Here is a 144,179-nt window from a genome sequence, read left to right as displayed (position 1 = left end):
GTTTTCAGAACCTCCGACAGGGACAACTTAACTATTTCACTTTAGGCAATGTTAAAAATAAATTAATAGGAACACAGCAATTTCATCTGATAAGATTCATGTAAGAAGTATGCTTTATTTAAAACTGCAGTTTATTAGATTTAAGCACACACAAACATAAGCAATAGATTTAGAACATCCCAGATATTTACCTAACATCTAGAATGGTACTGAATAATTAACAGCAGGTTCGCAGTGGCCAGTTGCTCACCCACTGGGGAGAAAGGTTGTTAGGAAAAATGTCTCTCAAAAGTACACTTTATTTACTTTAAAGTACACTGTCATAAATATAAAGGGAAGGGTAAACACCTTTAAAATCCCTCCTGGCCAGAGGAAAAACCCTTTCACCTGTAAAGGGTTAAGAAGCTAGGATAACCTCTCTGGCACCTGACCAAAATGACCAATGAGGAGACAAGATACTTTCAAAAGCTGGGGGGAGGGAGAAACAAAGTCTCTTTCTCTGTCTGTGTGATGCTTTTGCCAGGGACAGAACAGGAATGGAGTATTAGAACTTAGTAAGTAATCTAGCTAGATATGCGTTAGATTCTGATTCTTTTAAATGGCTGAGAAAATAAGCTGTGCTGAATGGAATGTAGATTCCTGTTTTTGTGTCTTTTTGTAACTTAAGGTTTTGCCTAGAGGGATTCTCTATGTTTTGAATCTGATTACCCTGTAAAGTATTTACCATTCTGATTTTACAGAGGTGATTCTTTTACTTTTTCTTCAATTAAAATTCTTCTTTTAAGAACCTGATTGCTTTTTCATTGTTCTTAAGATCCAAGGGTTTGGGTCTGTGTTCACCAATGCAAATTGGTGAGGATTTTTATCAAGCCTTCCCCAGGAAAGGGGGTGTAAGATTTGGGAGGATTTTGGAGGGAAAGACGTTTCCAAATGGACTCTTTCCCAGTAACCGGTGTTAGACATTTGGTGGTGGCAGTGATAAAGTACGAAGGCAAAAGGTAAAATAGTTTGTACCTTGGGGAAGTTTTAACCTAAGCTGGTAAAAATAAGCTTAGGGGGTTTTTCATGCAGGTCCCCACATCTGTACCCTAGAGTTCAGAGTGGTGAAGGAACCTCGACATACACTTTATTTGATAATTTTTTATAACTAACTTTTATAAAACACATAAGTTATAATGATCCCTACAATATTATTACTTTTTACATTTTTCATAAACATTTAATATTAGAGCCGTCTAGATTTAAGGTTTTTAACCAACAAGGTTTTTAATCTTTACTTGTTTGTCCCCTTTTCCCATTCTGATTAGCAGAAACTGCCAGCTTAAACCTTAACTATGTGGTGTTCTATTTTATGAATTTAGAGTGGCTGAATGCATATAATATGGTTGCAATTAACTTAATCATATTCTGGGGTATACACACCCCTTAAATCCAGGGCAACATTACATACACACAGCTGTGCCTTCCCATGAAGGGGCTGATTAAAGAACCTAAGGCATCTCCCAGTTCCTAAGGTGTGCAACCCCCCTCTGGAGTATAAACCCAAAATTATACCATCTTGCACTGCACAGAGATCGGTACAGTGTAAGTTCATGAAATTTGCCCCCCTCCCTCAATGTGGAGAAGGATATGCAAGAGCTTTCTGCCCCAAGTTATGACTCCCACACACTGGTTTTAGACAAAGCAAAAAATAAGTTTATTAACTACAAAAGATAGATTTTAAATGATTATAAGGGATAGCAAACAGATCAAAGCAAATTACCTAGTAAATAAACAAAACTGCACACTGATCTTAACATACTAGATAAGTAGGATATGAATTAGCAAAGTCTTACCCTGAGTGATAAACAGGTTTGCAGATTCTTAAGGCACAAGCTGCCTTGGCTTTGCAGGTTGGGTTTCCCAGGTTTTCAAACACAGGCTAGCAATCCCTTACCCTGGGACCATCACTTTCCCCCTGTTCAGTCTTTATTCCTCAGGTATTTCCAGGTGTGTTGTTATAGGCTGAGTGAGGTACCCATGTGATGTCATTTCCCCCCCTTTATATCTTCTTCCCACTTGCTGGAAAGCTCTTTTGCTGTGACCTGGGTCAAACAGTTCCCATTGTGTAGTGCTATCTCTGAGAGTTTTCTATTGTACACAGTTGCTGGGGTAATCTTTGTGCTTGTGTGCATTTCCTCAATAAGCTATTAACATTGTTTGGCTTTTTCACTGTTGTACTGAAAGGCTGCTTGTGGGTGTTTTCAACCTCACAACATGTTTTGGTAACACATACATAGCCAAACTTCATAACGTCACATACAATGATAGCACATACTGTCCAATGAGATATTAATGTCTAGCAGATCAAGACTTTTAGAATGATACTTCACAAGGCATACTTTATACAAAACATATCCTAATTACATTACAGTGGTGAATATTGGGGTGCCAGGGTGTCACAGTATCAACTGCAAATTTTATTAACATTCTGTTGACACCCTCCTCTGGCTCATTAAGAACATCAGAATGGCCATACTGGATCAGACCAAAGGTCCAGCTAGCCCAGTATCCTGTCTTCCAACAGTGGCCAGTGCCAGGTGCCCCAGAGGGAAAGAACAGAACAGATAATTATCAAGTGATCCATCTCTGTTGCCCATTCCCAGCTTCTGGCAAACAGAGGCTAGGGACACCATCCCTGCCAATCCTGGCTAATAGCCATTGATGGACCTGTCCTCCATGAACTTATCTAGTACTTTTTTGAGCCCTGTTATAGTCTTGGCTTCACAAATACTTCCTTTTGTTTGTTTTGAATCTGCTGCTTATTAATTTGGAACATTTAGCTGGGCACACCAGTTGTTTCCTTCTGTACAAGATGATCAGTTAAACATAGAATCGGATAAACAAATTTGGAAAATAAAGTGAAAAAGTCAACCAAAAATCTTTGAGGAGTTAAATAGCTATAGTAGAATCTCGATCTAAAGCGGCAAGTGTAACTCATACATTCATTAAAAAAATCAGATGTTAAATGCAAAAGGACAGACAGGGCTGGCCTTACAGCTTCTGATCCCTGAAATAAGCTAGGTTAAAGACTCCTATGGGTCAAAGGATGGAACAGCTTTCACTTATGGCTTTCATTAACCAAACACAAACATTCAGGTCTCATCCAATCAAAACTGCAGAAAGCATTTTAAGCAGGGACTACTACACAAGGTGGTAGGGGTAAAACAGGGACCAATCAACTCCATATAAGATAGTCTGTCAGGGACTATGGTCCACAGGGCTCTTTGGAGCTAGTAAGCTCCAACCTGCCATCAGTGACCTGCTAATTGTCCTCAGAATAGGAGTGAATTCTGACGGAGGACTCCAGTCATGGAATCTGATTGGCAGAATGTTGGGGTCCTGATTGGGTCACAACTTCTATATAAATCCAGCACAGGAACAGGAAGTTGTTCATGCAGCTGGGTTCTCCCTGCTTTGGACTGCTTCTCCTGTGATACCTGCTCCTGATCTCCTGCCCCTGCCTGACACCTGACTCCTGGTTTGGACTCTGATCTCCTGGTAACCTTACCCTGCCTGCCTCCTGACTCTCAGTTTGCCCTTTGGCCTGTCTTGGACTGTGACCTTCTGGTATTGGAGCTGCCCTGATCCCTGAGTCCTACTCTAACCACTAGGTCAGACTGCCCACACCCCAGTTGTGACACTCCCTTCCAAAACCTCCATACTCAGAACTATGTAGCGGAGACCCCTTTGGGGCACTAGGACCCAGGTAGCATCTCCCTCCCGCAATCCATGAGGCTGTGGGGAAAGAAACTGCAGGAAGGATCCAGCCAAAGCCTGAAATCCCACTAGCTGTCATAGATACACATGGTCTGGTCTAAGCCACAGGCCTTGACCAGTCCCATGGGAGTGACCTCTTTAGTATACTGGTCCCTAAAAACCCACACAGTTCCACAGGAGCAATCCCATCAAGCCCAGCAATCCCTGTCTCTGTGGCTCCCTGCAGCGAATCCAGGCCAGTCAGGCTCCTGTTGAAGGCTTGTACTGTACCTCTTCGAGATGCAATGGTCTCAGTGAGTATTTACAGTGACACTAGGCAGCCTTTCCAAAACAAGGTAACAATCTTATTAGTCACTGGGCATACAGATTCTGAAAGTCGTTTGTTAGTAAAGATAGAGTTCAGCCCAGCAAACACTAGACTAAGGCACCCTTGAGCCATGCTGCCATCAAAGCCATCTTCACTCTCTCTCCTTGTCTCTCTCTCTTTCTCCTTCATTCCTAGTGAGTCTCTCCAAAGACCAGCTCTTAACCCAGCCACCTGACACCTCTTCCCTTTGTTCTCCAGCTGGGGCCTTTGTCTGCTTCACTGCCAAGGGGGATGTGCAAGGTTCAATTCCCTCCTCTGCCTGAGGAGAAAGGAAATGCTTGTTCAAATCCTACCTACCTCACAGGAGGGAGCCCTAATTACTGGACCACAGCATCATTCTCACCTCTTCTCTCTGTCTAGGCCAGTAACTATTCCAGTGGATAAATACTTAAATAGTCATTGGTCCAGAGAGAGAGAATGGGAATGACTCTGTAATCCAGTGGTTAGAGCACTCACATGGGAGGTGGGAGACCTGGGTTCAGTCCCCCTGCTCTAATCAGTCTTTCATTATTTAGCCACAGTGGAAGAGCTTCAAAAGGAAAGACTGAGGAAGTCCATGTCAGAACATCTCTGAACATCTATCTTCCCCGGTTTGTGAATCGCTCTGGGACTTAGGCAGGAGATAGGCATCCAGATGTTGAGAGTGAGGCATTAGTGTGCATGCTCAGAGGCAAAACACAGGCCACTAGTGAACTTTTACCCTGAAAACTTGGGCACTGAGGGAGTTTAAGTGCCTACTGGGTTTGGCAGGAGTTTTATGGATCTCAGTGGAGCCAAAACTAGGAGTTTGGTGACTGAATCTGGGGTTTAGGCACCTAGGTATGTTTGTGGATCTGGGTGTCACTAACTGCCAACTCTGAAATTCCATATGACTATCACTTGTTCTGCACTCCTGCTTCAGCCTGAAAACTGTGTTGAAGTCATTTATGCACATGCACGGGAAGGTGAGAACCCTCAACTCAGAATGGTCAAAAACTCAGGCAATGTCAGTGAGCAGAAAGTCTTTTAAATTAAACAGCACAGAAATTAGGGTAAACATCTTTGTGGAAGAACAGCATATGTAAATGTATAAGTGCTCCTACAGTATGGTTTCTTGATCATGAAGTATGTGGTTAGGATACTCTTGAGGGCACTTCTGTTATTAGTTCTTCAACCGTACTTTTAGTTATTTTTTTATTAATCTTTTCTCTTGTCCTAGCAATATAGGATTGGACCTCAAAGGTCATCTAGTTCAGTCCCCTGCACAGAGGCAGGACTAATTATTTGACCATCACTGATAGGTGTTTCTCTAACCTGTTCTTAAGAACCACCAATGATGGAGATTCCAAAACTTTCCTAGATAATTTGTTCCAGTTCTAAACTCCCCTTACAGTTAGGAAGTTCTTCCTAATGTCCAAATCTCCCTTGCCACAATTTAAGCCCATTACTTCTTGTCCTGTCCTCAGTGGATACAGAGAAGAATTTATCATCCTCTTCTTTATAACAATTTTTACATATTTGACGATTTATCATGTCCCCTCTCAGTCTTCTCTTCTCCAGACTAAACAAACACATTTTTTTCAAAATTTTCTTGTAGGACATTGTGGCAGGGCAACTGCCCCACACTGAGAGAAGAAGGGGGTTAAAAGTAGCACCAGGGAGGCTGTGCAGAACCCATGAATCAGGAAAGGGGTTATTGAGCCCACCAGTAGGAGGAAGGCTTGCTGTAGCAGCCAATCAGGGCTGGCGAGGGCCATGTATAAAAGGCTGCTCAGTAAAGCAGAGGGCAGTCTCTTCCTGGAAGGCAAGGGAGGAGGCTGCCTGTAGATAGATGGATAGATCTGGGCAAGGGCAGCAGAGGGTGAGCTGCTGGCTGACCACTGCCAGGCTGGGGTCTTGCAACAAGGGCTGAGACGGTACTAGGGCTATGGGGGAAGTGGCCCAGGGAAAATAGGCAGCAGGTTGGAGGAGGGCAGTAGATAGTGGCTGGCTATAGGATCCCTAGGTCAGAACCCAGAGTAGCAAGCAGGCCTGGGTTCCCCCCTCCCCTTCTGCACCCCACTTGCCAATGAGGAGAATGGCCAGTATCCAGACTGCAGTTTGCCCCTGAGGTGAGGGGCTGGACCTGGGACTGCAGCTGGCTGCTGAGGCAAGTGGTGAGACTAAGGACTGTCAGTCCCCCCAGAAAGTGGGGGAGAAAGCACAATGGGGGCATAGCCGGAGAGCTGTGCCCAGAAGAGGACACTGTGGTCCAGGGAGCGATGTGGGTCTAAAGAGTGGAGACAGCAGTGTCGGCAAGTATGACATCACTAGCTGAAGGCGGACTGGAAGGGCCGAGAGCTAATTCCCAGGACTGCCAGCAGGAGGCGCCATGGTGGTGACTCCTGCCCCATTACAGTCATGTTTTCTAGACCTTTAATCACTCTTGTTGCTCTCCTCTGGACTTTTTCCAGTTTGTCCATATCTTTCCCAAAGTGTGGTGCCAAGAACTAGAGAGAGTACACCAGAGGAGGCCTTCTCAGTTGCACTACCCCTACTACTCCACACTGGGGGCGGATACAGGCAATCACAGTGGCACATACACTGACCTGTGAAAGACATGGTTGGTGTCTATGCTTCTGAAATGGAAATGACTGTTCTTTCCCCTTTATTTATTGAGTTTTATTCAGTTACTAATTTGTCTGTTTGCATGGGTATGGGATAAAAATCTATTTATGGAAACCTAATTCCTCTTTAATAGTTCACAGTATATGCTGGCTGGGGCTGATATCATTCACAAAAAATAGTAATAGGTGCATATGCAATGTTATATTACCATACACAGCACTTATTACAAGGTTCATAGTGGGGTGCAAAAAAACAATGCCAGGCAGAGCACACTACAGCAACACACATTACTGTGGCTCGTTATTGAAATGGGCTTTCAAAAACCTCCCTAAGCTGAATAGCTCTGTGTTGAGCTCTTATAGCCCTGGTATCCAGCTGCTTAAAACTAGCACACAGCCATTTCACCTCCACTTCGGCAGAAACTTTTCCACTTTTGCTTCACAGATATTATGCAGAATACAGCAGGCAGCTATAACTAGATTTTTTTTCTCACTAAGGCCCTATCTTGTGAGTAGACAGCGCCAGTGACCCTTCAGATGACCAAAGGCACATTCAACTGTCATTCTGCATCTGCTGAGCTTATAGTTGAAGGGCTTCTTGGTGCTGTCAAGGTGAGCGGTGTTACAGCTTCACGAGCCATGAGAGTAAAGGGTAGGCTAGGTCTCCCAGGTTCACTATTGGCATTTCACTGTCCCCAGTGGTAATCCGCCAGTCTGGAAAGAAAGTTCCTGTTTGCAGCATTCTGAACAGTTCTGTGTTCTTAAAGATGCACATGTCATGCACCTTCCCTGACCAGCCCACATGGATGTCAATAAAGCATCCCTGGTGATCCACCAGTGCTTGCTTCATATAAAAGTAGCCCTTTCTGCACTCTGTGGCAAAGTGGTCTGGGGCCAAAACCAAGATATGTGTGCCATCTATTACCCCACCGTAGATCAGGAACCCCATTGCTGCAAAACCATGCACTATGTCCTGCACATTGCCCAACGTCATTTGTAGCAGAATGCAATTAATGGCCCTGCCCACTTGCATCACAACAGCCCGCCTGGTGGGTAGCAATTGGGAGTTGCAAGTTTCCACAGAGCGATTGCCACTTGCTTCTCCACTGTCAGTGCAGATCTCATTTTGATATGGCTGTGCTGAAGGGCTGGGTCAAGCTCTGCACATAGATCCAGGAATGTGGTCTTGCGCATTCAAAAGTTCTGCACCAATTGCTCGTCATCCCAAACCTGCATGACAATGCAATCCCACCAGTCACTGCGCATGTCTCGAGCCCAGAACCAGCACTTCACCATCTGCAGCTGCTCTGTGAATGCCACCAACATCTTCTAATTTTTTTTTCTGCATCCCACAGCAAGAAATCGTCATGTTCCCAGTGGCTCCTCTGGCAGTTCTGCAAATACTGTGGGATTAGGCACCCCGTGCTTACCATGCTCATCACAATAGTGCAGAGCTGTGCAGGATCCATACTTCTGACACAGATGGTGGACAGCAAGGAGGGACGTATGGGTTTGTGGGGATTTTGAAAAGAGGGATGAAACCTTAGGGGATGCAAGATGAAACTATGGGATGGAGACCATTGCATTATGGGACCTTGAAATCATGTTCCCAGTCACCCCTCCATGATTTGTTTAAGCCCCAGGAGGCATTGCAAAACCTTCCCAAAACTCCCTGCGATATATGGTGGTGAGTTGTATGGTGGGATAGTTATCCATGGTACACTACTCTCCGCATTGATGCAAGCGTTCCTAATGAGGACATGCACTGTTGACACAAGGAGTGTAGTGTAGACACACAAAAGCTATTTAATTACGGTGGAGGCTGTATGCTGATGTAACTTTGATCACCATAATTTTGTACTGTAGACATGCCCTCAGCGTAGACAATGTGTTGCTTACATAAACTGGTAGTGGCTTTCAGGAGCCATCCCACAATGCCCCACACTGACAGTACAATCGACCCAATAATGCTTAGGTCGATTATACTATGTGCACAGCTGACACAAGGAGCAAAGGGTAGACACACACAAATGATGTAATTACTGCAGCAGCTGTATGCTGAAGTAAATTAGGTAGACTTTATTTTTGTACTGTAGACATGGCCTAAGTAATTCTTAACTTGTTCTTTCCCTGTTTTAGTCTCAGATCCTACCCCATTACACTGATATTCACCCAATCACTGGTAACCTTTTTGGTGAAAACTGAAACAAAAAAAGCATGTAACACTTTGGCAATTGCAGTGTTTTCTGTTGTCTTTTCCTCCCCATTGACTAATGAGCCTACTCTGTCCTTGGTCTTCCTCTTGTTTCTGATGTATTTGTAAAATGTTTAATCTCATTTTGTGCCTGGGCGTGAGCTCTCTTTGTGTGTGTGTGTGTGTGTGTGTGTGTGATAGAATATCAGGGTTGGAAGGGACCTCAAGAGGTCAACTAATCCAATCCCCTGCTGAAAGCAGGACCAATCCCCAGCTAAATCATCCCAGCCAGGGCTTTGTCAAGCCTGACCTTAAAATCTTCAAAGGAAGGAGATTCCACCACCTCCCTAGGTAACTCATTCCAGTGCTTCACCGCCCTCCTAGTGAAAAAGTTTTTCCTAATATCCAACCTAAACCTCCCGCACTGCAACTTGAGACCATTACTCCTTGTTTCTGTCATCTGCTACCACTGAGAACAGTCTAGATCCATCCTCTTTGGAACCCCCTTTCAGGTAGTTGAAAGCAGCTATCAAATCCCCCCTCATTCTTCTCTTCTGCAGACTAAACAATCCCAGTTCCGTCAGCCTCTCCTCATCATTTTTGTTGCCCTCCGCTGGACTCTTTCCAGTTTTTCACATCCTTCTTACAGTGTGGGGCCCAAAACTAGACACAGTACTCCAGATGAGGCCTCACCAATGCCGAATAGAGGGGAATGATCACGTCCCTCGATCCGCTGGCAATGCTCCTACTTATACAGCCGAAAATGCTGTTAGCCTTCTTGGGAACAAGGGCACACTGTTGACTCATATCCAGCTTCTTGTCCACTGTAACCCCTAGGTCCTTTTCTGCAGAACTGCTGCCTAGCCGCTCCGTCCTTAGTCTGTAGCGGTGCATGGGATTCTTCCGTCCTCAGTGCAGGACTTTGCACTTTTCCTTGTTGAACCTCATCAGATTTCTTTTGGCCCAATCCTCTAATTTGTCTAGGTCCCTCTGTATCCTATCCCTACCCTCCAGCGTATCTATCTCTCCTCCCAGTTTAGTGTCATCTGCAAACTTGCTGAGGGTGCAATCCACGCCATCCTCCACATCATTAATGAAGATATTGAACAAAACCAGCCCCAGGACTGATCCTTGGGGAACTCCACTTGATACCGGCTGCCAACTAGACATGGAGCCATTGATCACTACCCGTTGAGCCTGATGAGCTGTACATTTCATATATACATCCTTTCTAACTTGACCTAGTTTCCACTTTTTGTATGACTCTTTTTTTTTGAGTTTCAGATCATAGAAGATCTCCTGGTTAAGCCAGGATGGTCTCTTACCATATGTCTTTTCTATGCATTGGGATAGTTTGCTCTTGTGTCTTTAGTACTGTCTCTTAAAAAAAATTGCCAACACTCCCAAACTTTTTTCCCTTACATTTTCTTCCTACAGAGTCTTACCTACCAGTCTGAGTTTGCTAAAGTCTGCCTTCTTGAAATCCACTGTTTTTATTCTGCTGTTTTGCCTCCAACTGTTCCTTAGAATTAATAACTTTCACCGAAGCTGCCTTCTATCTTCAAATTCTCAACCAGTTCCTCCCTATTTGTCAGAATCAAATCTAGAATAGCCTCTCCCCTAGTCACTTTCTTCACCTTCTGTAGTAAAAAGTTGTCTCCAATATATTCCAAGAACTTATTGGATAACCCAGTGCTCTGCTGTATTATTTTCCCAACAGATGTCTGGGTAGTTGAAGCCCCCTATCACCACCAAGTCCTGTGCTTTGGATAATTTTGTTTAAGAAAAGCCGCCTCATCCACCTCTTCCTCCTGGGTAGGTGGTCTACAGTAGACCCCTACCATTATGTCACCCTTGTCCTATAACATCACTGAGCAGTATTTGTTTTATTACCAAAATGATTAGCCTTTATTTGAACAATATGCCACAAATGCAGAAAATCATTACATTACATTACATTAGTGATTAAACTACATTCAGTGCTATCAGGGACTGCTTAACAACGTTATTTATGTTTTGCATAAAATATTACAGAACAACCTCAGACTTCGTAAGCCAATTCTATCCTTAGAATAATTCAAAAAGACTTCATGTTCCACAAAGTCTTTCTAGACAATTTATAGTATAGTTTGTGAGCACTGAAAACAAACTTGATTTAAAATCAGGAGTAAAATTTGCCATGGCAACTGTATATAGTAACTAAAAATAATAGATAATGTCTTGCATCAATTCACCCCAAAGAATTTCAAAAGTTTCTTTAACCTCTAAGATTCCCAATAAGCTTTACAAACTATGGGCTTGAACTGACCAACTCTTACTTATCTGAGTTGTCCTACTGAAGCCAGTGGGAGTAATGAAAGATCTAATCATGTGAATAGAGGTTTGCAAGACTAGGCACATGCACGTATTATGGAAGCATTTGTAGAAATTCTATAGTGAAACTTGCATTGAACTTTCCTCTTAAATCAGTATTATCTCTCTCTTTCACAGTCCAGTGACTAAATTTAGTTTCTAAGTTTATCACAATTTCTGTTCAGAGGACAAGTGCATTTAATTTTCTATGACCTTTTGGATAAAAGTTTTTTTTGTTTTTTTTCTCAGAGAAAGTTAAAAGGGAATCCTTTGGCCAAAGGATTCAAACTACAGACACCGAACCAACAAAAGTCTCTTCCAATAGGCAGAGAAGCAGCCAATCAGTACACAACATTTGGGTGTGGGAGACCCAGGGCTATGGACACTGGGGCAAAACCCTATTCTTAATGGCTCTTTAATTTCCACAAGGAGACACTACAAGGGGCTGAAAAATCCTAACGATTCTTCCTGCTCTGGCACAAGCAAAAGTAGATTAATGGGCATGGCATTATAATGCCTGAAAAAGCCAAAAAAATTTAGCTACCCAAGAGAACACAACTGCTCTAAAGAAAGTGGATGCCATCTGTGATGGGCTGCCCATCCCACACAAGGCCTGAAGGATTAAATTAGGCTAATTAACCTGTAGGCTGCACCAGGAGAAAAGGCAGGATATGCTAAAGTCTAATTTGCTGATGTCATCCAGCTGAGGGGAGAAGCTGTGCCAGGTTTATAAAGGCAGGAAGCTAGCAACAGAAAGGGGGCTTGGGGATGAGCAGGCAGTGGTCTGCACTCACTCCCTGTAAAGAGGGAGGCATATGTGAGGCTATGGGGGCCAATAGTCTGCAGTTACTCCCTGGAAGGAGGGAGTTTAGGCTGGTACACCCCGAGGAGCAGGGAGCCAGAAGTTGTAAGAAGGAGTCCAAGGAAAGAGCACAGGGTCTGAAGGGAAAGCAGACCACAGCTGCCAGGTATAGAGTTCTTGGACTGAAACCCAGAGTAGTGGGCAGGTCCAGGTTCCCCTACCGGCCACTGAGGAAGTGGAACCATCAGGGCAGTGCATGAGAAGGCTGCCTGAGACTGTTGGTATGGAAATACTTTGATTCCCTGGAAGATCTAACCATGTGAATAGAGGAGGGCCAAGCCACGAAGATGGAGTACTCTGAATCGCAGGGAGCAAGAGAGAGATGGCAGAGTGTGCAGCTCACAGAAGAAAGGGGGCCTAAGACCTGAGAGGAGCTAATCCCCAGATGTGGCCACAAGTAGGTGCCCCTGGTGCTAAGTAGAGCTCCCTGCAGAGGTGACATCTGTAGGGGGCATGTGACATCGCGTGCCCTCCCCGGATTTGCTGCTTGGCTTATATTGAGCATGCTCACATGGACTGAGCATGCCCAGTAACACTGCTGAAGCCAGCTGCCCTCACTCTGTCTTCCCCCCTCCCCCTGACTATCAGCAGGCGTGGGTCATCTCAGGTGCCCGGTCATACCATCACAGATCATTTCTGTTCATTATAACCTTGTAATCAGTGACTCAAAGTATTAGAATTAGGCCACAAGTCTGAAGTCACTACTGTTCATTTTGCATTGTCTCCTGATAATTGTATGCAAGCTATCCTACAAACCTAATCGGTGCTGGTGACAGCAGGGGAAATGCTGCTCAAACAAATCAGTAAACTCACTGTTCCTCAAAAAAGCCTGTGCAGGATACAGCCTACATTCCTTGACGACCCAAAACTACCATGGACTTAATTGGCAATTCTGGCTCTTCAAGAAATGCAGGGCGAGGGCCTAAGTCTATTTAAAAACAAGTACAGGGGTGAAGTGACTCCACTAGTAGTGCAAGCAAAAGATGCCAGCTGAGCTGCCCTCGACCTTGAAATCCTCTGCCTACCCCTCAAACTGGTACACTATAGGCAGGAGCAAAGAAACATTCCTCATGCTGCCCCACCAGTGTGCCTCAGTCCAGATGTCCTCTCACAGTGGTTCAGTCACCATATCCAATCTTTGGCCCGTCTTTCAGGATTGCTCACAAGAACGCCAGTTAGTGACACCTGGCTTTTGTGGATAGTTGTCCACTGAGAAATGGAATGAGCCATCTATTCATGTCACATACCTATTTGAAGGGTAAATAAAGGATCAGCCAGTCATAACTGGTAATAGCGTCCTGGGAAAGGTGAAAACAGCAGGTGAAAATCTGCCCTTATTGCCATTGACTTCAACAAGACCAGGAGTTAACAGTCTGGTTGTAGACTCTCTGTAAAACAGATCCACCATGCTTAAATAGGAGGATATATGTAGATGAACTCTGGTTTGGGTGGGTATATAGGGAAATCTGCAGTGATAGCATGCACAGAATAACAGTCATGGTCATCATACAGAGGCAAGAGATCACCATACAGTATACTATCCTTTCTTGAAAACATTATTATTTTTAGCACTTCTTTTAACTAAGTATGAATGCTAACATTAAATTAAAAATGGACTAGCTAAAATAAGGTACTTAAGTTGTTTGGATTACCTGACTTCTGCATTTTCATATTGTCCAAATTTTAAGTTATACCTCAACTTAGAATTTTTCTATCTTGCTGTTTTCATAAAAATTTCAAATATTTTTTCTCCTTAAATGAACAGAAATTTACAACCTTAATTCCAGCTTATAACATTTATTTGCTTTGAACTTAATATAGGTCAGGCATCGGCAATCTTTCGCCCCCAGCCCACCAGGGAAATCCACTGGCAGGCCGGGACGGTTTGTTTACCTGCAGCAACTGCAGGTTCAGCTGATCGCAGCTCCCACTGGCCGCGGTTCGCCGTTCTAGGCCAATGGGGGCTGCGGGAAGCTGCGTGGGCCGAGGAATGTGTTGGCTGCCACTTCCCACAGCCCCCATTGACCTGGAACGGCGAACCGCGGCCAGTGGGAGCTGCGATCAGCTGAACCTGCGGACGCTACAGATAAATAAACCATCCCGGCCTGCCAGTGGATTTCCCTGATGGGCTGTGTGCCAAAGGTTGCAAATCCCTGATGTAGGTGTTTTTGAAAGTGTCAACAAACCATATAAAACCTGTTGTAGAACTATTTATCCTCTATAAAGTATGTACATTTGATTGCGTTATTGATGATAACTGTGTAAATTAGCCTCTTTGTCTTCTGCAACAAAGTTTCTTTAAAGCTCTGTCTGAGGACCTCTTAAAGTCATTCAAACTAGCCTGTTCTAAAGATTGTAAAGAGTTGGCAGGCTTGAGTAGGTCTGAGGAGACTATCTGCACATTCCCCTAAAGTCTGTGAACCAGTCTGAGATCTGGTCTAAACTACAAAGATAGATCAGTATAGGTCACCTTGCATCTACTTAGTTGTGCATATTTCTGCACTCAGATTTGTCCCCCACTGATGTAAGTGCCCATTACGGTGATGCAGTAACACAACCTCCCTGAGCCATGGTTGACTGACTGTGGTCAGCACCATTTAAGTGTAGACAATATGTGACCTATGTCTACCTTAACACTTCTCCAGCAGCTGTCCCACGATGCCTGACACTGATTGCCCTAGTCACAGTTATTGAACTCCCATGCCCAGAGGTCAGAGACTGAAAGCCAACCCCCGCCGCCTTTTAAAACCTTCATGTGTTTTTGAAATGTCTTTTCCTGATTGCCCAGCTTGGTGAGCACATCTAGCAGCTCTGCATTGTGTGCAACTTCCCAATTGACCATGCTGGTTCCAAGTTCCAGATGAACTCCTGTCTGGAGTAGACGGGTACTGGATTTCCTAGGACTGCGGGGAGAAGCAGCTTTGCAGGCACAGCTACAGAGCAGTCGTACAAACATGGACATCTACTAGCAGACTGCATGGGGGATTCAGGCGAAGAGATACAACAGGGATCAGCAGCAGTGCCAGGGGAAAGCAAAGGAACTTTGGCAGGCATGCCAGAAAGCCAATAATAGATCTTGGGGACAAGCCACATACCTACCACTTTTATGAGCTTCATGCCATATTTTGTGGGCACTGGTGGCATCTTTGCTGCACATTGTGGATCACGAGACAGACCCGTTGTACAGTGTGGAAGATGGGGGACATGTAACCAAGGGTGGGGGTTCCAGCTATGCTGTGAGCCCGGATCTGTTTGAAACACCACTGCAGTCTAGTCTGTCCTGGCAGCAAAGCATGGCCAAACCCAATGCAGGAGAAGGAACCTAAGCATGTGAATGCATTTCTCATTATAATGTTGCAGTATACTGATGGCACCCCTCCCCAATGTAGCCAGACACAGGTATTGACTTTTCATTAATTTACTCATATTAGAAGCAGCAGTGGTACAACAAACAGACAAAGTAGTTTATCTACTTTTCATTCCCCTGTAGAGTTAGCTTGGGGGGAGGGGGGAGCATACAGAGCAGTTTACATACCCAGGGATGTCCCTTGAATCCTCCTGAGAGAACTCAATGAAACTTTCATGTAGGTACTCTCCCAAAAGTTTCTAGGGCCGGCAGGCTAATTTCTTCCTCTACAGTAGGACACTTCCCATGCTGGTGTGCGATGACTTCAGCAGGCATCATTGCAGTAGATGGGCTAGCGGCATATGGGCCGAGGTGGCTTTAATAAGCCAGCAGCAGCTGTACTTTCTGTGCCTTTGTTACCCTAAAGAGCGAGGTATCAGCCAAAAATCACCACTGGGTATGGAGAATAGTGCCAGTGCTCAGTGCCATTGCCTTCCATCCATACCCATGGAAATAGGGGCTGAAAGATGTTTCATGCAATTGAAAAATTCCCTCTTCATTCCCCCTCCCTACTCTCCAGACCCCTGCTGGGCCATGGCTCAGCCTGGAAAGCAGTGCTGTGCACAGGCACCCCAAGACTGAAATGTCAATAGGCACGTTGTGTTTAAAACTTTAGGGGAACAAGGGGATGGAGTTCTGAAACAACTTTCGCTTTCCCCTGTGACTATATATACAATTATATCTGTTTTATCTGTCTGTAGCTGCTGCCCGTTAGAGTCTTGAGGTTTCCCCCCTCCACACCCATAAAATGCCTGACCATGATGAGGCGGAGAAAGAAGAGGATATGGGAGAATGTGTTCAGTGAGATCCTGCAAGACAGTGTTCCATTAGATCGTGAACAGAAGGCCTTGAGGGTGAATACTGCAGACAATATGGAGAAGGAAAGAGCAGACATGAGAAAGGGCCAGGAGTCAGAGAGGGAGCTGCACCAGAACTTAATGTGGCTTCTCTGGTAGCAAATAAAAATGCTGGAGACTCTTGTTTGACCTGCAGATCCAACAATCATGGGCTCACTTCCCTTTGCAGTTAACGAAGAACTCCATTTTAGCATCTCCCTGCACCCCCAACATTCCACATGGCATCAGAGGCAATATCCTTAGCCCTACCTTGCCATGCCGGGAGACAGCAAGGACAACCACAGCTCCAAATACACTGAACTAGAAGCCATGCTTTCTTGTATGGGTAGCAAAATGGACATGAATGTTCTCTCCCCTTTAAGTTCTATTCATTTCAGAAGCTTTTATTGTATTTGTTTTTAATTGCATCTTGTTTTAGTAACAATCTATTTGTTGGTAAATAATTCATCCTTTATTACTAGTTCTAGTAAAAGCATCCACTACTTGTCACACTGTACAATAACAGAACTCATAGGATCAGTGACAAACAATGTAATAATTATAAATGGACAGCAAGCACCACAAACTTAACAGGCACATTAAGACAGTTATATTCATAAGTGTACATCAAGTACCCCACAATTCCTAATAGCCCCCAAAACTTCAGGGCCAGGTGAAGCACAGTCCACAACACCGCATTACTATGACTGACTGTTAAAGTGCTCTTTCAAGGCCTCCCTCAGCCTCATAGCTCTGCACTGAGCTCTTTTAATAACCCCTGCGTCTGGCTGTTCAAACATAGGACTTGGACATACTAGCCCTTACTTTAGTATAACTTAAGTCACTTGGAGATGTGAAAAAGCCATCCCCCTTAGCAATGTAAGTTACACCGACCTAATGGGCAGCACTATCTCAGCAGGAGAAACTCTCCACGCTGACATAGCTACTGCTGCTTGGGGAGGTGGAATAATTCTTCTATTGGGAGAGTTCTCTCCCATCAGCATAGAGCATCCGCACTAGCCGCACTATAGCGGCTCAATTACATTCGTCCAGCTGCACTGCTGTAGCAATTCTAGTGTAGACTAGCCCTCAGATAACGAGACATCCATCTCTGTCCTCCACTGCGGTGGCAACTTTTCCCTCTTTGACATTCAGATATTATGCGGGACACAACAGGCAGCTATAACCACTGGGATATTTTTCTCACTGAGATCCAATCTTGTGAGTACATGGCACCAGTATCCTTTCAATCTACCAAAAGCACATTCAACTATCATTCTGCACCTGCTGAGCAGGTAATTAGATCTTTTCTTGTTGCTGTTGAGGTGGCCAACACATGGCTTCAAGAGCCAGGGGACCAAGGGATAGCATGCATCTCCCCACAGTCACTATTGGCATTTATATTGCCAATAGCAATGCAGTGGTTGGGAAAGAACATCCCTGCTTGCAGATTTCTGAACGGTCTTGTGTTCTTAAAGATGCAAGCATCATACACCTTCCCTGACCAGCCAACACTGATATCACTGAAGTGTCTCTGGCAATCCACCAGTGCTTGCAAAATCCTGAAAAAGTAGCCCTTTCTGTAGCAAGGTGGGCTGGTGCTATAACAGGGATATGCACAATATCTATTATCCCACTGCATCTTGGAAGCCCTGCTACTTCCATTCTATCGACTATGTCAGGGGTGTCCAAGCTGTGGCTCCGGAGCCACATGCGGCTTTTCAGAGGTTAATATGCGGCTCCTTACATAAGCGCCAACTCCGGGGCTGGAGCTACAGGTGTCAACTTTCTAATGTGTTACAGGGTGCTCACTGCTCAACCCCTGGCACTGACCCAGGCCCCAGCCCCACTCCACTCCTTGCCCCAAGGCCCCTGCCCCTTCCCGAGTCTGCTGCACCCTTGCTCCTCCTCCTCCCACCCCTCCACCCCCAGCACACCACAAAACAGCTGATCGCGGCTGGTGGGAGGCGCAGGGATGGAGGGTTAGGTGCTGATCGGCAGTGCTGCTGGCGGGTGGGAGACACTGGGGGCAGGGGAAGCTGACGGGGGGCTGCTGATGTGTTACAGTGGCTCTCTGGCAATGCACATTGGTAAATTCTGGCTCCTTCTCAGGCTCAGGTTGGCCACCTGTGGACTATGTCTTGCACATTAGCAAAAGTAACAGTCCTATGTAGCAGGAAAAAATTAATGGACCTGAACACCTGCGTGGCAAAAGGCCCCATTGTGGATTTTCCCAACTCCAAAATGATTTCCTACTGTCCAGTAGCAATCTGGCATCACAAGCTTCAATAGAGCTATCACCACCTGCTTCTCAAATGTCAGTGCAGCACTCATTCTGGTGTCCCTGCACCGGAGGGCTGGCGGGAACTCAGCACACACATCAGGAATGTGGCCTTGCACAGGTGGAAGTTCTGTAGCCACTGCATATCATCCCAAATGTGTTTTATGATGCAATCCATCCGTCAGTGCTCATTTCTTGAGCTCATACGCAGCGCTCCACTGTCTGCAGTGGCTCTGAGAATGCCACCAGCATCCTTGAATTGGCTTTTGCTATGTCTCACAGCTATCTGTCCTCCATGAAATCACCATGTCCCTTGTTGCTGCAGTTCTTCCTGTGGCTCTGCAAATACCAGAGGATTGTTTGTCCTATGTTTACAATGTTCATAACAACTACTATAGAGCTGTGCAGGCTCCATTCTTCTGCCACAGATGGCAGACAGCAAAAAGAGCGGTGTAGTTTGGTGGGATGTTTAGAAAAGGTCCTGGAAATTATGGGACATGGATAGCACTACAGGATGAAGAAAATTGCATGATAGGGACTTGACCCATTGCTCCCAGTCACCCCTGCAGAACTCGTTTCTGCCCCACCAGACATTGCCATGATTTCCCAAGACACTGAGTCAGATGGTGGCAAACTGCACACTGATATACCTACCCATGGAGCAATGCTCATCAGCATAAGCACTCTTGGGGAATATGCACAACACTGATGCAAGTAGCCAAGTACGCATGTGCCCATACTAACAGCTTTAAGTTGACATAACTTGCATCAATCAACATTTGTAGTGTAGACATGGCCTTAGTTCTGCAGAGTCCATGTAAAGAAATGTGTAGATAGTTTTTCTTTCTTCAGGCTTTTTCCACCAAAGAATAAAGTCTATCATCTCATTGCTCAGCCGACATATATAGCGCAATGAAAAGCCATTAGTTCCACAATGCAAGATGATTATGATATTTTAGAGTCTGTGAACATTAAAAAGGTTTGCAGTGGAACTACTGGAGCTCCTAATAACTCAGCTTAAGCATGATACTTTTCCAAAAAGGTTCCTAAGGACAGGTGAATTAAACAAATTCTGATTTTCTAGCTCAAACTGCTTTTGAGATGCCATTCCAAAAAATGCAGTCTTAAAGTGAAAACTCTCATACTTTCTATCATATCTTAAATTTGATTCAACAATTTTTCTCTGGCAGAGGACCAAACAAACAATTGGGTGTTTATTGTCTTAGTTTTGACAAAGTTAAGAGGTGGGGTACCAAAATCCATTTTATAATGGAAAGCTATCTGCAATCTTCTAATCTGCCTTCCATAATAGACACATATTCATACAAACATAGGGCAGGACCATGTCATCAGTTATTAAGCAGAAATCACCAATGATATAACAGATTTCTGCTTACGAACTACTGGTCCATACGGTGATACGGTCCATAACTTGGCAAAAAGATGGACTATAGTATTTTATTCAGACCTAGAAACCTAACTTATAACCGTTTTTTCTTATTAACCTTTATCAGATACAGCAGAGGCAAAGGTGTTTTAAATTGCATAGAGAAAGCAGGAGATATATGGAAGAAAGTAACTCAAAGGCAAAATATAGAATATTTCACATTTCCAAGTCCAGTCTGTGTAAAGTAGGTAAAATACAATCTCCCACTTCTATTAGTATTTTCTTTACAGTGCAACACATTGTGAAGATCGCTCACGTTTTCTCACAATTACTTACAGTAAATAGCATAACTTTTACATCATACGTCTTAAAAATTATTTTTGACCCTAACAAGTGATTAAAACCGTAGGTATTTTTAAAAAATATTTATCACCACTAACTTATATTTGCTGTTGTATTCAACTTGGCCAATGAAAACAGACAAGTCAATTTCATTTTTGTCTCTATCCTATTTTACTATCACTTTCAGGTTCTAGTGCATAGTGCCTCAGTATTTGATTTTAGGGGTGGGGGAAGATTTCCCCATATACCTACCCAACTCACAGTTCATTTATATACATTTTCCTCTTTAAACCATGCTGGTATTATTTTACAGGGTCTACAACTAGCGACTTTTTAACATCTTCAGACAAACTGGAAAACCCCCCCAGCAACTGAGGTGTTTATATTCCATAGCCTAGACTAAGTGATAGAGTACATGGTCAAACGACATTGTACACAGAGATATCAAGTAGTTATGACTCTAGTACTTTCAGAAACATCTGACGTGGACAGTGCATATGTTGATGGAGGAGGAGGGGGGCATCTTTACTACATTCCCATACTTCCAGTTTATTTTTAAAAGTTTTACCTTAAACAATAGAAAGCCAGGAATTTAAGAGGTTTTTTTTAAAAACAGTCGTTCAGTGACTTTTCTCCTTAAGTTACATCACGGAAGCAAGCAAGCAAGCAAGCAAGCAAGCAAAGCTTGACAAACCTATGTTGGCAGTCAAAATTAAGTCTCCTTGTAGATACACTTTGGCCAATAATACATAATCCCAGAGAATTCCCTACTCAGTTGTGTCAGGTGCCACACGAACCCCTTCAAAGATCTTTTACTATCTCTTTTACCTTCAGTGATACAATCAAGAGATCTGGGTGTAGTATTTTCCACTATGGAAATACAAAAGGGACCAACCACTTCCTACAAAAGCAGGTTTTGTTGATGTTCTTAGGCTGCTTCTTATAATTTTTCTTCCCTTGACTGTCGTGTTTTGTTTTTATTTAAAAATATCCACCACCATAACATGATGAAGGCTTACTCATGATACCATATACAGCCAGTTATAGTCTTAAGTACCAATCTTTGTTTCATCTGCAGCCTTTAATGGGACTACTGTTTAAGTATTTCCCATGTAAAGTGAGGAATCCTGATTAGGTAAGCACTAATGCATCGGTTCCCAAACTGGGGGGCGTGAAGAAATTCCAAGGGGGGCGCGAGGCTGCCCGGCCCTTGAGCACGCAGCCGGGGAGGCTAGCGCCCGGCCTCTCCTCTCCTGTCATAGAATCACAGAATATCAGGGTTAGAAGGGACCTCAGGAGGTCATCTAGTCCAACCCCCTGCTCAAAGCAGGACCAATCCCCAACTAAATCATTCCAGCCAGGGCTTTGTCAAGCCTGACCTTAGAAACTTCTAAGGAAGGAGATTCCACCACCTCCCTAGGTAACGCATTCCAGTGTTTCACCACCCTCCTAGTGAAAACGTTTTTCCTAATATCCAACCTAAACCTCCCCCTCTGCAACTTGAGACCATTACTCTTTGTTCTGTCATCTGCTATCACTGAGAACAGTCTAGAGCCATCCTCTTTGGAACCCCCCTTTCAGGTAGTTGAAAGCAGCTATCAAATCCCCCCTCAGTCTTCTCTTCTGAAGACTAAACATCCCCAGTTCCCTCAGCCTCTCCTCATAAGTCATGTGTTCCAGCCCCCTAATTATTTTTGTTGCCCTCCGCTGGACTGTTTCCAATTTTTCCAGATCCTTCTTGTAGCGTGGGGCCCAAAACTGGACACAGTACTCCAGATGAGGCCTCACCAATGTCGAATAGAGGGGAACGATCACGTCCCTCGATCTGCTGGCAGTGCCCCTACTTATACATCCCAAAATGCCATTGGCCTTCTTGGCAACAAGGGCACACTGTTGACTCATATCCAACTTCTCGTCCACTGTAACCCCTAGGTCCTTTTCTGCAGAACTGCTGCCGAGCCATTCGGTCCCTAGTCTGTAGCGGTGCATTGGATTCTTCCATCCTAAGTGCAGGACTCTGCATTTGTCCTTGTTGAACCTCATCAGATTTCTTTTGGCCCAATCCTCCAATTTGTCTAGGTCCCTCTGTATCCTATCCCTACCCTCCAGCGTATCTACCACTCCTCCCAGTTTAGTGTCATCTGCAAACTTGCTGAGGGTGCAATCCACACCATCCTCCACATCATTAATGAAGATATTGAACAAAACCGGCCCCCTCCACCGCAGCTACACTGCCACACAGGGAGCGCGGCTTGTGCTCACCCACCTCCCAGGCTTTCCAGTAAGCCAGTCCTGCTGCTCTGAGCAGCCTGGTAAGGGGGCGGTGAGCAGGGGGTTAGATAAGGGGCAGGAGGTCCCGGGGGGGCAGCCATGGGATAGTGAGCAGTTGGATAGGGTGGAGTTTCTGGGGGGGCAGTCAGGAGACAGGAGCGGGGGGGGTTGGATAGGTGTGGGAGTCCCGGGGGGGCCTGTCAGGGGGTGGGGGTATAGACGGGGATGGGGCAGTCAGGAGACAGAGAGCAGGGGGGGTTGGAAAGGGGTGGAGTCCCAGGAGGGGGCGGTCAGGAGACAAGGAGCAGGGGGGTTGGATGATGATAAAGGAGAGGTGGGGGGTGTGAGGGTTTCTTGAAAATTAAAAAGGGGGCATGATGCCAAAAAGTTTGGGAACCACTGCACTAAAGCATCTAGCAAGAGTACAACAAACATTTTGCTGCACAGTAAAACAAAGAACAAAAGTAGAATAAAAAGCACTGAACATCCAGAAGCACTGGTTGAGTTCTTCTCATCCTATGCATGGCACCAGACGTATTATGTGGCATGGCTGTTTGTAAGTTAAAAGACTAATTGTAATTGACCTAAATTTTCTAAGGCAGTTAGTGATTTTGGGAGTCTTAGTTTTGGGATATCAGTTTAAACACACCTTAAAGGAACTTGTGAGGGCAAGCAGTGAAATGTCTTTTACAGGGTTTCAAGTTAGCCATCCCATCATGAATAGTTACTTGGGAAAATTTACACAAAAGTGTCTGAACACAAGTTGTATAGGTTTTTCCTCCTATTTGGCTATATGCTTTTTAAGCAGCATCTTCAACTCCTGTGAAACAAAGCAAATAATCTGTCTTTAAGTCTAACTTTATTCAGTATTTAGCATTACAAATTATGTATTTTCCTTTGAAAAAACACCAAAATAATAAAGCATGTTACAACTGAAAGGCATCACTTTTATGTTGCCAAGGAAACTCCTTGTGCTAGGGATTTGGTGCTCAAATCATGGTGTTGTTGATTCATATACCACTTGAAAAACAAAACTGTTTAAGAATATATGTGGTAAAAGTCCATACTTTTTTTTTTTTTTATAGGAAGGAGGGTTAAATATTTTAAAAATGCATTAGAAGATTCAAACTTCTTTTCTCCAATTAAAAATTGGTTATATTTTACAACACAAACTCCTACCTACAGTATTTCCCAAGTAGTATTTGAACAGACCTTACTACTTAGCATACTAATTCTGGGAACCGTATACCTTGTTATGCCAATACTTATTGAAAATGAGTGTAATTAAACACATTCACATATAACAATGCTATTGCAAAAAAAAGCAAATCAGGAATGTGCTCTAGTCTTCATAATTAGATAGGTTTCAAAGGGGTAGCCATGTTAGTCTGTATCAGCAAAAACAACACCGAGTCCTTGTGGCACCTTAGAAACCAACAAATTTAATTTGGACATAACCTTTCATGGACTATAACCTACTCATGCCCAAATAAATTTGTTAGTCTCTAAGGTGCCACAAGGATGCCTCATTGTTTTTATAATTAGATAGGGTTACCACGTTTTCCCAAAGGGAAAACATGACACCACTTGGGGCTGGCCCAAGGACCACCCTGAGGCCCCCTCTCTCTCCTGCCGGTGGGACTGGCCCCAGCCCCCCGCAGTCCAAGGCTCCCCTCTACTTGCTGTGCAAGGGGCCAGCCCAAGACCCCCTGCCACCTGCTCACATGGGGCAGGGCAAGGCTGGCCCGGCCCCAACTGCTCCTGTCCCCTCCCACACATTCCTCTGTGCCCTTCTAGGGGTTGCATCCCACTTTTCGGCAAAACTGTTCATTTGTCCAGTTTGCTCTTGGCAACTGATGCTCACTTGGCAAGAGCGAACAGACAGTTTTGCAAAAAAAAAAAAAAAAAAGCAGGACACATCTTAAAAAAGGGACTGTCCAGCCAAAACGGGTCACCCTATAATTACACTATCATGTCCCCATCAAAGAGTGGTTATTAAGAGCCCCCTCCCAGGTCACATCCCTTGTCAGTGAATTGCTTCTTGAAGAGAGTTACAGTCACCGCTTGGCCAGTTTTAGCCACCAGAGAGCAGGATAGCGCTGTCCCAACACCCCCATTCAGTATAAAGTGCTAACAGGCCAGGGCATTCCCGCTTCGGCCAGGGACTTTCTGCCCTGTGGGCCCTGGGCGAGCCACTTACCCTCCGTGCCTGCTACCCTGCTGCAACACGGGGCTGCCCCGCCCTGCCTCACAGGGGTGCTGTGAAGACAAAGACTCTAACGGCTGTGAGGCGCTACGGTGATGGGGCCACACAACTACCTGAGGGAGATAACCCGGGAGATAACCCGGCTCCCGTTGACGCACACAGCAGCCCCCCCCGCCCGGTACTTTCTATGAGCCCTTCTCCCGCTGCCCCTACGAACCAGCGACAGCCGCACCCACTCGCCCCTACCCCCTCCCAGCGAGCGCCGAGACACAAGCCCCTGCTGCTCCTACTAGGAACAATCCCGCGGGAGGGCCCTACACGCGCTCCCCGCGCCTAGCGATCCCGCTATCTCTCCCCGCGCTTTCTCGGCGCCTCACTGCCCGTTCTACGCAACCGCGCGCCCTTCTACATGCACAGTCCTAAAAAGCTTCAATCGAACCCCTACGTCATTCCAAGCGCCCAACCAATCGGCAGCAGGTAAAAACTGCGCCCGCGGGTCGGGAGCTGTGGGCGGGCACCGCCCTTGAGCGACAGCTCTGCGCGACCAATCAGCAAGGGTTGCGGCTCCGCCACCTCCCCCCTCTGCGGGCAAATCGCTGCTGGAGAGGAGGCGGGGCCTCCCGCTCCCCCTCGTCAGGGCAGCGCAGTAGACGGACAGGCCCGTTGTCCAATGAGAGGCGAGGCCGCCTGCGCAGCGACCGTGTTCGGAACCAATGGGAGCAGCAGCTGGGCGGAGGCCCGAGGTTTCCAAACGCTTCGCGGCGCCATGGGCTGAAAACTAAACCGAGATGGAATCTCCCAGTCTGAACCGGTTTGAGCCGGTTCCGAGTCTGTGGCACTAGGAGGGGGAGAAACGCTGCGCTCACTCCCTGCCGCCGCCGTCGCTGCCTCCGCCGCTGTGTGTGTGACCTGCTCACAGGGGAGCCCGCAGGGGGAGCCGCCGACACATCCACGGGGGCAAAGTTTAGTGCGAGCGGGGGGGAGATGGGGGTGAACTGAGCACCGGCCAGATCAGGGGGAGCAGCGGGGGCCCGGGCAGGCAGAGACTCAGCCAGAGGAGCCCGGGGCCTGGGGAGCGAGAGACCCGGGGCCCACCAACGCAGCGACTCAGCGGGGCCTGGGGAACTAGGGAATCAAGGAGCTCCAGGAAAGCAACGAGCCGGGGCTTGGGGAGCCAGAGCTAAGCAGCCGGGAAGGGAGGGGCTCCATCCCCTGCGCTGGGCGGCCTTGGCCCTGGAGCGGGGAGTTGGGGGCCGAGTCCTTGTAGGGCGAGCCAGGGGCAGCAGGGAGTAAGTGAGCCTGGCCAAGGGGCAGCAGCGCTGAGCGTGTGTCATACAACCAGCCCGTGCACGCTTGTCTTGGAGGCGGTGGGGGAAGAAGGTTGACACCAATAAACGCTCAGTAGGGGAGAGGGCGCGCGTGTGTGTGATTTCTCCTATTTTTTTTTTTTTGGTGTGGTTGAAAACTTCACCCTCCCGCCCGTATTTTTTTTTTAAAGGCAGAGGCTGTAATAACTATTTAGGTAAGTAACTCTTAATACTGGAGGGGAGGTGGAAATCATGGGGTGCGGGGTCAGACGTATGGGGGGACAAAATGGGAGGACTGAAAGGGGCCAGAAGCAGAAGGGGGGATGTGTGCGGAGGGCAGAAAGTCAGTGGGGTAGGAGAGGCACAGTGGGGTGTAAGACTCGGAGCGGGAGCATGGGGCTCTTTGGGGTACCACCGTGAGACGTGTCGGCTGTGCAATTGACTAGAGAGTACAGCTTCCACCACTGATGCCATGGATGTGGGGAAAGCAGGAGCGCGTGAGCAGATGATGTTGGGAGGCTGCTGTGAGGGCTCGTGGGGGTAGATTATGGTCATTTTGTGCCCTTCATATAGGTGAAGGCTGGGGCTGGGGCTGGCGTTGGGAACTCGGGGAACTAGGGACATAATCTGCAAATTATTAGGAGTGGAAGTTTCCAGAAATATTTTTGTGTGTCTGTGCAGCAGTATTGAAACGTCCGCCTGGATCACGTGGGGTGGCCCTGTATACAACGCAGGGACCGAGAGGAGGGAGGGGCTGCAGTGTCCCTGCTGCTCTCTGCAAAGAAACCCACCAAACAGCCTCCTATTCCTAACCACCTACACCCCCCGCCCCCACCCCCCCGTCCGGTAGATACTTTAGTATTAACTACTTGCTAGGAAAACCGATTGGCGTGTAGTTGTGTGTTTTAATGGTATAAATGTTCCATGTACTGCGGTATTCCTGCTGCTTTGCAAGGGAAGTCAGCAACGGCCTTTACATTGGGTGGGTGTGCGTCTGTGTGTTCACGTGTGGGTGTGCTGTATTTGTGCACATCAAATATCTTGCTGATAATAATTCCAATGAATTTACATTGAATTGGATAAATGTTCGGTAATGTGATGTGTCTGCAGCTTTGCAAGGAAATTTAACCAAAATTCTGCTACCCATTATTGCTATAGACACACGTATTCGGGGGAGGGAAACAAGCTCGTTCAGTAGCGTCTGGAACTGCGGTATTAACTTTAACGCAAATGCGCTATATTTGTGTATGTGTCTATATTGGTGTATAATGCATGTGTGGTGTGCTGTGCATGTCTAATTGTGCATAGGCTGAACAGTTAGAAGAAACTGAACTTTTAATTGCGTGCTATAAATAATCACAGTTAGTGTGGAAGAGTGTGGTGGGATGCTGATTTGACTTTCATTGTAGTTAGAAGTGGAGCTGTTTGCTCGCTGAGTGGGGCGGGGTAACTGTATGTTTCTCCTACTTCTGTACTTAAATGAAGCGTGCTGCTGCCCCCGCGCAGCCCGAAGTAGCGTAGCCGTCTCTCTTTGTAGAGAGTTGTATTTGACCTAGAGTTTAACTCCCGTGTTTTAAGCAGATTTTTACTTGGTTTTTGCGTGTATGTTCTAATTCACCCAGCCCAAATCATTTTTAAATTGCTATTCTAATCTCTTTATGAAACGGTAATCGGTACACTTGGTCTAAGTATTCTTGCACTTGATTGCACAAGGCTACTGAAACATCGGGTACCTATATAAGCATTACGTTTCCATTCTTCCGGGCTTCGGCAAGTGTCAGATTCTTCCCATGTTTATTAATTTTCATAGTATTTGGTTTGTTTTCACTCCAGTTTTATTAGCACTGTTGTATTAATATATTTTGCCATCTAGAAGCGTTTTTAGGTGCAGGCTGATCTATGGATGGGGGTGGGAGTCTAGCAGATTGCATACAATACTGTAGGCTTGATGTAGGCACATTATTAGGAGTAGGGAATCAAGTTAATCGCAGTTGGCATTGACCACAAAGCCGCCATTTTTGTATTTCAGTTCACCAGTAGGTAGGTCATTTTGAAGATAATACTGGGAGTGGCAAAGTGCTCTATTAGAAATGTTTCCTTTCTGCTTCCATGACTAATAACTAATAACTTCTAGTCACGTGGAGGCTGAAGAGCGCTCTTAAGACCGTTTTAAAGCAGTTGGAGGCAGCTTACACCTAAATTGAATGTCAATTTAAACGTTGCTTAGATTTAAAAGCAGCTTTCCTACTTCACTGTTTAGCCATGTGCAGCAGATGCAAACGGAAGGGGGCGTGTCTGAAAGTGTATGCAGAGGAGGGGGGAGTTAAATGTAACTCGAAGATTATATGAATTGAATAGTTTTACTGCCTTTTTACCAGTTGGCACTTTTGTCCAAGGAAGGAGGGTTTCAGGGTTAAAAAGAAGAATCTCACATTTCAAATCTGAAGAAGCAGAAAGAAATCATTTTTGAATCTGCCATTTGTATAACCATAGTGGGGTATGGAATTTATATTTGGAGTGAAGAAAAATTTGACAGCGTGGTGGATTATTTAACTACTTTGCACCATGGCCCTTTTCTGACAACAAAAATTACCACATGGCACGGGGGGGGGACCGAAGCCTGAACCCCCCCTCCCCAAGCCCTGCTGCCCTGGGTGGGGGGCCAAAGCCGAGCTCCTCTGCTCTGGGTGGAGGTCGGGGGGCCAAAGCTGAAGCCCAAGGGCTTCAGCCCCAGGCAGGGGGCCTGCAACCTCAGCCACATCACCCAGGGCTGAAGCCCTCGGGCTCCGGCTTTGGCCTTGGGCCCCAGCAAGTCTAGCCCAGCCCTTGAGACCCCATAAAAGCAGAGTTGGGACCCACTTTGGGGTCATGACCCACAGTTTGAGAACCACTGCTCTAATATTTACTTTTTGCCAGCGCACTAATCATGGAGTAAATTGTATGAGTTCAAAATAAAGATGTGCCCCTCTGGTATTGGAACACTTATTTAGCATGTTTGGTTATATAAATCCCAATGAAAGAAATTTTCTGAATGAGCGCTTTGATGCACGAGTCTCTCTCACATTTTGTGTAGTAATTAGTTGGACAGACTTGGGATACAGCCTCTGTCTTCCTTTCTAAGCTAAACAATTCAACTTGGATGGCATAAGTTATACCTGGTTTCTTTTTAAACAAGAAATGGTAACTTTTTAATATATGCTAGGAATTATTTAGGAAAGAAGATACAGATTATTTCCAGTAGTTTTGCTGGTGAATCAGGGGGACCTAATCCAACAACGTTTGTAGTATTAAGCTTGTTTTGAAATAGAGCTTCTAATAGTCCTTGTGGCTATGTTCAGCCTCCCAGATATCTCCAGTGCTTCTGCTGCTGTTCAGGGGTTTTGCTGCTGCTAGCCAATGTTATGGGCATCACTGAAATGGACGGTCATGCTTAATTTCACTCTGTAGCTGCATGGGGAAGTTATGAGCAAGAGGCTGAGGAATGGTAAAGCCATAGAAAACTCCCTTAATGGCAATGGGTGTGTGTGTGTGAGAGAGTGAAAGCCCTTTCTCCCAGCAGACAAAGTGGGTCATGAAGCTGATCAGATACCTACAAATCAAAGGTTGATATGCAAAGAGCCCCCAGCCACACTCCAGGATGATAATTCCCTTCCAAATAATACCTTAATCTGAGCTGAGCGTCTTGCCTTCACTGCTGTGGATGCCCCTCCAATCTTTTATCACTTTTTGGCTTGTAAAAGTCCTGTAAATTTTTCAAACTCTGGATTTTACTGTACTGTATTTTAATACATATGTATGTTTGGGTGGAAAATATGCTCTTGGTAGGTTTATTCCTTTAGTGTGGGAGATCTTCACTGTCCCTTTTAGTCAGATTTCTTTTTAATTAGAAGTGGGCAAGTAAGTTATGCTGAAAACTTAATGAATACATTTTGTGTTCTTCTGTTTGAAAAATTGCTCCTAAGCCTAGCACTAACTTCTCCAATTTACTTGTGTGAGAGATGCACCAAGAATTATTTCTCAATTGTGAGCAGTTCATTGCAAATATTTGAAAATTGGTCTGGGCTGCTGTTGATTGGATACATAGGTGACAATTCAGTTCCACAAAAATCATAAAACTAGACTTCAAGCGTGCATATTTGATATGGAAACTCAAAAGTCTATCTGAATATTCTTTAATATTAGTTTAAATTTAATTTTTTTGGCAAATATTCCTGTCAATAAACTTATTTGCTAGAGTGTTTGCAGAAAATTAACAAACAAAAAATTACCTCCAGTTGAAACAAATTAGTTAAATTTTAAACAGATATTTGCAAATTTTGTTATTAACCTAGCTTGGCTTTTAGTGTGGCTTGCTAATGCTGTAACATGTTGAATTCTGATTCTCATATCTACAGTCTTACCTTGAATTGGAATGGAAACTAAGGCCAGCTAAACTTAAGTTTATTCACATGTATTAAGTCTCCCGGTGTAAAATCTACTGCCAACCTGTTTGGCATTATAATTTGTAAGTTTTCAGATAGACATGGTCAATATTGAAGTTTTTCTAATATTTGCAGTATTGCACTTTCATAATTCAACATGCGGTGACATTGACATAAAATTTTATCTGCGAGGTCTAAGAAAAACTACACAGTTAAAAGTTTTCTTTCCAGTTTTGACGTGAGATAGGTATATTGAACAGGTCGCTTATAAGCAGCTGTAGAAATAGTTTCCAGCAAGTTTGTAAGAAACTATGATTAACTTCTCTAGTTTGATCTGATTCATTTTATTTTGCAGTAATCTATGCCAGCAATTATGACAATGTTAGCAGACCATGCAGCTCGTCAGCTGCTGGATTTCAACCAGAAATTGGATATCAATCTCTTGGACAACGTGGTGAATTGCCTGTACCATGGAGAAGGAGCCCAGGTAAAATATATGTCCAAAAATATGGAAGTCTTAATTCAAGAGTATTATAAAGTTCGCCTTATTAAAACTTTACATTAGTCTATAAATCCTTAGAGGAACGCTAAGTCAAATAATTTAATTCATTTCAAGTTCACCAAACAAATTTAAGCAAGGAGTGAAACCGGAGGCAATTTCATTCTGATATGACTAGAATTCTCATGGAAAGACTATTTGGAAGTATTGGTGACAAGGTATCTTACAAATTCGGCAGACTACCTGATGCTGATTTGTGTCCCAGTGTTTAAAGGAGGCTTTAAGATAAGACAAACATGAAAAGAACATTTATATCTAAAAGGATCTGCTTACCCAGTCGTTCTTCTGTTGTTAAAGGTATGGAAAAGTATGCTTTGATAAGAGCTGTATCCATCACAGCCCAACTTCTATACTTTATTCCTGCAGGGAAGTCATAATCATGCCATATTTGACATTCTGTTAGCATGAAAATAGTTGTGATGTCACAAATTCACCATTGACTTCACTCCAGGATCATATTTAAGGGAGAAACCTTTTGTTTAAAATAACTCTGGTTATTGTACATAACAAAAGACATTATAAAAATGCATGTGATGTCTGGACTCTTCTTTCCTTTATACTCCTTCTTTTGCCACTCTTTCCATGTACATCCAGTGGATTGAGACTTTTGGCACTTCGTACTCACTGTATTTTAAAGTTGCTTTATGCTACCTGTCTAAGAGTGAACCTTTTATGGCCTTTTTAAATCAGTTTATGTAAGCACTATATAAAAGCTAGGTCTTTCATTTTTAAAGATAAGTATTGCTCAAACAATACTAACATGTCTGTTTTCCTGGCATACTTTTGTTGTTTTATAATATTTGTACAGTGTCACAGATTTTGTGGCAAATAATGGCTTGTAGCTAGTATCCCACCCTAAATTATCAAACATTGAACAAGACTTGAAGAATGTGACAGTATCATAAAGAGGCTAAATATTTGTAACCTAACACTTCTTCTGTCCCCTTTCCCAGATCCCCCTCACTAAAATAAATAAAACCAACCACACATATACCCACTTTGTATATTGGTACCTCCATAAAGGGCAGTCTGCTATGCCAGTTTTCTTAGTGTAGATTCTTATAGATGCTAAAATCCATTGTTTGACCTTGTGTACATCTTCTGGGATGTGTACAATGTGTGAGCTCCTTTCCAAATTTAAGCTGTCACAAGTTTACGTTCATAATATGACAATTTCTCATATACTCTGAAGCTGTGAAATTTCTTATGCAAAGTAACATCGTATGGACTCCTAAATATTTGCTATTTAAATAGTATATGCAGCAAGTCTTAAAGGAGCTCTTAAGATATCTGCTTTCTGTTTAGTATTCAGCATTCAGAGGATATATTCCAGTTGTAATTCCTCCTAACATCTAATACCAATTCAACAAAAGAATACTAAACAATTTTGTTGAAAAAAATGCCATTGCTCTGACAATGAAAGAGATTGAATGGTTCCATTTATAAATCAAATGGGTACAATTTCATTGGATTTGTGGGTCTTTTAAGCTTTTGACACTTAGATAAGCTAATGGCAAAAGAATTGAAAAAGGAAAATGGACTAAAATTGTCAAAAGCAAATTGTTTAAGCATATAATTGTATCAGAGCATAAATACATGGCTTCTTCATGAAAAGTTTCAGTATGTAGTGTATTAAAAAGTGTGTATTCCTGTGGAAGCACACATTTTTCAGTGACAGGTTTCAGAGTAGCAGCCACGTTAGTCTGTATTAGCAAAAAGAAAAGGAGTACTTGTGGCACCTTAGAGACTAACCAATTTATTTGAGCACAAGCTTTCGTGAGCTACAGCTCACTTCATCGGATGCATCACGAAAGCTTGTGCTCAAATAAATTGGTTAGTCTCTAAGGTGCCACAAGTACTCCTTTTCATTTTTCAGTGAGTATCTTCATATTACTGACTCTCGTATGTATATTTCCACAACAAGCACTAGTACCAGCAGAAGCACTGCCTCTAAAAGGCAGACTTGGCACAGAGCACAGCTTCAAAACTGGCTCAAGCAATAGGAATGCAAAGTTAGCTGAGATTAAGTTATTTAAAATTTTTTCTCTTAAACATTAAAGACTTCCATGCTTCCTCCCCTGAAACCACTTGCATGTGGAAAAAATGCCTCTGTCCTTAAGGCTCACTTTTGCCATAGTGATTACAAAACCCTCAGCCTGCTTATCAGGTAGGCAAGTGAGAAACTATGAATGCCCATCTTCCCCCTCCTTTCTTTTCCTGTTTACTTTATTCTTACTAACTTCATCATTCCTGCCTTTCCACAAGTTAGATCTTTTAAAGTTATGATTACTGAGTTCTGTATTTTGATCTGAATGTAAAATATATAAAATTCCATACAGGTGTCTTAACTCATCCCCACCATATTTATTTTGTCCATCTTGTTTGCCATCTGTTGGACATGTAGATTTTGAGCCCTCTGGGCCAGGGGACTGTCTTTCTTATATGTGTGTACATAATGTATGTAAGGTACATAATATGCTTATTTCCAGTGACTTAAGAATACAAATGTCTTAGTGCAACTGTATTCTGAAAAGTAACTGTAAAAATGCACATACTTATTCAACAGATCTGCTCCTTATGTTCAGTCAGGCCTATTTGTTAATTTGAGTGACAAAAAGTAAGTTTTAACTGTGTTACACTTGGGAGAGTGAGGTAGATTCTATTAGGCCTTTTATGCGCCATTGTTTAGTATGGCAAAAATTTCAAACCTGCCTTCTCATAAAATCAGGTGCCGAATACCAGGTTTCCATTGATTGCAGTGGATTTGTTGGTAACTGCGTTTTTTCCAGAAGTGCCCAGTTACTTGGCTTTCTAAATGTGGATCTAGGAGTCTGATCTTAAGCACTCAGATATATAAACTAATCTAAATTTCATATAGTTATTTTGCACACCCACTGAAGACAGGATGGTTGGACAGGTCACCGAGGGTCTACTTTGGCCTGTATAATCCTTATTAATAGGGCTGTCAATTAATTGCAGTTAACTCAAGCGATTAAATAAAACAAATTAACTCGATTTTAAAAAAATTAATCACTATTAATCACAGTTTTAATCGCACAGTTAAGCAATAATAGAATACTAATTGGAATTTATTATAAAGATCGGTTTTCTACATTTTCAAATATATTGATTTCAGTTTCAACACAAAGTGGTCATTGCTCACTTTATATTCTTGATTACAAATATTTGCACTGTAAAGGTAAAAGAAATTGTATTTTTCAATTTACCTCCTACAAGTACTGTAATCCCTTTATCATGAAAATGCAACTTACACATGTAGAATTTTGTTGTTACATAACTGCTCTCAAAAACAAAACAATGTAAAACTTTGGAGCCTACAAGTCCACTCAGTCCTACTTCTTTTTCAGCCAATCGCTAAGATAAACAAGTTTGTTTACATTTATGGGAGATAATGCTGCCTGCTTCTTATTTACAGTGTCACCTGAAAGTGAGAATAGGCGTTCGAATGGCTCTTTTGTAGCCAGTGTTGCAAGGTATTTATATGCCAGTTATGCTAAACATTCATATACCCCTTCATGCTTCAGCCACCAATCCAGAGGACATAATTATGTAAGTGGGGGAATGGCCCCGCTATTGTGGGGAACTTTTCTGGCTTACACACTACTCTGGTGAAATTGGCTAGCAAAAGAATCTGAGTCCTTGCTCCTACTCCCTTTACCCAGAGGCCTGCCTGACCTCAAGGACTCCCCTTCCCCTCTCCTGTGTAGCAGAGTTCTTGTAACCCTAACAAGACTGGGTCCAGAATTCCTGCGGAGCTTGACCCCCAATCTTGTTGTGGTCATTAAGACAGGGGCTAAGGTGTCCCCTGTCCAGGATTTTCTTTTCGCATTGAATGCTTCCCTGACCCCACTGATGTTACATATAGTTCAAAGCAAATACAATTATTAAACAGCAACCAATTTAAAAAAATAAGAAAAAATTGGAAAGGTTAAAGGAAAACACATAACGCTCTGTGAGCACGGGGGAAACAAAAACATCCGTCTCTGGAGGGTAAGGGAAATTCAGTCTGTTCCTCACATGCCGGGCCCTGGCTGTGCTGCAGGCATGCAACAGGTCAGACACTTGCTCTGGCAGTGGCTACATACCCTCAGGCTCTAGATCAGGGGTGGGCAAACTTTTTGGCCTGAGGGCCACATTGGGGTTGCAAAACTTTATGGAGGGCCGGATAGGGAAGGCTGTGCCTCCCCAAACAGCCTGGACCCCGCCCCCTCCCACTTCCTTCCCCCTGACTGCCCCCCTCAGAACCCCCAACCCATCCAACCCCCGCCCCCTCCAAGGACCCCGTCCCCTGACCGCCCCCTCCAAGGACCCCGTCCCCTATCTAACTCCCCTGCTCCCAGTCCCCTGACTGCCCTGACCCCCTATCCACACCCCCGTCCCCTTTTTGCCCCCCTGAACCTCTGTCCCAGCCAACCGCTCCCTGTCCCCTGACTGCGCCCCCCCTCCTGCACCACACCGCTCAGAGTGGCAGGAGCTCACAGCCACGCCACCGCGCTGCCCAGCAGGAGCGGTGGGCCAAAGTGCTGGTGGCACAGCATGTTGAGGGGGGGACGGGACAGCAGGGGAGGGGCCGGGGGCCAGGAGCTCAGGTTTGTCCACCTCTGCTTTAGATGGTAGGACCTTTCTTCCCAGTGCCAGCCAGCCCCCACCTGCCCCAGGCCTGCAAGACCTCTTGGCTGGTGGCGTCTCCTCCTTGCTTTGCTCTGCTCTGCTGCTCACTATGCTTGGCTCTGGACTGCTCCAGCCCCAGCTTCACTCTGACTCAGCACTGTTGCTGTTCTGCCTCCAGCTCAGCTCCCTGGGCTGCTCCACTTGCCCTTCTGGCTGGCATGGCTCTGCTCCCCAGCTCAGCTTGGGCTCCTGCTCTGTCCTTAGCTCAGCCCACGCTGGCCATTGTCAGCTCCAGCTCTCACAGAAGTTTGGACCCCCGGGCTTCTGAGTCCATCATTGGCCTGTCTGTCCTGTCAATGAGGCTGACCTGGAGCTTTGGCCTCTCCCCATTGGACCTGGTACTGTCAGTCTCAGGGTCCTGATTTCTCATTGGCCCTTCCGCTTTCTTTTGGTACTGGGAGATGGCCAACCAAAAAACCCCACTAAGTTTCAGTAAGGGGTCCACAGTCCCCTTACATTTCCATATCTATGATGTTGATTAAAAAAAAATGCATTAATTAAATTTGTGACTGAACTCCTTTGTATGTCTCCTGCTCTGTGATTTTTTTTACCTGCATTCTGCCATATATTTTATGTTATGGCAGTCTTGGATGACAGACCAGCACGTTGTTCGATTTTTAAGAACACTGTCACTGTAGATATGACAAAATGCAAAGAAGGCACCAATGTGAGATTTCTAAAGGTAGCTACAGCACTAAACCCAAGATTTAAGAATCTAAAGCGCCTTCCAAAATCTGAGAGGGACAAGGTGTGGAACATGTTGTCAGAAGTTTTAAAAGAGCAACGCTCCAATCCAGAAACTACAGAACTCCAACCACCAAAAAAGAAAATCAGCCTTCTGTTGGTGGCATCTGACTTGGATGATGAAAATGAACGTGTGTCAGTCCACATTGCTTTGGATTGAACCAATCATCAGCATGGAAGCATATCCTCTGGAAGCTGAAGCATGAAAGGGCATACAAATGTTTAGCATATCTGGCACATAAATACCTTGCAACGCCAGCTACATCTGTGCCATGTGAATTCCTGTTTTAACTTTCAGGTGACGTTGTAAATAAGAAGCGGGCAGCATTATCTCTCATAAATGTAAACAAACTTGTTTGTCTAAGCAATTGGCTGAACAAGAAGTAGGACTGAGTGGACTTGTAGGCTCCAAAGTTTTACATAATTTTGTTTGAGTGCGGTTAGGTTTAAAAAAAAAATTGCACTTTTAAGAAAAAGAGATTGCACTCCAGTATTCTATGAGCTGAATTGAAAAGCACCATTTTTTTCCTTTTTTTTTCAGTGCAAATATTTGTAATCAGAAATATGAAGTGAGCAACGCATCGTGTGTTGTAATTGAAATCCATATATTTGAAAATGTAGGGAACATTCATAAATATTTAAATAAATGGTATTCTATTCTTGTTTAACAGTGCTGTTAAAACTGCGATTGTGATTATTTTTTCTCTCTCAATTAATTGCAACTAATTTTTTAAATCATTTGATAGCCCTAGTTATTAATGGTTGTAATGAGGGAGAAGGAAAGAATGCAGTGCTGTCTTTAGAAATACCTCTTTTTACTTGTAAGGCAACAGAAATCAAGACCATAAATGTGGAGCCCCTTGATGTTGCTTTAAAGTCACTCGAGTACAATAATACTATTTCATATTTGCCCAGTTCTTTACATGAAGAACTTAAGTGCCTTCTATTTCAGGATGCAGTGGGTTCTAATGCAAGTAGAGTAGTGTAAGTACTTGCACTAAAGCCTGTGAGATACAGGAGGTCAGACTAGGTGATCTATTGGTCCCTTCAGGCCTCAAGTTCTATGAATATATGAAAGCTTGTAAATTTAGAGTATTAAGTAGAACTTATTCTGAACATTTTCTCTTTATGGACTAATTCCATTCCATTCTGGTTTGAGAGAATGCCAAAGTGTTAGTTAACAAAACTTGCTGACCCAAAGAGTCAGAAAACATTTGATGTGATCTGTTGCTCCTGGCGTAATTCAAACCGCTTTTGGTTTTAATGTGGTAAGTGTTTAAACTGTTCAAAAAACATTTTTGTTTTAACCTTTTTTAATTTTATTTTGTTACTGTAAATAGCTTCTAAAATGCATTTAATTGTGTTTTGTTATCCTTCTTTAGCAAAGGATGGCACAGGAAGTCTTGACTCACTTAAAAGAACATCCTGATGCATGGACCAGAGTTGATACTATTTTGGAGTTCTCTCAGAATATGAACACCAAAGTAAGCACCTGGTCTTTAATTGACTTTTCTCCCTTTCTTCCATTCATAAACTTTGAGGAAGGTATCTCATTTTTAGCATTAGCTTTTGTTGCTTCAAACCACATTTTTTTATTGTTTTATTCCTAAAATTGCCTTAAATTTAACTCTACCATAAATAGGCCTAGCATTTAAGTTTCCCTTTACATTGACACAGTTTTCTTAAGGAAGAGATAAATTAGAAATAAAGTATTTCAGGGCACATGCAGAATTCATATGAGTTTGGTATATGTACAGATCTGAGTAATATAAAATTTGCTAGGGCCAAATTTTGTCCTTGAATAAATGTTTGCTCTCATTATTGGGAGCCATGTGCACATAACTGAGGGCAGAATTTGTTCCTAAGTATTTTGAAGGTAGAGCAGAACACACAATGATCAGATTGGGATTATTTGGGGCAGTCTAATCAATACAAGCAAGGCACCCCAAACACTTTGTAGTGTTGGCTATAATCTGTATTGGCTTGCAGAGCACACTAAGTTATACAACTTTTTAAACCTGCCGCCATTATAGTGACTGATTAAGGGGACAGAACTCAGTTTTTATTTGCAATTCTACATGTTTTACTCTAAGACTTCTAAGCAATTTGAACAGAAGAGTTGATCAAAATGTGTTTTGACTGTCTTAAGTTTGACTCACACTTCTCTTTAATTTTAAAGTAATTTTTATGCATGGTTTTCTGCTTGATACACGTTACTTTAATATACTTTGTGTTCGAACAGAAAATAGCCATGTTCAGGTATGTTTCTGAATTCAGATAGTATTCATGAAACAGTCCTAACTTTTTAAAATTTATTCTGTAAATTTTAGGGGAAAACAGTTTAAGAACTTCCTCAAAGTGCTAACCTTTAAGTAACAGTGTTTGCCTGTTTGCTTGCCTGGTAAACTTTGCTTTTTATACTGACAGACATTACTAATGTTTAAGTTGATTTATCAACAGTATTTTTAAAAACTCAAATTTGTCTTGTGAAAAATGAGATGATTAGAGGAACAGAAAGAAAGCAACAGGTAAAGAATTCTTCAATTTACATAAATTGCAAATGATTTGGTGCTAAATTTATGCACTATGACATTTGGCTTTTATGCAATCATATTTTATCTTTAAAGCTGTTAACACTATCTGATATTAATCATAATGTTCCATTATGTTGATTGCTTGTAATAGGAAGAAAAGGGGTGTCTTCCTGTGCAACTGACACAGCTAGGCTTTGACGGCAGGCCTCCACAAGGTCTACCCTTTTGATTCCCTTTAACTGAATTCTGTTCATCAATTGTTTTTGTTTCTTGGGAGGTGGGAGGGAAAGGGGATTCAATGCATAGAATAAGTAATTAATAAGGGTACCATAGAAATTTCTGCCATAGGGATCATTTCATGCATTTTTTCATTTAGTCTTTGCTGTTCTGTCCCTCACCTTCATAACTCAGCAGTCGATTTGTGCAATGCTTCTGATATTTAGCATAAGATAAAACCAGAGACTAAATAACTACTAGAAAAACATTACCTGAATTTTGAGTGCTACATAAATGTGCTTGTACTTTTTATAGATTATAGACATCTATACATTACTGGAATCAAATCCAAGATGTTTAGAATTAGACAGTATTTGCAATTCTGGGCTGAAAAGAATTCCACCTATTGGAGCAGGGCAGGTACTTGAAACACAGTGCCAGAAATGACTGACTAGAAAATAAAACAAGGCTTAAAAAGACTATATTGTCCAGGATAGGGACTGGGAGCCATCAGCATCTATTCCACGAGGTGGCTTACATAGTCTTCTAGCATGGTATGCCAGGAGGGTGGATTGGACACAGTAATGATGTTGAGGCATTTGCCTTCTCTGTTTCAGTTCATGTGCAAGTGGTACAGCAAAGTTGAAGTTGGCAAGGTTCGCTTTGCTTCTTTCTTATACATAAACTGGGAGAAGTAAATGCGTAAAAAATTAGTGGACAGAAAGGGTAAAAGAGACAAGGAATCTAGAAAAGGAAATAAATGAAAAACAGGATAATGGTTAGACATTTGCCTGTATCATTAAAAAGTTGTGAATTAAGTTTGTCTGGAAGTCTCAGGTCACTTTTTGTGTGTGTGTGGGCGGGGGGGGCTCTAACAAAAAGTTTCCATCCCCCTTTCAAAGCAAATTGATTTGATTTGTTGAAAATACAGCTCTCGGGAGTTGTTAAGGAAGTAAAGATACAGTTTTGGTTAGCCATTAGCTTTAAGTGTATTATTAATGTGACTGCAGCCATACAATTTCGGAACTTTAAAGTGGTTCAGAGCTGCTTTGGGAATGTTAATGCTGCCTGATATCAGTGTTCAACCATTGAGTTTAGGTTGAATTTTATCACCAGCTTTTATACGTTTTTTTGTTTTGTTTTGTTAGCTTCTAGTTACCTGTAACAGAAACAGAGGCTATACCTATAAAACTATTTTAGTTGCTGAGGTTGCTTGCTATAAAGTAGAGCATGCTGTTTTAAAGAAAATGTATGCTTGTGAATCATATTCTCCTATACAAATGTTTCCTTGGCTTCACTTCAGCTAGTGTTAGTTGTACAAATTTAAAAACAAAACCCAGAAGATAAACATTTACTACTGATTATGAAAAAAATTGGCATTTGTTTTCTGTAATTGCAGAATATTCCTTAGACTTCAAAAACATTGTACATAGTTATTCTGCAATGTGGAATTTTTGAGTGAAACAGGCAAAAATTGGTAGTGAGCAGGAAGGCATATAGAAGTAAACACTGTCAAGATGAGAACAGCAAAAACATTAATGTTTTTGAGTACAATGTAGTTTGGGACAGTCTACGTTGTGCTGTTAAAGTGTGCAGTTTACATGATCCCTGTGGTTGAAATGCTAATGAATTCTACTTTGTATAACAACTAACCATTTTAAAGATGAACTCTTATTCTCAGCCAAACTCTAGTCATACTACTAGATAGACATGAATAAGTTTACCTTTCAGGCATTGGTACTGTCTTCCTCCCTAAGCAACCACTGACTAAAGAAACACAAAGTTCCTTTTCCCTTTTTTCCTTTCTGTCTGTTCACTTTTAAAGTGCATGACCTATTAAGTTGCTGGTCATGCCAGAATTCTCTTTACTACTTATGGTGAGTAGGCAGTAGGGACAAAATGGATTGAATGAAGCGGCCTCCCCCGCCCTAATAAACTCTTTCCAAATTTTTGGGTCAGAGCTCAGGAAGCAATACCTGAAAGGTAAAAGGATTTCAGAGTGCATGTTAAAATTTTAATTACTTTTGACTGAGCAAAAAAGATCATCTTTAAATTGTAGAAATAGCTGCCGTAGGGGTGGGGATTGAAATTAAGTAAACCTGTGGGTTGTCTTGCTGTTCCTTAAGTAACACACCAGTGAAGTTTGGGAACCACTTTCTTTATAAAGTGCCAGTGACAATACATATAATGCTAAGCCAAGATCTTTCATTTCAGAGGGATAGTAGAGGAAACCATCCAAGCTGCTAAATTTTTTAGGAGCCTGGTGGTTTTAATACTTGAACATATGAGCAGTCATTTATGTTGTGAATTCATATCTGGCTGCTACTTTCTCTTCTACAGATAGCCCCTTTGGCTGCCAAATGGGTTTTTTTATTTCTCCTCCTGGTGTGAGCATGATCAAACAGCAGGACTTATTTAGAGTAGCAGACAATAAAAACAAGAAAAATGCATGAACAACTCAGTAAATGGGTGAATAGACTTTATTTTTAACTAAATTTGTTAGTTTAATATTTTTGAAATCTTAGATGTTAAGTGTGAATGTTTGCTTGAATGAGAATCCTAAAAGTTATTGTTAGTCCTACAATAACATACTCACATAATGCTCTTCTCCAATTTTCAGTATTATGGACTTCAAATTTTGGAAAATGTGATAAAAACAAGATGGAAAATTCTTCCAAGGAACCAGTGTGAAGGTAGGAAAATACACTATATTTTGTATGATGATTTTGAATTTGATAGTTAACTATGTTTGTTGACATCTAAATAACTTTCAATTTCAAACATAATTAGTTTGTCTTTTGGATTTAGTAGATGAGGGATCCATACTGTAACATTTGTGAGCCTAGCAGGACAAGTTTTCTATTCGTTACGGGGCTGATTAGCAGAGATGCTGAGCACCTGCAGCTTCCATTAATTGTAATGATGTTGTAGAGAGTGCTCAGCACTCGGATGATCAGGCCATAGATGTGTCTGCTGACCATTATAGAGCTCCTTAGGTAGTTTAAAAAAAAAAGATGTGTAAGTTGTTTTGGCAATTTTATTCAAAATAACATTGCTTTTTTTGCCCTTAAAGAAGTTTTGAACTCATGACTCAGTCTTGATTCTTGGATCTATTCTCCTTTCTCTCACTAGTCTACAGCAGGGGTTCTCAACCTCTTTCTTTCTGAGATCCCCTCCCGGCATGCTATAAAACCTCCACCGTCCACCTGTGTCACAACAACTGATTTTCTGCATATAAAAGCCAGGGTCGGCATCAGTGGGTAGCAAACAGGGCAATTGCTTGGGGCCCTAGGCCACAGGGAGCCCCGTGAAGCTAAGCTGCTCAGGCTTCAGCCCCAGATGGTGGCACTCAGGGCCTCAGGCTTCAGCCCCGTACAGTGGGGCTTTGGCTTTCTGCCCTGAACCCCAATGAGTCTGATGCTGGCCCTGCTTGACGGACCCCCTAAAACCGGCTCATAGCCCTGCAGGGAGCCCTGGACCTCAGATTGAGAACCACTGGTCTACAGCACAAGTTGGGGGGGAGGGATAGCTCAGTGGTTTGAGCATTGGCCTGCTAAACCCTGGTTTGTGAGTTCAATCCTTGAGGGGGCCATTTAGGGTTCTGGGGCAAAAATTGGGGATTGCTCCTGCTTTGAGCAGGGAGTTGGACGAGATGACCTCCTGAGGTCCCTTCCAACCCTGATATTCTATGACTTTAAAAATTGCAGTGGTTATTATAACTGATCAGATGTTGTCCTTTGCCAGTGAGAAGGAATAGTTGGTCCATCAAGATGTTTCTAGCTCAGGCAAGTCAGGAAATTTGGACCTTAAACTAATTTCCTGGTAGTGTTAGCTATGTAAAAAAACTCTTGACAATGGTTGTAATCGTTCTAAACTTCTTATACTCTTTTGTTACTGGTAGTGGTTTTTGTAAAACATTTCTGAAGTTCCAGGAGACTTAGAAGTATAATTTCTGCTGTGATTTTTCACAGTGAAGTTTTGTGATGCCACTTGAACTTGTGCTGCTGCTTCTCTTCTGCTAAGCACTGCAGTTTCCAGGTTTTAAAGAGGACCTATTCTTGATGAAGAGTACTATCTGATGAAGACTAATGAAAAAAAATCATTGTTTCCCATCCCATGTGATATTTTTGTCCATTTTTAAGATTCTCGCTCCAACAATAGATGTGGAAGTGGAGTTTTTGTGACATCAGTAGAGGGAAGTCACACCATCTCTCAGGAAGTGGCGTCAAAGCCAAGATAAAAACACTAATCTCTGTAGAACTTTAGAGAAATTTTCAGCGCTCTAAAGGGACATCTTCAACTTGAAATCTAGTAAATTTTAATAGTAGGTTTGGGTACTATACTTGTTTAATTTTATATTTGCTTTTTTCTAAAAAAAAAAAAAAACCCAACAAAACTTCTTGCTGTGTGTAAGACATAAGCAAAATGGGTCACTGAGAATAGGTACAGGCTATATATGAAGTTTAGTCAAATGAACACGTTTAATAGATGTTCAGATGGTAGAGGATGGAACCATTGGCAAGGCATAATTTACTATGTAGATTTATTTTAAATTGGGGGGAAGAAATTGGCTGTAAACATGCTTATCTGATTCAAGAAGACAAATGCAGAAGGCAGAGAATAAGACAGTTGAAATTATGAATAGGATCGTTGTGGGAAAGATTGTTGGATAAGAACTAAGATGCCCACAATATCAGATAGGGTCCCCAAGTAAAATAAGCTCTCTGTTCCTCTCCTCTTGCCCCACTTCTCTATACAGTGCTTACCATAGTTGCTCTCCTTCACCCACTCTGTGTTCACTTGCAAAACAGTTGGCAGCTGATTGAGATGTTTGATGCTTATTCAGACTTCCTACAATTGGAGCTGGAAGGTGAGGGAAAGCTGGGGGGTCAGCAGTTGATGCTGAGGATAGAGTAGTTACTAACTCAGCATTGCTTGTGGCCCCTAGTGGAGAGAGGCAGGGGTAAAGCAGTAGGTGGCAACAGTCCCAACATCTCAAGATGTGGTAAAAGCTCGGGATATCTGGTGCAGGAGTGAACTGGCTGACCAAATATAACACATTTTCATGAGTAAATTACTTAAACATGCATTGGATTAATGAGTGCACAGGCCAGATAAAACCAGTTGTGTGAGAGGTATGGGGGGGAGAGAGGGTGTAGATTGCCGTTTAGACCAAACTGTCTTAAATGTTACTTGTAACAGTAGATGAAAATCACTCTATTGAAAATCACACTCATCTACATTATACTCTTTAATTTCATTTGTCTTCTGGCAGATTGGGACTATCAGTCCAATATTAGGGCTGGGATTGTATTTTACGTGATTTCAGCTACTCCTATAATAATGATCATAGTTGGATTAGTGGCTAAAAGAAACTAAAATACAACCCTAGTTCTAAAACTAAACAGTCTACTTCTGTTTTTTCCTCTGTTTTCTGCCCTACATCCTGGGAACTGTTCTGGGAACGGGAGAGGGGCCAGATATGCGGCGTTGTGGTACGGCTCTGTGGCTCCATCTTTTTGGCTTTAGCAGCGTCAGATGGAGGAGGGGGTAGAGCCTGCTGAGTGGGTATTTCAGCTCTGCCGTGTTTTCATCTCTTTTGCCTTCTAAACTAATGGCTGGGACCTGATAGCAGGGAACTGCACTTTTCCAACCTTCATCTGGCTATCTAATTGCCCAGCAAGCTGAACATACTGAGGCCTGCTCAGTTTGACCCAATCATCCAGTTGAAGGGCAAGACTCTGTCTAGTGGATAGAAGTAAAATACAGGGCCAGATTTAAGACTGACTTTTTAGGAGTTTACCCTTCAGTAACAAAATAAGCAATATGACACCCAATACTTCGGAACGAGAAGCTGGATATGAGTCAACAGTGTGCCGTTGTTGCCAAGAAGGCCAATGGCATTTTGGGATGTATAAGTAGGGGCATTGCCAGCAGATCGAGGGACGTGATCGTTCCCCTCTATTCGACATTGGTGAGGCCTCATCTGGAGTACTGTGTCCAGTTTTGGGCCGCACACTACAAGAAGGATGTGGAAAAATTGGAAAGAGTACAGCGGAGGGCAACAAAAATGATTAGGGGGCTGGAGCACATGACTTATGAGGAGAAGCTGAGGGAACTGGGATTGTTTAGTCTATGGAAGAGAAGAAGGGGGGGGGGATTTGATAGCTGCTTTCAAGTACCTGAAAGAGGGGTTCCAAAGAGGATGGCTCTAGACTGTTCTCAGTGGTAGCAGATAACAGAACAAGGAGTAATGGTCTCAAGTTGCAGAGGGGGAGGTTTAGGTTGGATATTAGGAAAAACGTTTTCACTAGGAGGGTGGTGAAACACTGGAATGCGTTACCTAGGGAGATGGTGGAATCTCCTTCCTTAGAAGTTTCTAAGGTCAGGCTTGACAAAGCCCTGGCTGGGATGATTTAATTGGGGATTGGTCCTGCTTTGAGCAGGGGGTTGGACTAGATGACCTCCTGAGGTCCCTTCCAACCCTTATATTCTATGATTCTATGAATCAGGTCATTTTAATTACAATCTTATTTTCACAACACTTACCATCTTCTGGCTGGATTTTCGCAGTAATTTTTACTGAAACGTAGTTAAAGACGTAATGACTTATAATCTTGAAAGCTGGGGTTGCCCGCTATTTTCAGATGGAAAAAACATTGGTTTCTACTGGTAGCTACAGCACTTCTCAGTATCATGGCTGTTAAAATCAGGTCTGGATTGAAGTGTGAATGGAAGAAAACAATGTTATTGGAATGACCTGACTTAAAGATTTGGGGAGATAAGTCTGTGGGGAGATAAACCAGTGCCATGTACCACTGGAAAGCTGAACCTCTTAATTTTTCCTTCAGGGTACAGCATTTGTTTCTAGTCTTATTTGTGAGATACAAACTAATTAAACTGTTTAAAAATTATTATTGGTTCCTCAGAATGGCCACATTTATTGTTACCGATGTGGGCTTAAGTAGTAGTAGGTCTTGGACCAGTGGAATTTCCATTCATTGGCATTATTTTTTTGCCTTCAGTCCAAAATTCCAAATACAGGAAGCTGTCTTCTGAAGACGTGTCCTTTGGACTTGGATTTCTACTCTCATTTTGCCTTGAATTTCTCAACACCTGTACAGCCCTACTGGAGATTGGCATTTTGAGATGTTCTGAGACTGTTGCGTTTGAAGTTGGGCACAGCTGCGTTTGGTTTTCTCAAGTATTGTAGTTTAGTTTTTAAAATTGATCAGTGTGTTGGTCATTTTTGTGCAGATTTTAACTGTATCCTTCATGATTTGATTCCAGATCAGGAACAAAGATAAAGTCAGTGGTCTAAACTACTTTACAAATTTAATGTTTTTAAATGCCTGTCAAATTAAAGCTGTCTGGACAAACCTGGATTCTTGGAATACAGAACTCTTGGGAAGATGTTCAGATTTAAAAAAAAAAAAAAAAAAAAGTATAAAGACCAAGTGTCTGCACCAGTGTACTGCTGGCAACTTGGTCTCTGCCATATTGAGGTGTCAAGATACGGGTCACAATAGGGATGAGCTAGACTTGCTGTTAGGGTGCTCAGCCCCTGTGAGAGTGCATTGCTTTTGTCAATTCCCAGTGTACACGGTGACTTTGCAAGCTCTGGAAGAAAATATATTAAGGCCTCTGAGGGGTAGAGTGGGAAGAAGGATGTGTTGGTTCAGTCCATACATTGAACTTGGGGCAGTCAATCCCCTCTAGTGCCTTTTGAGTATATGAGCAGTAAAATGGCACACAGTCTTGAATGTGAGCACTTGAATTAATAAAATCAAGGAAAGAATACTACATGTTCACTAGTGATTGCTTATGCAGTCTTCTGATGCTTATTTAAATTTTAAAAATTTTTATAAGTGGTTTTTGTATTGGGCTGATTAGTATTAGGAATTTTGTAGTCCACTATTACATTACTCTAAACTAATGAGAGCACACATATAGGGAGTGTCCCATGATAATGGGAACTTGAGAACTAGGTTGGTTTTCTGCTACAAAATATGGAAAGCTTGTCCAGAAAGATACCTTGTTTTTTTGTGCTTATGGTCCAATAATAGAGAGATAATTGACTTCGTAATGTGAAATTAAATTCTACTTTTGTGTTGAAGGTAGCTTATCTTTCACTGAGTTAGTGTGGACACTTGTTTAATCAGTCTGTTATGAAATGTGAGCATTTTTCTCTAGCATCATTTAACAGTGAACATGTTCAGTGACAGTATAACGCATTGGCTCAGAGCAAGGGGCTTAGTTTAGTACTAGCAAAGGCAGGGAACTGTAGAAGCAGCTTATTCCTGGGGTGTGATGAGGGACTCTTCTCCTCCCTCCCGCCCCTCCATTTTACGGCTGTAGTGGGTTATGGAATTAGGTTGGCATTAGGGCTGTCTATTTAATTGCGATTAACTCCAATTAATCACAGTTTTAATTGCACTGCTAAACAGAATACTAATAGAAATTTATTAAATATTTTGGATATTTTTCTGTTTTCGTATTGTATTCTGTTTTGTAATTATAATCAGTGTGTATTTTTATTACAAATATTTGAACTGTGAATGATAAACAAAAGAGAGAGTATTTTTCAGTTCACCTCCTACAAGCACTGTAGTGCAATCTCTTTGTTGTGAAAGTGCAACTTACAAATGTAGGTTTTTTTTTGTTTTGCTACATAACTGCACTCTAAAACAAAACACTACAAAACTTCAGCGCCTATAAGTCCACTCAGTCCGACTTCTTGTTCAGCCAATCGCTAAGACAAACAAGTTTGTTTACATTTTCAGGAGCTAATGCTGCCCTCTTCTTACTTAGTGTCACCAGAAAGTGAGAGCAGGCATTTGCATGGCATTTTTGTAGTCGGCATTGCAAAGTATTTATGTGCCAGATATGCTAAACATTCGTATGCCCTTTCATGCTTTGGCCATCATTCCAGAGGACATGCTTCCATGCTGATGACACTTGTTAAAAAAAGGTGTTAATTAAATTTGTGACACAATTGTCCCCCAAGGAGTTTAATGTCCCCTGCTCTGTTTTACCCACATTCTGCCATATATTTCATGTTATAGCTGTCTTGGACGATGACCCAGCACATGTTGTTCATTTTAAGAACACTTTCACTGCAGATTTCACAAAATGCAAAGAAGGTACCAATGTGAGGTTTCTAAAGATAGCTATAGCACTCGACCCAAGCCTTCCAAAATCTGAGAGGGATGAGGTGTGGAGCATGCTTTCTGAAGTTTTAAAAGAGCAACACTCTGATGCAGAAACTACAGAACCCAAAATCAAACTTTTGCTGGTGGCATCTAACTCAGATAATGATCATGCATCAGTCTGCTTTGGATTGTTATTGAGCAGAACCCATCATCACAATGGATGCATGTCCCGTGGAATGGTGGTTGAAGCACGAAGGGACATATGAATCTTTAGCGCATCTGGCACGTAAATACCTTGTGACACTGGCTGCAACAGTGCTATGAGAACACCTGTTCTCACTTTCAGGTGTCACTGTAAACAAGAAGTATTATCTCCTGCAAATGTAAACAAACTTGCTTGTCTGAGTGATTGGCTGAACAAGAAGTAGGACTGAGTGGACTTGCAGGCTCTAAAATTTTACAATGTTTTATTTTTGAAAGCAGTTTTTTGGTACATAATTCTACATTTGTAAGCAACTTTCATGATAGACATTGCACTACAGTACTTGTATTAGGTGAATTGAAAAATACTATTTTTTACAGTGCAAACACTTGTAATCTAAACATAATGTGAGCACTGTACACTTTGTTCTGTGTTGTAATTGAAATCAATATATTTGAAAATGTAGAAAACATCCAAAAATATTTAAATGGTATTCTATTGTTTAACAGTGCAGTTAATCGCGATCAATTTTTTTAATTGTTTGACAGCCCTAGTTGGCTTACTTCATTGATGAGGAGAGGGCACATACTGATATACTTTAGTTGGGGGAATAAGTGTCTGCATAAGATTTTCAGGGAGAGGACATAGACAGGAAGGGAAAAAAAGATCTGTGTTTTCCCTACTTTTTATGAGAACAAGAAAATAAGATGTTGTACTAAATGCCACTCTTATTTATTATTCATAATTTCCAAAGCCAGAAGGGATCATTGTGATTATCTAGTCTAGTGGTTTTCAACCTTTTTTCATTTGCAAACCAATCTCAACTCTAAGGTGTTAAAAGTAATTTAAGATAGTGGGGAAAGTATTATAGCTTTCTAAAGAGTAAGAAGACAGTATTTCAAAACTTGTTCATGTACCTTGACCAATTAATTATCACAAGAGTCATGGATCTCAATCTGTGATCTTGGAGGTATGAGTATGGGATTGGGAGTCCAGAAATCTTGAATTCTAGTCCTAATTATGATGATTAATTTCTTTGGCCATTCACTTCAGTTTTGCTTTTGTTTCCCTTTCTGTATAAAGTGGGGGGTATTTATTTGTCTGTCTCACAGATGGTTAGTTTATTTTTAACAGTACTTTGACTATAAAAATATTAAACTTGCTTTTAGATAGATGGGATTTCACTGCTATATATCTGTTTAAAATTCAGTATTATGCATAAAGGTCTTAAGTTCACATGATAGTTTTGTGACATACTTGGTACTTATGTAGTACCTTCCTCCTATCTGAGGATCTGCATGCACTTGTATAATCCAGTTAAGGGTGCACATTGTCATGTAATAGAGGATAGGAACAGACGTTATAGTTTAGTCAGGACTGAAGCCCTGTTGCACATGGGGCTGTTCAGATACAGACAAGGGATTACAACCTAAAATGTGTGTGTTTTTTAAAAAGCAGCAAACATGCGAAAGTGTGGGAGGCATTTCCCATTTCTCAGTTTAGTTAAATTTATTACAGTATTTATTAAATTAGGTATTGTATCCGCCGCTGTTGTCCAGCTGTTCATTCAACCCATTGTTTAGCCAGGGTCTCCCCTGAAGCCCTTTCCTTCCAGAATGGCTTCCAACTTCCCAGTACGGACTTGCTCCTCCACAGCGGAGTACCTTCTGAAAGATCTTTAGGATATGTCTACACTGGAATAAAAGACCTGTAGCTGTCCTGCGTCTGCTAACTCTGGCTGCAAGGCTAAAAATTCTGTGTGGGTGTTCGGGCTCAGGTTGGAACTTGGGTTCTGGAATCCTCCCCTCTTGGAGGGTCTCAGATCTTGGGCTCCAGCTCGAGCTCGAATGTCTTGCATAGCAATTTTACAGTCCCCCTGAGCCAGAGTTGACTGACTCAAACACCTGCGGCTGGCCTAATTGCTATGTAGGTGTATCGTTACAGTCAGTCCTGTAATCTTCTAAGATGGTTCTAACTGGTGTCTTGGTTGAAAAAGAGACATTCTGCTCTTGTTCATTTGTGGTTTATGAACACTCCATTCTTTTCTACAATATGGGGGAAGACCGCAAAATAAACTTCTATGAAGCTTTCAGTGTGCTTCCAGAGTATTAAGAAGCTTTGTTAATAGATATTAAACAGAAGAAGTCATGGAGAATGCAGTTTATGAAACAAGTTATTCATGTGCTTGACTCACTGTTTAAACTTGTTTAAACTTATCCTGTGACAACAGTTCTGTTGAGTTGCTCTCAAAAATGAAACATTATTGTAAACTTTATCAAAGGGTTAAAGTTAAAATATTTTTTACTCCTATTTAGAAATATGATCTATGACTTGGTCCGTTAAAAGAATCTGAAGTAGTATTGCATAATACTCCCTGTAAGTAACATATAGTTATAGTGGAAATGCATAATCTCAGCCCCCAAAAAGCAATGGGAACTAGGTAGTTTAGGCTCCTTAATGGGTTAAGGCAGTGGTGGGGAACCTATGGCCCACGGGCCGAATCTATCCCGTTGGTTAATTTCATTTGCCCCTTTGCGCTCTCCCCCCCCCCCCGGGCTGGATCTGCGAGTGCCAGCTCACTTCGCTGTGGGCAGAAGCCCCAAGCCTCCACGCCCCCCTGAATGGGTGAGTGGGCCTGTGATTGTGTGTGGTTTTTTGTTTTTTTTTTTTCCTGTGGGTCAATGGCCTGTGACAGAAAAAAGGTTCCCACCCCTGGGGTAAAGAATATGTTACTTCTCAGTAACTAGGTGAAATCTATAAACAGTCACTTATGTTGGTCATGTGACCATTTATACGCAAAGAGCTTTTAGTTCCTGGTCCATTGTTGTCTACAGCAATGGTTCTCAACTAGGGTGCATGTACTCCTGGGGGTACATCAGCTCATTTAGATATTTGCCTAGTTTTTACAACAGGTTACATGAAAAGCAGTAGCAAAGTCAGGACAAACTAAAGTTTCATTCAGAGAAAATGAGGAAGTAAGCAGTTTTTCAGTAATAGAGTGTGGTGATGCTTTTGTATTTTTATATCTGATTTTGTAAGCAAGTAGTTTTTAAATGAGGTGAAACTTGGGGGTGCGCAAGACAAGTCACTCCTGAAAGGGGTATGATAGTCTGGAAAGGTTGAGAGCCTCTAATCCAGTGGCTCACAGACTTTTTCATGCCATGTCCCCCTTTGGGCTTAGCTCTGTTAACGCGACCCCTGGGCTGGAAGAGGGGGAGTGCTTCCTTGTGTCCCGAGAGGGAGATACTTGGATGGGGTTGGCTGAAAGAGGAGTTGTGTGTGTCTAGGAGAGCACAGGAAGGGACTTGTTGGGGTGGGAGGAGGGGGGATGGAAGGAAGGTCTGGTGGAGGTGAGGAGATAGTTGCTTGGTATCAGCCAGGTTTGTGGAGAGGCACCAATACCATGTGTAGGGAGCACCGAAGTGGATGGAGGATATTTATTCCTGTTGCGGGCAGCTGCTAAGTTTGTCTCAGCCCTGGATGCACTTGTACAGCCCCAGGTATCAGTGGCTGCTGGGGTAGAAGGTGCCGAGTGCCCACACATCATCCCCACTACACCACACTGCTGGTGGTCTTTGCCTAGCTTTCCATTCCTGGCAGTGTTGGCGCAGCACCCGTGTGTTCAGGCACTGGACAGACACATTGGCCCTTGCACAGGTTCCCACTGCCAGAGGGTCTCACCAATACAACCACAAGGAGTATTTGTGCCTCACCCTGAGCCTGGTTAACAAAGTGGTACACACTGTGCATGACATGTACATGACTTTGAGCGCCACCTAGGCCAAACCTGAGCAGGCCCATCAGCTTTTGCATGGATTTTCAACTCCTTATGACTCCCAGTTTGGGAACCACTGCTCAGATCACTTCACAGCAGGCAATGGATCCAAATGGTACATGGCGTTAAGTGGCTATAATATCTTGTTTCTGAAAATAGTGTATTTAAACTATTATTCAACGGAAAAAAATATTTCTAGAAAAGTTTTTCAGTTGTCTAGTATGTGACAGATTCTCTAATTGCTATGTTAAAGTCAAATAGAAGTGGGACTGTTAATGAATAAGTACTATATTTGCTTTAAAATCAAAAAAGCAAAGTGAGTTCAATCTGTGGCAACCTTGTAAAACTATTACAAATATATATCAGTCCAGGCCCAATCTGTGGACGTGAACTGATGTGTTAGTGACTCGTGTCATGATGATGATGGAAAAAGTTAATGAGACTGTAGGGAAGCATAATTTTGATAGGCTCACACATGGCATCTGATGTTGTAAAAAATATGACTGAAACTTTTTAAAATGTATTACATTTTTCCAAATGATTTAAAATGGGTAAGATTAAACAGAATAATATCTCTGTGTCCGTGCCTGTACAGAGGGAAATTTACAAAAACATTCCCACTAGATGAGTTGAAATGATTTTAAAAATGGTCAGAAACATAATGTAGAGAAGGCTGGGCCTGTTTTTACCGCCATTTTTGTTAAACCAACTGAAAAATGTTTAAAATGGTGGTTAAAACAGGTTTGGCTGTAGGAGCCTTGTCTGCATTATATATTTCCCACCATTTTAACATCAGTCTAGCTAAACGCATGTGTGTTTTTGTTTTGTTTTTGTTGTTAAGATTTCCAATGTGTAGACAACCCCTAAAAGTGATAGGGGATGGGAATATACTGTACTCGGTGAACTCTCTTGCAGCATTGCCTTAGCTGCCAGTTGCTTAAGTTCACAATATTGTAGCCGTGTTGGTCCGAGAATATTAGATACACAGGGTGGGTGAGGAAATATCCTTTATTGGACCAATTTCTGCTGGTGAAAGAGGCAAGCTTTCGAGCTACACAGAACTTCTCTTCCATTGGCTATATTTGACATTTTTGACTGGTTAGCGTGAGACTCAGTTCCTGGGGAAAAGTAGCCTAATAGGCTTTCCACAGGTGGTACCGGGGGTATCTTTTCTTTCAGATTTTGCAGCAGCCTCCGTATTTGTGAAGCCCGAGAAACCTGGCAGAACTTCTATGGGCAGTAAAGCACATAGATTCATTTGGATTAGAGCACGCAGTCTATTTAAATTTTAAAATATGAAAATTTAACATTTTAATCCTTAGTCATTCTGCAGCTTCCTTTGTTTTAACAGCAAGAATTCCATCTGATGCAGTTCATGCAACTAAAATATGCGTATGATTGGAAGACACTAACTGATATTCTTTGGAGATGTTTTTGGTTCTTTGATATTCTTTGGAGATGTTTTTGGGTTGTATCCTCCAGTTGATGTGCATGTGTAATTAAAACTAGCTTGAGGTTGTACATGTGCACGCTGCTGAGAGATTGTTTAATGCTTCTGGATTCAGGTTTTCCATGTGTAGGTGATTTATCCATAGTAGCAGATCAGGTTGAAAATTAATTTTTAACTCTCTTTGTAGGAATAAAAAAGTATGTTGTCGGCTTAATTATCAAGACCTCATCTGATCCAACATGTGTAGAAGTAAGTGAATTCTCTTTAGGGGAAATGGAAAGGGAGGGAAGCATTACTGATAACTTAACTCTCTTTTTCTCTGCTCTAGAAAGAAAAAGTGTATATTGGAAAACTGAATATGATTCTTGTTCAGGTAAACGCTAGCTCCTAGTGCATTTTTAATCTTGCATTAAGAAAATTATACACTTAACAAATCTAACAAGAAGAACTGGTTTTGCATATGGAATGTTTAGAAAGAAAGCTGTACCAACCACATGGATGTTCTGTGACTTTCAGATACTGAAACAGGAATGGCCCAAACACTGGCCAACATTCATAAGTGATATCGTAGGGGCAAGCCGGACAAGTGAGAGTCTTTGCCAGAACAATATGGTGATCCTTAAACTGTTAAGTGAAGAAGTTTTTGACTTCTCTAGTGGGCAGATAACTCAAGTGAAAGCCAAGCATTTGAAAGACAGGCAAGTAAAATATTCTGTAATATTTCACATACTCCTAATGTACATCACATTTTCAGTTGCTGCTCAAGAATCGCTCTCATCGAAGGTTTTTGGCTAGCTACCATAGTAGCTTTTTAAATTTGAGATTTGACTATTTTGATGATTCCCTTTTTCTTAGTGATACTGTTAAACCTTATCAGACTCATTTAGCAGCTGTGTACACTTCTGCTTTATCAGCTTCTACATTCATAGGTATTGTAGTTCTGCCCTCTTAATTGTGAGCAGGAATGGTGTTTCGTGTTCTGTGCCTGTGATTGCAAACCAAAATTTGCATGTGGAGAGTTATTTGTATAATTTTCACAGAAACTTTTCTCTCTTACTGCAAAAGCACCATTATTGGAATGTGTAGTGTAGTTCACTAAATGTGGCGATGCTGAATGTTTAACATCTTACTATTTTAATTTTTTTAGTATGTGCAACGAATTCTCTCAGATATTTCAACTGTGTCAGTTTGTGATGGTAAGTTTAATTTCAATAACTTTTTAAAATAGAGTGGAATTTCGTAGGAAGAGAGTAAACTAGTTTCTGTATTGTTCCATTACAGGAAAATTCCCAAAACGCTCCTCTTGTTCATGCAACTTTGGAAACTTTGCTACGATTCCTTAACTGGATTCCACTGGGATACATTTTTGAGACCAAGTTAATCAGCACATTAATATACAAGGTAATCAGGGGTTTTGTTTTGTTTGTTTTTTTTATTGATGTCTACTAGCAAATAAGATGGAAGCTTTGGTTAGCTGAAATAAAATGCTTAATATGTAATTTGCTTTTTTGTACTATCTATAATCTTCTTTCTGAAATCTTTCTTATAGTTTTTAAATGTTCCCATGTTTCGAAACGTCTCTTTGAAGTGCCTCACAGAGATTGCAGGTGTCAGTGTAAGCCAGTACGAGGAACAGTTTGTAACCCTCTTTACGCTGACCATGATGCAGTTGAAACAGGTAACTATTTTGTACTTAAGTACAAAATAAACTTTCCTGATTTAAATTTTGACTGCCTTTTATTTAGCAAAATCAATTTAATAGAGGAAGCTTAGCTTATATTTTCCAATACACATTCATTACAGAAAGCTAGCTATCTTTTTGCAGCAGAATGTTATACTGTAAGTTTTTATTTTTAAAGATGTAACTAACAACTTTTGAATAAATCTTAAAGGTTCACAAGCAAAATACTTTTTAAACTGAAGTTAAGATTGTAAGTATCTATTGGTTTCTTGAAGAGTGTCTTTTCAGGCTACTGTTATATTCAAGAGTTGAAGATCAGGTTAAGACAAACAAAACAAAAACATCAGAAAACATGAAAATGCATAGTTGAGATTATCTAAACCGCCATTGTTTTTGTCCTGCCCTCATTGACTTGACCTTGCAAGTTCATCTAGCTTGTGTTTTTTTAAAAAAAAAAAAAAAGTTAATGCATTTGATGGAAGCGTTCATAAGGACTTCAGAAAACACTGCAGGCTGTTGTGTAGTAAATTCACTAAATCTGTGCATCTTGAGTGTGTATGTTACGTAATATTTTACCTGTCCATTAAATTTATAGCCTCAGGTATGGTAGTTACATGTCTAAACTAAGGTTTCAGAGTAGCAGCCATGTTAGTCTGTATCCACAAAAAGAAAAGGAGGACTTGTGGCACCTTTAGAGACTAACAAATTTATTTGAGCATAAGCTTACGTGAGCTGTAGCTCACTTCATTCACTAAGTCATTCAGAAGGATGCATTTCTTCAGCTGAAACCAGGAATCGCCCTGGAGATTATCCTGTATGATACCCTTGGAAGTGTTTGTGTTTATTTAAACTATATAAAAGCAGTGTGACTTTTTTTTCCAGCTGATTGACCTTAAAGGATGGCCTCTCTGTAAGAACATGCTGCACTCTGGTTCAGTCAGTCTATCAATAAGTGAATTTAGATTACTTTTAAGTTTTCAGTTACTGGTATATTGATGTGCATTGTTTCAGTACAGAATTGTCTTCTGGATTTTAGTTTTGTGGTTGGTCTTTATATTAGAAAAAAAAGATTTGGTGTTCGATGATGATAGTATAGCAATAGGAATATACTACCGACCACCTGCCAGGATGATGATGGTAATAGTGAGATGCTCAGGGAGATTAGAGGCTGTAAAAACAAAAGCCAATAATAGTGGGGGATTTCAACTATACCCATATTGACTGACTGGGTGTATGTCACTCCAGGATGGGATGCAGAGGTAAAATTTCTAGACATGGTTAATGATTGCTTCTTGAAGCAGCTTGTCCTGGAACCTACAAGAGGAGAGACTATTCTTGATTTAGTCCTAAGTGGAGCATAGGTTCTTGTTCAAGTGTTTGCTCATGTCCATTCCATATGGGGGGTGGGGAGGGTGCACACTGTGTGCCTTATTGCTGGAGATTTTTCCCTCAGTGGTATCTGTTGGGCTGGCTCTAGTACCCTCTAGAGCCGCGTATGCTCATGTACCAGTGTAAGGGGTGCTGCCAGCCAAACATTCGCTCAGTTCCTTCTTACTGTTGCTGGAACGACCCTGCTTGCTTCGGCAAGGCTTCTTCCCAATGGCTTCTGGATTCTAATTTTTAGTTTGTTTAAACATAGTTTTTTGTGTACACAGATTTTGTAGTTAGTGTTAGTGCTTATCGTCGAGGGACTCCCTTTGCCTCAGAGGCTGGGTATGCCCCAATCCCCGAGCTTCAAACCTTGTGCCTCCTTTAGCAAACGTATGCCTGTAAGCGACCCGCACTGCATCTGCTTGAAGTGCTTAGGAGAACTCATGTAAGGGACAAGTGCCAGATTTGTCAGGACTTTAGACCCTGCACCAAAAATAACAGAGAAAAAAGACTGAAGGCTATCCTAATGGAAGCCACTCAGACCAGCCTCAGAGCCAAGTTGCTACCATTCTGCAGTGAGCATTTTGGCTTCGGTACGGTGCCAGAGGAGTGCTTTGTTCACCATCTCTGGTGCCGAGGAAGGAGGACAAAAAACAGTGCACCGACAGAGGGGCACTCACCGGTGCAGAAAAAGGACAAGAATGGGGAAGACCGCGCAGTGCAATCCGCGCTGGACTGCCACTCCACCCTCAGTCCCTTGGTGGCACCGTCAGCTCCACCCAGAGCACCGAGTCTGGTGCGGGACCCTCCGCTGAGACCCAGAAACCACCGCAGCGCCAGAAGCCTTTGCAGCAGTCAGGGATTTGCTATCACTCCCGGTCCCCTGTCCCCCCACGACTCCGATGGGACAGTTGCTGGCTTTGATGACTGGGAGCAGGGAGCGTTGAGCTCCTTCTGGGCACCGGGCCCCCGGCACCCTCTAAGGGCAAATCAACCCTGATCCTGTCATCACGACTTACGGTCTGCCACTGGTCCCGGGACTCTCTGCACCGTATGGAGGCAGAGAGGTGTACCACTCCACTGTAGTCACCAAGGGAGGACCCTTCATCAGAGCCCAAAGGGGAAACCTAAGAACCACCACTGGTACCCAGCAGATTCCCCCCACCAGCACCTGGCCAATGGGTCAGTGGCCAAACTGGAACCCTTGGGGTTTTCCCCCAGTACTGGATTCTCCCTCCTGTCGATGGCACTCTGTGGTCTTGAAGAGGTGGGCTACCACCCCTTCTCACTTGGTACTGGACTCTGACTCCAGTACCAACCCCGATACTAACAAGATGTGGCTCCCAAGGATGTTGTTGAGGAAGCCGCCATCTTCTCCCCCCTCAAACAAGGTCATCTCAGGGCCCAGTAGCTTGCTCCTGCAGGATGACTTCAAGGCCCATCAAGACCTTTTGAAGTGGATAGCAGCTAACATGGGGATGGAAATTGAGAAGCTTAAGGAAACATCCCACAGCCTTATTGACATTCTGGCTGTGGCAGCTCCCTCCAAAGTGGTCTTACCCATTACCGAGGCTTTACTGGGTCCAGTCAAGGCTCTCTGGCAAACTCCTTCTCTGCGCCCACCCCCCACCCCCCACCCCCACCCCCAAACTTCAGAGGTCAGAGAAGAAATATGTGCCAGCATGTGGGTTCAAGTACCTATCCTTGCGCACACACCCCACTCTGGGTTACCTGGTTGTGTCAGCAGCCAACAAGAGGGGATAGGCAGGGCGCAAAAAACCTGGACCTGTTTTGAGGGCGAGATTTATTCAACAGGTAGCCTTCAAATGTGTATCTCTAACCAGCAAGCTTTGCTGGGGAGATACAGTTACAATCTGTGGGACTCCCTGGCCAAATTTTAAAACTCTCTCTGCCTCTAGATTCAAGGCAGGAATTCACTGCCCTCTTGGAGGGTAAGAATGTGACAGGACCTCTCTCCAGGTGGCTCTGGACACAGCCAACACAGCAGCCAGCTGTCACCATGAAGCGTTGCACATGACTCCAGTCCTCAGGACTTCCTTATGAGGTCCAGCAGTCTATCCAGGACCTCCCTTTTGAAAGCTCCTTACTGTTCTTGGAGCATTGGACACGAGGCTTCATGGCCCGAAGGACTCAAGGGCCACCCTCCTGTCCTTGGGCCTCTACGCGCCATCTGTTTCAGGAAGCTCTTCAGGCCCCAACAACCACCTCGTTTCTCGGCACCACCTTTGAGACAGGAACCCTGTAAAAAGAAAGGGAGCGGTTACAAGCAGCGTCAGCCTCTCCTGTCTACTTCAACATCCCAGGTGGGGTCTCATAGATGCTCCGGTGGGCCTAAGTAGGCCTTTTGAGGGTGTGTCCGAGGGCACTATACCAGTTTCTGCTTCAGATCCTGCCTCCCCATTATTTTTGGACCATCTGTCCCACTTTGCTCCAGCATAGTCCTGCATAACATTGGACCACTGGGTGCTGAACACAGTGACAATTGGCTATACCCTCAGTTTTCATCCACCCCCATCCCTCTTCAGAGACCCTTCTCTTGAGAAACTCCTTGCCCGTGAGATGTAGTCTCTTCTGGAACTGGGGGCTGTGGAGGAAATAGCTGAAGACTTGAAAGGGAAGGGGTTTTACTCCTGATATTTCCTAATCCCAAGGGGGCCTCCGGTCTGTTTTCGACCTACATCACCTCAACAGTCATCTCAAGAAATTGAGGTTCTGCATGGTCTCCTCTCCTTCATTATACCCTCCCTGGATCCAAGGGACTGGTACACTATCCTCAACTTAAAGGACGCATACTTTCTCATTTCTATTTTCTGTGGCCACAGAAGATTTCTTTGATTTCTTGTGAACCAATGCCAGTACCACTTCATCGCTCTCCCCTTTGGCCTGTCTACAGCCCCACGGGTTTTCACAAAGTATATGACACTAGTAATGGCCTTCCTCAGGTGGTGAGGCATCCAGGTCTACCCATACATTGTTGACTGGCTTATCAAGGGTCGGTCAGTGGCTCACATGTGGAACAGCATCAGCATATAGCCCAAGCCACCTTCCGAACACTGGACCTCTTGATAAATGAATAAAAGTCAACTTTTATTCCAGTTCAGAGAATAGAGGTTATTAGGGCAGTGCTTCACTGAACCCAAACCAGAGCCTTTCTTCCAGAGGCCTGATTCCAGACAGTTGGATCTGATATCCAAGGTCATAGTCCACCCAATTACAACAGCCTGAGTTTGCCTCAAGCTGCTGGGGCACATGGCATTCCATGCACTTACATGGTTCAGCATGGAAGGCTGCTTCTCAAGTCTCTACAGATGTGGCTGGTATCAGTTTACTCCCTGAACAGACACTACCTGGACTTTGTGCTCACTGTTCCACCCCTGGTCCTCGCCTCTCTGGTCAGATGGAAAGATCCAAGATCAGTGTTGATGGGTGTACTCTCTCGAGCCCCATAGCCATTGGTTCCCTATTTTTGGACACGTCAGACCGAGGTTGTGGAAGTAAGGCTTCCCAACCTAAGGACTCAGGGCCTATGGTCCCAGGAAGAACTCGCCCTGCACATAAGCAGCAGGGAACTCAGGGCTGTACGTTTAGCCTGTCAGGTATTCCTCCCCCAGATCTTAGGCAAGGTGGTGCAAGTTCTGACAGACCATGGCCATGTTCTATATCAACAAACAGGGAGGAGCTTGATCCTCTGCCCTGTGTCAGGAGGCCATCCGCCTATGGGACTTCTGTGTGAAGCATTCCATCCGCCTAGAGGCATCAGACCTTTCGGGAGCCTGGAATGCACTGGCAGATCGCCTCGGCAGATCCTTCTCTTTTCACCGCGAGAAGTCTCTTCACCCAGAGATCGCCAGGTTCATCTTCCAGAGGCGGGAGTCTCCCCAGGGGACCAAGCAGAACAGGAAGTACCATCAGTTTTGCTTGCTGCCTGGGCGCAGTCTAGGCCCCCTCTCTGATGCCTTTCTGCTCCCATGGACAGGGCTTCTGCTCCATGCTTTTCCCCTGTTCCCTCTGATTCACAAAGTCCTCCTGAGAATCAAGAGTAACAAGGCAAGAGTTATTCTCATAGCTCCAGCGTGGCCATGTCAACAGTGGTTCGGCATGCTGCTGGACCTATCAGTAGCATCTCCTCTTTCGCTTCCACTCCACCCAGACCTGATCTCACAAGACCATGGCTGGTTGCTCCACCCGAACCTTGCATTCCTTAACCTAACTGCATGGATGTTACATGGCTGAACCCAGAGGAGCAGGCCTGTTCAGAGCAAGTTCAAAGGTCTTGCTAGGTAGTAGGAAGCTTTGCACTGGGGCTACCTACCTGGACACTGTAACGATGCTGCCTTTGGTAGGACACAACTGGGAGTATCAATTCAGGACAAATTGCTTAGAGCAGGGCAGTTACAGCTCAAAGCTGGGTGTCCTTTTATTATTAAGGCATGCCAAACCAGCCAGCCAGAGAGTACTTTGGTTTTACCCCATTGGCTAACCATAAGTCACACAAGAAATTCCTTTAGACGCTCCAGTTTCCCAGTATTGCCACCAGCACCGCTCCTTATGGGGATGACCAGTTATGAAAACCAATACCCCAGTAAAAGAAAAAAGGTTCCGATCTCAAAGGACCAAGCCCCAGACCCAGGTCAAATGATAACTTAGATCTTACCCAAAATATACGCTTATAGCCAATTCTTATTAACCAAACTAAAATTTATTAAAAAAGAAGAAAGAGAGTTGGTTGAAAGATCGATATACATACAGACTTGAGTTCAATTTCTTGAGGTCCAGATACGTAGCAGAGATGGTGAGTGTAGTTGCCAAAAATTCTTTTAGAAATAGTCCATAGGTTATAGTTCAATGTCTCTATTCAGGGTGACTCTAGTCAGTGACTGGGGATCTCAATTCTTATGGCTTAAGGTTTCCCCTTCTTGAAACCCAAAGCAGATCTGAGATGAAGGGTCGTGTCCCAGGATTTTTATATATTTCCAGCAGCCTCTTGGCCTGAGAAAAAAATAGGCTTAACTTTCCGTCTCTCAAACATCATGGCAATTAGCATAGGGTAATTTATCCATTAAACAGTTCAGATACAGGTTACCACAACCTTCAAAGAGACCTATAGACAATAATACTGTTTCACTCAAGTGTCTTCCTAAATTTTAATACTCCTTTTTTGATCTTTGAATCAAAGCCATAGTAATAGACACGACTTTTTTGCTTATAACACAAGACCTGAGCAAACAGCTACTCTTCTATCCCTAACAATGCAGGCTTGCATTTCAAAGCTCTATTATTTACATATCTTCCTAACAAGTCTTTAAAGTTCAGCCATGGGTCATGTCAGTCTGAGTTAATTAACTCTTTCTGGCCCTGTGTCACCTTTCAGTGAGATAGTATTACACTTAACGTCACAGACACATGGAAGCACTTCTCGCTGTGGGCATCTCAACGAGGTCTCTCTGGTTCATTCTTCCCTTCAGTCTATCTTGGACTACTTAATCCATTTGAAGCAGCAAAGTCTGGCCCTGGCATCTATCAAGGTGCACTTAGCAGCAGTCTCAGCCTTCTGCCTGCCAATGAACGGCAGGTCAGTGTTCTCCAGTGAGATGACTGTCCGGTTTCTCAAGGGACTGGAGAGACTCTACCCTTACGTCCGCAAATTGATTCGAGCCACTAGTTTTGTGCCCTCTACTACTTCTCTCTTGGAAGGTGACCTCAGCCAGAAAGGTCTCTGAAATCAGGGTCCTTACATCAGAACCACCATACAGAGTGTTCTTCGGGGACAAGGTCCAACTGTGCCCCCACCTGGCTTTCCTACCAAAGGTGGTTTCACAATTTCATACTATCCAGGCTATTTTTCCTGCCAGTCTTCTTCCCGAAGCCTCACAAGAAGTCTGAGGATCAGCGGCTTCACTCATTGGATGTTAGACATGCCCTTGTCTTCTATATTGAGAGAACTACATCCTTTTGAAGATCCATGCAACTCTTTGCAGCAGTAGTAGAAAGGATGAAAGGGCTTCCGGTATCAGCCCCAGAGGATGTCAGCCTGGATAACCGCATGTATTTGGGCTTGTGACGAGCAGGCCAGTGTTACGCCTCCAGCCATTCTAACAGCTCACTCCACGAGAGCTCAAGCCTCTTCAGTGGCATTCCTTGCACAAGTCCCAATCCAAGACATCTGTAGGGCAGCAACTTGGTCATCGGTGCATACCTTTGCATCCCACTATGCCATCACTCAACAAGCTCGAGATGGCCGGTTCGGAAAAACAGTGTTGCAGTAGCATGTCCATGAACTCCAAGCCCACCTCCTGAGCCCACGACCCACTCTGATACCCCTCTGTTGGAGCTGACCAGCAGTAGGGAACTGAAATGGTGAGTGGCAGATGGCACCCTTATACCAGTGCATGAGTGCATGGCTCCAGAGGGTGCTAGAGCCAGCCCGACAGATACCACTGAGGGGAAAATATCCTGCAACGGTGCCCGTGGCGCACACACTCCTAACATGGAATAGACATGAGCAACACATCCCAAAGAACAACAGTTATGTAAAGTTTGTAACCATTTTATCTGTTCAAGAGGTAAACATAGCTGAACTGCTTGGTAATTAAATGTAAGTAGGGCTGTCAAGTGATTTTAAAAAAATTAATCACAACGATTAAGAAGATTAATCAATCAAAATTGTCAAGTTATGGCTAAACAGCCACGTAAAAGTGGTTAGAGACAAGAAGACATCCTTTAAAAATTGGAAGTCTAGTACTAGTGAGTAAAACAGAAAGGAGCATAAATTCTGGCAAGTCAAGTGTAAAAGTATAATTAGGCAGACCAAAAGAGAATTTGAAGGACCTCTAGCAAAAGACACAGAAATGAACAGCAAAAAATTAAGTACATCAGGAGCAGGAAGCCTGACAAGGAGTCAGTGGGGCCTGTGGACAATAAAGGTGCTAAAGGATCACTCAAGAAAGACAAGGCCATTGCAGAAAAACTAAAAGAATACTTGTATCTGTTTTCACTGCAGAGGATGTGAGGGAGTTGCCTACAACCTAGCCATTCTTTTTCTGTGACAAATCTGAGGAACTGCCCCCAGATTGAGGTGTCAGATGGTTTAGGAACAAATTGATAAATTAAACTGTAATAAGTCACCAGGACCAGATGGTATTCACCCAAGAGTTCTGAAGGAACTCAAATATGAAATTAAAGAACTCGTAACTGTGATTTGTAACCTATTACATAAATCCGCTTCTACACCAGATGACTAGAGGATAGCTAATGTATGCCGATTTTTAAAAAAAGGGGGGGGGGCGGTTCCAGGGGTGATCCTGACAATTACAGTCCAATAAACCTAACTTCAGTACCAGGTAAATTGGTTGAAACTATAGTAAAGAACAGAATGATCTGACCTATAAACACAATATGTTGGGGAAGAATCAACATGGTTTTTGTAAAGGGAAATCATGCCTCACCAATCCATGAAAAATCTTTGAGGGTATCAGCAAGCATGTGGACAAGGGTGATCCAGTTGATACAGTGTACTTGGACTTTCAGAAGGGTCTGACAGGGTCTCGCACCAAAGGCTCATAAGCAAATTAAGCAGTTATGGAATACGAGGGAAGGTCCTTTCATGGATCAATAGCTGATTATAAGATAGGAAACAATGGATAGGTATCAGTTTTCACAGTGGAGAGGTAAATAGTGGGGTCCCCTAAGGATCTGTACTGGGACCTGTGCTGTTCAACATACTCGTAAATGATCTTGAAAACGGGGTGAACAGTGAGGTGGCAAAGTTTGCAGAGACACTAAACTACTCAAGGTAACTAAGTCAAGAGCTGACTGAGAAATGGATCTATCAAAGCTGGGTGTCCGGGCAGCAAAATAGCAGATGAAATTCAGTGTTGATTAGTGCAAACTAATGCACGTTGGAAAAAATAATCCCAACTATATAGACAAAATGACAGGGGCTAAAGTGGCTGTTACTATTCAAGAAAAAGATCATAGTCATCGTGCATAATTCTCTGAAAACATCTGCTCAATGTGTAGTGGCATTCAAAAAAGCTAACTATGTTAGGGACATTAGGAAAGGGATCATAATGCCAAAATATAAATCCATGGTATGGCCACACCTTGAATACTGCGTGCACTTCTGGTTTCCACATATCAAAAAAGATTTTAGAATTGGAAGAGGTACCAAGAAGGGCAACAAAAATAAGTGGTATGGAACAACTTCCATACAGGGACAGGTTAAAAAGACCGGGACTGGTCAGCTTATTTAAAAAAAAAGATCCCTAGTAGGGGATATGATAGAGGTCCATAAAATCACAAATGGTATGGAGAAAGTGAATAGGGAAATGTTATTTATCCTGTCACATAACACAATAATTATGGGATTAATAGGCAGCAGGCTTAAAACAAACATACGAAAGTAGTACTTCACACAGCATGCAGTCAACCAGGGATGTTTTGAAGGCCAAAAGCACAATGAGGTTCAAAAAAGAATTTAAATAAGTTCATGGAGGATAGGTCCCTCAATGGCTATTAGCCAAGATGGTCAGGGACACAACCCCATCCTCTGGATGTCCCTAAATCTCTGATTGCCAGAAGCTGGGACTGGGCAACAGGGTTCTGTTAATTCCCTATGAAGCTTCTGGCACTGACCACTGTTGCAGACAGGATGCTGGGCTTGATGGCCCATTGGTCTGACCCAGCATTACTTAGGTGATTCATGACAAACTTAAGTTGGTTGCTGACCTTTAGTGCTGACTGTGACTTTCTATGAAGATCACAATATTCAAGGGTTTTTCCTTCAGGTAACACAAATTTACAGCTTTCACTGTAGCTTAATGCTTTTTTGACAGGAAATTTCCTTAAGTTTATGTATAAAAATTGCTCTGGCTGAGCTTGCAAGCTGTTTGGACTAAACAGCTTGTTCCTCTCCGGCCCCAAACCATCTCGTGGGTTTTCTCCCACTGACATGGGGACAGTAATGGATCTAGGATTTTGCAGTGTGGTGTGCAAATTTGTTTTGAGACAGTGAAGCAGTTGAGGTGTGTGTGGAATATAGCATTCATACCAACAAAAATCTTTGAGATCAAAGTTTGCATTTTCTAGCAATCTGTTCATGTTATAGGTCAACTCTTGAGTAAAGGTCTCATAGTGACCTTAAACCAACTTTAGTGGTGGTGATAACAATTTAAGTTTCCACCTTGGTGTAGATTGTACTACTAAAATGCATTTTTGAACAAAGTAGTACTGTATCTTCTGGTTTGGCATTCAGTGGGTATTTAAATGAATAGCTGACTTGGATTTTGTTAGGATAAAATCTGGCTTTGATAAAAAGGGATGGAACTCAGGGTTGTGGTTTACCCAATCTTGGGGGGGCAGGGAGAAGAATGGTTTGAAATGAAATGCATCCCATGTGATGTATTTAATTACAGTTATTCCTCAAACACAGACAAACTTTATCCAAAGTGGAAAACTATTTTGTGAAACGTAAGTGTATTTGCTCTAATATATCAAAACACTTCTACCAATGTACTTGCTTTTTCAGCATCTAAACTACTACAAAGCTTGAGCCAAATTTATCCAAATGAGCTGAGAGCATTTCTGATGCCAAGTTTGCTGGACTGAAGTGCAGAAGTCAATTCTAAATACAACACTTTGTTTTCAGTGGTTCTGTCTTCCATGACTTTATTTCCACAATTAACAATCATCCTCATGCAGCAAATTATGCTCAACCTCTTTCACAAGTATAGGCTATTGGTTTGAATTTTGGATCTTCAATTTTAATTATTGGAAGACAAGAAATGAACTAAATTATGTCATCAGTAGTCAATTTATTTCCTCTTGTGTAGACTCAACGGATGGTCTTGTGTTTTGAGACAATCATGTTGGCTAAGTAATGGAAAAGGTTCCTTAGCTTTGATTCAGTTCTTGGTTTGTGTGGGTTTTTTGTTGTTGTTTTGGTTGGTTGGTTGGGGTTTTTTTGATAGTGATAGTTCTTGGAGCAAGACAGATTTCGACTGAGGATGTGACAGTAGTGTCAGCCTGTAATCTGACAAGTCTCTCAAAGCAACTGGAAAAGGTTTAAGTTCAGTGGCTCTCTGATGAGAAGCATTCCTTGTGTAATATGAATGCTGCTATTTTAATCAAAGTACACTACACTTCTACCCTGATATAACACAGTCCTGGGGAGCCAAAAAATCTTACCACATTATATCGAACTTCCTTTGGCCTCGAGCATTTCCGTTAATAGTCACTTCCCACCCCCTGACTGACCCCTCAGAACCCCCAGCCTGTCCAACCCCCCCCTGCTTCTTGTCCCCTGACCGCCCCCTCCAGAGAGCATCCTCCCATACCCCCGGTCCCTAATCACCCCCAGGACCCCACCCCCTACCCAACCCCGCGGCTCCCTGTCCCCTGACTGCCACGACCCCTATCCACACCTCCACCCCCTGACAGGCCCCCCGGGACTTCCACTCCCTAGCCAACACCCCCGTTCCCCATCCCCTGACCACCCCACACCCAGAACCTCCGAACCATCCAACCCCCCCCCCCCCCACTCCCTGTCCCCTGACCGTCCCCTGAGACCCTCTGCCCCTTATCCAACCCCTCAGCCCCGGCCAGGCACCCTTAAAACGGCACTCAGAGGAGTGTGTCGGAGCCTGATGCGCTGATCCGCTGGAGCGCGTAGCCCTGCCCCCCAGAGCGCTGCTTTACCACGTTATATCTGAATTCGTGTTTTATCGGGATAGAAGTGTAGTCCTCATGCTCAGTGTGAAATCTAACATGGTAGTTGGATGCAAATGTAGTAGCAGTCTTCCTGAGTTTCTTGGTGTGTCAGTGAAAATCTGGGGCACCGGTTCTTTCAACCAATCATTCACCAAGCAGTTGCTGATTGCCTAAGAATTTATTTCCACAATATGCATTAGGTTGATCAAGTTTATTACTTTCTCAAACTCAAATAGCATGCTATGCACCCAGATATATGTTCGTACCTAAGTTTGATTGTACGTAAAGTTCACCTCTCATTTTCTGATCAATATCCTTGTCGTATTTTATTCTGCATCCTTAGATGGCATTTTCAGCAACTTGAATACTGTATATTTTTATGAACAGATCTTCCTAGTGTGGATGCTTGTAGTCCTTTTTAAGTCATCTTTCATAAATGTAAATGACTACATGAGTTTTTCTTTTAATTTTCCTCTGTTTGTTCACTTGCAGCATCTAGTGGACCTGCAAGTTTTAAAGCATCTGGAAACATATGGCTAGTGTTTTAAACAGGATTTTTTGCAATCCTAATGTGGCTCCCATTGAAGAAAATGGGGATTATACCCTTTTGGGTTAAATTCAGACATGTCAGAGTTCTGAGTATTACTCTTTGTTTAATTTGGCCCCTGGTGTTCTGTTCTTCCATGCTCCTGTTACGTGCTTTTACTTCTTACTACTTTAAATTTGCCTGGCTTATTGAGTTTTTATTCAGTTTATGTACCAATTGAATAAGTATTTTAACATACCACAAATTGGGCAAACCCATTTTAGTACCACATTATACCATTGCTGAATTTGGCCCAGAGACTTCCATTTGAATTCCTTCTTCTTACTCTAAGACTTCATTTGACTGAATTAGTTTGTTTTATACAGATAAACTATATTAGAACCAAACTAATTTAACACTAAAATATAATCTTGGCAGATAATTAGAGATTTAGGTCCTCTGAAACACTTAATTTAATGTCAATACTGTTGTTTTAAGGCAGTCATCAAACGTAAGGCATTGAGATTATTTTTATTTATATTGTGGGTAGCCCTTGAAAGCCAAGGCCCTATTATACAGGCACGGTATAGTATATTAAAGATTAATGGAATTTGTTCCCATTTCTTAGGACCTTTCCATACAGATATATCTGTGTGCTTTTAGTGGGGTGGAGGGGAGAAGCATTTGCAGAGTGGTTGTAAGGAGGGGAATGCAGTGATTAGCAGAAATGTTTTTTTTCCTAAAAGGGACAAATCATTTGTTTAAAAACACCCAAATGTTCCCTGTCGTCTTCAGGTAATATTGCACAATTGCAAACAGGAGTAGATATTGTTTGAGATACCTGTTTGGTGTGATCCGTACTATACAAAAGTTTAAAAACTGCTGACCTAGAAACTTCATTCCTGTTTTTTTAGATGCTTCCTTTAAACACCAATATTCGACTTGCATACTCCAATGGAAAAGATGATGAACAGAACTTCATTCAGAATCTCAGCTTGTTTCTCTGCACGTTTCTCAAGGAACATGGTCAACTTATAGAAAAGAGATTAAATCTGAGGGAAACGTTAATGGAGGTAAGTTCTCTAGTGACAGTTAATGTACTTTGTATGTCCTTGTGCTGGATGAGTACCTCAAATGATGTGTCCCTAGTGCAGTTACTTGAACTAAATCTGTAGCACTCACCACAAAAGAAATGCAGTTAGAGAAGTAAGTACTTGAGTTTCCTTCCCATAACTAACAAATACTTAAACCCCTGACTGAGACACATTAAAGATATTTCATTTGGTAACACCTGCTAATTGCACTTTTATATGCAGTGACCTTACATTATTTATATCACGATGCCCAAAGACTGTAGTCATGATCAGAGCCCCTTTGTGCTATATGCTGTATAAATTTATAGGCAGATACAGTTCCTGCTACTAAAGAACTACATGGTAAAACTTGAAAGCTGTGTGAGGGAGGGGTGTATGTATGTGTAATATAACATTTAGCTTTCAACTTAAACTATCCTAGTGTCTTCTCTGTATTTATCATAACCACCGTAAAGTGAGCCGTTTCAAACTTTCAGTATTAAACTAAGCAACCTAGTTGAGGGAAGTATCCCATCATTATGTAATAACAGAGATATACATTGCAGTAATACATGCCATTGGGGTAATCTTTACAGGTTAATAGTGGCGGTGTTATACCAATAAAAACCAGCAGGATCTTATTAAAGGGGAAAAGGCAAAATGCCACATTTATTGTGAATACAGAAAGAATCATAGTAAGCAGTTAGTTATAGCTATAACATTCCATTCAGTTTCTTATTTATTTATTCACACACACACACACATATATATATATATATTATTCTGTAAGGTTGTTACCATAGGTACCAGCCTTAGAGTTGCTCATGCCAAGCCACTGGCCAGGTGGCCTGGACATGAGGAGGGAGCAGGGCCTTGTCAGATGCTCATCTGATGCTCCTGGAAGTTGGTTTGCAGAATCAGACCCCAAAGTTCTCCCTTTCTAGAGTCCATTTTGATAGGAATTTCTTCCTATGCCAGTCTATGGGAATTGCTTCATCATGCTGTTGCTGAATCAATCAGCAGATGGCACATTCCTGACTGCTCCGTGCTGCCAGATGTTATCTTGTTCTTTGGTTCTCCCATTCTTGAGGCTGTCGGGTGGATGCCAGTCTGCCCTCCGGGAGTCCTCTGGTTATTTCCGCTTGACGCCTTCTTCAGCCAATGGACGCTGGATTCTTAGGCTGGCACCTCCCTGATCATTCAGTTATTATCCACACCAAGCATCCATCCACATACATCCTCTATCTCTTTTTAATCACAATTATTAACAAAGCGAGATGAATACAACAAAAGGGTGGGGAGTCTCTGGGTGCTGTTTCTGTTGTTACAGAGTATTGCTTTGAGTCTCCCTCTGTGTGAGTATTTGTTGTTACAAAGAATTGCTTTGAGAACAGACTGTCTTAGAATGTACTAACACAAATTAGTAGCTTGCAGGTTTCACACAGAGAGGGAGAGAAACCGTACCAAAAACCAAGAGACCTCTTAGTTTAAATTCTAGGATATTACTAATTATGGGGAATCAAACTCATTTGTGATTTTAATACAGAACTTCTTTAATATGATCCAACAGCGGAACTCTAAGCCCTATTTACCATGTACTCTTGGTGACCATATTTGCATTGCAGCAGCACCTAGGGTATGTCTGTACTGCATTTACACACTTGTGGCTGATCCATGCCTGCTGGCTCGGACTAAGGGATCGCTTAATTGCAGCCATGGGTGTTTAATTGCCATGTAGACATATCCCTAGAGGTTGCAGTTAGAGATTAAGGCCTCATTGTGCTAAATGCTGTACATATGTTGTAGTAGTCAAAGCTTACAGTATTACTATAATTCTGCTTGCTCCCTTCTTTTCCTAGTTGCTGCTGCATTCCTTTTTCCTCTCAGTCATGAAATATAACTAAGAGCAATGCAGTGAAATAGAATAAAAGAAAATTTCAGTTGCAGTTGAAAGGGGTGTGAAACTGAAACCCTGGAAGATTTTATCAAACACTTAAAGGGCAATCTATCTAAGCAGCAAGTATAGAACAGTTACAGTGGAGTCCCCTGAGTCTGTGTGTGTAATCTAGACAGGCCCTTAGACTGGGGAATAATCTTGGAATGGAAGTGTAAGAAGCCCCATTTTTTCAATCATTTAAAACTGAACTGGGCAAGGTACTTGTGAATATTTTGCAGAAAACTGCTCTGCACCATTAGAAGTATTAGAACAGTGGTTCTCAATCTGTTTTGGCCCATGGCCCACAAGAACCTAAAAGATGATTCTAGGATTTGAGTCGTAGGATAGGTCTCTTTAGTCATGTGTTGTGATTCAAAGTTGTGCTGGGTGTCGGCTGTTCTGTGTTGCTGCTGCTTCTGCCTCTCTCCTGCTCAGCCCTTCAAACAACTAAGTATTTTCATATTCATGTGCAACTGCTTCAAAAGTTTTATGTGGAACTAGATTCACTTTCTGCCTTTGTTGTTTAAGCACCACTATGGATGCATATTAGCTGACATGGGTCTCCTGCTACTTCAACTGTTGTTCCACATTGTAGTGTGGTGGCCTTTTGAAATCTCCCTCAGTGCATTGCTTCTGGAAGCTGAACTACTCTGAATCAGGGTTCAGAATATTGCAGCTGAAAATGTTTAGGACAGTGCTAGTGAGGACACAGGGCAGACACTGCAAAATATCTTAAACTGATTCAGCATAGCTAGCATGAATACACTGAATTGTTTGCCGTTAAATTGCTTCAGTACAGTGAGTTTAGTTGCAAAAGATTCACATCTTTAGTAATGACAAGACCTCTTTTTGAGGTGTTCTTCGTAGCACAGTTTCTTCATTCTGGCTTCCTAGCTCTGTCAGGTGCAACTGATAAGATTATATAGATTTGTTTTCTTCTTTAGAAAAAAATCAGTATTCTGAGAGTCCAGGGCCCAGATTTTTAAAGGTATTTAAGTGTTGCTTGGTCACCAAGTGTTGATGGAATTTAGACTAAGTGCCTAAATCCCTGTTGAAAATGAAATTTAGGCTCTTAAATCAGGTGTTGCAACAGTGACCCAGCAAAGCCTGAATACCTTTTAAAAATGTGGGCCTAAGTCCCTGGGATGCTTATGAAACACTTCAAATCCTATGCAACTGCTTCAACTGGTTTTACAAAAGTTCTTAAAAACTGGTTGCAGAAGACTATGCTTTTGGGGTTTTAAGAACTGATTTATTCTTCAAGTGCTTGCTCATGTCTTTTCCATGGTAGGTATGTACATGCTGTGTGCACTGTTTCTGGAGATTTTTCCCTTAGTGGAATCTGTAGGGTCGGCTCTAGTGCCCCCTAGAGTTGCGTACATACGCATTGGGATAAGGGGCGCCACCGGCTTCGCATCCTCTTGATTCCTTCTTACTACCCATGATGGTTGCTGGAACGATCCTTCTTGCTGCGGCAAGTGGTTTGGACTTTTCTCCATTTATTCTTAGTGTAGTTAGTTCTCAGTATTAGCATATATACTAGTGTGAATAGTTGTCTCTGTCATCGAGGGACTTTTTGCCGCAGGGGCTGGGCATATCCCGATACCTGGGCTTCAAGTTCTGGGCCTCTTACAGCAAGCCAATGCAAGATGAGTGACCTGCACTCTAGCAGTTTAACCTGAGACTCCCCCAGACACTTTAAAGATAAGTGCCAGATCTGCAAAAATGCAGCCCTCGCACGAGAAAAAAGTGTCCTTCAGCTGAATGTCCTACTCATGGAGGTGGCCCTCAGACCAGTCTCGGAACCAAACTGTTCCACATTGGTGCTGAGCATTTCGGTATCCATGCAAAGCACTCCCTCGGCACAGTGCTCTTTCTGCCACCGTTCCTCATCTCCGGTGCTGAGGAAGAAGCACAAGAAACAGGACACAGAGAGAGGGCGCTCTGTGGTGCAGGAAATGGACAGCTCAGTGAGACCCATGTCAGGTCACTTGTCCTCACCGAGCCACTGATGGCACTGCCAACTCCACTTAGAGTGCCTAGTCTGGTTTGGGACCCACCATAGACTCCTCGAAGCAGCCATTGCTTAGGTGTCCGCCACCTCTTTCAACACCAGAGGCCTTTCAAGTGATGAAGGACCTGTCTCCCCCAATTCTGCCAGCCCCACAAGGATCTCCGGCAGCCAGGACAGCCAGGGACAGGAAAGAGCAGGAAGCGCTGAGCTCCATGCCAGGACCAACCACCTCGGCACTGTCTAGGAGCAAGCCTTTCATGATCCTGGCACAATGGTCACTGATCCGCAGGCTTTTTAAAGGTGCATCAGAGGGCATTACACCAGTCTGAGTTCCAGATTCATCGCCTTTCTTGGTTTTGGACCATCTTGTTGCCCTTCAGCCAAGCATGGTCATAGATAATGTCGGACTGTTGGTTACTCAGTACAGTAACAGTTGGTTCCACGCTCCAGTTTGTATCTACCCCTCCCTCCCATCCCCTCCCCAAGTCCCTCTTCAGGGGCCCTTCTCACCAGCAACTCCTCGCTGGGGAGATGCAATCCCTCCTACTTGTGGGGGCCTGTAGTCCATTGGGGGGAATAGCCTCTCCCCCTCTGGGTCTGTGGGAAGCCAATCCGCCTCACTACGTCTCTGGGAGGCTGCCTGGCATAGGAAATGCAGGGCAGGTCTGTGATCAGGGCCAAAGGACAAACACGGAGCCCAGCCCCTGGTCAGGGCGGGGCAGCAAAGAGTCTCTGGCTCAGGCTTGTACTCTGGCTGAGTAGCCAAACAGTCAGTCAGCCCAGGCCCTTGATCAGGGTGGGAAAGTAGAGTCTGAGGGCTTAGGCCTGCACTCAGGCTGAGCAGCAAAACAGTCAGGCCTCCTAGCTCTAGCAGAGGGCCAACAAGCGCAGGCTTCTTGCCTAAGAGAGGGGGAGACTGCCACCCACGGGTTGGGGTGGCGTGGGGGGAGACGCAGGCCCACCCACTCCACTGCCTCCCGGCCCAGGGTCCTAGCAGTGGCAGAGTGTTCTGCCACTGGGTCAGCGGGGATCATGACTGCAACTCACTGACTCACCTGCTGTCAGGATTGCAGTCAGACGGGCCACTTCCTAACTCCCCCCTCAGGGCATACCTGGCTCTGTAGAGGGTCGTCCTGGTCGTTGGGGAAGAGGGCCTCTGTCAGGGCTTGCATCTCCTCCATGTTCAGGTCTGTAAATGGTCCTGGCCAGTCCTCCGCTTCCTTAGGGTCTGCAGAGCCACCCAGCTCTAGAGTTCGCAGGAGGATTCTGGCTCCTTTGGCGGCTGGGGCCTCAACTGAGTTCTTTGGCCCGCCTTTTGTACTTCCTGTCCAGTCTACTGACTTCTGGCAGGAAGGTGGAGTGTGGCGTGGTTCCACTCACCAAGATTCAGTGAGGAGCCCCTCCCCCTCCGGGTCTGCGGGCGACCAGTCTGCCTTGTTACAGGGTCATAGAGGAAGTTCCTTGAGAGGGAAGAGTTTTTGTGGTTTGTTTTTTTTTTTTACTCCCAGTATTTCCTAATCCCGAGGGCCAAAGGAGACCTACTGCCCATCTTGAACCTGCGTCACCTCAACAGATATCTCAAGAAACTAAAGTTCCTCATGGTCTCCCTGGCCTCCATCATACCCTCCCTAGATCCAGGAGACTGCTACGCCTCCCTCAGTTTAATGGAGCTTACTTTCACATCTCTATCTTCCACAGTCACCAAAGATTTCTCAGGTTTGTAGGGGGTCAACGCCACTACCAATTCACCACTCTCCCCTTCAGCCTATTGGCAGCCCCATAGGTCTTCATGAAGTGTATGACAGTAGCAGCAGCCTTCCTCATGCACCAATGTGTCCAAGTCTATTCATGCCTCGATGACTGGCTGATCAAAGGTCAGTCGCATGCTCAGGTACAGCACAGCATCTGTACAGTCCGGCCCACCTTCCAGGCACTGGGTCTGCTGATTAAACAAGCAAAAGTCAACTCTCTGGTCCCAGCTCAGAGAATAGAGTTAATCGGGGCAGTGCTTGACTCGACACAAGCCAGAATCTTCCTTCTGGAGGCCCAATTCCAAACTTATGTCGGATCTGATATCCAATGTCACAGTCTATCCAATAATGACTGTTCAGGTGTGCCTCAAACTATTGGGACGCATGGGAGCGTGTACTTACATGGTATAGTATGCAAGGGTGCACCTCCAGCCCCTCCAGATGTGGCTGACATAAGTCTACTCCCTGAGTAGACAACATTTAGACTCACTGTCCCACCTCCAGTCCTCACTTTCCTGACTTGGTGGAAAGACCCAGAATCGGTAATGTTAGGGGGTACCCTTTGCTGCTCCTCAACTGTTTGTAGCCTTAATCTCGGTTAGATCTAGGGTAGGGAGCCCACCTCAACAACTTCAGGACCCATGGCCTCTGGTCTGAAGAAGAATTCTCCCTACACATAAATGTCTGGGAACTCAGGGCTTAGCTTGCCACGAGTTCCTTCCCCAGATCTCAAGCAAAGTGGTGAAGGTCCTGACAGACATGACCACATTCATGTTTTACATCAACAAGCAGGGAGGTGCTCGATCTTCAGCCCGAAATGTACTGACGGATCACATCAGCAGAGCTTTTTCCTCTCACCATGAGTGGTCTCTTCACCTGGAAGTCATCAGTGTCATTTTCCAGAGGTGGGAGCCTCCCCAGTTGGACCTATTTGCCACCAGGCAGAACAGGAAATGCCATCAGTACTGCTCGCTGCGTGGGCTCCTGCTCTTGTGCGCAGACCATCTGCTATACAGACCTTTACTCCAGTCCCCTTGGTTCACAGTGTTCTCCTAAAAATTAAATAAGACAAGGGAAGGGTTATCCTGATAGCATGCTAGCATTGGTTTGGCACACCTCTGGACCTCTCGCTGGCAGCACCACTTACGCTCCTACGCTACCCGGACTTGATCTACTTGCTTTACTGCACCTGACTGCATGGATGCTGAACCCCGAGGAACAGGTCTGCTCGGTTCAGGTTTGACAGGTCTTGCAAAGTAATAGCCTTCCACCAGGGCTACCTATTTGGCCAAGTAGAAACATTTCTTTTTTGGGGGCCTCTGAATGGAATCTCTCTCCATTCTGATCTTCTCTGCAGTCTGTCTTGGACTATCTGCTCCACCTAAAGCAGCAAGGTCTGGCTCTCTCATCTATTAAGGTTCATTCATTTCAACCTTCCACCCTGCAGCGAATGGCAGATTGGTGTTCTCCCACGAGATGAGTCTAGTTTCTCAAGGGGTTGGAAAGACTCTATCCTCACGGTTGCAAACTGACCCCTCCCCTACCAAGGGACTTAAACTTCGTCCTGTTGAGGCTCACAGGGTCTTCCCCCCCCCCCCCCTTTAAGTTGTTAGCATCGTGCTCCATACTGCTTCTCTCCTGAAAGGTCACTTTCCTGCTGGCTGTTATCTCGGCCAGCAGGGTCTCTGAGATCAAAGTCCTTATGTCGCAACCTCCTTAAATGGTGTTCTTCAACAACAAGGTCCAACTGCACCCCAATTCAGCCTTTCTATCAAAGATGATGTCACAAATCCATAATCAGATCATTTTTCTACCTGTCTTCCCAAAACCCAACAAATCTACTGAGGAACGTTGGCTTCGTACGTTGGACATTAGGCAGGCCCTCGCCTTTTATATTGAAAGGAGTAAGCCCTTCCACAAATCGCAACAACTCTGTAGCAATAGCGGAAAGGATGAGAGAATTTCCTGTGTTATCCCAAAGAATCTCGTCCTGTCTCAACACGTGCATTCGGGCTTGCTATGAGCAGGCGAATATCCTGCCTCCGGCCATCATGACTGCTTATTCCACAAGAGCCCAGGCTTCATCAGCAGCATTTCTTGTGCAGGTACAAGTCCAGGACATTTGGATGAATGGACTATAAGGTGGATAGAAAGCTGGCTAGATCATCGGGCTCATTGGGTAGTGATCAATGATTCCATGTCTAGTTTGCAGCCGGTATCAAGCGGCGTGCCCCAAGGGTTGGTCCTGGGGCCGGTTTTGTTAAATATCTTCATTAACGATGTGGAGGATGGCATGGATTGCACCCTCAGCAAGTTTGCAGATAACACTAAACTTGGAGGAGTGGTAGATTGACTGGAAGGTAGGGATAGGATATAGAGGGACCTAGACAAATTAGAGGATTGGGCCAAAAGAAATCTGATGAGGTTCAACAAGGACAAGTGCAGAGTCCTGCACTGAGGACGGAAGAATCCCGTGCACCGCTACAGACCAGGGACCGAGCGGCTAGGCAGCAATTCTGCAGAAAAGGACCTAGGGGTTACAGTGGACAAGAAACTGGATATGAGTCAACAGTGTGCCCTTGTTGCCAAGAAGGCTAATGGCATTTTGGGCTGTATAAGTAGGAGCATTGCCAGCAGGTCGAGGAACATGATCGTTCCGCTCTATGTGACATTGGTGAGGCCTCATCTGGAGTACTGTGTCCAGTTTTGGGCCGCACACTACGAGAAGGATGTGGAAAAATTGGAAAGTGTCCAGCGGAGGGCAACAAAAATGATTAGGGGGCTGGAACACATGACTTATGAGGAGAGGCTGAGGGAACTGGGATTATTTAGTTTGCGGAAGAGAAGAATGAGGGGGGATTTGATAGCTGCTTCCAACTACCTGAGAGGGGGTTCTAAAGAGGATGGATCTAGACTGTTCTTAGTGGTACCACATGACAGAAGGAGGAGTAATGGTCTCAAGTTGCAGAGGGGGAGGTTTAGGTTGGATATTAGGAAAACCTTTTTCACTAAGAGGGTGGTGAAGAACTGGAATGCGTTACCTAGGGAGGTGGTGGAATCTCCTTCCTTAGAGGTTTAAGGTCAGGCTTGACAAAGCCCTGGCTGGGATGATTTAGTTGGGGATTGGTCCTGCTTTGAGCAGGGGGTTGGACTAGATGACCTCTTGAGGTCCCTTTCAACCCTGATATTCTATAATCTGCAGAGCCATGACCTGGTCGTTGGTTCATACCCTCACGACCCACTACACCATCACCCAACAGGCACAAGATGATGCCAGTTTTAGGAGATCAGTGGTACAGTCAGTATGTCCATGAACTCCGAGCCCACCTCCTGGGGTACTGCTTCTGAGTCACCTAGCATGGAATGGACATGAGCAAGCTCTCGAAGAAGAAAAAAGGTTACTAACCTTTCGTAACTGGTGTTCTTCAGGATGTGTTGCCATGACCATTCTATGACCCACCCTCCTACCTCTCTGTTGGAGTTACCAGCAAGAAGGAACTGAGATGGTGCGGGTCTGGCAGCGCCTCTGATACTAGCACATATCCGAGTGAGCCAGCCCTGTGGATACCACTAAGGGAAAAATGTCCGGCAACAGTGCATGTAGCACGCACACGCCTAGCATGGAATGGACATAAGTAACACATCTCTAAGAAAAAGTTACAGAAAGGTTAGTAAATGTTTTTTGCCAGTGTGAAGGCAAACATATAGTAGTAGTTCAACTAGTCCTTCCATTGCTACCCCATATTGCATCAAGGACCTTTTGAAATCTCTCAGTTCTCTGCTTGTGGGAGCTATGCAGGGTTCTGTGCTACTCACATAGCATTGTAAATGAAACTATTTAGAACTGTGTTCATGTCATTTTGAAACTGATTTGACATAACTCTTGTGAACACATTGCCTTGTTTTAAATCTGTTCAGTTATGGATCACTTGATTCTCCTAGTGTGCACAGCCTATGGGGACTACATCTAAAGATATTTCACCTCCAACTGATCTTGTCCACAGGTGACTGGTGATACGGGATGTTGTGATCAGCTGAAGGGAAAGGTTAGCTAAGAGAGCATTGAATGCTGGAGCATGTAGCCCCATCTCATGATTCTATATCAGAAATATACCAAATAGATTCCTTTTAAAGTTGTGGTCTGTATGTTGGTTAGCACCATTGCAGTAAAGAGTGTGACAAAGTTCCTCCTTTACCTTGGCGAATCTTGCGCTTATTGGCGGATTTGCTCACCTTGGAGCTTCACGGAAGCCCTTAGTTTGGCCGTTTTCATGAACCCACAGTCCAGGTCAACTCCTCCTGTGTCTGACCAGGAGTTGGGAGGTTTTGGGGGGAACCCGGGCCTGCCCTCTACTTCAGGTTCCAGCCCAGGGCCCTGTGGAATGCAGCTGTCTAGAGTGCCTCCTGGAACCGCTGTGCGACAGCTACAACTCCCTGGGCTACTTCCCCATGGCCTCCTCCCAACACCTTCTTTATCCTCACCATAGGACCTTCCTCCTGGTGTCTGATGATGCTTGTACTCCTCAGTCCTCCAACAGTATGCTTTCTCACTCTCAGCTTCTAGCGCCTCTTGCTCCCAGCTCCTCACATGCACACCACAAACTGAAGTGAGATCCTTTTTAAAAACCCAGGTGCCCTGATTAGCCTTCCTTAATTGATTCTAGCAGCTTCTTGATTGGCTGCAGGTGTTCTAATCAGCCTGTCTGTCTTAATTGTCTCCAGAAGGTTCCTGATTGTTCTGGAACCTTCCCTGTTACTTTACCCAGGGAAAAGGGACCTATTTAGCCTGGGGCTAGTATATCTGTCTTCTGTTACTCTCCTGTAGCCATCTGGCCCGACCCTGTCACAAGAGATAAAGGAAGTTATAAATAAAAGTAACTTTTATTTCCCTTCATATGTCCTGATAGAAATTTTCATTGAATGCAAATGAGGAATGTCTGCCTTTTCTCTGTCAGCAGTCTAGACATCTACCTTCTGTGAGCAGCAGAAGATGATGCACTCAACAAAGACTTCTTCAAAATGCTGAGCTCCACAACATTAAGGCAGTAGTAATCTCTAGTAGACAGATATTGGTATTGTCCTGTTGACAAACACCTTGGTTAGGAGACTGTAAAACCACAGTGTCTTGCAGAGACTCAAGAGATGATTATCTTGATCAATCAAGAATTATACATGGAGATTCAATTATTTTGAGACATTATCACCTTTTAGTCAGGTTATTGTAACTTTTCAAAAGTATAGGTGCATATGTTGGAAAAGTTCCCTGTGGTCATGGTCATGGCTGTTGAACAGTTTTGGGATGCTGACCTCTAATTGTAATTATAACATATTAATTCCTTTTATTTCTAGAGATTATGGCAAAAATATATAAAAAGCCCTTCACTAGAAACATTTGGATAAATAAACCTTCAGCGTCAAGGTATTATCCACAGAAAATACTGATTGACCAATCACCCAATTTTTGTGTAAATCACATTTCTGTAGGCTCTTCACTATATGTTGCTGGTGTCAGAAGTCGAAGAAACTGAAATTTTTAAGATTTGTCTTGAATACTGGAATCATTTGGCTGCTGAACTGTATAGAGAGAGTCCATTTTCAACATCTGCTTCTCCATTGCTTTCGGGAAGTCAACATTTTGATGTTCCTCCCAGGAGACAGCTTTATCTGCCTGTTCTGTCAAAGGTAATGTTTGTTTAATTAAATGCACCATAAGTAGGGCTCTGTTTTTGTCGCGGAAGTCATGGATTCTGTGACTTTTGTGGCAGCCAGTGTGGCTGACCCTAGGGCTGTGTAAGCAGCTGTCTCTGGGGCCAGCTGCACCAGTTGCCGCTTGGGCAGCTCCACAGCCAGCCGCTTACTAGAGCGGCCCCGGGGCCAGCCACACTGGCCACTGTTCAGACAGCCCAGGGCGTTTTTTGGTCTGTTTGTGTGAGAGGTGCCCAGTTGGCATGTCAGGTCATCTAAGATTATCCTTGTCTACTGGTTTAAAGCATATATTTTTGAAGTCCTGTTTGTATTTTGGTTAAAGTGTGTATGTGCTCTGCATTTCAAGGCCAAAATGTAGTCCTTATCTTAGTCTCTTCCACTGAGGCTTCCTCTTTCCACTATTTTCTAATTGCGTCATGCTGCCTTTCTTTTAGAGCATTGTTTTTGGCATTCTTCTGAGTTAAAATAACTCCGTTAGTACCTTCTTTTGTAAGTAGGCGTAAGTGTCTGTCTAAGGCTAAACCTATTGGAGACCATGAAGTCTTCTTTTTTTTTTTTTTTTTTTTTTTTTTTTTTTTTACTCTCCTAACAAATAAGTGCTTTGAAATATTTGACCATATTTGACTGGTCAGTTGACCATTTACTCTTGAACTGGTCAAATGCCCAACCCTAAATTTTTCTTAATCTAAAACTGTTGATTCTCTGGTAAACACAGGTCCGGTTGTTAATGGTTAGCCGTATGGCTAAGCCAGAAGAAGTGCTGGTTGTGGAAAACGATCAGGGGGAAGTCGTACGAGAATTCATGAAGGATACAGATTCTATAAACTTGTACAAGAATATGAGGGAGACGCTGGGTAAGTTAATGACTTATCTTATGAATATACAGCAACAAAATATGAAATCCTTTGACTAAATGCTAGCTTATAATCTAATTTAGATAGAAAATGCAAGGAAGAATAACTACTGAACGAGATAAGTGTGGGGGAAAGGTATGAGGGAGAGGAAATGCAAGAATGGGGAATGGAGTGCTACTCTAGGAAGACTTTTTTCCCTGAGAAGCAGTTGACTTAATTTTTGGAGTTTTTTCCATGTCAGTTTTTTGTCTTGAAGTTTATCTTTCACTTTATTATGATCAGATGCAACCATCTTAAAATAAGTAGCACCAGAAAAAAAGTTAAGTTAATGGAAAAAGAAATGTCTTTCGGAGGGAAAAGTAGCTTAGGGCATTATCTTAAAGGTTTTTAATTATTGGGACGTAGGACCAAGTTCTGCAGTTAAAGCTCACTGCTGAAGGAAATTAAGGTCTTGTTTACACTACACAGTTTTGTCGGCAAAAGGCAGTTTTTGCAAACAAAATAGTGGAGATGTACACAATACAAAGCTACTTTTGGCAGCAAAACTCTCACTGTGTTGCTGACAAAATAAAACCACCTCAACGAGAGGCATAAAGCTTTTTGTGGCAAAGTTAAACTGACAAATCGTCACTGTAGATGCTGCTGTTCATTATATCAACATTAATGGCTTCCCTCAGTGCCCACTGTGACCGCTCTGCTCGCTGTTTTGAACTCTGGTGCCCTGCAGGTATTCACCCTTCCACTTTCAAAAGTTCTAGGAAGCTTTGACATTCCTCAGCATGGAGTACGGTTGCCAGGCGTTCAGTTTTCGACCGGAATGCCTGGTCGAAAAGGGACCCTGGCAACTCCAGTCAGCACCACTGACCGGACCATTAAAAGTCCAGTCAGCAGCACAGCTGGGCTAAGGCTCCTGGAAGCAGCCAGCATGTACCTGGGGTCCCTAAGCGCAGGGGCTGCCAGAGAGGCTCTGTTCACTGCTCCTGCCCCAAGCACTAGATCCGCAGCTCCCACTGGCCAGGACCGTGGACAATGGGAGTTGTGAGGATGGTGCCTACAGGCAAGAGCAGCACGCGGAGCCTCACTTGCCGCCACTGAACCTAGGAGTCAGAGGCCATGTTGCCGCTTCCAGGAACTGCCTCGTGTAAGCGCTGCCTGAACCCCACACCAAATCCCCTACCCCAACCCTCTGCCCCAGCCTGGAGACTCCTGCCACACTCTAAACCCCTCAGCCTGGAGCCCCCTCCCACACTCCAGAGCCCTCATCCCTGGCCCAACCCGCATCCCCAGCCAGAGCCCTCACCCCCTCCCGAACCCCAGCCTCCTGCCCCAGCCTAGTGAAAGTGAGCAAGGGTGGGGGAGAGTGAGTGACTAAGGGAAGGGGAATGGAGTGAAGGGGTGGGGCCTCGGGGAAGGGGCAGGGCAAGGGTGTTCAGTTTTCTGCTATCAGAAAGTTGGCAACCTAGCATGAAGAACTGACAGAGCTGCTGAAGATGGTGCTCCTGGTAGCTGAGGAGGCTGAGGAATCACAGAACCATTAATGTGGAATCGGCAGGCAGGCAGAGCGGGCTGCTGCTGGGGGAGAGTAGAAGAGACCGCTGTGCGGAGCCGGGGGCTGATGTGGGAGGGTGTCCTGCTCCCCCAGGATTGGTTGCTCAGGCCACTGTCTGAACTCGGAGACAACATGCCCACACACTCTCCCCTAACATACCCACTGTCTCTGTCTCCCCCTCATGCTCCCTGTCACACACTCTTCCCCCCTTTCCGCTACATTCGCTTCAGTTGAAAAGCGGCTGGCAGTCTAGTAGGATGCCCATGGAACGGTGGGATTGAGAAACCTGCATCATATACTGTACCTGCCCCATGAGGCATTGCAAACCCTTCCCAAAGCACAGTTGCACAGTGGAATAGCTACCCACAGTGCATTGGTCTCTCTGTCGATGCAAGAGCTGCTGGTGTGGATGCACTCTGCCAGCACAAGGAGCATAGCATGGACATTCAACCGCAGTTTGTTTAAAGCCCTTTAACTGAAGTGGCATAATTTTTGTTGACAAAACTCTGTGGTGTAGACAAGGCCTAAACTATGTTGTCACTTTCCTTTGGCAGTACAAGGTATGTTTTGTCTTTGATATCAAATGAAACCAGATGGCACATCATAATTCTTCTAGAATTCCATATTCTTGTTTTCCTCTGAGGAGGAACTACTCATGACACATGAGTCCTGTTTAATGCGTTGCTGGAAGGGGCTCAGGTACCATGGTGGTGATGGGTGCAGTAGAGGAGTCTGAATGGAAGAGAACAGCATGAGTACTCATTAGTTCTCATTTTATACATTACTTGGTGCCCATCTTTGTAGCTTTATGCTGTACCAAAATGTACAGCTCTGGCCCTGGATGAAGGCGGGCGGGTGCACAGCCCTGGCTCAAGGGGTGGGCGGGGGCACAGCCCACGCTCTTGCCACAGCTGTGAGGAGGGTGCATAGCTCCAGCTCTGCCTCTGTCACTGACCGCTGAAGTCATGGAGGTCCAGTAAAGACACTGAACCCATGACTAAATCATATCCTTAATTATAGTAAATAATTGTAAGTGATTAAGTTGAAACACAATGTTTAGATTTTGATCAAACTGCATTTTCTGACAGAATACTGTTCTGTCAGAATTTTCAACCAGCTCTACTGCTTAACCTGCATTCTAATAATTTATTGGCTAGACTTTTCTCCTTATCCCACTATACTCCGCAGCAACTGTGGCACCACTGATCTTCCCCAAAAAACTCACCTACCAAGCTGGACACTGCTAGCTCCACTCGCTTTGGGGCAGTGCTTGGAGGCTCATTGTTCTTGTCTTCCTGAGCTGGGTTAGGAGAATATGCAATTTCCCAATCTGTGTATGTCACATGCGGGAAAAACAGCTCTGCCAAAATCTTAGTAAATGCTCATTGAGCATGCACAGAAACATTTTTTTCCTGAGCTAGCTGGGAACTTCGTGGAGATCTACATAATGACATGTTGGTTTTAAATTTTATTTTCAGCTGTATTTGTGTTATTTTTGAGCAGACCCAGCACTTTCAAGCTAAAATAGGTATAGCTTAACTCTCCAGTAGCTCAGAATGAATTGGTTTGTCCTTGAATAACTTTTTACAAATCTCCTTGTCTGAGACATGACATACCAGCTCCAGAGGAGAATTTTTCAGAAGGTGTAGTCAGTTTAAAAAAAAAATGCAGTGTAATTCTTCGTAACCTTAACTATTCATTTAAAAAAAGAACCAGCAACAAGCTACCATCTTGACAGTATCATGCATAGTTGAAATGAAATTGGTTTTCCCATTACATCACAACTTTGAAAGATATTAGAAATCATTCATACTAAGCATTATGAAAGAGTCAGTGCTGCTAGAAAGTATCAAGATGTTTGCTGAACAAATTTACAAAATACTTCAGTATAATTTTTAAAAAATTAAATGTTTACTAAAGGAAATTCAGAAAAATTAAAAACCCTACTTTGGGTTATTAGAATACAAAATGTGCATCTGTTAGTCATGAATAATTCTGGCAACCACTGTGAACCACCATATTTAAGACTGTCTGAGAGAAATATCTGTAGGAGTTGTGAAAATTATCGGTTTCAGAGCAGCAGCCGTGTTAGTCTGTATCCGTAAAAAGAAAAGGAGTACTTGTGGCACCTTAGAGACTAAAAAATTTATTTGAGCGTAAGCTTTCATGAGCTACAGCTCACTTCACTACAGCTGTAGCTCACGAAAGCTTATGCTCTAATAAATTTGTTAGTCTCTAAGGTGCCACAAGTACTCCTTTTCTTTTTGTGAAAATTATCATATCCTTTGATTTTGAATACACTGTAGAATACCTGATCAGTGTTTTTTACATACCTAAGAAACAGTAGTCTTCAGCATTTTGTTCTAGGTATGTGATATATCTACTCTTCTGCTTGGTATCTTCATCTGTTCAGTGATGGTTCTTCACCTTCCAATTAGGTCATTGAATGCTAGGCATGTACTGTGTTCATCTTGTATATTCCTAGACCAAAAAAACTTGATGTTGAAAGTGTGCATCAGTAACTTCAGGATTAAAAAAAAAAAATTACACTGGTGTAATTTTCTTACAACAGTGTTATAAACCACAGAAATTCAGAGTTAAAGATATACTTAATAGAAATCTAAACATAAGGCACCCAACTCTGCGACATCGTGGAATAAATACAGATTTATGAGTAAGGCATTTTAATGGTTGTTGTCCCAGATTATTTTAGTCTTTTTGTTTAATCAACACTTTTTTTCCCTTTTTTCCCCCCTCCTGATGTTACAGGCAGAGTTAAGGCTGCTTGGGTGCCTTAGTGCTTAGTTTTGAGACCACCATCATATCCCTGTAATTTTTTTTATGTTTGTTACTGATGCATATGCTCAACCTTAACTCCATCTTGATGTAGTTTGTTTCAGGGAAATTCCTTATCTCTATTTTAAAAAAAAATAATAGAATTTCATACACGAACACTAAACAAGAAACATTGTTACCCTGCAATACAATGTAAAGATACGTGTCAACCTTAAGTCAGTTTTTATTTTTACTGTAGATTTACTGGTACACCAAAGTAGCCAGAGTGCACCAGCTAGTTAAACTGGGTTTAGAGCGGACAGAGAAGTACAGAGCAGCCAAAGCATATTGGTGAATCTGGCCTTCAAGTTGCAACTGACTTACTGATGTAGAGGACAGTCAATGAGACCATTGCTGTGTAAAACTGAGGGTTGGGAGAGCTGTCTCTGAGTCCCGAAGTGCCTGTGTGCAACTGGAGCTCAGGCAGCACTGCTGTGAAGGGCTTTTTATCGCGAGGCCCAAGGTAGCATGCATCCACAGACTCTTTAAAGAAGAGTGACAGTTGCATCAAGTAATCTACCAGTGGGAACTCCATCTCCATTATAGCACTGAGTCATTACAACCAATAGAATTGTTGCATGCAAACTAACTAGGGGGATGGGTTGATTTACCACTTACATCACATTGGCCTCACGTATGGGTTACCGGAGCCTATATAATCTTAACAATTAGATACAACCATTATTAGTAATTTAGCTTAATAGCAGTTTAAGTTCTCCACATACAGTTTATGAACTAGGTTTCAATTAACGTTAACTATATAGAAAGTGTGAACTGTCTGCATTATGTTTAGGACAAAGAAAAAACTTGACATAGATGTAAAATTTTTATAGGACCCTGTTTTTAATTATTTTTAAATCCTAAACTAACGTTTACTTAAATCCTTCCAAAATTCACACTGGACTGTAACTTTAGGAAGGATATGCTGTAGTTTTCATACAAAACATATGTTTTGTATGAAAACTACATATGTATGAAATAGAACTCAATCTCTGTGATGGAGTTGTGACCAGCACCTCCATAATGTACTGTGGCTACTTAAAAGGTGGATTTGTAATATGTTAAAATGTAATTGTTTCTTTTAGTTTATCTTACGCATCTGGATTATGCAGATACTGAACGAATAATGACAGAAAAACTTCACAATCAAGTGAATGGAACAGAATGGTCGTGGAAGAATTTGAATACTCTGTGTTGGGCTATTGGGTCAATCAGTGGAGCAATGCATGAAGAGGATGAAAAACGATTTCTTGTTACAGTAATTAAGGTATAATGTCATAAAACTAGTGGGTTCCTCACATTCACGCCAGAACAGCTGGTAGGTTCAAAAAGTGCAATGGCGATTTCTTTTAATTTCTTTGAAGATATTAACATTTGATGCACGTGTTTTTGGTTTTTTTTTGTTTGTTTGGTTTTTTTTGAACTACATTGTAGAAAAAAGCAAACTGACTAGTCAATTTTACAAAAATGTAATATATCCTATGTGAAAAGGAGCCTTGGCTATCATGCTTATAAAGGAAATTAGCCCAGATAAGTTTTACACTGGGTTAATTCAGAAGAAGTTAAGTTTATCATGCATTTCTCTTTCCTTTAAGGTTGTACCTTTCTCTACTATGGTCAGTGAGGGGAGAACAGCATTCTTACCATATACATTTTAGATTTATTAGAAGTTTAGTTTTATCAATAGATGTTTGGCGGAGTGGAAAACCTGTCAAAACTGAGGCTCTGCTTGGTAAAAACTCAAGATTCCTTAGAAAAGAGGCATTTCTTACCATGTTTTAAAGATTCACACAGTAATTCATATTAAATTATTTCTTTCAATTATCATTTATTTTACACTCACCAATATAGACTAGTAGGTAGCCAGTCCCTTGTGCTACAGGAAGAACTTAAGACTGCTTGGTTTTTGTTAAATAAATTTTGCAGACTTGAAATTTGTGCTTGCCTTCATTTGGTACAAAATACTGAGGATTGCTTACACTTTTATATCCATGCCTGAAGTGAATTTAAGTTCATGTGACACCAGGTATGAGTACATTCGTAGCAGAGATTAATGTTATATGTTGTTGATTGGCTTGAGGTTTTTTTTGTATTTTTCAGACAATCTATAATTCACATTAAGACTGACGCATGTTACTCAAAACTATACTGTAGGCTACTTTAAAAAAAATCAGTTTGAAAACTCTTAATGAGGTGTATTTAAATAATTTCTGGGTAGAAAACTGCTTTCTTGTCCTTCCAAAAAGTTTTAGTAAATCTCTGTGTTTCTAATATCCTAACTTTAATCTACATTGTTCAAATGCATTGAAACAACTATGAAGCCTGATTTGGTGATCTTTTGGGTATTTGTCAGGTATTGCCAAACTACAGTTTTAGCATTGGTTATTATAGTACTTTAAATTTTGCCCCATCACAGTTCTAAGAAAATATAAACATTAAACTTGAAAAGGAAGACAAGTATAGGTTGTTTTTTCTTTGCAGGATCTTCTGGGACTCTGTGAACAAAAGCGAGGGAAAGATAACAAAGCTATTATTGCATCAAATATCATGTATATAGTAGGTCAATATCCACGGTTTTTGAGAGCTCACTGGAAATTTTTGAAGACAGTAGTCAACAAGCTATTTGAATTCATGCATGGTAAATATGTTTGTTTCATCACTTTTCTGCTCACTAACACTTTTTTGGGGACCTAAATTTTCAAATATTACTTTCATATTGGAGCTGCTGATCGTGTGTGTGTGTGTATACACGTGTAGAATTTTTGTGAAGAGCATAAAAGTCACACATAATTCTATTTTAATTTAGAAACCCATGATGGTGTCCAAGATATGGCTTGTGATACCTTCATAAAAATAGCACAGAAATGCCGCCGACACTTTGTTCAGGTGCAAGTGGGAGAAGTCATGCCATTCATTGATGAGATCCTGAACAATATTAATACAATCATTTGTGATCTTCAGCCACAGCAGGTATGTTAAATTCAGCAATTTAAGTAATGATATGTGGTGGCTCTGGCTAATATTTAAAAGTCATGGTGAAATGGTGGTGGTGCTTTCTAGGGGATTTGAATTCAGTTTCCTAGTCTTGCTAGTAGGGCATAATCCTGTGGCACTAGAAGAATGCTTATGTCATTGTGTGGGGGTTTAGTTAACACCCTTCAGCAGACTTTGTTCCTCGTCCTCTCCAGGAGATTAAGTGGGTTTAATGGGTTCCCATTTATTTCTTTAACAAGAATTAAGTTCTGGTTGAATAATTTTTGGGATAAAGATTTTAAGATTCCGCACCTAATTGTTTTTATTAGTTAATGGTTTTAACATGGCATAGAGTAGTATCCCCACTAACAGCATGCAACTACTGAAAAGTTCAAGAATACAGGTAAAACAAATAGTACATATTATGCCAAATGGGAACCATAGTTTGATAAAACTAGAGACAAACACAAACACAAACTTACTATATATGGTGTAGCAATGATACTTGCAATTTTCTCTGTGGGTAAAATGGCTTAGCATCTGGGGAAGATCTATTTTGGGGTGGGCAAACTTCGGTCCGGACCCAGCCCGTGGGATTGCCAACGCCATGGCGCAGCAGGCCCTGTGCCGCTCCCGGAAACAGCCAGCACCACGTCCCTGTGGAGGGAGCAGAAGGCTCCATGTGGAGAACAGGGAACCGCAGCCAGTGGGAGCTTCAGGGGAGGTATCCACAGGCGAGGGCAGCGTGCAGAGCGCTCACCCCTCTCCCGCAGGGACATGCCACTGGCCACTTCCAGGAGCGGCATGGGGCCAGTGCAGGCAAGCAGGGAGCCTTCCCTGGCCCCAGTGCATGCTGCTGCCACCCTGGAGCCACTCCAGAGCCCATACCCCAAACCCCTCCTGCACCCTGCCCTGAGCCCCCTGCTTCACCCCATACCCCTCCTCTATCCCAACCCCTTGCCCTGAGTCCCTTCCTGCACCCTGCACTCCCTCCTGCACCCCTGCCCCAGCCCTAGCCCTACATTCATGCCCCTGCATGCAATTTCACCACTCAGATGTGGCCCTCGGGCCAAAACCCCTGACTTTAGGGAGTGGTGGTAGCCACTCTATAGTTGAAAGATATAATTAGCTTCCCATTGTAAGTGATTTTTTTAATCACCCTCCAAATGTACCCTAAAAGAAATTGGAGGGAGACGTACTAAAAAGGAGTTAGTTGGCATGAATATGAGGTGCTTGGTCTTGCAATTTGTGGCTCTGTGAGGGATGCAGAATAAGGATGGAAGACAGACTGATAGAATGTGAAAGGAAGATGAAGGCGGTGCAAAGGAGTGGAAGGAGAGGAGGGAGGTAAATGGGGTGCATGGAGAAGGACTGAATAAAATACTCTTACCCATGTTGAGTATTCTATCTAAACAGTTTTTAAATGTTTCAGTATTTGTTTCCCCATTCCCTCTCCATTTTCCCCTACAGTATACTACACTATTATCCCAGAAACGTATAGCCTAGTGAGTCAGTAGGACAGGTACCTTACTTTGATGGACCTCATAGGATTTGTTAAAACAGTCCTTCCTCCCTGCTGCACACCTGATACCCCAGTTTGATATAAACCTTGCTCTTTCAAAAAAAAAAAAAAAAAAAAAAAAAACTGGGACCTGCAAACAAACCTTGTGAAATAATCTGATGATTGAAAATGTTTTAATCGAGTCCAGCAAACATCCAAAAATAGTCAGTTTTGATGTTTGGTTAAAAATGTGGAATCTTTGTGAAGTGTGTATTGGGAATATTTTTAGATTCAGTTAAAACATGCTTTCTGCTTCAACTCTTTATGAACAACTTTTAAAAATTGTGCATGTACCACTAGAGATATAGGAATGGCTGCATTAAGAAGTCTTGTTTTAACATTAGGTCTTAACTCTGAAAACTTTCCTTCCTATCTCACTTGTTTCTCATTCAAATCAGGTGCATACATTCTATGAAGCTGTTGGATACATGATTGGGGCACAGACTGACCAAACTGTACAGGAGCATCTGATCGAAAAATACATGCTGCTCCCTAATCAAGTGTGGGACAGCATAATTCAGCAGGCAACAAAAGTAAGAGCACTATGGAAATGTTAACTTCTAAGTATTTTATGCTCCGCTAGAGAGAGCCTGCTAAATGTTTGGTTTTTAATAAGGTTTAATTTTGTGCTTGATCTGGCATTGTGTGGACTAATTCTGGCAGTACCTGGCCAAACATTGGGTAGCAGGATAATTGGCATGATTGTAGAAGTATTGCGAAAATGGGGAAGGGAACAAAAGGGAAGTGTCTTTTTTCATAGTCTTTTAAAGAACTTAGCAGCATATTTCTTGTAGTAATATAAAATGGTGTTTACCTGTTTGTGGGCTTAATTTGTGTCTTCCGAGGAGATCTACTCTTTTTTCCCCTGCTCACATGCCCCACACATTTACTGTAATACTACTCCAGGTAGGAGGGTTGTCTTCTCCTCCAGCCACTGCTAATAGCTATGCACTGAAGAACAATCCTCCCTTTTGTGAAGGAAAGTAAGAGACCTATTTTTCTTTGCAGATCCCTGTTGTGACAAGAACAAGCTTTGTTCTCTACCTTGTACTGCCATTGGACCATTGTTTCTCCTCACTTTTTTTTTTTCGCCCTCTCGTGCCTTTTCTCCCATTCCTCTGTCCTTATGTTCTTCCTTCTTTTAGGGTTATACTTGTACTGCTGCTCATGTACGTGATACTTCTCCAGAAAAGCAATATTGAAGTAATCCCAATTTCATCCCATTGTTGCTCTTGGCATCACTAAGTGCCATGAGTCAGAACAGCAGTATAGGGGCTGTCTCCTGCATTGAGATAGTCTTAACACATAGATGGGATAAATGTTTGAAATGACTGACTGAATTTTTATTTCATAAAAAAATTTCCAGAAGCTCAGTCTCATTAACTGAACAAAACTAACTTTAATTATTATTCTTCAATAGAATGTTGATATTCTAAAGGATCCTGAAACAGTTAAACAGCTGGGTAGCATTCTGAAAACAAATGTAAGAGCATGTAAAGCAGTTGGACACCCCTTTGTGATTCAGCTTGGAAGAATTTATTTAGATATGCTGAATGTGTACAAGTGCCTAAGTGAAAATATTTCTGCAGCTATTCAGGCTAATGGTAAGCATTTCCATGTTATTTCTAACAAAATGGGAATAATACTATCTACTCTTATTACCACCTTTTAATCAATAAATAACAAAGTGCTTATTGTAAGAAATAGCTTACTTAATTTTATATTGGCTTTTCAGATTGAGAGACTTATTAGCCTTTATAGTCAGATAAACTTCTGTTGTCTCTTGATGGAAAAATAGATGATACTGTTAAACTATGAATAAGAAGAATTGTGGGGTTGTAAAACACAGTAAATATTTTTCTGTGGAAGTGAAAACTCATCCTAAATCTTGTAATAAAAGCCCCAACCCACACTTGGAAATGTGGCTTACTGTAGTTTCTTTAAATCAGAGCCAAGAACTCCCTTTTCTTTCTTCAGTTATCCTGTTTGAAAAGTGCTAATATATTAAGCTAGTATTTTGATGTTAACTAAGAGCATTTTGTCTTCTGAATAAATGATCGTTACTGAAATTCAAGGCCAAGACTTTATAAATCAAAAGTTATTGCTGGAAAGAAATTAACACTTGGATAGCATTTTTGTCAAACAAAATACAAATATTACATATAAGGTGTTTTCTCTCAAAGGAGGTGGGTGGGGGAGGGTGGTTACAGTAGTTTGGGAACAGGTCTTGCTTTCCCTTTGGTGTGCCATAGGATGTTCTAATGGAGCAATTAAAGGCTTTTCCATCTCTGCTGTACCAGTCAGCACTACCCATGTGCTGTTTTTTGGGAACGTACATATTCATCACATAATACAGGTAGAACTTGCACAGATGAATAGTGAGAGTAGAGTTGCAGTACTTGATGTTTATAGAGTTGCTGTACAATTGACCTATGTGAAGCCTTCCATACCAGAGAGTATATCTTTGATTCTGTGCAGCTCCAAAGGCCAGAAGTTGTCCATGCCTAGCAATGTGTAGTTATGAAGTTCAGAAGTTATTGCTAGGTACTTCTTGAAGCTCTGTCTGCAGTTTAGGGGTGCAGTGCTGCATTTGCAACTACCGGGTAATCCCACAGTTTGGATCTCACCTCTCTCAGGATTTAACATGGCTCTGACAAAATGTCTCTAGGATTGTAAAGTAAGACCCACTCCAATCAGTTGTAGGTAGTGTGGAGGTCCTGCAGTCTTTGAACAGATGATGGGGGAGAGGGCAACTAACTGTTTAGGAGCGAATGTACATGACTGGCCAGTGTGTCTCATAGTATTTGTAGGTTGGAATGTGTAATGTAATAAAATCACAGCTGGAGGCTGTTTTGAGCATGTCTGTCTGCCAGTGGTAGTATACTCTAGCAGATTAGCAGTTATATTGCACGTTTGTAATGCCTTTGACTTGCTCTTGTGACATCATATGCCCTGGACAGGGCAAAAGGAAGGAGACCAAAATATGTGGGGCATTGAGTGAAAGGGAAGGGAGATTAGAACTGATGCAATATTTTCCCAATTGACAGACTACTTGGTGCATGGGGTAGGCATGTACAAAGAGCGTGAGCTGCTAAATGAAGTGTAGTATTGACAACAGCTTGACATAAAACTTCTGTGTAAAAAGTCAGTTTTCTTTATATTCAAGTATCAACAAACCCTTTTAACTGAGTTGTAATAAAATTTAAAACTTTTCAGGTGAAATGGTTACCAAACAACCTTTGATTAGAAGTATGAGGACAGTAAAAAGGGAAACTCTAAAACTAATTTCTGGTTGGGTGAGCAGGTCCAACGATCCGCAGATGGTAAGTGGATTTTTAAAGTAAAGAGCAATGTTCATAAATAAGACACTCTGGGAGAAATCTACAATCTTTACAGCAGAACAAAAGTATAATTAAGACACTCTGCTTTTGTCATAGCAACTCATTTTCAGGAGGTCCATAAAACATATGTAATGCACACTCTAGGACTCAAGGCCGAGTGAGAGTTACATAATTTAAGTGATATTGCAACAATGTTATGAGCTATAGCCAAGAGGATTTAATAGACCTGGATCTACATGATCAATAATCTAAAACAATGATTACTAGGGTAGAAGTAATTCTAAAGAAGCCACTGCTGCTTACATGAAAAATATGCATGTATATATTTGGCAAGCTACTTTTAAAAAATGCATTTAGGGCCTAAATTATTTGTAGGTATGTAAAATAGCTCATACTTTGCTACAAAGCATTAATTATGCAATTATTATAGGCAATCTTTTAGATATCTAACAAAGTTCTGCTTTCTTTACCAGGTAGCTGAAAACTTTGTTCCTCCTTTGCTGGATGCAGTTCTCATTGATTACCAGAGAAATGTTCCAGCTGCTAGAGAACCTGAAGTACTCAGTACAATGGCTATCATTGTAAATAAATTGGGGGGACACATTACTGCTGAAATACCTCAGATATTTGATGCTGTTTTTGAATGCACGTTAAATATGATTAATAAGGTAAGTATATTCATCTTTTGTGTTTGGATACCTATAGTCTCCATAATACATCACATAAAACCAACCAACAAACGAACCAAATAAGATATCCCAAGCAGAGTTCTCCTCTGAAATGGGAGGAGAATCAGACATTCCACAAAGCCCGCTAGGGTGTTGGCTATTGCTGTTGGTTATACAGAATGACTATGATGGGTGATATTACAGCATTTTCCCAAGAATAGGAGCCAAGAACTATATTCACAAAGAAACTTTGGATATGTCTATACAGCAATGTAAACCTAGGGTTAGTGGGACTTGCGTCAGCTGACGTGTGTCAGGAAACTGTGGGCTTCAGCATCTACACTGCATTTCAACCCTACGTTCAGAATTTTCTGACCCGTGCTTGAACCTAGGGCTCTGGTGCCCATGTTGCAGGACACAGACCCTATCCTAGAGTGCCTAGCACACCCACCACCCTGTGTCAAAATTCTAGCACTGGGAATGTGGTACATTGTGGGCAAACTCTACTGCCCACCCTGTTTCCCAGCTGTGATGGTGCTATTGATGAGATCAGGTGCCCATAGGGAGCACATGAATACTTAAACTGCATAATAAGCTCCTTTGGTGGCTATCTCAGTAGAATGACTGCAGTGTGAGAAGGCTTTATATTGAACTACCATCTAATCTGAAAATTGGGCTCTCCAGCTCTAGGTTGAGTCACGTTGGCAGGAAAATGCCCACATGCACCTGTTCTAACGATAATTAGGACATCAGTCTGCATGACTGTCAAACTATTAAAATGAAACTTTGTAATTCTTAATTTTTAAAATGGTATGTTCAATTAAGGAGTTGGTTGATTGGTTTATTTTGAAATGACATAAAATGTAGGTTTCAGAGGAAAATCGCTCATGCACCCCATCCTGGCTGTTGCTCGCTGCGGAGCAGTGAAATGCATCCCCTGGAATTGGGGTGCAGTGTGCTCCAGCACCCCTCAGGGATCCCTTTTTCCTGTCCTTGCCACATTCTGGGAGGCAGGGATAAGGGATCCCTGGGAGGCTAGGGGAATTTTTCTGGTCTGGCTCCCACTCGCTGCCCTCATAGTGCATGCTGCTTGGGCATCTCTGCACACGCAGGTCCAGGAGCAAGGGACAGACTCAGACCAAGTGGCTGCCCTGCAGGGAGGGGCGACAGCAGAGCTGCTGGCTCAGCACGTCCAGGGGAGGGCTAAACCCCAACATCCTGGCAGCCAGAAGTTGCCTCCTGCCTGTCACCTTTGCTTCCTGCTCCGGGCAAGCTCCACACAGCAGCGAGGAGGAGCCAGAGCAGGAACTGCCACCACTGTGAGAAGAGCAGAAACAGGAAGCACGCTCAGCCAGGCAGTAATGCTTTCAGTGCTCCTACTCTGTCTCTGGGAACTCTGGGACACATCCGGAGGACTTCTGGGAGCCAAGTCAAGCCAGGGCTACGTGCACACAGGAAAGCAATAGGGCTTGGCCCCTAGGTCCTCCCTCCAGTCTTGTGGGGTCCTGGGATCCTAGGTCCAAGCTCTAGGTTAGCACAATTGATTTATGGGTGCAAGGAGGGAGTTAGACTTAAGCCCAGGCTTACACTGCTGTATAGACTTACCTTAGGCATGATGTTGAGTGTCCTCATACATCACTTTTAGGTGCCTAGAAAATCACTGGTATTCACAAAGCCGGAGTTAGTGCCTCGGCTCCCTTTACAATGAATGGGAGAGAGAGGCCCCTCAGAATGGTGTTCACAAAAGCCAGGAGGCTCCTCCTCCCAAGGTAGCCAGTGAGAGGTGTTAAGCTAAGGGATGTGTACTTAGCCCGTCCCCTGTTGGAGATAGGTGCCTGGGTCTAGGCTGTGGTGAGGCACCTCCCTCTGCTTGGGATTCTCAGCTGCAAACCCTCTCTTGGTGTTAGGTGCTGATGGGATTGTAAGGCAGGGGAGGGCGTCCCTCAACTTTTCTCATTTGAGATCTGGGAGATCCCCAGTTCAAGTCCTCCCATCACCATCTGAGGGGAAGAACGGATTTGAACAGGCATCTGCCACTTTTCAGATATGTGCCATAGTCACTCGGCTATAAGATATTCTGATGTGAATGTTCCCTCAGTCTCTCCTGTGGAGCGGGGGACTGGATGCTAAGTCTCCTACCTCCTGTGAATGTTCTAACCACCAGTTTACAGAGTCATTCTTGTATTTGTCCTCTCTGGCCCAATGGTGAAGCAGTTGCACTGTGAGTAAATACTGAAAAGAATAGTTGGGCCAGAGAGAGCAAGCATGACTGTGTCTATAGCCTGGTGATTGGAGTACTTAAGAGGTGTAGGGAGACCGAGGATCCAGTTTTTCTGCTCCAAGTGGAACACTGTCACAGGGGCTTCTTTAGTCTCTCCTGATATTGGAAAGCCTTATTGCCTAGTGCAGGGGTGGGCAAACTTTTTGGCTCGAGGGCCACATCTGGGTGGGGAAATTGCTTGCAGGCCCGTGAATGTAGGGCTCGGGCAGGGGGTTGGGGTGCAGGAAGGGGTGTGGGAGGGGGCGCGGAGTAAAAGAAGGGGCTCAGGTCAAGGGGTTGGGGCAGAGGAGGGGTGCGGGGAGTACGAGGGGGCTCAGCGAAGGGGGTTGGGGTGCAGGAGGGGGCGCACAGTGCGGGAGGGGGCTCAAGGCAGGGGGGGTGCGTGGTGCAGGCAGAAGGCTCAGGGCAGGGGGTTGGGGTGCAGGCGGGGGGCTCAGGGCAGGGGGTTGGGGTGCAGGAGTTGTTCGGGCTCTGACCCAGTGCCGCTTACCTGGAGCAGCTCCGGGGTGGCAGCGGCACCCAATGGGGCCAAGGCAGGCTCCCTGCCGGCCCCGCACCACTCCGAGAAGCAGCCGGCAACTGTGGCTCATGGGGGTGGGGGAGCAGAGAGCTCCATGTGCTGCTGTTGCCTGTGGGTACCTCCCCTGAAGCTCCCATTGGCTGCGGTTCCCAGTTCCCGGCCAATGGGAGCTTTGGGGGAGGTACCCACAGGCAAGAGCAGTGCGTGGAGCTCTCTGCCCTCCCTCCCCCAGGGGCTGCAGGGATGTTGTGCTGGCCGCTTCCCGGAGCAGCGGGGGACCCATGGCACCATGGGGGTGGCAATCCCGTGAGCCGGATCCAAAGCCCATGGACCATATTTTGCCCACCCCGGCCTAGTGGCTAGATCACTCACTTAAGAGGCAATTCTTGTTCAAAATCCTTTCTCCCTGTCAGTGGGGAGAGAGTGGCTTGAACCAGTGGTCTCTCACATCTCAGGTGAGTACCCTAACCAGTGGACTAAAAGTTATGAGGGAGGGTCTCCTCTCCCCAACTACTGGCTGTTTTTGTGTAAGCTTGCCTATAAAGATTCAGTGTAGTAAGTTAGGTCTGAGCACGCTTATTGGATCAGGTCCCAGAGACAAGCTAAGTGGAGGAACACTTATTTTCTCCCAGTTTGTACACTGCTCTGGGCTTTAGGCATCCGGACTTCTGGCATGGGGCTGTACAACACATGCTCAGAGACAGAAACATAGGCACCTAGGGAATATTTACTGCAGTAATTCAAGTGCCAAATGATTTCAGGTGCCATTAACCAGGGTTTTATGAATCATTGGGGCCTGATTCTGGGCCTTAAGGGCGTAAGTGCTTTCGTGAATCCAGCCCCAAATGTCAACACTTTGGGCTTCTCAATTTTTTTCACAGTGATCCACATCTGAATAGTGTGTTGTGGACCATCTCCCCTCCTTTTTGAAATTATGTAACAATCCTGTAGCAATTGCAGCAAGTGCTTATGTGGTAAAGAAATTAGGAAAGTATTGATTTTTATTTTTAAGTGCTGAATGAGCTTACTTTAACATAGGTGCCTTAATGTGGATTTATGCATCTTGTTTTTAGCCTCTCAAGACTTAAATTTTTTATTAATGACCTGGCTTTTTGAAAGGGAACTTGCAATTAAGAGCTTTTAAGTCTGTAAAGCAGGAACCTAGTAGGAGTCAGCCTTGTGACATTTTAGGTCCCTGTAGATTACAGTTGGGAACCACTGCATTAAACTTCCAAAGACTTCTAAATTGAAGAATATTAAGACTTCTACTTATTAGTCCTTCCTTTTTGGAAGCTAAGAAAAACAACTTAACTTATCCTTAGAGCAGTTATATGGTAAAATACCTTGTGTGATTAAATCCTTATGGTATAACCTGCAGTGATATGTACATAATTTCATAATGTTTGACGTGTGTCAGAATGAGAAGTACTATTAGAAAGGTAGTATACGAAGAAATAGCCAGAAATAATTCCCAAAATATTAACATCAGAGTTAGTGCTGTTTCTGAGCCACACATCAAGTTACCTCTACTTTGCGGATTGTGACCAGACTTATGTTACTAATGAAAACTTCTTGCCAAAAGCAGCTAAGGTTTTCAGACTCAAGGAACTGGAATTTTGTCCCAGCTCTTCCTACAGCTGTCAGGTGCACAAGACTCCAGTCATAATTTTGTAATGAATAGCCCTTGAATCTTCGTGAAAAGTGATACCCCATTGTGAGAAAATACAGCAATTCATTGTATGAGACAAATTAACCTGCTCCTAAGTGTCTTGTTTATTTAGTAGCTTATAAACACTAGAGTGCTTTTTTTAAAGAGGAGAAACATACTTTGGATTCATGCTGTCCTCAGACTTGTACCCAGATCTGTTTCTAGACTATTGCCTGAACATTTCTCCAAATGTTTTTAAATTATAACTCTGTTTATCATCTTCTTAGAAACTGGTCCAAAGTCCTTTTAGTCTCCTTTATGGTTTTCATACTTCTCTAAGCATGCAGGAAAAGATTGTGTGGTTTGGAGTTAACAATTAGGTCTAAATGGCTGTCACCTTTTTTCCACCCTTGCTATCCTGATAGGCAATAAGAAGAAAAATTCAGGGAAACTTGTGTTTCATCTTATGGGAGGAAGTGTGTGTGTGCAGGGGGGTACAGTTTCCAAACCCTGTAGAGTCTGCGCATCAGTGTAATCAGGTTCCATCCATGCAGAATCCAGAGCACCTTGGAAGAGGGTCTGCTCTGCTACTGTACTATGGCGTTTACCATTGGCTTCCTCCTGCACCCTTCCCCTGGCCTTCATGCATACTAGTGAACAATGTAGCTTCCACCAGATTTGGAGGAGCATGCTATGTAAAGTAACTGACTTGTGGCTACACCAAACACCTAACCTCACAAAATAGTAGTGGTTGTACGGTGGGACTCTAATGGGCTTCTGGTGCTCTAAGGCAAGCATATTGTGAAACTACCCTTCCCGCTTCTGCTGCAACCATTCTGCCCCTTTTCTGTGCTGTGAAGTGTCTGACTCTTATATTTAACTGTTGTATAGAAACTTAAGTGGTATGTGAATGGCTTGCACAGTTCTTACATGCTAACTACAGTAGAACTCCGGCTTGAATGATGATTCAGTTTGATTAACTCATCAGAACATAACATTATCAGACTTTTAAGTCAAAAAGCATTGCATTGGGTCCATATGCTGGCCTGAAATTGTTAATATTTCCTTTTATAATAATTTTTTATAAGGAAAAAGGCTGTCCTGGTTGGAAAGCTGCTGCTCTTTCTGCTACTGGATCAGATTTTTGTTATGGTGATAGCCGGTGGTGTGTTGTATAGCTGCTAAAGGAACTTGGAATTTCATTATGTATTTCTCTTTTTAGGACTTTGAAGAGTATCCTGAACATAGAACAAACTTTTTCTTGCTACTCCAGGCAGTAAATTCTCATTGCTTTCCAGCATTCCTGGCCATTCCACCTGCACAGTTCAAACTTGTTTTGGATTCTATTATTTGGGCTTTCAAACACACAATGAGAAATGTTGCAGATACAGGTGAGTAGAGTTTGGCCTTATTCAAGTTTAAAAATACAGATAGTTAATTGGTCTGAATGTTATATTTTGAGGGAGTATGTGATAAGTAGGTCAACTTAGGGAAATATATATTTGCGGAGGTGGTATTGCTGTATTGTATCAATATTTTCTATTAGTCATTATTTTCACAGGCTTCTGCTGTCTGTCCAGATGTATAAAGCTAAAATATTTGAATGTAGTTGTCTCCTACAGCCAGGGAGGGTACCTGTTGTTGTTGTTTCTCCCCTTTCTAGCTTCCTTTCCTTTCCTGTAGCTCACCATCTCCCCAGCCTTCAACAAGAAGGAAACCCCAATAGGAGGCACCCATATTGGGACTAGAAGGGTGTCCCTCAGGAAGGGGGAGATGCTGGAGCAGGCCATCTGAGTACCTTCAAATACACTGGCAGAGTAACAGGCCTTAGACTTCTCTCCCATTGTAGGCAATGCAGCCTGTTGTATAGAGATAGAGGCAAGGTCTGATGAGGATGTCTGTTTTTTAAAATAAGTATCTAACTATAAGATTGTTCTCCAAATCGTTGCCAAACAGTGGTGGTGGAGGGGGCTTGGTGTCTGCCATTTTTGTAATGTTAATGATGTTGGTTGGTTGTAGAGCTGACTGGGAAACCAAATTTCAGTTCTGCAAAAACTACTTAATTTTCAGGCATTTTATTATCATCCCAAATCGGAATGAAAAGCCAAAAACTTGGAAAAAATGTGCAGAACTGAAATCCTATAATGTTTTCTTTTGGAACAGCAAAATGTGGTGTTTCCAAAATGAAATATGCTGTCCGGGGTCGCCAGCTGTCTGCCTGGTCGCTGCAGCGGAACCAGGGACTCCGAAAGTCATAGCTGCTGTGGATTGAAAATGACAGGAGTCTGGTCAATTTTCAGGGCAGCAGTGAACCTGACAAGAACTGTCATTTTCAGTCTTAGCTGCCATGGCTTCCAAGGTTCCGGGCTCTGCTGCAGCCTGCCACGTGAGGAGCCTGGATGCATCTTGGTAGCCCAACTGACAGGGAGCCAGGGAGTGCCAGCTCTGAGAGTTCCAGGAGCTGAGGTTTCCAGCCCTCCTTCAAGCCATATGGTGAAGTAAAGGGGAGCCTGAGAGTGCCAGCTGGGCCACAGCCCACTTGGTGGTCTGCTGAGGAGCTTGGGAGCCAAGGCTCCTGTGGACTCAACTCCCAGAGTCAGGAATTTACCTGGCCCCAGAAGTCTTAGAAGCCACGGGGTCCCTGACTCCAGGAAAGTGCCTGGCAGGTTGCCCAAGAGTTGTGGACCCTAGAAGCCTGGTCTCAGCAGACCACCAGATGAACTGTGGAGAAGCCAGGCGGGCAAACTGAAGGAAATCTGGATTTCTTTGGAAGTTTGACTAAATCTAACCATTTCTGCAAAACGTTTAGATGTCAGCAAATTCCAACAAACATTTTTTTTTTTAGGAGTTTTACAGTCCGCTTTACTTGACCTGCTTTTATGATTTTATGATTATTGCAATTAAATATACGCTCTCACAGCAAAGGTAGGACTTAAGTGGACGGTTTTTGTTTGGTAAGGGCCTGAGGTCTTGATACTTAGTAATCATAATGAAATGTAAAATCCATAAAAATATGGTAGCTGCTTGAAGAAATTCCTGAAAAATCTTTCAATATTGGTTCTCATAATTCTGTCTAGGTCAGACTTCTCTGTGCACAAATCTGAACTTCTTGATTATATGCAATTTTTTCTGGAAAGGAAAGCTAATGTAAAGGATTTTGGTCATCTTCAGCCTTTTGCTTTCTTTCAGGTCTTCAGATACTTTATACTCTATTACAGAATGTTGCGCAAGAAGAGGCTGCTGCTCAGAGTTTTTATCAGACTTATTTCTGTGACATTCTTCAGCATATTTTTTCTGTTGTGACAGATACTTCACATACTGCAGGTAAGAGTGCTTGAGGTTGAGGGAAACAGTACAGCAATCATTAAACAATAAAGGAATTTATTTTGAGTAACAAGTAATTTCATTTCTGCTTTACATATGCAGGTTTGACAATGCATGCATCAATTCTTGCGTACATGTTCAATTTAGTAGAAGAAGGAAAAATAAGTACACCTTTAAACCCTGGAAATCCATTGAACAACCAAATGTTTATTCAGGAGTATGTTGCTAATCTTCTTAAATCTGCATTTCCTCATCTGCAAGAGTAAGTGTGCTGTGGCCGTTAAAAAAAAAAAAAAAAAAAAAAATTGAGTGTGGGTTCTTGTGTTTCCCATGTACTAATTAGTATTTTTACTCTTAGTGCACAGGTTAAGCTATTTGTAACAGGACTCTTCAGTTTAAATCAGGATATTCCTGCCTTCAAGGAACACCTTAGGGATTTCCTGGTCCAAATTAAGGTATGTTTGGAATGTTAGTGTAAATTTTAAATGACCGCTGAATGTGATATTCAAAACTAAAGAGTCTGGTTCATCACTTATAAAAAGTCATGCAGCAAACAGGTCAGCATGTTTTTATATTTCACCATCTCAGAGTTGTAGGGCCACAGTCTTGACTATTGGCCACCTCAGTATGGGTGCAGAGGAATGCCTGTTGCCTTAGACTAAGAGACTGGATTGATGCACCTTATGGATTTCTATGAAGCTGTGAATCTTTCCAAACTGGGAGATGTGTAGTAAGCCCATTTTTAAACAGAGGCCATATTGCAATCCTGGTTTTGGAATAGTTTCATAGTTTAAGGCCAGAAGGGACTATTAGATCTTCTAGGCTGATCCTCCTGTGTATCACAGACTATTATATTTAACCCAGTAAGCTGGGATAGACAAAGCATTTCAGTCCTCAGAACCCTAAACTTTTCTTTTTGGGGATCTCCTGGAGTCAGGGTTTCATTCTGTTTCCTTTTAGAAATAAAAGTTGGCCTTCAAGAGGTGATGAAAGGAAGGAATGTCCCTCAGTAAAGTATCCTAAATAGAATTACAATGTAGATTCAACTTCTAACATTTTGATGTTGTAATGCCTACATTTCAATGGGACCCAAAAGACTGACCACTCAAAACTTGAGGCTGGTATCCCCACCTGCAGCAGCTAGTGAAAATGCAAATATTATGCAGGATGCTGCTACATTCCTTATACTGATTTAGGTTTTAGTGGCAACAACTGTTGAATAAGAAAATACTTGTTTTTAAATTCTGGTTCTGACAGTCAAGTGTGAAAAATTGATTTTTCATATTTATGTATAAAATGTCTGGATTTTGGAAGCTTCTTACTTTTTATTCTTGGATTTCAAAACACTTACGTTGAACTAACTAAACTACTTATTTGTGTAGGAATTTGCAGGTGAAGACACATCCGATTTATTCCTGGAAGAAAGAGAAACAGCCCTTCGACAGGCTCAGGAGGAGAAACATAAGCTTCAGATGTCTGTCCCTGGCATCCTTAATCCACATGAAATTCCTGAGGAAATGTGTGATTAAAATGCATAAAACCAGTTATGCAGTTTTCTTTCTGTACAGCTGCTTTGTTGTGGTAGAAGAAAACAGCACTTGGATATTGACCAAAATGATGCCAATTTGTAAATTAAAATGTCACCTAGTGGCCCTTTTTCTTATGTGTTTTTTGTATAAGAAATTTTCTGTGAAATATCCTTCCATTGTTTAAGCTTTTGTTTTGGTCATCTTTATTTAGATTTGCATGAAGTTGAGAATTAAGGCATTTTAAAAAAAAACAAAAAACAAACCAATACTTCATGCCCATTTTGTGGCTAAGGGGAAAAGAGAGGCAAAACATAACTTGTTAAGTCTATTGCAAAATTACACATTTTTCCTATAAGAGTACCAATTTTTAATGAGGGGATCATTTTCTTTCTAACCTGCCCTGCAGTCTAGAAGAAAAGGTAATGAGTAAAACATATTGAGTTGATGGTAAGCAGAAGAGTATAGTGCTGCATTACCTGAACAGTTAGCAGCTTTTGGACTGAACGGTAAGGCTAGGCTACATGTATTTGCAAGTAATATGACAAGTTTGCATCAAGATCATGTGCATATCATCCCATTGTAAAGCAACTTCAAAAGAGTATGGGAACACAGTACAGTTAGTTATTTTTACACAGTTCTTTTGTTTTTGTGTGTGTGCTGTCGCTTTGTCGACAACAGCTTTTTGTTTTCCTCAATGAGGAGTGTTGCTCATTTGTGAGCCTTCATTAACTCGAAGTGAAATGGTTAAAATATTTATCCTGTTAGAATAGGCTGCATCTTTTTAACAACTCATAAAAAGAGAACTCTGGCTTTTGAGATGACTTATACTAATTTACATTGTTTACCATGCTGTAGTGCTTTAAGAACACTACTTAAAAGCAAAATAAAATTGGTTTACATTTATTTTCCTTCTTTTGGCTTATCTTTTATTGGATAAAAATGCAGTGATCACTTCAATGTTTGACTCTATAGAAAAAAGAACCCCATAAGAGGTAGATGAATATCAGGCTAGATAAATGCTCCTGTAACTGCAATGACAAACTTTAACATGCAAGAGCTCTTCAAGAAGAGCTTACACTTGTTTTCAGTTCAGAAATTAAAAATGAGATGCCTGATTTTGACTAGGCTAGCATCAGCAGGTCTGAACAATATTAAACTATTTTCACCTACATTTTTGTAGTTTAATGCCTTTCAAAGGTATATGAAGTAGTGAGACCAAAGGCAAGAAAACTGAACACTTTGATTTGACATCCTAGCTTCCCCTCTCTAGCATTTCTTCTTTGCCATCTAACAAAGGAATGTATGTCTATCCAAACTATTGATGTCTTGATTCTTGGAACAGCTTGCATTCCTCTGGTCTGCAGTCTTAAGACTGTCACAATGATACTAAAATACAACATTCATGTGAAGTTGTAAAGGAAATGAGGTTAGTTGATTAGTGTGATCCTTTTTTATATAAAATTTGAATACTGTAGTTACTTTTTTGTATTGTGCATTTATTTTCAAATCAAATTAAAGTTCATTAGTCAGCAAGTGTCTACGTAGAACATACTCAACCAAAATGTTTGTGGGTCTGGGCATTTTCCCCACAGTTGTGCTTAAGAACATCTCTGCTTGCTTGATTCCTTTGCCTAGTACTAATAAAGGCCAATCCATACCTGTCTGCAGAACCTTTGGCAACACAAATGCTGTCAGCCTGAGCCATTAATGCTAGAGGGGGGCAATACCAAGACCAGTGATTTTCAAACCTCTTGTGTCCTGGGACGTGATACAACTTCGTTAGGTTGAGCCATAAGGCTCTCAACTCCATAGTGGCTGTAGCGCAGCTATTGTTCTCCCCCTTTATGCAGACATTTCTTCAGAGACGGGGCTACATTAATATCCATAATGAGCGTAACTTTCTTATCCACTAATTGAGCATATGTTGCAACAAGCAGATAAAATATTTCAGTTTCTAAATACAAGTAATGATGGAGAGGAATCTAAGGTAAAGTTTATTTGAAATGGATAAGTTAAACTACTTGTACATACTCTGTTCCGAGTTAGCTGTAATTTAAGAGAGCTAGGCAGTGAGAGAACTCATTGAATACACACGTGCAGCAGAAATCAAATAGACAAAAAATGATTTATTAAAATGGAGAAAATTCAGGAAGTATTCTGTAAAATGATTGTATCACATGAATGCCCCATTCTTCTGGTCAACAAAGAGCAGAAATAAGAAGTCCTAAAAATAGATGAAGGTAAGAAATACCTTCCACATAAAATTTAAAATAACTCAGCCTATGTAATGGAAAGAAAAATAGAATACTTTTTCCATAATAATAATTATGGAAAGAGAAGACATCTTTCCATCATCTCTCTAGTTAAGGTTGAAACAACTCTCCCATTATGAAGCTGATTTCTCACACCCACAGCTTGATTTATTTTTCTCAGGTTAAATTGATGTTTCTCAGACCACATCGTACCATGATAATGTATTTAAATTGGGGCTCAGCAAACAGCTATTTTATTATTTGAATTAACATTTTGGAGCAGCTGCAACTTTAAAATGTTTTTGGATTCATTCTAACTTGGAGGTTCCTTTTAACCTAGAAACTCCACAGTGGTCTTACTTTGTTTTCCTGAATATTGGTGCCTTTCACTGTCCTCTGCAGATTTAATGGCTCTGTGAGGATTCATGCCTGTTACCAAGTACAGTAACTCCCCACTTAATATCCTCTCGCTTAACCTTGTTTTGATCTTGCGTCCCTGCTCCATTACAGAACATGCTCCATTTAAAGTTGTGCGATGCTTCGCTATAACGTCGTTTGGCTGCCTGCTTTGTCCACAGCTGGCAGCCCCCCATCAGCTCCCCTACACACACCCCCAGCACCTCCCACCCGCTGGCAGACCCCACGGATCAGCGCCTTCCCTGTGCTCCCCCCGCCTCCTGCTCGTGGCAATCAGCTGGCTTGTGGCATTCAGGAGGGAGGGGAGAGGAGCAAGGACTCTGTGCACAGACTCCCCTTCCCTCCCCTGCCTCCTGAACGCTGCAAACCAGCTGATTGCCGCGGGCAGGAGGCAGGGGAGGGGGGAGGCTGCGCACCAAGTCCTCGGTTCTCCCATCCTGCCCCCTGAACACCACAAGCCAGCTGATTGCCACGGGGACGGGGGGAGGACACAGTGCGCCTCCCCGCTGCCTCCTGCCTGCGACAATCAGCTGGCTTGCGGTGTTCAGAGGGAGGGGGAGCCTGCGCGCTGTGTCTTCGCTCCTCTTCCCCCCTCCCTCCTGCCAGCAGCAATCAGCTGGCTTCCGACATTCAGGTGTGCCGAATAAAGGGGGAGGAGGGGGGAAGAAGAGGCGGGTTAAGGGTGGGGGCTTGGGGAAAGGGGTGGAGTGGGCAGGCCGAGGGTTGAGCCCCCCGCCCATGGTGCTTGCAGAGTAGAGGAAGCTGCTGCTGCTGCTGCACAACGTGCTTCTCCTAGCCTGTGGCACCTTCAGGGTCTTTGCCTGCCTCATTGTCTCCAGTGCCAGTGGGCTGTGCCTGTGTGGGGTAAGGCGGGGGCACCTCCCAACTATAGTACTGTATGGCAAAAAAAAAAAAATTCCGTGGAACCTAACCCCCCCATTTAAATCCATTCTTATGGGGAAATTGGATTCACTTAACATTGTTTCACTTAAAGTTGCATTTTTCAGGAGCATAACTACAATGTTAAGTGAGACGTTACTGTACATGGAACTATGCATGCTGTATGGATACAGCATTTGTCATATTTATATGACCGTTAGTAAAAAATTGCACTTTGTCATCCAGGTTATGCGTACTAATCCATACAAGAAAACAAGTTCATGGAGGATAGGTCCATCAATGCCTACTAGCTCAAGATGGCCAGGGACAGAACCCCATGCTTCAGGTGTCCCTAAACCTCTGACTGCCAGAAGCTGTGACTGGATGATGGGATGGATCACTTGAAATCGCCCTGTTCTGTCCTTTCCCTCTGAAGCATCTGGCACTGGCCATTTTTCAAAATTACAAATCCTCTATTGTGTATATACATACATACATACATTTTGTTGTGTTAATATTCACTTAAAAGCTTGTTTTCTCTTGAATTTTTAACTTCAAGTTAATGGGTTGGCAATTTACTTGAGATAGTTAACTTACTTGTAAAGACTGGTGTGGACACTCCCTAAATGTTCATTCCAGGCTACCATAAAATGTGAAGTATATTTTACAGCAAAATTCTGTTCCAAAAGCTTTCTTGGGTAGTGTTCTAACATACAAACTGATAATATTCAGTGTCTGTTAACCTGTTAAGGACTGTGACCTAATTTCCAATAAGGTTTTAAGATTTATGCAGAAAGTTTTGGAAATACTCATTTTGACAGAAAGCCGAAGGGATGTGGCCCACCAGCTTTGGGCAGTAGACAGCAACACTTCAGCTGCCAGTTCCTGCACAGAGTACAGAACTAGAAGAAAGATATTGCAAGTACTGCCTTGATAAAATGCAGAAAGGGCAACAGAAGTGAGAACCTGTCAGGGAGCTATTAGAATACCACACTACGTCTTGGGCACAAAAATTACCCATTTGGAGAATTCATAAGGATGTAGTTCTAAATTGTGAACAGTCTGAGATACTTCAGCTACTCTTCTCTTCATGTGAATAAAGGCAGCAGCTCAGACTTGTCTGGAGCATGGTCACACTTTTTTCTTTCAGATTCTCGTTTTCCAGACATGCAGATGGGAGTGCATTTCAATTCTGCTTTGAAAGCTGATTTGAGCTGCAATGATGAAAATACTCCTCTTTCCCACCCCCTGCCTCTCTCAATTAGGAGCTGAAATTCAATAAAGTTCTCGATTCCCATGGTATTCCCTCATTTCTGAGGTAGATGCAGCAGCAGCATCCTTAGCAAAGGACTTGGGCCCAGATCCTCAAAGGTAGCTAGGCTCCTAACTTTGGAAGCTGGAATTCATTTCAGAAGGCTATCTTGTGTAAATCCAAGGCTCCTTTAACTGGGTCAAGTTTGGTCACCTCAAAATTGAGGCACCCAAAATACTAGTCCCTTCAGAAAAATCTTAGTTTATGCACTTCGTTTGTACCTGCAATTAGTGTGAAGAAATAATTAACCTTTTTCTTTAAAGTTGAAGGTGCATCAACAAAACTGAGTGACTTCTAAGGAAGTCGGTGATCTAATGGAGAAGCTAGAAAATAAAACATGCTTTGGGACGAAAGCAAAGGTGTTACAACTTGGGAATTAGAGTCCTAGGTCCCTGGAGAGGAAACATGTCCATAGGTTACCCTCATGGTTTACTCCCAGTTGAAGTTCTGAGATTCTGTACACCAGGAAAGAGAACTGGTGAGTTCCTCAAAGAGTTATTGCAAAGGTTGCTGGATGATTACAGTGAAAATACCTGGTGCTGTCAGGGCTTCCTGTGGGTTTTTTTTTCTTCAATCTGGCCTGCAAATTATTTTGCCACCAGTACTGTCCTAACCTTTAAAAATCAAAAACAAAAAAAAACCCATTCCAAATTGTTCCTTGTGATATTAATCTGAATGAACAGCATATTCTTCTTCGAGTGCTTGCAAATGTCCATTCCAACGTAGGTGTATGTGCCCTGAGCACAGTTGCTGGAATTTTTTCCCATAGTGGTATCCGACAGGTTGGCTCTAGCACCCTCTGGTGCTTCATGCTATTAGCATTGGTATAAAGGGCCCTGCCGACCCTGCAGCCCTCCCCCCACCCCCACCCCACCCCTTCCTTCTTACTGCCTGTGACTGTTGCTGGAACTGCTCTTGTTTGCTTTGGCAAACTCCCCAGTGGTTTTTTGCTATTTCTCTATTTTTCTAGTGTATATAGTTTAAAGTTGTGATAGTTTTTAGTTATATTGTAGTTGGACTTCTCAGATAGCAAAGTTCGGCTGCTCTCTAATGCCAGGACATTCCTTGGTCACTGGGCTTCAAGCCCTGTGGTTCCTGAAGCCATTGAGTGACTCACATTCAAGCTCTCCCAAGTGCTGTGGGAGTCTCATAGAAAGCACCATTGCCAGATCTGCAGGGACTTCAAACCTGCCACAAAAAAGGTCTGGGAGGCAAGATTGAAGGTCCTTTTCATGGAGGAAGCCCTGAGATCTATTTCAGAGCCAAGTCACTCAGAGTGCACCGAGCACCTTAGCTTTGGTGCAGCGCACTCCTGCCAATCAAGAATCTCAGCACCAGTGCCCAAGAAGAAACACAGAAAGTAGCCGTAAAGTGGTCGTTCTTCGAGTGCTTGCTTGTGTCTATTCCATATTAGGTGCGTGTGCATTCACCACATGCACCTGTGCTGGAAGTTTTTCCCTTAGCAGTATCTGATGGGGACCGCCTGTAGCGCCCTCTGGAGTGGTGCCCACATGGCATGAAAAAGGGGCACTGCCGGCTCCCCCCACCCTCAGTTCCTTCTTGCTGCCAGCGACGGTGCTAGAACATCTGCTTCTTCGGCTAGAGTTGTTTTGTTCTCTGTTGTTGTTGTGAACTTTGAAAACCTGTAAAATAGTTGTATATAGTTAGTAGTTCCTTAAACGCTTAGTAGTAGTTTTCAACTCTTTGTTAGTCCCAAAGGGGACTCAGCCAGGGGACGGGGCATGCCCTGGTCCCCAGACTTTAAGCCATGTGATCGCTGGAACCAGCCTATGCCCGTCAGTGATCCACATACCAGCTGGCTAAGGTGCTTAGGCGAGTGGCACATAAGTGATAAGGACTTGCAGATAAAGCACTTTAAACCTAGGACAAAGAAGGAGTGCAATATCAGTCTAAGAGTGCTCCTAATGGAGTCGGCACTCACTCCAGCACCAGAGCAGCAGCCCGACTCCACACTGAGCATCTTGGCCTCCGTGTGCAGTGTTCTGCCGGTGCCGTCCACCCTCCATGGCTCTGGTCATGAAGCCAAAGAAGAATGTGAAGGGATGGTCTACCTCTCGCAAGGGAAAGGAGAGGATTGGGGACGAGCCATGCCCCGTGCCGGGCTGCTCAATACCCCCTTCAGGAAGTTGGGCTCCAGCTCAAGTCAAGCGGTGCAGCCCATCCTGTACTTCGTCTGCGACTCCAGACAGCGGTGCAGGCCATGACCAGCTTCAGATGCCTGAAGCCCTTCAAGCAGCTCAGGAGATCCTGACGCTCCCAGTGCCACCCACACCCGCTCCAGTGGTACCCCAGTCTCGGGGAAAACCGACTTTGGGACCTATGTGTGTCCCTGCCTCAGCGGCACTGTTCCCCATCGAGAGGGATGTCCCACCCTTGCTTGCCTGTGCAAAGCCGTTATGCCTCGGGACTAGAGAGACAGGCTCAGCGGAGCCCCCTTCATAACCCACGCTGGGGCCACCAATTGAGGGATTCAAGGCATTCCTTGCTGATGGATTGGCACAAACCCTCTGGGGCATGTGCAGTCTGGCAAGATCTCCAGGACTGGCCCCAACTGTCTCCAAGGGCCCAGTACCAATCACAGAACTGATTGGGGAGCAGAGATCGCCGATTGCCCGGTTGTCGTCATCTGTCTCCCAGGAGGAGATGACCTTTCTCAGGAGGTTCCTCCTGACAGCTGGCCTGTAGTGGCTCTCAGTCCTGTTCGACATCCCGGTACCAGTCAAGCAGCATGAGGCATGGATCCCTGGGTGTCTGACGCAGATCCGCCGAACGCCGTCGGTCTCCGAAACCCCAACCAAGATGCCTGACTCGCTCAGACAGGTCAGCTTCGGGTCACAGCAACTGGCACCAGTCAGACAAGAGCCACCGCTCCGCCCGTTCCTAGTTGCCCAGTACCAACCGCTCCACTTACAGCTCTGGTACAGAGCAATGTTCCCTGACTGCGGGATAAGCCCCGGTACCTACAGTGACGCCGGCATCAACGGCACCAACGCTGGTTCCATGGCCCCAAGTGCAGTGGGCAGTGTCATGGTACCCATGGAACCCTTGGGGGTTCACCCAACTGTCCCAGGCTGCCCAATCAGTGTCGGGAGCCTCAGAGAGGCCAGCAGCCTCGGTAGCCAGTCTGGTGCTCAAAGCTTTGGGAGGTAAGAAAGACCCCACAGGTCCAGGAGGACCCAGGGGAGCAAGCTGTTGGACCACCAATGGACATGGAGGTTTCCGCAGCACCGGCATCATCCTTATCGTCGCCAGACAAGGCAATCATGGGGCACCCTCACCCGGTTCCTCAGGATGATGCCAAAGTGCACCAGGAACTTTTGTAGAGGATCGCTTCCAACCTGGGGCTTCAGGCAGAGGAACTGGAAGAGCCCTCTAACTCTCTGTTTGATGTTCTCTGCTCCTCAGCTCCTGCCAGGGTGGCCCTACCCCTTCATAAGGAGTTTCCAAAATCACTAGTGCCCTGTGGCAGACCCCCTCCTCCCTGGCCCCTATCTTTAAGAGATCCAAATGCAGGTATTTTGTGCCAACCAAGGGCCATGAATACTTACATTCCCTCTCTGCCCCCAATTCCCTTGTGGTAGAGGCAGTTAACCACAAAGAGAGGCAAGGGCAACCCGGGGCCACCCCCAAAAATAAAGACTCGAGGAGGCTGGATCTCTTTGGATGCAAAATTTATTTGTCTTCCAGCCTTCAGCTGAGAGTGGCCAACCACCAAGCCCTCCTTGGCTGGTATCACTTCAATATGTGGCAAGCCATGGCCAAGTTTGAAGGGTCGCTCCCTGAGGCTTCCAAGAAGGGGTTTCAAGCGATCCTCGATGAGGGCACGACCGCAGCCAGGGCAGCCCTCCAGGCAGTGTCGGACGCCACTGATGCTGCTGCCCGCATCATGGCTTCCACTATCTCCATGCAGTGAGCCTCTTGGCTGCTCCTCTCTGGCTTGTCATCTGAGGCTCAGCAGTCAATACAGGACTTGCCCTTCGGCAGCCGAGCCCTATTTGCGGAGCAAACAGATAGCAAGTTGAATGGCCTCAAGGACTCCCAGGGTTTTCAGGGTGGTGCGGGTCCTTATGTCCCAGCCCTGGTGCGTGAGCGGTTCAAACTGCAGCAGCCTCAGGGTCGGGGAGCCAGCCTCGGCAGGACGAGTCCCACAAGCAAGCCAAGGGCTACAAGCGACATCCAAGCCACCCGCCTCCACCCTCTTCCCAGTTGGGCTCAACCCGTGCCAAGCAAGGGGCCAAACAGTCATTTTGAGGGTGCGCCTGAGGGTGACCTACCAGACTATTCCCCGGATCCATCTGTCCCAGTGTTCTCCGACTGCCTTTCCCTTTTTCTCCCTGCTTGGACTGCTATAATCTCCGACCAATGGGTCCTCAGCACAGTGGAACAGGGTTATACCCTCCAGTTCTTTTCTACCCCCCATTCCCACCCACCTTCCCCGTCCCTCTTCAGGGACCCCTCTCATGAGAGTCTCCTCACACAGGAGGTAAAGAGGTTGCTACAGCTGTGCAGACAGTCCCTGGCTGTAGTCAGAGGGAATGGGGAGACTTCTGCGATGAGGTTCGTCAGCATGTGGAACCTTTCCTGTGGCAGGAACACCCTGCTTCAGGTCGAGTCAAGGATTGTTCTGATGAACTCTGTCCTCTGCACTGGCACTAACATTGACTTTTTGTTGTTTACCAGAAGGCCCAGAGAGCGGCACGTGGCTTGAAGCACTGCAACTCTTTGGACTTGAGACCTGGAACTGCCCTTGACGAGCCACTTGTCAAGGTATGGGTAGATCTGGGTACACCGGTGCCTGAGGTAAGCCACGAACACCGACATGCCCTTGGTAAACACCCTCGGTGCTGTCGCCAGGCCAAATGGAAGGACTGCAGACTAGTAGTGGTGGGGCCCCACCATAAACTGGAGGAAACATCTGTGTCCTTGAAAGATCACTAGGTGGAAGTATGCGTCCTTCAAGTTGTGGGTGGCATACCAGTCTCCCGAAGCCAGGGAAACCATGCGGACCTTTAACTTCTTTAGGTACTTGTTGAGGTCTCACAGGTCCAGGATGGACCGTACACCACCCTTGGGCTTTGGAATTAAAAAGTACCAGGAATAGAAACCCCTGTTCCTGTAGCAGCTGGGGCATCCAGACCTGCTGGGCTACAGTGGCCCAGCCCCAGGCGCGGCCGGTGTGGCACAGCTCTCCCTCAGCCCGGACCTGCTTAGGCCAGGGGAGGGGTGCCTATCCTGCAGCCTGAGCCCCAGAGCTGCCGCCACAGGGAAAGGTGCCTCTCCCCTGCCCCCAGCCCAGGTGCTGCTGCAAGGGGAGAGAGCTGGGGGAGTCCTTTCTCCCCGCCATAGCCCCTGAGCACCCTCCTGCACCCCAAACCCCCCTGCACTCTGGCCCCACCCCAAAGCCTGCACCCCCAGCTGGAGCCCTCAGCCCCTGCACCCAACCCTCTGCCCCAGCCCTGAGCCCCTCATTCCTGACCCCACCCTAGAGCTTGCACGCCCAGCCGGAGCCCTCACCCCCTGCACCCAACCCTCTGTCCCAGCCCTGAGCCCCGTCCCACACTCCAAACCCCTCGGCCCCACACTCATCACATGAATTTTATGTGCACCAATATGGAGTTGATGTGTCACACATCACCTCCATATTGGTACACATAAAATTCATTTCATATGGGTGGGAAAAATTAGAGGGAACAGGGGTCACAACCTGTTTACACTACCATCAACTTGGGAGGCATTCGCGGCAGCCAGGGACCTACTTTTGTTGCTGGTATCTATGTCTCTGGTGATGCAGGATTCAGCGCTGCTGGTACTATTGAGCAGCAGGGATGCATCCCCCAGCCACCACCTGGTACCAGGACTGTCTTCAGCGGAAAACCATCCATGGTTGTCGTATCGTAGGCTTCGCTGCAGCACCGATCGCCAGCACCAACAGGGTCCACACACCCCTGGTTGCCCCACCAGGACTCTTCATTGTTGTCTGAGTCGGAAGTGGGGTCCTACTCTTCTTGTCATCGCAGCTGCCTGCGCTACTCCCATGGAGGCACTCCTACTCCACTATGGCCCCAAGTGGGGGGATACCACCAAGTTTGGCCACCTGGTCCATAGGGGTTGGCACCCATGCAATGGCCCTTCTGGAACCCACAGTGGTTCCGCCCAGGCCAGGGCACTCTCTCGAGGCACTTCTTCTCGGTGGTCTCTGAGAGCAGAGGACTACTGACACCTCGCTGTGAGACTCCCAATATGGACTCCGGTACCAAGCTTAGCACTGCACCTCAAGAGGAGGCCCTGCAGATCCTGGTCAAGACAGGGAGGACTGGAGGTCCTTTAACCAGCTCCTCTTCCTCCTCCCCAGATGAGGCTGTGGAGGCAGTGGGCACGTCCCCTCCACAAGATGACCACAAAGCTCACCAAGACTTGCTAAAGCAGGTAGGCTCGAATCTGTTTTCAGGCAGAGGTGGTCAAGGAGGTCTCCCACAGTCTGCTGGACATTCTGATGGTGACAGGTCCTTCAAAGGTGGCTCTATCCCACAACAAGGCTGTCATGAACCCAGTTAAGGTGCTGTGGGAGACCCACGCTTTCCTCCCTCCCACGGCAAAACATGGAGTGAAAGTATTTCGTACTTGCCAAGAGTTGTGAGTTCTTATGCTCTGATCCTCCTCCAGGATCCCTGGTCATGGTCGTTGCCAATGGGAGAAATTTCCAAGGACGGTCGGGCACAGTGCCTAAAGCAAAGGACCCAAAAAGTGCGACCTATTCAGCCGGAAAACCTTCACTATAAGAGGGTCGCAACTTTGTATAGCAAACCAGCAGGCGCTGCTGGGCCGCTATGATTTTAGTATGTGGGAAGCTATGCAGAAATTTAAAGACCTGCTCCCTTAACATGTCAGACAGGAGTTCTCACTGATCAAGGATGGGAAAACAGTAGCTAGGGCCTCCTTACAGGCACCACTGGGAGCAGTTGATTCTATGGCTTGGTCTATGGCCACAGCTGTAACCATGGATAGAAGCTCTTGGCTACAGTCGTTGGGTCCTCCCCAGGAGGTGCAACAAACCCTCTGAGATCTCCCCTTTGAAGGGTCCTCGCTCTTCTCAGAGCAAACCTATGCTAGACTCCATGATCTTAAAGACTCTAAGGCAACTCTGAAATCCCTGGGGTTATGTACCCCAGTGGCTTCTAGAAAGCATTACAGGCCCCAACAGACTGGCTGATACTTTGCCCAGCCAGCCACCCAGGACCCGCAGGGGAGGAAGAATGGGGTTCAGGCATAAACCACCTCCACCAGCTCCCCCTACAGGGCTGGTGCAGGCCACCCCCAGGCACTCTGAGCTTGAAACACTCTTTTTGACGAGAGGCTCGAGGTTGACATCTCAGGCCCTGTAACATCGAATCCAGTTACCCCTCTATTTTCTGACCACCTGTTCCTCTTCAGTGCTTAGGCTCTCATTACTTCAGACCATAGAGTGCTCAGCACAATACATCCTCCAATTTGTGTCACGAGCAACTCTTGGTACAAGAAGTCCAGTCCCTCCTTTGGGTGGGAGCCGTAGAAGAGGTTCCACATCACTTAAGAGGAAAGGGGTTCTATTTCCATTATTTCTTAATCCCAAAACCTAAGGGTGGTCTCAGACCTCATCCTAGACCTGCGTTGCCTCAACCGCTATCTCAAGAACTTCAAGTTCCAAATAGTCTCCCTGGCTTCTATCATCCCCTCCCTGGATCTGGGAGATTGGTATAACACCCTCAATCTGAAAGATGCGTACTTTCACATCGCCATCTTCATGGGACACAGATGCTCCCTCCAGTTTATGGTAGATCCCAACCACTATCAGTTTGCGGTCCTCCCATTTGGCCTAGAGACAGCACTGCAGATATTCACCAAGTACATGTCGGTCGTGGCTGCCTACCTCAGACATCAGGGTGTCCAGATCTACCCATACCTCGACGACTGGCTAGTCAAGGGCAGAGCCAGGTCCAAAGGGATGTTGCTATGCTGTTAGCCACCTGCCATTGCCTCAGCCTGTTGGTGAGCGACAAAAAATCCCAGTTAGTTCTGGTACAGAGGATAGAGTTCATTGGAGCAGTGCTTGACTCGACCTGCGCCAGGGCATTCCTGCTGCTGTAGAGATTCAGGGCACTGATGGACCTCGTTGTGGAGGTCTCCACGTTTCCCCTGACCATGGCCAGGGTTTGCCTGTGCCTACTAAGTCACATGGTAGTGTGTACATATGCGGTGCACCGCGCCTGGCTCCGGATGTGACCCCTGCAACAATGGCTGGCGACGGTCTAACTCCGAGTCCAGGGACCACCTGGAGAAGGTCGTCACCATCCCCGCGACAGTATTTACCTCGCTGCGATGGTGGACCAACCCCAGAAAAGTCCTGGAAGGAGTTCCCTTGGTCAGCACTCCTCACTCAGTCAAGTTGGTTTCGGACACCTTGGACCTCGGCTGCGGGGCACACCTCTCCACCCTCCAGACCCAAGGTATGTGGTCCCCAGAGGAATTGGCGCTACACATAAACATCAAAGAGCTCAGGGCAGTGCGCAGAGCATGCGCAGTCTTCCTACCTCACCTTTCAGGCAGAGTAGTCAAAGTCCTCATGGACAACACAGCCTCAATGTTCTACATCAACAGGCAAGGTGGAGCACGATCCTCGGCCCTCTGCCAAGAGGCACTCTGGGACTTCTGCATCAATCATGGAATCTATCTAGAAGCGTGTCACCTTTCAGTTGCCGGAAACACGCTAGCAGATCACCTAAGCAGGGATTTCTCCTCTCACCGCAAGTGGATGCTCCACCCGAAGGTAGCCGGCATGATCTTCCAGAGGTGGGGAACTCCCCAAGTGGATTTGTTTGCCACCAGGCAGAACAGGAGGTGCCACAGGTTTTGCTCCAGATGGGGTCTGGGCAAGGGCTCCCTCTCAGATGCCTTCTTCCTGCTGTGGGCAGGAAGCCTGATGTACGCGTTCCCTCTGATTCTGCTCATCAGCAAGGTCCTAGCAAAAATCAAGAGGGACAAGGTGCTGGTTATCAGGGTCGCCCTGGCATGGCCTCACCAGCACTGGTTCGGGATGCTATCAAGCTTGTCAGCAATCCCTCCCTGGCCCCTGCCAAACCGACCGGACCTGCTGTCACAGGATCATGGCCAACTCTTGCACCCCAACCATGTGTTCCTCCACTTCACAGCGTGGCTGAACCCAGATGAATAGGCCTGTTTGGAAGGACTCAGGAAGGTCGCCCTCAAGAGTAGAAAGCCCTCGACTAGGGAGAACTACCTGGCAAAGTGGACAAAGTTCTCCCGTGGGGCGGCCGAAAGGCGCATGTCCCCTTCGTATTCTTCGGTGCAGTCGATCTCGGACTACCTGCTTCATTTAAAGAACCAGGGCCTGGTGCACTCCTCTATCATGTTGCATCTGGTGGCCATTTTGGCCTTTCATCCGCCAATCCGGGGCAGATGGTGTTCTATCCATGACATGACGGTCAGGTTCCTTGGAGGCCTCGAGAGACTCTTTCCTCAACTGTGGTCCCCAGCCCCTCAGTGGGATCTCAACTTGGTTCTGCCAGGCTCATGGGCCCGCCCTTTGAGCCTTTGGTCTCATGCTCTGTCTCATCTATCATGGAAGGTAGCTTTCCTGGTGGTGGTGACGACGTCGGCGAGGCGAGTCTCCGAGCTGCAAGCCCTGACCTCAGAACCACACCGTACGTAGTCTGCTATAAGGACAAGGTACAGCTCCGGTCCCACCCGGCCTTCCTTCCCAAGGTGGTGTCTGCTTTCCACGTGAGCCAGGACATCTTCCTTCCAGTCTTCTGCTCTAAGCCCCATGAGACTAGTGAATGCTTTGGATGTAAGAAGGGCTCTGGCTTTCTACCTAGATCAGACAAAGCCTTTCTGTAAGTCTACTCAGCTTTTCGTCTCTACAGCTGATAGGATGAAGGGCCTCCCAATGTCAACGCAGAGGATTTCTAACTGGATCACCTCTTGCATTCAGACCTGCTATGAGTTGGCGGGAGTCCCTCCACCGCCAAGAGTCAGAGCCCACTCGCCCAGAGTGCTGGCCTCTTTGGTGGCCTTCCTGGCACACTTCCCAATTTAGGATATCTGTAAAGCTGCGACATGGTCCGCTGTGCACATGTTCATGGCCCACTACGCCATCGCTCAGCAGGCCAGGGACAACGCTGGGTTTGGAAGAGCTGTGTTGCAATCTACATATCTGTGAACTCCTTACTCACCTCCGAGGGGTACTGCTTGGGAGTCACCTAAGTTGAATGGACATGAGTAAGCACTCAAACAAGAAAAGACAGTTACCTTTTCCATAACTGGTGTTCGAGATGTGTTGCTTATGTCCATTCCACAACCTGCCCTCCTTCCCCACTGTCGGAGATTCCTGCAGGAAGGAACTGAGGGTGCGGGGAACCAGCGGCGCCTTATATACTGCGACATGTGTGTGCCATTACAGGGGGCGCTGGAGCCAGTCCCCTACGGACATTGCTGAGGGAAAAACGTCTGGCGCTAGTGCATTTGGTGAGCATGCACATCTAAGTTGAATGGACATGAGCAACACCTCTTGAAGAACACAAGTTATGGAAAAGGTAACTTGTCTTTTTTCCAACTGTGGGGGGCTCCCCAGATAGACGCAAATAGATGTGTTTGGTACCCGAAGCAACAGGAAATGCCACCAGTTCTACTCTCTCCGAGACCACAGCCTGGGGTCTCTTATGGATGCCTTACTGCTATAGTGGATAGATCATTTGTATTCCGCTTTTCTTCCTATCCCACTAATGTACAAGGTTCTGATGAAGATCAAGTGGGACTAGTCATGAGTCATAGCTCCTGTATGGCCCTGACAACATTGGTTCACCACCCATCTCTGTGGAGGCCCCGCTTCTGCTTCCGCTATACCTGGACCTGATCGCCTGAGACCACAGTCATCTGCTCCACCCAAACCTCAGCTCTCTTCATCTGACAGTCTGGATGCTCTGCAGCTGAATCCTGAGGAGCAAACATGGTTTGAGCAAGTCTGTAAAGTTTGGTTAGGCAGTAGAAACCCCTCCACGAGGACCACTTACCTCCGAAAATGGAAGCAGTTCTCCACCTGGCCTTCCCAGCGCAGAGTTTCACCTGTGCAATCTTTGTTGCAGTCTATATTAGAGTACTTTTTGCATCTGAAACAAGAGGGTCTAGCTATTTCTTCAAAGTCCACCTGGCAGTGATTTTGGCCTTCCAGCCCCTGGTCAATCTCTGGTCTGTCTTTTCACATGAGATTGGTTATCCATTTCCTTAAAGGCCTAGAGAGGTTATACCATGCCCAAGTTAGAGATCCTATTTCTTCCAGGTTGTATTTCTTCCTAGGACCTGAACCTCATCTTTTTGAAGCTTATGGGTCCCCCATTTTAGCCACTGGTAACATGCTTGCTGGTTCACCGCCCTTGGAAAGTGGCCTTTTTAGTGGCCATCACCTCAGCCAGAAGGGCTTCGGAAATTCATGCCCTCACGTCGGCACCCCCGTATATGATCTTTAAGGATAAGGTGCAGCTGCATCCGCACCCACGTTTCTTTCTGAAAGCGGTTTCGCAGTTCCACTGCAGTCAAGCAATCTTCCTACCAGTGTTCTTCCCGAAATTGCATCTGAACAGGGAGGAGCAACATCTACACTCTGGATGTTAGGTGAGCCCGGGCGTTCTATATACACAAGACGAAGCTGTTTCACAGATCAACTCTGCTATTCATAGCAATAGCAGAGAGGGTGAAAGGCCTTCCCTTCTTCTTCAAGTGCTTGCTCATGTTGATTCCATTCTAGGTGTGCATGCGCCCACATGCGTGGCTGTCAGAGATTTTTGCCTTAGCGGTCCCCATAGGGCTGGCTGTGGGGCCCTCTGGAGTGCCATGCTCATGTCCTGGTATATCAGGCGCCACCGTCCCTGCACCCTCTCAGTTCCTTCTTACTACCCATGGTGGTCAGTCGGAGCACCTTTCTTGCTTAGTAAGAGCTAGCAGTTGTCTACCATTCTGAACATCATGCCTTAAGGCCTTTGTACATAATTCACTTTTGCTAGTCTTAAGTAGTTAAACAGTTAAGTAGTTAAGTGATAGTAGTTAGGGTCCCAGCGGGACTTTGCCCCAGGCGCAGCATGTCCCGGTCTCCTGGGTTTAAGCCCTGCTCAGACTGCAGCAGGCCTATGTCTGTGAGTGACCCACACGGCAGCTGCCTTAAGTGCCTGAGGGAGTTCCATGTTAAGGAGTGGTGCCGGATCTGCAAAAACTTTCGTCCCCACACCCCAAAGGAGCAGGACATCTGCCTCAGGGCTCTCCTGATGGACTCCACCCTCCGCCCAGCTTCTGAGCCATCCAGACAGGTTGTGCAGAATGCCACAGCCTCTATGCACAGCGCATCGCCGGCACCCGGCTCCTCCTGGCACTATTCGCCATCACTGGTGCCAAAGAAGAAGGCCAAGAAGCTCTCCGCGGCACCAAGCAAGAAGGCCCACGGTCATCTATCAAGGGACCTGGGCCTCCCTTCAGGCTGTTCCGGAGTCACAAGATTGTGCCTCCCTGATTGGGGTGCCAAGCCCCCTTAAAGGCCTGCCACCAACTCCTGGGAGCGGTCTGGGACCCATACTTCTGCCTGCACCTTCATCATCCCAAGCTCCCTCAGTGCAGAGAGAGCACAGGTCTCCACCTGCTCCGATGACGACCCCAGTCCTGCAGGACCCAGCTAAGCTTCTCCAAGAGGGCAAGCCCACCATTAAGATCCAGGGGAACAATGCCAGTCACTGGACAGGAGGCGTCAATCTTCGCCGCCATGTCAGGAATCCCGGGGCAGATCCCCATCGTGTCGTGGGTCGCCTAGTCGAGCTCCCAGATCCCCGCGACGCTATTCTCCAGCACAGAGCCGACACTCCCGCTACTATTCCTGACACTGCTCACTTTCTCAGTGGTCATTCTTTAAGCATCTGTCCTGATCACCAGCATGGTGGGAGCATTCCCCGTCCCAATACCGGTCTCCCCAGCACTGGTACTGCTCTCCACGCTACAGTTACTGTTCAGTTACACGTGGGCAATCGTCACTAGTAGCCACGATCACCAAACAAACGCAGGCATCGACAACCCCTCCCTGGTTGCCGGAAGGGGGTTCCTCCGGGATGGAGGGCCAGTTTAACCTATTGCCAAGGTCTCATTGGCATGATTGGGCACCGGAGCCCGCTCCCTCGTCTGCGGCACCGCACTGGCAGCATGGCCAGTGGCCAGCACAGGGCCTTATTGGAGTGCACGGGGCGTACTGGTTGTGACTATGCCTCCTTCACAGCATTCCTCGGTGGCCATGGCAGAACATCGAGTGGCGGCACCACCGGACTCGGTACTGGAAGCCTGTTCTGAGGTCAGGGCGGAGGAACCTATACCCACCCCAAAGCCTTTTTCTCCGACAGTGGTCGAGACTCCAGCACCCCCACCAGTGGTCCAGTCTTCCTTGTTGTCCCCAGACAAGGCGGTCGTGGGACCTTCCAGAGCCAGCCTGCTGGATGACTTTAGGGAACATCAAGCCCTTCTCCGGCATGTGGCTGAGAACTTGGGGATCAAAGTACAGGAGAGGGCGGAGTAGGAGGACACTGTCTTCAACATCCTCTTGGCCTCTATGCCCACCCTGGTCGTCCTGCCTGTGCATGAGGGGGTCCTCAAGATAGCCAAAGATAGCTTTGTGGCAGACCTCCTCCTCCATCCCGCCCACCTCAAAATGGGCAGAGAAAAAATACTTTGTGCCAGCCAAAGGTTTCAGTACCTCTATCCCCACCTGCCCCCGGGCTCAATGGTTGTATTTGCAGCCAACGAAAAGACAAGCAAGTCCCCACTCCTTGACTCCCCAAAACAAAGATGCTAAGAAGCTTGATTTATTTGGGAGAAAGATTTAATCTACCCCTAGCCTGCAATTTTGGGTTTTAATTTCTGGGATGGTCTCAAAGTTCTAGGAATCCCTTCCTCAGGGTTTGGCCCAAGAGTTTGGCACTCTGAAGGAGGAGGGTATGGCGGCAGCCAGCTGCTCCCTGCAAATGGCATGGGACACGGAGTCGGCGGAAAGGGTGGTCACATTGCCAGTGGTCATGCAACGTAGTTCCTGGCTTCAGACGGCAGGCCTCTCCCAGGAGATGCAGGCCTCGATCCAGGACCTCCCCTTTGACAGAGTTGGTTGTTTCTCAGATCAAACGGACACCAGGCTGCATGGGTTGAAGGACACTAGGGCTACCCTTCGCTCGTTGGGCATGCACACGCCACAATCAGCCAGGAAGCCTTTCTGACCACTGCCACTGCCAAGACCCTGGCAGCCTTGTCAGGGACATACAAGGAGAAGGGACATTAGTTTTAGTGGCTGTCGCCCTTCTTCCTCCCACTCACCAGCCCAGCCTGGGATGGCCAAACACCCAGGGGGCCAGAAATGATCATTTAGGGTGTGCCTGAGAGCGATGTCACAGTTGACCAGACCCTACCTGTCTTTTCCTCAACTGCCTTTTCCCTTACTACTTGGCCTGGTTGCGGGTTACGTCGGACCACTGGGTCCTGGATATAGTGGCTCGGAGGTATACCCTGCAGTTTTTGGCCGCCCCTTCTTCCCACATTTGCATCTTCCCGTCCCTCTTCAGGGACCCTTCTCACAAGCAACTTCTCGTTCCGGAGTTAGAGAAGCTCCTGGGCTTGGGGGCTGTGGAGGGGTTCTTCAGGACATGGAAGGAAGAGGATTCTATTCCCGCTACTTCCTAATCCCGAAGGTCAAAGGGGGGCCTCAGGCCCATCCTGGACCTGCATGGCCTCAACAAGTTTCTCAAGAAGTTCCGCATGGTCTCCCTGGCCTCTATCATTCCTTCCCTGGATCCGTGGGACTGGTACGCTGCTCTCAACTTAGAGGATGCTTACTTTCATGTCTCCATATTCCCGGGCCACAGGTGCTTTCTGCGTTTCGTAGTGTCCGGACATTATCCTTTGGCCTGTCTTCGGCCCCCTCACTAAGTGTGTGGCTCTGGTAGCGGCTTACCTGAGACGTCGGGGGCGGGGGGGTCCAGCTCTTCCCATATCTTGATGACTGGCTCATCAAAGGCAGGTCTCTGGAGCAGGTCAGGTCCGACGGAGCTTCGGCCTGGTGTGGTCCGTCTGCAATGATCTGGGCCTGTTAATAAACACAGAAAAGTCCACATTAACACTGGTCCAACGCATAGTTTACTGAAGTGGTTCTCGAACTCCACATGAGCCAGGGCCTTCTTTCTGGAAGCTCGCTTCCAGGCCATGTCAGATTTCATTGCCCACGTGAAGAGCCAACCACTTACCACAGCCCATACATGCCTGCGTCTAATGCGCCACATAGCCGCATGCACATATATGGTCAGCCATGCCCATCTTCATCTACGACCTCTGCAGACGTGGCTGACCTCGGTCTATATCCCTAGCAGACACGCCTGGACCAAGTGGTCACGGTGCTGAGCCACATCCTCTCGTCCTTGGACTGGTGGCTGGATTCCAAGTCGGTGCTACAGGGGGTTCCCTTTGTAACCCCGTCTCCATCGCTTACCCTGGTTTTGGACGCGTCTGACCTGGGCTGGGGAGCCCATCTGGGCAAGCTCAACACCCAGGGCCACTGGCTACACAGTGATCTGGCTCTTCACATCAATGTCAGGGAGCTCAAAGCAGTTCACCTGGCCTGCCAGGCGTTCTTGCTCCACCTGAAGGGCAGGGTGATGCAGGTCCTCATGGACTATATAGCCGCGATGTACTACATCAACATGCAGGGTGGAACCAGGACTTCAGCCCTTTGTCAGGAAGCACTCAGCCTCTGGGACTTTTGTGTGCGACATACCATTCATCTGGTAGCTGCCCACCTGCCTGGAGCCAAGAACGTCCTGGCAGATCGCCTCAACAGGACCTTCTTGTCTCGCCACGAATGGTCACTCCATCTGGAGGTGGTCAGCCTGATCTTCCGCAGGTGGGGGACTCCCAAGGTGGATCTTTGTGTGTCAAGGCAGAACAGGAAGTGCCACCTGTTCTGTTCTCTGCAGGGCAGGGACAAAGGTTCCCTGTCGGATGCCTTCCTAATCCTGAGGTTGGGAGCACCGATATACAACTTCCCGCCAGTACCATTAATCCACAGAGTCCTGCCCAAGGGAAAGCAAGACAAAGCAACAATCATCCTCATAGCCCTGGCGTGGCCTCGTCAACACTGGTTCGGCATGCTGCTCAGTCTCTCAGCAGCCACCCTGATGCAGCAACCTCTTCGGCTGGATCTGCTGTCCAGAACCATGGCAACCTGCAGCACTCAAACCTAAAGTCACTGCACTAGATGGCTTAGCTGTTCTGTGGCTGAGTACGGACGAACGGGGGTGTTCCACTGGTGTCCAGCAGGTCCTTCTGGGCAGCAGGAAACATGTGGCAAAGTGGAAGTGGTTCATGTGTTGGACCTCGGATCAACACATTCATGTGGAAGAGGCCCCGCTGCAAGAGTCCTGGACTATTTAATGAACCTTAAGCATCAGGGTCTGTTTCTATCTTTGATCAAGGTGCACCTGGCAGCCATTTCAGTGTTCCACCCTCTGCTTCAAGGCCAGTTGGTCTTCGCCCATCCCATGATGGGGTGCTTCCTGAAGGGTTTGGAGCACCTTTACCCGCATGTTTGAGACCTGGTCCTGCCTTGGGACCTGAATCGTGTGCTGTCCAGGCTTATGGGTCCCCCCTTCGAACCCTTGGCTTTCTGCTCCCTTCTGCTTCTCTCCTGGAAGGTCTCCTTTGTGGTCGCTATAACTTGGGCCCGTAGGGTGTCCAAAATCAGGGCACTCATGTCAGAGCCCCCCTATACAGTCTTCTATAGGGACAAGTTCCAGCTACGTCCACACCCAGCCTTTCTGCCCAAGGTCATCTCCCGGTTCCACACTTGTTCAAGACATTTACTTACCAGTCCTCTGTCCAAAGCCTCATGCGATGGATGAGGAGTGCAGGCTGCATATCCTGGGTGTCAGATGGGCGCTGGCCTTCTACTTTGATAGAACAAAGTCGTTCTGTAAGTCAACACAGTTGTTTGTTGCTGTCATGGATAGCATGAAAGGTTGCCCAGTGTCAGCCCAGAGAATCTCATCTTGGATCACGGCCTGCATCCGCTGCTGCTATGAGCTGGTGATTGTGATGGCTCATTCAACTAGGGTGCAGGCTGCCTTCCTGGCGCAGGTGCCAATCCACGAGATCTGTTGGGCCGCAACCTGGTTGTCTGTCCACATGTTTGCGTCACACTACGCGCTGACCCAGGAGGCTTGAGATGATGCTGGCTTTGCAGAGCAGTGCTGTGAGGCTGTGAACTCTGAGCCCACCTCCGCTGATCCTGCTTGTGAGTCACCTGGAATGGAATCAACATGAGCAAGCACTCAAAGAAGAAAAGACAGTTACCTACCTTTCATAACTGTTGTTCTTCAAGATGTGTTGCTCGTGTCCATTCCATTACCCACCCTCCTGCCCCTTTGTTGGAGTTGTCAGCAAGAAGGAACAGAGAGGGCGTAGGGGCAGCGACACCTGAGATACTGCAGCATGAGTGCGGCACTCCAGTGGGCACCACAGCCGGCCCTACGGGTACCGCTAGGCAAAAATCTCTGGCTGCGCATGTCTAGAATGGAATGAACATGAGCATCCCATCTCAAAGAACAACAGTTACGAAAGGTAGGTAACCATCTTACCTCTGCCCGGAGAATCTCACCCTGGATTACATTGTGCATTCACACGTGTTACGAGCAGGCTGGCTTTCCGCCTCCTGTGAACCTGACTGCTCATTCTACAAGATCGCAGGCCTCTTTCCTCGTGCAAGTCCCTGTTCAAGACATCTGCAGAATGGCAACCTGGTCTTCAGTGCACATGTTCCCAACACATTATGCCATCACTCAGCAGGCCAGAGACGATGCTGGCTTCGGCCGAGCAGTTTTGCAATCAGCTTGTTCATGAACTCCGAGCCCACCTCCGATGCAACTGCTTGAGAGTCACCTACATTGGAATTGCAATGTGCGAGCGTGCCAAGAAAAAAAAAAGTTAGTAATCTTTCTGAAACTGATGTTCTTTGAGACGTGTTGCACATGTCCATTCCAAAACTCACCCCCCTTCTCTTGTTGGAGTCAGCTGGTAAGAAGGAAGTGAGGGGGTGCAGGATCAGCAGGGCCCTTCATACCAACGCTATGGGTGCACGGCGCGGAAGGTGATAGAGCCAACCTAATGGATACCATGAGGGGAAAAAATTCCATCACCTGTGCTTGGGGTGCGCACGCACCTCCATGGGCTGGACATCTCGAAGAACAGTTACAGAAAGGTTAGTAACCATTTTATCCCTTTTTTTGTGTAAATAGGATAGGTGTGTGTCCCTGGACTGGAGAAGCCCTGGTTTTCAGGATCTGTCTTAGCACTATTATAGAAAGTAATGTTTGGTCCTAGCATTTGTAAAACTGAGGAGACTGGCTACCTGTTGGAATCTGGTGAAACTGTGTGCTGGTGAAACTGACAGCATGTTGAGTGAATGCATGTGCACCTCATGGACCATCCCCAGGTTTTGTGATATATTGTTGTTGCCATGCAGTCTCCTGATGACCATCCTTCTCACACTACCCCTTTTCTGGATCCATTTGGAACCTGAGACTGTGGGCACTGCTGCAACTGGTGAGCCTCTAGCTCATTGCCATATGCAGCACTATGGGACTGCTGGAAATGCCTCTGCTTATCTCCCTTGCACCACAGGTGATCACTGGATTGTGACAGGAGAAACAAAAAGGAGCGTGGGGGAGGCAGGATTGAAAATGGAGGTGATGGAGGATATGGCAGCGAGAGTGAGAGATACAAGGATGAGAATAAAAGGGCAGCAGAACCACAGAGAAAATTAAAGCAAGATGGAGAAGAGGGGTGAGTAAGGAAAAAGGAATGAAAAGAGGGAGGAATGAGAAGCTTTTTCTTCCCTGCCACCTCCTACATGCCAAAAACTTCCTGTGCACGCTGTCCTGACTCTGGTAAAATCATCACCAGTGAGCTCTCCCACACCACGACAAGGGGCCTGATTTTTCACCTGAAAAATCTGACCACTCTGTAAATATTTTTTTAAATGCCATTGCCTCAAACTACTACTCTCAATTCGTTTCAGTTTTCTGTCTTAGACAAATCTGTATGTAAATTTAGTTGACATACTTGAAGCTTTCTGACCATTCACGTTCTGCTAGTATTATCACAAATCCTAAATCTTTCTTGATTCATTAAAGACTTTGAGTAGGTATTGACGAACTTAGCCTGGGGGTGGGGCAGGGAGGGAAGCTACATTCTACAGAAGCCATAGTAACTGGCTTTACTGGCTTCCTTTAGTGAAGGAAATGTACTGTATAACAAGTGTGTGGATCGAAGTCTACTTTTTACAATAAAGATTTTTTTAGTGGTGCTGCAGATATAACCCGTAGAACTTTGTATCACCTTTGTCAGTGCCGAATGACGTAAGGTTTTGTTTGGTCTGTTAGTGCTTCTTTGAAAGCTGAACACTGAATCCAGACTTGGCATTTTTGGGTGGGCCTGCAAAACAATTTTTTGTATTACCTACCCACCTTCCTGTAAAATATTCCTGCCCACCATGACCATACCACCATTCACAGGGCTGACCTGAGGATTTTGGGGAGCGCTAGCAAGGAGATACCTTGATATGCCACACACATAACTAATGTTTATATGTAATGTGTGTGGTGGTCTCTCTAGGTCTATTCCCCAAAATTGAGACCTATGAATAGGGTTTTCAACTCACAGTAGGGGAAGCCTAGTCTACAGTAGAACAACTTCCCCAACATATCTATACCAGCAAACCCTCCTAACCAGTGTTCCCTTATACTTTTTACAGCCGTGTGTGGAATTAATTTTATTATGTGCACCAATATGGAGGTGATGTGTGGTGGGGTTGGGACCGAGGGGTTTGACATCTGGGAGGGGGCTCAGGGCTGGGGCAGAGGGTTGGTGTGCGGGTGGGTGAGGGCTCTGGCTGGGGGTGCAGGCTCTGGGGTGGGGCCAGGGATAAGGGGATTGAAGTGCATGAGGGGGCTCAGGGCTGGGGCAGAGGATTGGGGTCTGGGGGGGGGTGAGGGCTCTGGTTGGGGGTGCAGGCTCTGGGGGAGTGGGGGAGAGGCTACCCCGGGGCTGCAGCAGGATGAGGACTCCCCCGAGCCCACTCTAGCCGCAGCAGCTCGGGGTTGGGGTGCCTCTCCCCGGTCATGGCAGCTCCAGCAGGGCTGGGTTGGGCTGGGCCAGGCTGGGCCGAGGGAGAAGCACCTCTCTCCGCCTGCGTGGTCCTTGATAGCTGGCCAGGCAGCTTAGAGGGAACTTAGCTCTGAAGGTAGATGCAGCCTATGCTGGGGTTACAGTCTTGGCTGAGTTTCCTCCTGTGGACTGTCACAAGTCTGCTACATTGGACCCAATCTTTGGATTCCATATACTTGGACCCCATGAGCTTCAAAGTGGTATCCAGACAGTGTCTCTAGGTCTGGCCTCTCAGGCACACTCCTGGGATGCAGACTCTGTCTTGTATACCTTCTTGGAATGTGGGGTCCCCATGGCCCAGCTTGCCTACACCTGAAGACCCATGCTGAACCCCACAAGTCTCCTCAGTAGCTTATGTACACTCTAGCCAGAGTGGGCACTAGTTTACAGTTTAACTCTTCAGGGACCACATGGCTGCTATCAGAGCACAGGCTTTGCAAAGGAATTTCTTAACCACACACACTTTACTGATGAAAAGTATAAGAAAGTTACTGAAAGCAAACTACCTTTATGCAATTGCCTGCCTGAGGATATGGTTACTCTGTCATAAAAACCCAGAGATGGTGTCCCTAGCCTCTGTTTTCCAGAAGCTTGGAATGGGTGATGGGATGGATCACTTGATGATTACCTGTTCTATTCATTCCCTCTGGGGCACCTGGCATTGGCCACTGTCAGAAGACAGGATATTGGGCTAGATGGACCTTTGGTCTGACAAGTATGGCCGTCCTTATGACACCACCACTCAGCTGACTTGGGCTTACAGGGCTAATAACTGCAGTGTAGAGATTTGGGCTCAGGCTGGAGCCTGGGCTCTGGGACCTTTCCCCTCATGTGGTATCAGAGCTAAGGCTCCAGCCTGAGCCTGAATGTGTATACTGCCATTTTATAGCCCCACAGCCTGAGCACTATGAGCCTAAGTGTTTGTCTACACTACGAAATTAGGTTGAATTTATAGAAGTCTATTTTTTTTCAAGCAACTTTATACAGTTGATTGTGCGTGTCCCCACTTAAGACCCTTAAGTCAGTGGAGTGCGTCCACAGTACCGAGGCTAGCATTGACTTCCGGAGCGTTGCACTGTGGGTAGCTATCCCACAGTTCCCACAGTCTCTGTCGCCCATTGGAATTCTGGGTTGAGATCCCAATGCCTGATGGGGCAAAAAACATTGTCGTGGGTGGTTCTGGGTACATGTCGTCAGCCCCCCCACCCACGCCCCATGAAAGCAATGGCAGACAATCATTTTGCACCTTTTCTTCCTGGGTTATCTGTGCAGGCGCCATATCACAGCAAGCATGGAGCCCGCTCACCGTACGTCTCCTGGGTGCTGGCAGATGCGGGACTGCATTGCTACACAGCAGCAGCTCATTGCCTTGTGGCAGCAGATGGTGCATTATGACTGGTAGCCGGCCTCGTTGTCTCCTAGGCGCTCTTGGCTGGCCTCGGTGAGGTCGGTCGGGAAGCCTGGGCAGACATGGGTGCTCCTGGCAGACCTCGGTGAGGTTTGTTAGGGGCGCCTGGACATAAATGGGAGTAACTCAGGTCATTCTCTTCTTTAAGTTTTGTCTACTGGAGATTCAGTCCTGCCTGGAATATTGGCAGAGGGATATCATAGGCCTGCTAAACCCCGGGTTGAGAGTTCAATCCTTGAGGGTGCCATTCTGCCTCAGGCTGCTCTCCCAGCCAGCAGCACCACGAGTACCCAGGAGACGACGGCTAGCAGTCGTACTGTACCGTCTGCTGCCAGCCTACCCCTTGCTCCCCCCTCCCTCCCGCCATGAAAGCAACGGCCAACAATCGTTTCGCACCTTTTTCCATGCGGGCGCCATATTGCTGTCAGCATCGTCGTCTACCCTCCACTTCCTCTGCCACCCTGCTCTTCTGCAGATGCCATACCACAGCAAGCATGGAGCCCGCTCAGATCACCGTGGCAGTTATGACCATTCTAAACACCACGTGCATTATCCAGCAGTATGTGCAGAACCAGAAATGCAAAAGTAGGCGATGGCAGTGCAGTAAGGAGAGTGATGAGGACATGGAAACAGACTTCTCTCAAAGTACAGCCTGGCAATTTGGCCGTCCTGGTGGCAATGGGGCAGGCTCATGCCATGGAACACTGATTCTGGGCCCGGGAAACAAGCACAGACTGGTGGGACTGCATAGTGTTGTAGGTCTGGGATGATTCCCAATGGCTGCGAAACTTTCAGATGCATAAGGGCACTTTCATGGAACTTTGTGACTTGCTTTCCCCTGCCCTGAAGCACAAGAATACCAAGATGAGAACAGCCCTCACAGTTCACAAGTGAGTGGCGATAGTCGTCTGGAAGCTTGCAATGCCAGACAGCTACCGGTCAGTCAGGAATCAATTTGGAGTGGGTAAATCTACTGTGGGGGCTGCTGTGATCCAAGTAGCCAACGCGATCACTGAGCTGCTGCTATCAAGGGTAGTGACTCTGGGAAATGTGCAGGTCATAGTGGATGGCTTTGCTGCAATGGGATTCCCTAACTGTGGTGGGGCCATAGACGGAATGCATATCCATATCTTGGGATCGGACCACCAAGGCAGCCAGTACATAAACCGAAAGGGGTACTTTTCCATGGTGCTGCAAGCACTGGTGGATCACAAGGGACATTTCACCAACATCAACGTGGGATGGCCAGGAAAGGTACATGACGCTCGCATCTTCAGGAACTCTGGTCTGTTTCAAAAGCTGCAGGAAGGGACTTTATTTCCAGACCAGAAAATAACCTTTGGGGATGTTGAAATGCCTATAGTTCTCCTTGGGAACCCAGCCTATCCCTTAATGCCATGGCTCATGAAGCCATACACAGGCAGCCTGGACAGTAGTCAGGAGCTGTTCAACTACAGGCTGAGCAAGTGCAGAATGGTGGTAGAATGTGCATTTGGACATTTAAAAGCACGCTGGCGCAGTTCACTGACTTGGTTAGACCTCAGCAAAACCAATATTCCCATTGTTATTACTGCTTGCTGTGTGCTCCACAATATCTGTGAGAGTAAGGGGGAGATGTTTATGTCGGGGTGGGAGGTTGAGGCAAATCGCCTGGCTGCTGATTATGTGCAGCCAGACACCAGGGCGGTTAGAAGAGCACAGGAGGGCGCGGTACGCATCAGAGAAGCTTTGAAAACCAGTTTCATGACTGGCCAGGCTATGGTGTGACAGTTCTGTTTGTTTCTCCTTGATGAAAACCCGCCCCCTTGGTTCACTCTATTTCCCTGTAAACCAACCGCCCTCCCCTCCTGCCTCTGATCACTGCTTACAGAGGCAATAGTCGTTGTTTCATATTCATGCATTCTTTATTAATTCGTCACACAAACTGCCAAGGTAGCCCGGGAGGGGTGGGGGAGGAGGGAAGCACTGGCTGGGGTGATGGAGGAGGGGAGGACGGAAGGACAAGGCCACACTGCACTTCAAAACTTATTGAATGCCAGCTTTCTGTTGCTTCGGAAGTCCTCTGGGGTGGACTGGTTAGGTGCCCGGAGACCCCCTTCCCCCACTGCGTTCTTGGGCATCTGGGTGAGGAGACTATGGAATTTGGGGAGGAGGGCGGTTGGTTATACAGAGGCTGCAGCAGTGGTCTGTGCTCCTGCTGCCTTTCCTGCACCTCAACCATACGCTGGAGCATATCCGTTTGATCCTCTAGTAGCCTCAACATTGCATCCTGCCTCCTCTCCTCTTGCTCGTGCCTCCTCTCCTCTCGCTCGTCCCTGCTGTCCTCACGTTCATTTTGTGCTTTCCTGGACTCTGACATTGTCTCCCTCAATGCATTGTGCTGGGCTCTTTCAGCGTAGGAGGCCTGCATGAGCTCAGAGAACATTTCATCGTGAGTGCGTTTTTTTCAGCTTCTAATCTTTGATAGCCTCTGGGACGGAGATGATACATGGATTGATGAAACATTTGCAGCTGCGGGAGGGAAAAATGGAGATTAGTGAACAATGGGTCGACTCTTTCATGGTGAACCAAGCTGTTAACATTACATAGCACGTGTGCCTTCCTTACAAGGTCGCATTTTGCCTCTTATATCAAGGGCCTGCTGGTACGGTGTGAGAGATCACACATGCAGGGCCAGCAGGCAACAGAATTCAGCTTGCAGGCAGACATGGTAAGCCAGTCTTTTGGCTTCTTTAACCTTCCTAACATGTGGGAATGGTTTCAAACAGCAGGGCCCCCATTTCACATACCAAGCACTCGTTGAATTGGCCATTTAAAAGGAGGGGCTGCGGTTTTCGGGTTAACATGCAGCACAAACCCAACTAACCACCCTCCCACCCCACACACCCAATTGTCTGGGATGATCACTTCACCCCTCCCCCCCGCCCCCCCGCGTCGCTAACAGCAGGGATGATTTCTGTTCAGCCACAAGCAAAGAGCCCAGCGGGAACAGCCACCTCTGAATGTCCCCTTAATAAAATTCCCCTATTTCAACCAAGTGACCATGAATGATATCACTCTCCTGAGGATAACACACAGAGAGAAAGAACGGATGCTGTTTGAATGCCAGCAAACACCGGGACCATACGCTGCCATGCTTTGTTATGCAATGATTCCAGACTACATGCTGCTGGCCTGCCATGGTAAAGTGTCCTACCAGGGAGGACGGAATAAGGCTGCCCTCCCCAGAAACCTTTTACAAAAAAGGTTTACCTTTTACCTTTGGGAGTACATCCAGGAGAGCTTCATTGAGGTGTCCCTGGAGGATTTCCACTCCATTCCCATACATGTTAACAGACTTTTCGAGTAGCTGTACTGGCCGCGAATGCATCCCAAGTCTTCAGGGCAAATTAATCATTAAACACACTTGCTTTTAAACCGTGTATTATATTTACAAAGGTACACTCACCAGAAGTCCCTTCTCCGCCTTCTAGGTCCAGGACCCCGCCTTCGGTGGGTTGGGAGGGTACTAGATCCAGGGTGAAAAACAGTTCCTGGCAGTCAGGGAAAACGGTTTCTCTGCTTGCTTGCTGTGCTTCAACCTCCTCATCTTCCTCATCCCCCAAATCCGCATCCCTGTTGCATGAGAGTTCATTGACAGAGTCCACGCAAAGGGCTGGGGTAGTTGTAGGGCCACCCCCTACAATAGCATGCAGCTCATCATTGAAGTGGCATGTCTGGGGCTCTGACCCAGAGCGGCTGTTTGCCTCTCTGGTTCTTTGGTACGCTTGCCTGAGCTCCTTAAGTTTCATGTGGCACTGCTGCAGGTCCCTGTTATAGCCTCTGTCCTTCATGCCCTTGGAGATTTTTTTCAAATATTTTGGCATTTCGTCTTTTTCAACTGAGTTCTGTTAGCACGGATTCATCTCCCCATACAGCGATAAGATCCAGTACCTCCCGTTCGGTCCATGCTGGAGCTCTTTTGCGATTCTGGGACTGCATGGTCACCTGTGCTTATGAGCTCTGCATGGTCACCTGTGCTGATGAGCTCACCACGCTGGCCAAACAGGAAATGAAATTCAAAAGTTTGTGGGGCTTTTCCTGTCTATCTGTGCATCTGAGTTGAGAGTGCTGTCCAGAGCGGTCACAATGGAGCACTCTGGGATAGCTCCCGGAGGCCAATGCCGTTGAATTGTGTCCACACTACCCCAAATTGGACCCAGTAAGGTCAATTTCCACGCTAATCCACTCATCGGGGAGGAGTACAAAAACCGGTTTTAAGAGCCCTTAAAGTTAGAAAAAATGGCTTTGTAGTGTGGATGGGTGCAGGGCTAAACCAATCTAACGCTGCTAAATCCGACCTAAACTCGTAGTCTAGACCAGGGCTTAGTCAGCTAACCTAAGCCAGCAATAGCTCAGCTGTAGATCTTTTATCGGACTGTAAAGATACCCTTAGTTTCCTCACCATTCCTGAGAGCCTTTTTGGTCCTAGTCAGCATTCTTCTAGGTGTCCAGGCCCTTCCTGCCCAATCTTCTCCTGTTCTATTTTCTCATTCTGCCGATAGCATCTCCCCCTCGCTTAGAAAGACATCTCTCTTTAAAAAATCAGTCTGTGATACCTTCTCTTTTTTTCTTACCTTCTCTGTCATCCCTTGACTGGAAGTGCTGACAGAGTGTCATTAAAAGTTAATGGATTTGCCAATAACCTCCATTGTCCCACCAGGGTGAGATTATTTAGGTGTTGATGGCACTTGATGATCCTCTCGTTCAGGGTCAGACACCAAAGCATCAGCTCCACCTCCACCTAACACAAGAGGGATGATGCACACTAGGGGTTTTGCCAGTATAGAAATATGGCAAAAAAATCAGTCCCCCAACTTGATATTACATTAGACATTTTTGCCAGTGTAGCAGAGCTGGCCTGAGACTCATCTCTACATTGGGACCCCAGAATCTTTCAATATACGCACTATGATTCTTACCACACCCCGCAGTAGTTGTTAACATTCATGCCTTTCTGTTCAATATAGCACACAAAGGAGAGTTTAATTCACCCACTGAAATGTTGAAAAGCCAGTTAGACATCTTCTTCATTGTAAACTTAGTAAGACTCAGCTGTACCTGAGAGTTACCTATTGTTATATAACATGTTAAATATGTGTCCTAATATACATCACTAGAAATTACTTCCAGTTTATTCTCTCTAATCTAGGGAAAGTCAAATGTTGTGACTTTTCATCTTCACAAGATGTTGACTTAAAAGTCTAGTTGTGTTGGTTGAAACATAAGGCTTATAAAGCAAATGGTTAAACATGCAAATACCCTGTTTGAGTCACTGAAGTATAATTGCAAGAGTTTAGTTTAGTTTAGTTTTGAAATTTAAATGGAGGGGTGGGAACCACTTACATTTATATGCAGTGAGCAGACTGAAAAAATCTATCATATGTGGCCCTTCAAAAATATATATCATTTAAACTGGTGGTGAGCATTTTAGCCAGCTGTAGAATCATAGAATCATAGAATATCAGGGTTGGAAGGGACCCCAGAAGGTCATCTAGTCCAACCCCCTGCTCGAAGCAGGACCAAGTCCCAGTTAAATCATCCCAGCCAGGGCTTTGTCAAGCCTGACCTTAAAAACCTCTAAGGAAGGAGATTCTACCACCTCCCTAGGTAACGCATTCCAGTGTTTCACCACCCTCTTAGTGAAAAAGTTTTTCCTAATATCCAATCTAAACCTCCCCCATTGCAACTTGAGACCATTACTCCTCGTTCTGTCATCTGCTACCATTGAGAACAGTCTAGAGCCATCCTCTTTGGAACCCCCTTTCAGGTAGTTGAAAGCAGCTATCAAATCCCCCCTCATTCTTCTCTTCTGCAGACTAAACAATCCCAGCTCCCTCAGCCTCTCCTCATAAGTCATGTGCTCTAGACCCCTAATCATTTTTGTTGCCCTTCGCTGGACTCTCTCCAATTTATCCACATCCTTCTTGTAGTGTGGGGCCCAAAACTGGACACAGTACTCCAGATGAGGCCTCACCAGTGTCGAATAGAGGGGAACGATCACGTCCCTCGATCTGCTCGCTATGCCCCTACTTATACATCCCAAAATGCCATTGGCCTTCTTGGCAACAAGGGCACACTGCTGACTCATATCCAGCTTCTCGTCCACTGTCACCCCTAGGTCCTTTTCCGCAGAACTGCTGCCTAGCCATTCGGTCCCTAGTCTGTAGCGGTGCATTGGATTCTTCCATCCTAAGTGCAGGACCCTGCACTTATCCTTATTGAACCTCATCAGATTTCTTTTGGCCCAATCCTCCAATTTGTCTAGGTCCTTCTGTATCCTATCCCTCCCCTCCAGCGTATCTACCACTCCTCCCAGTTTAGTATCATCCGCAAATTTGCTGAGAGTGCAATCCACACCATCCTCCAGATCATTTATGAAGATATTGAACAAAACCGGCCCCAGGACCGACCCCTGGGGCACTCCACTTGACACCGGCTGCCAACTAGACATGGAGCCATTGATCACTACCCGTTGAGCCCGACAATCTAGCCAGCTTTCTACCCACCTTATAGTGCATTCATCCAGCCCATACTTCCTTAACTTGCTGACAAGAATACTGTGGGAGACCTTCACAAGTAAGTTTAACTTTTACCAGTGGTGAGATACAAAAAGGGAGATTTCTCTGTACAAGTTTCCTTTTAGTGAAATCAAGGATTCTCCACTGCAATGGATTCCAACCTTTCTGGATAACTGTACCAATTTACCAGAAGTACTGCCTTGGTTGAATCAGCCAGTGTCTGATGCTGCACACAATTGTGTACACTAAAAATGACCCATTATAGACTGCAGGACTGGGATTTGGACCTACCACACTCCATTGTAGACATTGGGTATGTCTACACTGCAATGTAAGCCCAGGGCTAGTGGGACTCGAGTCAGGTGCCCTATGTTAGGGAACACTGGGCTTGAGCATCTACATTGTATTTTAACCCTATGGCAAGAATTTTCTGAACTGTGCTTGAACCTAGGGCTCTGGCATCCACACTGCAGTGTGCAGACCCAAGTCAAAGTAACATTATCCCAGAGTTCCTAGCAGGCCTTTTCTCCCCGACCACCCTGCCCCTGAAATGTGGCCACTCTATCCTTAAGACCATGGTGCACTTCTGGGGAAAACTTTACTGCATGCCCTGCACATTACCAGGAAACAGCTTGTTTTGCAAATAGCTTTATAGGTTTGTTCTCTTTTGCAAAACCAGGAGGCTCTCTGATAGTGTGCTTGCAGATTGGTGATCAGAACAGAATGGGTTAATGCTGTCATTAGTGGAGGTAAGCTGTGGAACAAATTGATTAAACTGAACAGTAATAAGTCACCAGGACCAAATGGTATTCACCAAGAGTTCTGAAGGAACTCAAATGTGAAATTGCAGAACTACTAATTGTAGTTTGGAACCTATTATTTAAACCAGCTTCTGTACCAAATTACTGGAGGATAGCTAATGTGACGCCAATTTTTAAAAAGGGCTCCAAAGGTGATCCTGGGAATTACAGGCTGGTAAGCCTGACTTCAGTACCAGGCAAACTGGTTGAAACTATAGTAAAGAACAAAATTATCAGACTCATAGATTAATATAATTTGTTGGGGAAGAGTCAACATGGTTTTTGTAAAGGGCAATCATGCCTCACCAATCTTCTAGAATTCTTTGAGGGGGTAAATAAGCATGTGGACAAGGGGGATCCAGTGGATATAGTGTACTTAGATTTACAGAAAGCCTTCGACAAGATCCCTCACCAAAGGCTCTTAAGCAAAGTAAGCTGTCATGGGGTAAGAGGGAAGGTTCTCTTATGGATTGGTAACTGGTTAAAAGATAGGAAATGAAGGGTAGGAATAAATGGTCCATTTTCAGAATGTAAATTTCAGAGGTAAATAGTGGTGTTCCACAGGGGTCTGTTCTGGGGCCAGTCCTATTCAACATATTCATAAACAATCTAGAAAAAGGTAAACAGTGAGGTGGCAAAATTTGAGGATGATACAAAACTACTCAAGATAGTTAAGTCCTAGGCAGACTGTGAAGAGCTACAAAAGGATCTCTCAAAACTGGGTGATTGGGCAACAAAATGCAGATGAAATTCAATGTTGATAAATGCAAAGTAATACACATTGGAAAACATCATCCCAACTATACATATAAAATGATGGGGTCTAAATTAGCTGTTACTACTCACGAAATAGATCTTGGTGTCGTGGATAGTTCTCTGAAAACATCCACTCAATGTGCAGTGGCAGCCAAAAAAGTGAACAGAATGTTGGGAATCATTAAGAAAGGGATAGATAAGACAGAAAATATCACATTGCCGCTATATTAGGGCTGTGAAGCAATTAAAAAAATTAATTGTGATTAATCGTGCAATTTAAAAAATAATAAATACCATTTATATAAATATTTTTGGAGGTCTTCCACATTTTCAAATATTTGATTTTAATTACAACACAGAATACAAAGTGTACAGTGCTCACTATATATTTAGATTACAAGTGTTTGCACTGTAAAAAAACAAAAGAAATAGTATTTTCCAATTCACCTAATACAAGTACTGTAGTGTAATTTCTTTATCATGAAAGTTGAACTAACAAATGTAGAATTATTCACAAAAAAATCTACATTCAAAAATAAAACAATGTAAAATTTTAGAGCCTGCAAGTCCACTCAGTCCTCCTACTTGTTCAGCCCATGACTCAGACGAACAAGTTTGTTTACATTTTCAGGAGATAATGCTGCCCGCTTCTTCTTTACAATGTCACCTGAAAGTGCGTTCGCATGGCACTGTTGTAGCTGGCATCGCAAGATATTTATGTGCCAGATGTGCTAAAGATTCATATGTCCCTTCATGCTTCAACCACCACTCCAGAGGATATGCGTCCATGCTGATGATGGGTTCTGCCTGATAACAATCCAAAGCAGTGTTGACCGATGCATATTCATGTTCGTCATCTGAGTCAGATGTCACAAGCAGAAGGTTGATTTTCTTTTTTGGTGGTTCAGATTCTGTAGTTTCCGCATTGGAGTGTTGCTCTTTTAAGACATCTGAAAGCATGCTTCACACCCTGTGCCTCTCAGATTTTGGAAGGCACTTCAGATTCTTAAATCTTGGGTGGAGTGCTGTAGCTATCTTTAGAAATCTGACATTGGTACCTTTTTTTGTGTTTTCTCAAATCTTCAGTGAAAGTGTTCTTAAAACAAACAACATGCTGGGTCATCATCTAAGACTGCTGTAACATGTAATATATGGCAGAATGCAGGTAAAACACAGCATGAGGCATACAATTCTCCCCCACGGACTTCAGTCACCAATTTAATTAATGCATTATTTTTTTAACGCGTGTCATCAGCATGGAAGCATGTCCTCTGAAATGGTGGCCAAAGCATGAAGGGGCATCTGAATGTTTTGCATATCTGGCACGTAAACACATTGCAATTCTGGCTACAAAAGTGCCATGCGAACGTCTCTTCTCACTTTCAAGTGACACTGTAAATAAGAAGCGGGAAGCATTATCTTCTGTAAATGTATACAAACTTATTTCTCTTAGCGACTGGCTGCACAAGAAGTCGGACTGAGTGGACTTGTAGGCTCTAAAGTTTTACATTGTTTTGTTTTTGAGTGCAGTTATGTAACAAAAAAAAATCTACATTGTAAGTCGCGTTTTCACAATAAAGAGATTGCACTATGGTACTTGTATAAGGTGAATTGAAAAATACTATTTCTTTTATCATTTTTACAGTTCAAATATTTGTAATAATAATATAAAGTGAGCACTGTACACTTTGTATTCTGTGTTGTAATTGAAATCAATATATTTGAAAATGTAAAAAAACATCCAAAATATTTAATGAATTGCAATTGGTATTCTATTGTTCAACAGTGCAATTAAAACTGCGATTAATCGTGATTAATTTTTTTTAATGGCAATTAATGTTTTTGTTAATTGCGTGAGTTAATTGCGATTAATCGACAGCCCTACTCTATATAAAACTATGGTACGCCCACATCTTGAATACTGTGTGCAGATGGGGTCGCCCCATCTCAAAAAAGATATATTGGAATTGGAAAAGGATCAGAAAAGGACAACAAAAATAATTAGGGGTATGGAACGGCTTCCATATGAGGAGAAATTAATAAGACTGGGACTTTTCAGCTTGGAAAAGAGACGGCTAAAGGGAGGATATGACTGAGGTCTATAAAATCATGACTGGTGTGAAGAAAGTAAATATGGAAGTGTTATTTACTCCTTCTCATAACACGAGCTAGGGGTTACCAAATGAAATTAATAGGCAGCAGGTTTAAAACAAACAAAAGGAAGTATTTCTTCACACAACGCACAGTCAACCCGTGGAACTCTTTGCCCGAGGATGCTGTGAAGGCCAAGACTATAACATGGTTAAAAAGAAAACTAGATAAATTCATGGAAGATTGGTCCATCAGTGGTTATGAGCTAGGATGGGCAGGGATGGTGTCCCTAGCCTTTGTTTGCCAGAAGCTAGAAATGAGCGACAGGGAATGGATCGCTTGATTCTCTGTTCTGTTCATTCCCTCTGGGGCACCTGGCATTGGCCATTCATGTCGGAAGACGGTATACTGGTCTAGAGGGACCTTTGGTCTGACCCAGTATGGCTGTTCTTATGCTGACCTGAGCTGCTACCATTTGCAAAGGGGGTGTGGCTTCCACTTTCAATATAATGGATTACTGATTGTTGGGATAGCAAGGACTAAGGAAGTGGTCCCACAAAATTGTGGGATACTTCCAGCTGAATCCTGGGACCTCAGTCAACACTGCAAAGCAACAGGGCTCAGAGCTTGGATCCTGGCTTGATTCAAGCTCAGACCCTCCAGCCCTGGGTCTCAGCCCTGAGTTAGCCTTGAGCCTGGGCTTAAGCATGGGTTTACATTGCAGGATAGACACTTCCACTGAATCCTGAGATTAGGTCTGAATAAAGACTGGGAGTGGTTGGGTCATTACAAAACCTAAACCTAATTTCCCCAATACTAATTTCCCCCAACTGTTACTCACACCTTCTTGTCAACTGTCTGAAATAGGCCACTCTCATTACCACTTCAAAAGTTATATTTCCTCCCTTGGTATCCTGCTGTTAATTGATTTGTCTCGTCAGACTGACCTCACATTTGGTAAGGCAACTCACATCCTTTCATTTTCCACTCCATGCATCTGATGAAGTGGATTCTAGCCCATGAAAGTTTATGCCCAAATACATTTGTTAGTCTCTAAGGTGCCACAAGGACTCCTCATTGTTTTTGCTGATACAGACTAACATGGCTATCACTGTGACACCTGTCACCATGCAAGGCACTGAATTTAGCCATATGAAGTGAAAATCCATCAACTTCATTAAAAATCTCGTGAAGATACAGACAGACATCATCTTCCTTTCCAAATGCAAACAAATGGGCATCATACCAAAAGGACTGAAGGTAAAAAATCCATTACAATCAACATACCACACAGACTATAGTAAGAGATTGTGCCACACACTCTCAAAGAAACTGGAGAACCACCTGATCAACATCCTATACAGCAAACAGGAGAAGATCAAGAATGAACTCTCAAAACTAGAAACTCTCTTAAAAAACCAATCTTCCACACAAACGCCCTCGTGCCTGGACTTTACAAAAACTAGACAAGCCATTTACAACACACACTTTGCTTCTCTACAGAGGAAAAAGGACATTAATCTATCTAAACTCCTACATGCCACAAGGGGCCACAACAGTGGTTCCCGTAACTCACCCAACAATATTGTTAATCTATTCAGCTATACTCTTAGCCCGACAGAAGAGTCTGTCCTATCTTGGGGCCTTTCCTTCTGCCCCACCGCCCCCACAAACATGATGCAGTTCTGCGGTGACCTAGAATTCTACTTTCAACGTCTCCGACTCAAGGAATATTTCTAACGCACCACCAAACAGCACTCTAACCCACAGGAAACTTCCTACCAGGACTACAAAAAGAAGGATTCTGCGTGGACTCCTCCTGAAGGTCGAAACAACAGACTGGACTTCTACATAGAGTGCTTCCGCCAACACACACAAGCTAAAATTGTGGAAAAGCAACATCACTTGCCCCATAACCTCAGCCATGCAGAACACAACGCCATCCACAGCCTCAGAAACAACTCTGACATTCATAATAAAAAAGGCTGACAAAGGAGGTGCTGTAGTCATCATGAATAGGTCTGAATTTGAACAAGAGGCTGCTAGACAACTCTCTGACACCACAGTCTACAGGCCATTACCCTCTGACCCCACTGAGGATTACCAAAAGAAACTATACCATCTGCTCAAGAAACTCCCTAAAGAAGCACAGGAACAAATCTACACTGACTGCATGGCCAGAGTTGAAACCCCTGTTCCTCAGTGGTCTTAACTTGCTTTGAGTACTGCGCTTCTCCTGTTATTGCTGTATATCATTCTTCATAGTATAGTTGTCCGTCCTCGTTTTTCCCAGTCCCTCAGCTTGTTAGTAGTCCATTTGTTAGATTAGGAATTGGAATCAAAGCCTTCCCCCTTGGCGGGACTCTTCCTCAGCCGGGGATTATGCCCAGGCAAGCCAGGTTTAAGTACTGTGCTTCTTTGCCCTTGCTCATTCTCTGTGAGCAACAAGCATCAATGCTGCCTCTATTGCCTCGGTGAAGTTCATGTCTCTGTGTGCTGCTCTATCTGCAGCTCCTTCCTGCTCCGAACCCAGGAAGCACAAGAGCTTCGCTGCTGTAAGTTCCTGATGCAAGAAACAATGTGCCCTTGTGCGCCACAGAATCAGGCACCAATGGATCCGTCGGACCACCGCTCCACCCCAGCAGCCAGTCCAGCTCCCATCCCGTCCTGCCTGGCACTGGCAGCACCGCCGCATCTGCCCAAGCAGCATCGTGTGCATAAATAGTACACATGGGCACAAGGGTGGCTCCCCCAATGGAGTCCACCCACAAGTGCAGCGTTTCCTCCCTGAGCTGTGCCTGAAGTCTCGCTCGAAGCATAAGTCCAGGCACCGTGCTCCGACAACATCAACCTCGGCCCTGGTAACTGCTCCCCAGCCCTTGCCTCCACCGCTGTCCACTTCACTGGGACTATCCGGTCTCTCCCACTCAGTTCTGTGCACACCAGAACACTTGTCCCCCTTGACTGCTATGGCTGAGCTGATGCTCCCATTTGCTGGCTCCACACCACGGCCTGCACTGGTGGCTACCGTTGGTCCTCTGTCCCCAGCTGAGGAGCCTTTCCTATTGATGGACCACCTTCCATTGCCTCCTGCTGCTCCAACGGTTCCGCCTCTGCCGGAACCATCCTCAGACTCGGACTGACTCTTTGATGTGGATCCTGCCTTCTCGCCAGCCCATTGCCACCCCAGATGGCAGCCCTACCCACCAGCTTCCGGGCAATTTGCCAACCTATGGTTTGCCTACCCGTCAACGCTCTCCATCCACCGCCTACAGTGCTCATTCGGACATCCTTGCTCTGCCCGATCTGCCCACGCCACAGGCATTGCCGGAACTGTAGGCCCTGTAGGTCCCTACTGGTGCCTCTTCCTCACCCAACTACGCACTCATCCCTTCCTCTCTCTTGCCTCCAGCCGACCATGCTCAATATCAGGCCCTTCTTCATCATGTAGCCACTGTCCTCAACCTTCCCATGGAGGATGTCCAGGACCCACAGGACCAGTTCCTGGATAGTCTTCAGCTTCCAGGTCCTCCTCATACTACCTTACCCATCCCTAATGCCATCCTTCAGCCTCCACAGGCAGTCTGGCACACAGTGGCTTCCTGCATCTACTCCAAAGCGGGCTGAATGCCAC

At 44.8% G+C, this 144,179-nt stretch overlaps 1 protein-coding gene and 1 long non-coding RNA gene across 4 annotated transcripts; one reads left to right on the top strand and one right to left on the bottom strand.

The window, feature by feature from the left end:
• Nucleotides 1-25,593: 25,593 nt before the first annotated feature.
• Nucleotides 25,594-104,672, top strand: XPO1 (exportin 1). Of its 3 annotated transcripts, none has more exons than XM_037896002.2 (26): nt 25,594-25,810; nt 26,347-26,370; nt 30,932-31,063; nt 37,954-38,055; nt 41,942-42,014; nt 54,088-54,149; nt 54,229-54,273; nt 54,417-54,598; nt 55,048-55,096; nt 55,182-55,301; nt 55,450-55,578; nt 69,121-69,279; nt 80,465-80,662; nt 81,402-81,540; nt 87,010-87,191; nt 88,406-88,562; nt 88,731-88,894; nt 90,857-90,991; nt 91,879-92,062; nt 93,675-93,781; nt 94,273-94,467; nt 100,139-100,307; nt 102,106-102,240; nt 102,343-102,502; nt 102,599-102,695; nt 103,623-104,672. In XM_037896002.2, the coding sequence occupies exons 3-26, from the start codon at nt 30,938-30,940 to the stop codon at nt 103,767-103,769; spliced, it is 3,216 nt and encodes a 1,071-aa protein (XP_037751930.1). In that variant the 5' UTR covers nt 25,594-25,810; nt 26,347-26,370; nt 30,932-30,937; the 3' UTR covers nt 103,770-104,672. The 3 variants fall into 3 exon arrangements, with proteins under 3 accessions (XP_037751930.1, XP_037751931.1, XP_037751932.1); XM_037896003.2 differs by having other exon boundaries at nt 25,613-25,746; XM_037896004.2 differs by lacking the exons at nt 25,594-25,810; nt 26,347-26,370; nt 30,932-31,063 and adding an exon at nt 39,257-39,320 and having other exon boundaries at nt 37,981-38,055.
• Nucleotides 104,673-110,520: 5,848 nt separating this feature from the next.
• On the bottom strand, nt 110,521-125,999 carry LOC122465233. The gene is made up of 3 exons (XR_006289926.1): nt 125,575-125,999; nt 123,670-123,801; nt 110,521-112,641 (listed from the first exon to the last, which is right to left on the bottom strand). It is a non-coding gene; the product is annotated as an uncharacterized LOC122465233 (long non-coding RNA).
• Between the last annotated feature and the right edge of the window lie 18,180 nt (nt 126,000-144,179).

Source organism: Chelonia mydas, chromosome 3 (genome assembly GCF_015237465.2).
Source record: "Chelonia mydas isolate rCheMyd1 chromosome 3, rCheMyd1.pri.v2, whole genome shotgun sequence".
Lineage (NCBI taxonomy): Eukaryota > Metazoa > Chordata > Testudines > Cheloniidae > Chelonia > Chelonia mydas.
The sequence above is the reverse complement of the archived record's forward strand: the minus strand, read 5'-3'. Positions and strand labels throughout refer to the sequence as shown.

Bases quoted from the DNA above. Each gene is read 5' to 3' on its own strand.
- XPO1 (XM_037896002.2), top strand. From the start codon at position 30,938: ATGCCAGCAATTATGACAATGTTAGCAGACCATGCAGCTCGTCAGCTG. The intron at 88,563-88,730 runs GTAAATATGTTT...ATTTTAATTTAG, and splicing joins GCTATTTGAATTCATGCATG to AAACCCATGATGGTGTCCAA. The intron at 100,308-102,105 runs GTGAGTAGAGTT...GCTTTCTTTCAG, and splicing joins GAGAAATGTTGCAGATACAG to GTCTTCAGATACTTTATACT.